The sequence below is a fragment of the Camelus ferus genome, chromosome 13 (assembly GCF_009834535.1).
Source record: "Camelus ferus isolate YT-003-E chromosome 13, BCGSAC_Cfer_1.0, whole genome shotgun sequence".
Lineage (NCBI taxonomy): Eukaryota > Metazoa > Chordata > Mammalia > Artiodactyla > Camelidae > Camelus > Camelus ferus.
In genome coordinates this window covers 26805273-26919243 of record NC_045708.1, presented here as the reverse complement: position 1 = coordinate 26919243, position 113971 = coordinate 26805273, and the positions used below count along the sequence as shown (strand labels likewise).

Genomic DNA, 113971 nt, shown 5'->3' with positions numbered 1-113971 from the left:
CCCCAGTCATCTCCAGGAGGAGGGTTTCGCCACCCTTACCCTGTGGCACTTGGCTCTGGGTTGATATTTTCCTTCCTGCTTCAACCCATCCCTCAGGCAACTCCTCCCATGTTCATTTGTACTTTGGCTCCTCCATTTGCTTAAAACCCCAGTTGGACAACCTCTCCAGGGTCTGAGCTTCCGAAGCAGAGTAAGTAGATAATTAAACCTAATTGAACCAACTAAAAATACTACCGAAAATGGGCCCAAAGTGCAGGGAGACATTGCCATTTGGGAAAAGAGTTAAAGCCTCGGAAACGGGAAACATGGGAGGGTATGTCCCTCCAGCCGTCCAGTTGGGCAGTAGCAGCATTGGGCCTCCCCAGGAACCCACCTGCTGCTTTCCAGGCATTACGTTCCTCCCAGCCTCACTTTTAGGAGTAGATACCTGGGGCTCCAGGGTCAGCAGAGCATCCCGAGAACCCACTTTCTTTACAGTGCGGAGGGGAGGTGGGACTAGGTTCAGAGCAGTCCTGCCATCACCCTCGCCCAGATGACTGCAATCGTCCTGTGACCTATGAGCCAGAGCTGCCTTGGAGTAAACCTGGGGCTTCCCTGTCACCACACAGGCTTCTTTTGTTCATTTGTTACATTCACCCACATATTTTTTAGTGCCTCCCATGTGCCAGGCACAGCTGTGTTTGCAAATCTTGAGAATTAGGTAGCGGTGAGATGGTTGGAACAGAATCAGAGGTAAGGAGGTGCAGTCACAACCCAGGCCGGCATGGTGTGTGGCCAAGTCCACCCAGCCCTGAGGGCACAGAGCTACTATGGAGGTGCCTATGAACTTAGACCAGAAGTGGCTCTCCCCAGAGGTGACTCCTTTAAGCTGGCCTTTAGGGGGCGTCTTCTACAGGAAGAACAGGATTTCAGCTGAGCCCCCTGACCAGGCTGGGGAGAGTGGAGGGGTGCTCTTTCTTGGTTTAGATCAGTAGTTCTTAATTTTTTTAGGATCATAGATTCCTTTGGAAATAAAAAGATAATTGTAGGCTTTCTCCTAGAAAAATATACATGCACATACATTTTTGCACACATTTCAGGAGCTCATGAATCCCCAGAAGTGCATCTTTGGAGTCTGAACTCCACCTGGGCTCTGCTTGCGGAGAGCAGGTCATTCAACTTGCTCTTGAAGGAGGAAAACTGCTCCATCAGAAAAGCTGCAGGACTCTGCCTTTCCCTCTCCAGCCCAGGCAGGAAGCACCTGGGAGTCGTTCCTGGGGTCGACCCCCAGACTAGTGCTGCTGGACCCCGGGGCCAATCTTGGGATGAACCTCCCAGAAGCAGGAGTCTCCTCACTCCCCACCTCTGAGAGGACAGCAAGTAAATCTGTGTCCCGCCTCAACTCTCATCCCCTTCCTCCACTTCCCTTCTGTTCTGGTCCCTGGGGTCAGCTTGTGCTGGAAGGTTCTATGGACGGAGCATCCTAAAGGGAACCCATGTGTCAGGGAAGTGAGGGGCAGACAATGGCGAGGTTTTCGTCTTCCCTCAGCATTACTTTTACATTTTTTAATCCTTGGGATGACAGCTACCTCTCGCTTCATCCTTCCAGGCCTGCTGGCAGCCTCACCTCAAAGTCCTCATGGTCGGAGTAGGCCTGCCACCTCTCCCACACATACCCTTTCCACTATCAGCCAGACAGCCTTCTCCCGTTGCAGGTGGGCCCTGGGAGGACCCTGGCCTCCCCTCCCTCTGATCTCTTCTGACAGCCCTCTCCACCTGCCAGGTTTCTCATCTACACAAAGCATGTCCCAGTGGGGTCCCTTTATCTGCCAGTTGGCTTTATTTTCTCCCTCTGGCTCCAGTCTGGACATCAGCTTCCTTCTTCGCCCGTGTCCCCAGTGGCAGCAGCAGCATCAGAGGGAGCTCCGAGAGCTGACAAATGATTGGACAGAATGAGGGGCAGCCACCAACGTCCAGGGGCCACACCTGGATACTCCCCAACTCCAGCACACACACTGGTTGCCCTCCATACCTTCAGGTGCACAAGTAGGTCTCCAGTGGGGAGGAGGTGGGGCACAGTGGGTATGGGAATACTCTCTCTAGTCAGGGAGGTGTGTACAGGCTAAAGGAGATGGGCCAGGAGCCAGAACGAACACAGACCAGCAGGTAACCATCTCGGCTTTGCCCAGCTTTCCGATTCAGCTGAGTGTCTGCTTCCGTCCCTGTCCTGAACTGTCCCTCCAGCCTCATCTGTCCCCACCAGGGAGGGGGAAAGAGACTGTGTGGGAGGCCTTGGCCCTTCCTTTCACCAGGACACAAGGGCTGAGTAGAACCTTTGGGCACCCCCTCTTGACCTATTTGTCTTCGGAGACTGAGGTCCCCTTGGAGAGGTACTGACTGGATAAGAACACTTCTTTTCTTTGAGGAGGGGAGTTAATTAGGTTTATTTATTTATTAACTTACTTATTTTTTATCAGAGGTACTGGAGATTGAACCCAGGACCGCGTGCATGCTAAGTACACGCTATACCATTGAGCTACGCCCTTCCCACTGCCAAAAGCTTCTTGAGTGTAGCATTGGAGGGGAGGGGGTGGTAGAGGGGCTGAGGCTTCTGGTGGTAAGGATGGGTGAGGGTGGAGAGAGAATTGGCCCCTATTGACAAGGGGTCCCATTCTGCCTCACCTCCACACCCTGGATTCTGAGCACCACCCCATTCGTGCATTAAAGACCACTGCTAGCAGGGGCCCAGCCCAGGCAGGGTCCTAGCTCCAGGCTCCCCTCTGTTTCACATCACCCTGGCAGCCATCACCTGAGAGACTGATGTGGTGATGGAAGTGCTGATGGAGGACTATACCCATGAGGACAGGGAAACATGCCCTGTTAGCCCTGGGGACGCAGGGGGCTGGGTTGTGCTCAGCCTCCCAGGGTTGAACCTGAAGATGGGAATAATGCCCCCCTCTCCCACCTCCAGCAGTTGTCTGCCTCACCTGGAAAAACTTGAACCTGGGCTTAGCAGACGCTAACAGGCTTGATCCTTTTGTACTGGGGAAGACAGAGCTGGGATCCTGCTATCCGAGGTCTGAGAGCTACGTCCTGCCCTTGGCTCAGCTCTGATTTAGGAACAGGGTGGGGTCTGAACCCTGAAGAATCTGGACAAGGTGAGCCCTGATTTCTGACCCTCTCTGTGACCCAGCGTTTCCCTGCCCTGAGTTCTGAGGAAGCCCATCACCCTCCACACCCCACCCCTAGCACCTTCTGACATCAGAGGTAAATGAGGCCAGATCAGAGGCACCGGATGTCTATTTCCTGTCACTGCACCTGCTCCAGCTCGGTCTCCCCTCAGGGCTGGGATGCTGCTGTTGCCATGCCATCAACAACATTCACTCTCAGAGGGGCTGTTACCTGGCTGCAGGCCCCTTTATGCTGGCCTCAATGTCACTCTGACAGTATGACTTGCAGGAAGCAAAAGCCCAGCCCCTGGGATCCCTTATTCCCTCCAGGTTGACCACACCCCCAACCTGCTCCCAGCCTTGGTTTACTCATCTGCATAGTGTGTAATGGGAATCCCTGTTTGCAGCCCTCCCCTGGGCTGCCCAGGACTGGTCTTCACTCTCTCCGGCTCCTGAAATCCCTCAACAGATGTCTGTGGCCAACAGTAGCCATCAAGCTGCTTTGCTCAGAGGTAGCTGTCCTCAGCCAAGGGACCCCAGCCTCTCCCAGACCCTGTGACAACCCTAATCTGTGATGACTTCTGGGCCCTGGGGCTGTCCCTTCTTCTCCCTGACATCATGACCTCTTCTACTTAACCACTGCATGACCCTGCCTTGACCTTGACTCTTGAGCTGATGACTCCCTGCAGTGGTCTCCTCTCTCCTTCTCCTCCTACCAGTCCTCCTGCTGTTCTTACTAGTAGCTCAGAACCTGGTGAGAAATCAGCTGACCCCTGCTCCTGTCCAGGTAAGCAGCATATGAAGGCAAAGAGAGTTTCCTGGAGGCCTTCACCCATGGGAACTGGGGCCACAGAGTTCAAACCCTCCCACAGATAAGCCACAGTTTCCACTGCTTCAGAGAGGCGTGCTACTAGGAGGCAGGGTTCTCCAACCAAATGGTGGAGCACCCCTGCGAGGAGGTGTGGGAGGGGGGCTGCTGTTGGGGACAGGGGGACCCAGGCAGGATGCTGCCAGGAGGGACTGTTACAGGGTTGAGAGGGGTGCTGACATTCGGGTATGTAGAGTAAGGTGCTGGGAGCGAGATACTGAAGTGGGAGGGAGAGGAGTCAGTGTGTGGGATGCCTGGAGAAGATGAGGCCTCCTGGACTCACAGGCACTCTCTACCCAGCTGATTCAACTCAATGCTTCCCTCTACATAGGCAGGTGCAGCCTCAGCTGTGAGGGCAGAAATGAAACTGGTCCCAGCCCTTGCTGGGCCAACCACTCAGCCCCAGCCCAGGCCCCTGCTCTCTGCAGTGCTGCAGGGGTGGCTGCTCTGCCTGGCTCTCAAGCTTTGGTGACACAGCCCCACCAGCCTGCAGCTCTGGACCCCTCCTCCATGGTCCTCTAACTCGGGGCCCCTCTGCCATTGCCCCTGACTCTGACTCCTTCTCCCATTAGCCCCTAAGTTCTGAGCCCCACCCCACCTGTCCCCAGCCCTGAGCCTTGCCCACCCACTAACCCCCAGCTGCGAACCCCACTCTTTGACAGGCCTCCAAATCTGAGCTATTTTCACCAACCTCCACAACCTCTATCAGAACCTAACCTTTAAACCTTGTCAGGCTGACCCTGATCTTTGAGGTCTACCCTCCTTATCCATACCCCACCCCTTCTGGATTCCCGTCCCAACTCCCCTCCTTTCCCCGCCCAGCTGAGTCAGTGCTCCCCTCCCCACAAGAGCAAGGATACCAGAGCAAGGTCCTGTGCCGCTCCAGGGTGGTGGAGATGGGGGCCTTTCAGGTTGTGATGCCCACAAACAAGATGCCCTCCCTTGGGGTGATGGCTGGGACTTTGCAGAGGAATTGTCCCCCAGCAGAAGTGTCACAGCACTTCCCCAGGCAGCCCTGCTCTGCTCCCAGGCCTAGGCCACCTGACCATCCCAGAGGACAAGCTACTTTCCACTCCACCCCCGGTGACCATCACCTATCCCGCCAGCCCCCAAGAGAAATGTGAGTGTCTGACCCCACCTGCCTGCTCTGGGAGGTGCAGGCAGGAATGGACTGTTCCTGGTGGCTGGTGTTAGTGGGACAGGCAGGGTGGGGCTCCAGCCCTGCCTCCGTTGAGAGTTCACAGAGCTCCCCACCCTTCACCCTTCCTTTCACTTTCTCTTCCAGGGTAAAATCGGTTCCACCTTCTGCCAAGGCAGTGTGTCAAAGGGCAGAAAGCTGTGGCCGGGTGCCCTGAGGACTTCTGTGAAGCAGGCTCCTGGGAGGCTCCAAGATCGGGGATGCTGCCCTCCCTCAGAACTGCAGGCCTCTCTTCTCCCGCCGGGACAGAGTGGGTCAGCAGCTGAACCCGGCTGGAGCTAGACTTGCTGGGGGCCAGGCTGCCTGAGGTCTAGCATGCTCCACCCTCTTAGCTCTGCATTATGCTGAAATCCAGGGCGGCAGCAGCAATCTTCCAAGTCTCCATGACATGCCCCTTATTTCTGATCACCCTGTGTGTTCTCTGGGGACTGGCTGGTCGGCCTCGTGAGGAGGGAGCTAGGGGTCCAGGGAAGTTCCGCTCAGCCTATTGCCCCGCTTAACATTTTCTGCCTCTGTGAACAGGGAATGAAGGCAAGGGGAGGATAAATGGTCCCATCTCTTCTTGTAGCTGAAAAGGTCCAGCTCAGGCTATGCTGCAGGGTGCAGCCAGGCCTGTGTGGCAGGGACCACCAGGTGTCACAGGGCTGTGGCTCAGCCCTGCTACCAGGAGTGCTGCCAAGCCTCAGCCTCAGGCAGCTGCCTCCAGCTGGCTGGGAACCTCCTCTTCAATGGGGCAGCCCCAGGGGCCACCAGGAGCCCCCTGCACTGGATGCTGGCTGGGGCCACGCTGCGGCTCCTCCACTCTGCCCTGCTTCTGCTCCTGCTCCCCTAGCTCAGCCCAGCAGAATCAGGGAGTGGCAGCCAGGAAGACACTGTAGACTGTGCAAGTCCCAGGCCCACCCCCAGCTCTGTGCTGTAGCTGTAGCTTTAGTGAAAAGGATATATCAAGTCCACAGCTCTGCGCTAGAGACTGCCAGGGCATAGGACTGAATGTGATGCTTTCTGAGGGGGCGGGGCCTAATCTCCACTCCCAAGGAGGGGCTGGGGTTTGTCTGGAGAAACGGAACAATTTCCAGTCTGACCCCCATCAAGTGGGAGGACCCCAAAGTCCTGCAGGGACAGTTCCTTCATCTGTAAAAAATTCCCGGTCCCATTTACTTTTCCCAGATCCTCCCCAGCCTTTGACATAAAGAGGGGGGCTCGAATTGAGGTTCCTTTGCTTTCCTTCAGTGACCACCCCCACCCCCTTTGTCCTCCCCCCTTCCCTTCATGCCCCACACAACTTTGAAACCAAATTCAAATAAACTTGAGCTCCATGTGTGTTGTGGATATTTCCAGGAAACAAAGAAGACTGGAAGAAGGTGATGTCTGTTTTTGGAAGAGGTTTACGTACACAAACTTGGACTGGCCACTAGGGCAGCAGCTCTCAGCTTAGGGCAAGAGAAAGGGGGACAAGTTTGAAGTCACATGGTCACTCCTTCCCCAGCAATGATGTTTCAGTTTGGGTCAAAGCTTGAGAGAAGGTGGATTCATTAAGATAATTCACTAACCAATCAACATGTTCTGAGGGTCAGCTGGATGCCAGAAATTACCCTGGGGTGACGAGGAAAAGACACAGCCTGTCTTCAGGGAGCTTTCAGCTTAGTCAAATGGCCATTAGGCTGAGAGAGACCCGTCTTGGATGCTTGGATCTTGGATCTGGGCTGGTCCTGTTTGTCCATTTGGAGCAAACTTATCGTAGGTGGAGAAATCGAGGCCCCAAAGGAGAAAGGCCTTGCCTGGGTGCCCCAGCGGGTGAGTCTGAAAGGTGCTGGAGAACAGCAAAGTGCACCCTCAGGCTGTCTTGAGACCTGGAGGGCCCCCTCCCATGTCTCAGTACTGCATAGGAACAGGGTGACACCCTCTACAAAGTGCACTCGCATCCCTTATCCTCAAATAGCCCCCTGAGGCAGGCGTGACCGGCTGCTCCCACCTCACACACCTCACACACACCACTGACACTAAGGGAGGAAATACAGCAGTGTGTGGCAGTGTCGATGGCACAGAAGTTGGAGTCACACTTTCAACTGAGGCCCCGTTTTGCCACTCTGCTAGCTGCAGGGCCTTGGTCAAATTGCTTAACCTCTTTGAGCCTCAGTTTCTCCACCTGGAAAATGGGGGTGGTGGTTCTTCATAGTATTGTTCTCCTTTAAGCCAAGACGGGTGGTTATCTGGGGAGGAAGAGTTTCAGTAGAGGCCAGAGTTGGCCTGCCTCGGTGGAGAGGAGTTGAGGTTGCAATTCAGGAGAAAATTTCGCCCCTTAAAGTGATTATCTTCCTTCCGGGCCCTGGGCAGAGGGGAGCTCTGGCCCCATGACTTAGAGGGCCAAGGGTGAGGCGAGGGCAGTCCTTAGGAAAATCTTCCCAGAATAGGGAGCCCGGCGCATCCTGGGACCTAAGGAGTTAACGGGGGCAGGGAGACCCTCCTACTATTGGCGCAGGCATGCTGGGACTTGCAGGCTGGCTGACCATCCTGTGGCGCGGGGGCTGCTGGGAAATGTAGTCACTGATGGGGGCCCGGGGCGTAGTGTTCCTCACACTCAGCAGCGGTGACAGCTCAGGAGGTAGGCGGTAATGGCAGGGGGCCGGGGAGCAGGTGTGGAGCAGGAAAGCGAGGGCAGGGATGGGCAAGCTGAGGGCTGGGACTCCTGTCCGAGGCTGTCAGAACCGGACACCCCCCAGCCTGTGGCTGATGCAATGGGGCCTGCTGGGCTGTGGGGGAGGGCCAAGGAGCAACGGGACACTTTTATCATCTCCAAGGAAAGAGGAACAGGACTGGGGTCCTTGTCCAGGATGAGATGCTTCTTTCCTGGGAGTAACAGGATGTTCCTCCAACCCCATGCAGATACACCCCTGGCACCTCCAAAACTACTCCAAAAAAAACTACTCCCCAAAAAAGGAGGCAGAGCCCCGTCCCAGGGGGACCGTGTCCTTCTCTCCAGTCATGGGACAAGGCACCCCACGTCCAACAAGTAGACTGGACCCCACTTAGAAACGACTGGATGCCCTTCTAAAGGGCGATAAGCAAATTGTACTTCCCACCAGAGGCAAGGGATGGCCCTTCTCCCTGGAAACTAAAAGGCCCATTCTAGAGGGAAGGGGGATGGGGAGGAGGAGGGAGAGCCCTCTGAAGCAGCTCCATCACCTCCTAGGTGTCTTGTTGACCAAGGGAGCTCTCATCTGCCCTCCCCCAGGTGTGTCTGCTCAGCCGGGCCCAGCATGGACCAGTCTGTGGCAATCCAGGAGACACTGGCCGAGGAGGAGTACTGCATCATCATATCCTTCCTGGTGGGCGCCCAGCTCCCAGCACCCGGGCCTGCCAGGGGCCTTGGGAAGTGGAATGACAGATGTCTCCTTGTCTTATCTGCTTGCCTCCCTCTCTCCATCATCAGGGGGAGAAGGAACACAGTATCCCCTAAGTACTTACTCAGTCCTGGACTCTCTGCTGGGTGCTTTGAATACTCAGTTATCCTCCCACCTCTTGTGAAGTTGGGGATTACTATTCCCATTTCACAGATGAGGAAGGCTCAGAGAGGTTGAGCGACCTTCACCCAGTGAATCTGTGTGGGTGAGGGCAGGGCAAGGCTGGGAAGATGGGGCGGGCTGGGTTGGGAGAGGCTTGGCTGCCAGCTTCCCTTCAGTTTTCCTTGACCCTGAGCAGCAGGCAGTGCAAGGTGTGCTGTGTGAGGGGGACAGCAGGCAGAGCCGCCTCCTGGGACTCGTGCGCTACCGCCCAGAAGGTGGTGGCCAGGAACATGCGTAAGTCACGGGTTTGGTACTTGCCTGTCTGGGTCCTGGGGTTTATTCTCCACTGTCCCTTCAGCTGGAGTCCATCCATCCCTCTAGGACAGAGTCTGAGGCTTCTAAAATAAATGTAATAATGATAGTTAATATTTTTTGAACACTATGTTCCAAGCCCTATGTATTATTAGGTCATATAATCCTCAAATTCTGATGTAGCAGCTTCTCAAGAGACTGTTTAATGTACTGCTCCAGACCTTGAGCCCCGGGGCCTGACTGGGTTCAAATCCAGGCTTTGTTACTTCCCAGCCATGTGATCTTGAGCAAATTGTTTATTCCTCTGTACCTCAATGTGTCCAGACTAAAGAATAAAATGAGTTACTACACGTAAAATGTTTAAAACACTAAAGCACATAGAAAGGGCTTCATAAATGCCCACATATTACATCAAAGCAGAGAGAGAATAATTGATACATAGCAAAGGTCTCACAGACAGAAAGTGAACCCTCAGGGTGGGAGGGAGGAGCCAAAGACATTTTCTAATCCAGTCCCCTCACTTTACAGGTGGAAAAATGGTGGTTCAGGGAGGGAGAGGGGAAAGCTAAGTTTGCTCTGCTCTTGTCACATGCGGTGCTAGAATGCACAAGGAAACGATCAAGCATGGGTTTTACCAACAAAGCAGGGGCTCCCCCAAATGGAACAGGTTCAGCTTGGATGACCCTGATGACCTATCCATAAAACTGCAGTCACTGCTGGGCACGGGGGACAGAGGCATGAGGTTTGTGCCTGGCTGGGCACCACCAGCATAGCCCTGGGGATCAAGGAGGGAGTGCAAGCACCCTGACGCTTCCACGATGGGCTGGAAGGATGGGTGCCCTGTCCTCACTCTGCTTCCTGCCCTCAGTCTCTTCCTGTATACGCACCGGAGGATGGCCATTACTGGGGACGATGTCTCCTTGGACCAGATAGTGCCGATCTCGCGGGATTTCACGCTGGAAGAAGGTGCCACGGGGGCTGGGCGGTGTGATCCCTCTCCTCTGGGCCCCCAGATCATTTCTGTCCTTGTTCGGGGTCGGGCAGTGGGAGCCTGGACGATCACCCCTGGCTGGGGTGATCAATTGCTAAGGGCCTTTTCTCTTCCCTCCCCACAGTGTCCCCAGAGGGTGAACTCTACATTCTTGGTGAGTGGTCCTTTCGTCTAAGTCCTGGTTGGGGCCAGGGGTACGGGATCTGCAGAGAGGAGCCCTGTGAAGTCAGAGCATCCTCTGGTAGCCTTCTGTTGGCAAGACGGTGCAGGGTCTGGCCCCGACCCTCTCTCCCATCACTCTCTATCCTGCTGGCTGCGCTTGGATGCCTCTAGATTGCTTCCATCACCTCAGACATGACGCGCGTTCTCATCACGGAGCCCTTGCACATGCTGCTCCCTCCTCCTGAAAGCCCTCACTCCTCTTTTCACCTAGCCACTCACCCTCCAGGGTTTTAGGTCACACTGACTTTTCCCAGGAAAGTTTTGGTTGAACCCCTGAGGTTGTTTGTATCTCACTGATACACATTCCTTTTTCTCATCCTTGCTACCTCTCTGCCACTCACAGTGATTTGATTATTTATAGAGCCCTATTTAATGTCAGTCTTCTTTGCTAGACTGTAGTGATGGTAGTAAAAGTAATAATCATAATAGTCATAGAAATGAATATTTAATCAATGACCTTGTGCCAGGCTCTCTGTTAAGAGCTTTCCTGGCAACAATTCTATGGGGTCATCACTGCTTTCATCCCCATTTTATGGACAAGATAACTGAGGCCCAGAGAAATAAAGTACCTCAGCAAGTAGGGGAACCAGGATTCAAACTCAGGATCCAGACTCTGGCGCCCATGCTCTTGAGCACTCTGCTAGGTGGGTCCTACTCACTCATTAGTTCAGCGCATGTTTTGGATGCTCACCATGGGCCTGCCGGGTGCAGGGGTTACCCTATGAGCCAGACACTGTCCACAGTCTAGCTTCCTGAAGACAGGCCATGCCTGTTCTCTTCACCGTGGCATTCCCAGTGCCTAGCCTGTGCCTGGCACAGTCAGGGAGACTGACGGATGGAAAGCCCCTCTGTCCACCTCTGAGTGCTTTTCATTCCACTTGGAGGGGGTGGAGGGTAAACTGGGTCGAGAACTTGTTCTCTTCTGGCTCCATCCTGTACTGTTGTGTTGAGGCTTACTGACTATTCAGTAAGGTCTATCCCCTTTATAGACTGAGGGTGATGTTAATTTGGAGCCAAGGGTACAGAGGGCTTCCTTATTGTCCCAGCAGCAGCCTTTAGTGAATTGCTTAAAGGGCCAAAGGGGCTTTGGGAGCTTGGGCTGCTGATTCTCCAGCCTGGGGACTCCAGCCTAAAGACGCATCTAAGCATCCTGGAGCCAAGGGCTCATTTCCTGCCCCCCACTCCCACCCCTGTGCAGGCTCAGATGTGACTGTCCAGCTGGACACAGCAGAGCTCAGCCTCGTATTCCATCTCCCCTTTGGTTCCCACACTAGAATGTTCCTCCAGGAAGTCTCCAGGGCCCACCCAGGTAAGTAAGACTTCAGGCTCCCTGGGGGTGGGGTGGGAGGGAGGGGTTGGCTGGGTACTGACCTCCCCACCACCAGTTGACTTGGCACATTTTGGACACACACTCCACAGTGTCTGTGCCCTCTCCAAGCTGCTGGCAGGAGGCCACAGTGCCCCCAGGCCACCAGCTAGTCACAATGTTTGCATATCTGTTTTCTCACTTCTGGACTGAGTTTTAACTCCAGTAGGGCTGCATGGGTGGGCTGTGATTCTGATGCAGAATCTTTTCCAAGTGAGCAGGGTCAGCAGCTTCTAGAGGCCCATCTTCCCTCTGTCTGCCAACCACAGCTAGAACCAAGGGAAGTCTGTCATTAAGAGCTCTCCTGCCCTTGAACCCTGCTCTGTCCCCCACAGCAGCTATGAAAATGGTCTAGCTTTGACCTAGCAGTGAGAGGTTAGTTGCCTTTAGGGCAGAATTTGTTTCTACTGGGAGATGGGCCTGGCAGGTAAAGGAGAGTTTGTACAAAACAAAGGATCAGCTATAGAACATGCAAATTCTAACCACCAGGTGCTGGGGCTTCGCTGTTGACACAAGGCTGTTACTTGTTTCCTTTCTAGCTGACATCTTATAGCTGCAGGAACAGGGGGAGGGCTCCCTTTCTGTCTGGTCTCACCATGGAGACTGAATGTCCGGGGGCTCCAACTTAGTTCGCTCAGTATGTAGGAAGGGGACTGATGGTGGGTGCAAACTGGGGTGTGTGGGAAAAGGAAAGAAGATGATAGAGTCTTGAATGCCTAGTTAAGGGGCTTCAAGTTTATTTTAGAAGCAGGAGGAAATTTATCTCGGAAATTTCAACTAATAAGGATAACCTGTTTCATGAGTGTCATGGGTAATTGTGGGAGAAGGAACAATGGTAATCAGCAAAGAGCGCAGACTTTGAAGCTCCACCCCCTTTTATATTTAAAACCTATCTTTGCTGGTCCTTAGCTGTGTGACTTTGGGCCAAACACCTCACCTCTCTGAACTTTGGTTTTGTAGACTTTTTTCTTCTAGCTTTATTTAGCTATAATTGACATACTACACTGTGTAAATTTACAGTATACAGCATAATGATTTGACTAACATTCATCATGAAATGATGACCACAATAAGTTTAGTGAGCATCCATTATCTCATATAGATATACAATTAAAGAAATAGAAAAATTTTTTCCTTGTGATGAGAACTCTCTTTTCAACTTTCATAGATAACATACAGCAGTGTTGGGGGGAGGTATAGCTCAAGTGGTAGAGCTGCATGCTTAACATGCAGGAGGTATCTGTCTCTCAGTGCCCTTACCCACTCTTCCTCCTGGAGTCCGCATGTGAGGTAATCAGTAGGGAAACTGCACTCACTCAACTTCTCTGAGCAGCTGTCACGATGTGGACTTTCTCAGGGAGGGGTTTGGGTGAGAGGGGACTCTCAGGGCAGACAGCTCTTGGAAATCCATCAGCCCAACCCTTGCATTTTACAGATAAAGGGACCAGAGTCCAGGAGGAGGTTACAGGTGAAAGGAAGTAGGTTTTTCCCACCCAGTCCGTGGTGGGTAATGTGCAGCAGAAAAGGCCAGGGAGCAGAAGTGCCTTGGTCAAGAGACCACACAGTTAGTGAAAAGAATTAGCCAATATTAATTGAGTACCTACTATATGCCGTCCATTTTTCTAGACAGCTAGACAACACACAACCACCATGCTCTCCTGCTCAGTCTTTTGAGCGATACTAAAGAGTAGATATCCTGTTTATTTGATGAGTAAGCTGACACAGAGAGTAAACTGAGACACAGTAACTTACTCAAGGCCATTCATCATTTGAAGAAATAGGACCAGGTTTGGAACTCCAGGTTTTAAGTCCAAAGCCTATGGAGTCCGGAGATTTCAGTTCAGATTCTAGCTCTGCCAGTTCCTAGTTGTGAATGTGGACCACATATTTTATTTCTTTGAACCTTGGCTTTATTATTTGTATAATGGAATATGGGCTTGATTTACCTACTACTTACTCCCAAGAGTTTTGTGAGGATCAGATGATGCCCAGTATGGGTTAATAGTACATAAATGCTGAAGATAACTTAAGAGCTGTGTGATGGTGCCATTGTCAGTCGTGGGACCCAAGTCTCTTCATTTATGATGCCCTTGGGAATCCAGCTTGGTCAGGTTCATGCAGTTCTACAAGGGGAGCAGGAGGATAGCATAGGAAACAGCAAGTTTTGGGGAGTCAGAGAGACCCGGGTTTGAGTGAGAGGCAGAGAGGACTCAAGAATTTCTAGGAAGGAAGAGTGACAATCTGGTTAAGGAGGGACCAGCAGACCTGTCTTGAAGGCATATTTCATGGCAAACACACTGCTTTTACTTACAAAGTGTATTTTTTGGAGTGATTTGCGAGTTGCTGACTGAGATTATGGGTAGTTAAAGCCCTCAGCCCACTCCCTGGTACTGGCATCTATTTGCATTCCCATCTGCCACTCGCTCTTCGACCTCAGACATCACCTCTCTGAGCTCAGTTGCCATGGGGTAAGAGTTGTCACGGGATAATAGTTCCCTACCTCCTAAAGTTAGTTGTGAGAATTAAGGCGGTTTCATATATATATATATATGAAGCATAGACCTTGGCACATAGTTACCAGAAGGTCGGAAGAGTGGCACGGGTCTATTTTGGTAGAGGACTCTTGTTTTCATGTTTATTATTGTATTTGAATCTCAGACCTACCCTGTGAGCGAGGGGAAAAGGCTTGGAGCCTCCCTGGAGAAGCTGAGCGATTTGCTCACGGTCAGACAATCATGCGGAGGTGGAACTGGCTCTTCAAGCCTGTGGCTCAGTATTCGTCCTTGTTCCTTCCACAGGCTTGGACCCCGCGACCCCAGATCCTGAGTTCCTGTGGCTGTCTCGATACAGGTGCGCCAGGCGGGAGCCCGAGCCTCCCGCGACGCGCGTTTGGAACTCGGCCCCAGGCACCTGGCCTGGGAGTGCCAGAATTGGCGGAGGCAGGTATCGGTCTTGGCAGGCGCGAAGGGGATTGGAGGAGGCCCGGCTTCAGGGGCGGAGCTATGGAGCAGGCCGGCCTTCGATTGGCGGGGTGGCACGCGGGGCGGACCCCTCTGGGGGGCGGAGCGGGTGGGGCGGCGCGGGCGGCGTGATGAAGAGCTTGAGGAAGCAGGCAGGGAAATGTCCGCCGCCGCAGGCTCCCGGGAGCGCGACTCTGCAGGTCCGGCGGGAGGTGGGAAGCTGAGCTGGGGCTCTGGGTCGGGGGTGGTGGCGGGCCTGTCCTTCGGGCGGGCAGGGTCTGCGGGTTGGCCGGTGGACGCACGGGGCAAAGACCAAGGTCTCGGCCCTGGAGAGGCGGGGACACTGGGGAAGCGCTGTGAGGATGTTAGTTATCTTAGCCGGGAGTGATGAGGGCAGGAGAGTGGCAGTGGGGTACTCAGGAATCCCGGGCCGAGGTTGTAGTTGTAGTAAAGCTCCATTCCTGACTCTCCGTGTGACTTGGGGCGGGTTACTGTCCCTCTCTGAGCCTGTTTCTCCATCCTGACCTTCGAGTTTGACTTGTCAGGGTGCACTCCCCACGACAGAGCCTTCCTTGGCGTGAGAACTGGTGTGTGTGTATTGGGGCTGCCTGGCTCTCTTGTAAATCCTCAGCTGCTCTGAGAGATTGGGCGGTGCACAGACCTGGAGTCCAGAAGAGCCTTGTCCACCCTGGAACTGGAGGCCACGATGAGGTTACAGGTGAAAAGGACTAGATTTTTTTTCCACCCAGCGCTTGTGGGATAATGTCCTGCAGCACAAAAGGCCAATTGTTAAGCAGGAGGTTGTCTTTTGGAGAGCAAGAGTCTCACGGCTGAAATTTGGGTCAGCCTGGTGTGTTGGGACGACCTGCAGACCTGTATTTTCTGTCCAGCTCCTAGGTTTTCTGCCAGGGCTCCCTGGGATTTTTTCTCTTGGGTGTGCCCATGTGGCTACAGTTACACCCAAGCTTTGGCATGACCAGTAGTACCCACTTGTGCTCCCTCTTCTCAGCCATTTGCTTGAGAACCGTCAAGTAGCTGTGTAAGCTGTGGGCCCTCACTCCACTTACTCTTACAAGGCTTGGAAACTTTGAGGGGCAGGCGGAGGGGGATAGTGTGTTGCACAAGTTTGTAAAATGAGAGGAAACGAAGCGAGCAAAGGACTTCCTCCGTGCGTATGCTTTTCCTTCACTGCAGCCACCACAAGACGTGGTCACAGCATCTGATGGTGCTGATAGTTTGCATCTTTCGTGGGCTTATCTCAGCTCACTCGAAGTGCTGATCTTGAGACAGCTGTTGCGTCAGTTTCCATGACATTCTGGGCTAAGGTGCTAGGACAGGTGAGACTTTAAGATTAAGAACACATCCTCTCCTTGCCCCATCGAAAGAGGCTGTCAGCACCCAGACAGTTGGTGGAGGACAGGCCCAATGGCAACAGGAAGAGGTGGGTTCTGTCTTTTTAGCCAGCACACCAGAGCCAGGTGTGGGGAGCACTTTCTCCGCTGCAGTTGTCTGCCCCTGGGCGGTAAATGCAAAGGGATCGAAGAATCTTTTGTGACCTTTCAAAAACCAGAAACTAGCCACATGCTGGTGAGGAGTTATTATCAAGGTTTTAGTTTGATTTTTAATTTGAAATGATTTGTCCCCATCATAATACCCACCCTAAGTGGGTTACACTATTAATTGCTAAATTGCTCATTGGTAAGAAAAGGTATCAAGCCCCCAGTTGTGTTTGGGTCAGCTCTGAGTTGCGTTGGCCTCAGGGGAGGGGCGTAACACCTACAACTGGTAGGAGGAAACCTTTGGGCCTCGTCTGGATGTTTGGGACTGTCCAGACCCCAGGGAAATAGCAAATTTGGGGCTTCCCATATGCATGTCATCAAAATACCCACTTCCTGATAGCCTGGGGAACCAACCCAGAGACTGCTTTAAAATGCTATTTGTGATGCACCTCAGGGGACACAGGGCTTCCCCAAGGAGCTGACAGTCTGACAGAGAGGGATGTGACAATTCATAGAGGTAAGAGAGTGTAAGATCGACTCAGCAGGACAGGGGACCTTGTGGGGTGAGCTGAGGCCTAGGTGTTTGGGGGGCAAAGTGAATCTGGTCTTCACTGCTTGCCTCTGTCTTGGTAGAGAAAGGAAAGGTCTCATTTGGATGTTTCTCTCCAAAATGTTCATTCTTTTCCTTGATTTGTTTCTCCTGAGTTCAGGGATGTCAGGCCAAGCTTGATAAGGATTGTAGAAAAGGGTAATGCAGCTAGTATTAGACTGGAGTCCATGGGTTCAGGGTCAGACCGGTGTCTCTGAGCTAAGTCATGATGTTGAAGTGAGCTGTCAGGCTTCTGGTTGAGTGACCACCTGTTCATCTGATTCTCTTGGCCCCTTCAGCTGCCGAGACCCTACACGGGTCTCAGACAAGTAAGCTGTTGTAAGTAGGAGCTTTTCTGCTTCTTCACTTATTTAACTCCTCTTCTTTGTGTAGCTTTTTCTTTCCTTAAAAAGAAATAAAGAGAAACGCCTTGTTGTTTTCATCTTGCAACCGAAAGTGCACTTATCCAGAAAACCCCCTGGGGGATCCAGCCTCAGGCTCAGTACCCTTCCCTGTCATTGTGTAAAATATCTGCCTGCCTCATCCAGGGCACAACAAAGACCTGGAGCTGTGTTCTGGATTCTGAGCTATGCACTTGAAAGGAAACAGCTACTCAGGAGTCCCACTGGGGCTGTTCGGGGCTAATTTAACAAGATGCTAGTAACAAACAAATTTGGGTCTTTTGAAGTGGTTTTGTTATTCCACGGTTGATTCAAAGTGAGGTAGCTTTGGAGTAACTCAAATTCAGAAAGAGATGGGCTATAAGAATTTTTTCCTTTGGACCCAGGAAATACAGCATTACAGTCTGGCCTGAGAAAGGAAATGAATGCTATTTATATCTCAGGGTAGCATGAAGGGTAACCTAGATTACAAGGATGGAAGCCAGTGAGAATGTTGGAAAAACAGCCCCTGGGTCAGTCGGTCGGTTGGTCTCCCTGTTCCACATCCTCCCCCTCCTACCCCTGCCCCCGGCCCATCCCCTTAATAAGTAAAATCTTTGACCAACATACCCTTTTAAGCATGGAGAAAATGCATTTTCCTAGCTGTTTATCCTGCATATGGACATCTTGCCCATCATCCCCACCTTTGTGGGAAGCTGCAGGTTCCTAAGCAAATTAATTTGGCTCCCTCTGTTTCTTTAAACAAAAGAGAACTGTGTTCATTTTTCTTCCTCGTTTTGTTGTCCCCTTCTCCATTTTCCCTCTTGGTCCCATCTCACCTTGGGTTTGTTTCTGAAGCAGGAGAAGCCCCTGAAGACTTTCCTTTCCCTTCAGAAAACAGTTTGTTTTGGAATCCTCCACTGGGAGCCTAGAGCAAGAGAGGTGACCCACAGTCACTCAGAAGGGGAGCTTTGCACGGAAAGTCCTCAGGGACAGAAGGTTTGGGAAGAGGGAGGCATGGATGTTATTAGGGAAAAGAAAGTATTGGAACACAGAAGCTCTCTGGCTTGTGTGTCTTCTTTGCTGCTTAAAATCTGCTGCAACGGATTTGCAGACTTTACCGGTGGTGCATATGTGAACTAAAGCGACCAAATATGAATGCTGAGGGTGTGAGCAGAGTGTATGTCTCAGTGGCCTGAATACTTGAATCTGTATTTTCCTTTCCTTGGTATCTTACTGGACGTGCCTCTTGACTTTCATCTCTTCCATCTGTAAAATGGGAGTGCGTGTTTGCCTTCTAGTAGGTCTCAGAGGACTGAAGGAATGCTGAATTATTCTGGGGTGCTGTCCTCTGGGAAACACATTTAGGACTTGTGCATGCCTGCCTGCAAGAGCTTAGAACCTGGCCGCCCTCTTCACGGCCTTTCCTACACCAGTTTCTTCCAAATAACTACATTCATTCTCTTCTTTACGCCTTCCCTCCCTCCAGTTTCTTTTTTGTCAGTGTAATCATTAAAAAACCTGGTCATCAACTCTTCCCTCTCCTCTTATGTCTGATAACCAAATTCTGTCCATTCTTTTTCTGTAGTTTTAAAATTTTTTTGAAAATGAAAAATTTAAAGCCCCAGAGTTCATGTTGGGGGAAGGGGAGGGTCTAGCTCAGTGGTAGAGCACGTGCTTAGCATGCACAAAGTCCTGGGTTCAGTCCCCAGTACCTCCATTAAAACAAACCAACAAACCTAATTATCTACCCACTCCCCCCAAAAACCCCAACAACTAAAAATGCCCACAGTTCGTGTTGGTGTCCTCTTACTTGCACTAGTGCTGTGGTCCCCTCGCAAGTCTTCCTCCCCTGAAATCTCCCTGTCCCTTGGGCCTCTCCTTAGGACAGAACTTGTATCACGCCCTGCTGTTTTGTTGGTGGACTTGAAATGCTGCGCCACTCCCTGTTGCCTGTGGAATGAAGTTCAGATTCTTGAGCGTGGTGTTCAAGTCCTGCTTGGCCTGGCCTCAGCCCCCTCCTCCCCGCCCCCTCCCCCAGTCTTCTCTGCCCTGATTCACCTTCATTTCCTCTGACTTCAAACCTGACTGCTTATTATTTATGGGTAAATAATTATCTCTGCTTTTGTGTCTCTGGGTTGGCTGTTTATTGAGATGCATTTTGACAAGCTCGTACTTACTGCCCTCAGCATTTTACATCCTCTCACCTCCCCGAATGCCAGCCTAAAGCCTCGTACATCAGGAGGTGCTCAGAAAATGTCTGTGGTCCTTGAACTGTAGAGGCCCCATACTGTTCCTCGCCTGAGTGCCTTGTCGCCTGAAGGACGCCTGCCCCCTTCCTCTTTAAGCGGGCTCTTCACCTCTGTCCACCCCCACCCCCCTCCTGTCTCGCTTTTGCCCACTTCTCTCTCAGCTTTATCACCAGACCACAGGCAGTTCTCGGAAGACCCAGTGAAGGGAGAGCTGAGGGAAAAAGACAAGTCGTCTCTCCAGTAGCCTGTTAACCACTGCAGCCTGTTGCTGAAAAGTAATTGCTCGGTAGTGGTCTTCCTCCTTGAAAGCTAAACAGGTCAGATTTAGTCCTTGCTAACCTCAGGTGGCAAATTGGATTTTGACTCTGAGGCTTACAGGTTGGCAGAGCCTGGGATGTGTTTTTAGAGGTGTCTCTGCTAATTTTAATTGTTAAAATCTAACGTACATTTTTTTTTAAGCTGTGAAATCATGGGAAATGTTTAAAAAAAAAAAAAAGGAAGGAAGAGAAAGAAGGAAAAAGAAAGGAGAAAAGAAAAAGGAAGAAAGAAAAGAAAGAAAAAGAAAGAAAAGAAAACAGAGAAAAGAGACAAAGAAACACAGTTATTTGATTTTTAAGAAAGTAACAGAACTGTTTGCGGTGGGAGCCAGGCTGAAGTAGGAGCCACTGGTTCTTTCTTCTCTTTTTGATGCTGGGTGCCCTGTGCTATGGGCCTCTCTCCAGAGTTCCCTGCCTGGTGTGTGCTATGTACTTAGCTCCCTTTTATCTTAAGCATCAAATCCATACTCCACATGGCATTCAAAGTCTTACATTTTGGCCTTAATACAGATAATAAAAATCTATTACTAATAAAAAAATAAAACTTTATTGATAAATAAAAATGGATTACTGTTAGTATTATTATTAGCAGCTAACATTTATGAAGCACATACTGTGGGTCTGTGAGCCTCACGCTGTGCCACAAAAGTTCGAAAAAGTACGAGGATGTCTGTTTTTCAGATGGAGAGACTTGAGGCTCGGAGAGGGTAGGTTACATACCTGTGATCACTCACCTGGTCGGTGACAGTGAGACTAGAACTCAGGCCATCTGTTTGAATCTGATGCTTGAGCCCTGACCCCAACACTCCTCTTTTGTATCCGCTGATGCTTCTCAAGCAAAACTTTTTTTTCATTTTTTCTTATTTCTACTACTTATTATTACTTATTTCTGAGCCTACCATAATGCCCTGTCTATGTGCTCAAATGACTTCCTCTGCCAGAAATGCTTTCTAAACATCACACTTTTCTGATAGTTAATGTAGTTTTTGATTCAGAACACAGGCTCTTGATCCAGATTCCCTGGCTGTGCCATTTGTTAGCTATGTGTTCTTGTGTAAGTCACTCAACCTCTCTGTGTTTATCTCCTATTCTGTAAAGTGGAGATAATACAATAATACCACCTATGGGAGGAGGGTTTAGCTCAAGTGGTAGAGCACATTCTTAGCATGCACAAGGTCCTGAGTTCAATCCCCAGTACCTCCTCTAAAAAATAGGTAAATAAATAAATAAACTTAATTACCTCCCCCCACCAAAAAAAAAAAAAAAAACCCACCTAAATCATGGAGAAGTTGTGATGATTAAGTGTATGTAAAGTGGTTAAAGCCATGCCGGCATGTAGTAAGCCTTAGGCATTTGCTATTAATGTTATTCATGATAGTATTACTATCATTGTCATCATTGTCATCATGAGCACAGCCTGACTTGGATTCTGGGTAGTTGGAACTGGATTTGTTTATCTCCCCGTAAATTGAATGAATCTCTTGCTGGTATGTGGTACGTGTCAGAGAGGCCACGGGACAGCACCCTGGTGTGTACACAGCACTGATAAACATTAGTCCTGCCAGTTTGAATTGCCAGGTGGTTTGCTCACATGGTTTTGCAGGTTCTTCTAGTGTGGGTGTCAAATTTTAATGGAATGCTAAGGCCAGTGACTGAGAAGATTGGAAGGAACACCTCCCAGACCTGTCTTGTAGATGCTCAGGGAGGGTAGGACGTGGTCTCCAGCCACTAGTGACAGCCAGACACCCACACAACCTGTGGGGACCATGGTGGAACTTTGGCTTTATTATCGAAGCAGACTTAATCCTTCCATCTGTAGAGTACTCCTAAGAGTTTATAGTTTCATTGAAGATGTTGTGCTCATGTTGGCAAAAGGGGGCACTGTGGAGTCAAGCAGATCTGGGTTTTAATGTCAACCGTGCCATTTACTGGCTTGGCTCTGTGTCCTTGGGCATGTCTGCTACGTGCTCTGGACCTCAGTATCCTTCTTTGTAAAATGAGGTCAATAATCAGACATAACACATGAAGCACTTAGCATGATCCTCAACTGTTAGAGGTGCTCGAGACGTGGCAGTCATGATGGTCCAAGCAGTGGGGGTTAGGAAGAGAATGAACAGTTCCTGTGTGGCTGCTGTGTACCAGGCATTGTGTGAGGCTCTTGACCCATTTAGAAGTTCATTTGTTGATCCTTTTGGCTTCTCTGTAAGTTTGGTGGTTTTATCCTTATTTTACAAATGAGGAAGTAAATGAAGTAATTTGCCTGGGTTTCATATGAGATTATGGATCCAGCCAGTAGAATTGCCAAGTCTGTTTTAGTCCAGAGCCCAAGACTTTTTCCAGGACAACAGAAATCTCTCTTAAAGTGCCAGACATGCTACACAGATAGGAAGGCCTTCGGAATTCAGAGAAATGACTGCCGAGGACGAGTGTGGTTGGGGAGGCCTTGGTGGTGGAGGGCATAGGAGTTGAGGATAGACTTCCAAGGAGAGGTGGGCAGAAAGTCAGAGGGGCTTCCTTCACATGGAGGCAGGAGTGAGGGCGGCAGGTATGGGGAACCTGTCTGTTTCGAATCGGCTGTCTTTGGGTGGTGGATGGTGAGAGAGAGCGGGACCAATGTGCCAAGGGCCTCCTGTGCCAGTTCAACCAGTTTACCTTCACCTGCAGGCAGTGGTGTAATAGTGGTTAGAGCAGGGAGAGATGAAATCAGAGTTCAGTCTGGCCAAGGCCAAAGACACAATTGGTAAATTGGGTAGGGGGAAGTAGGAAGCTTTCTTAGCTGGGAGGCTCCTGAGGTGGCAGGTGAGGAGAGGATGGCCTGGAGGAAGGCAGCTGTAAGCATGAAGAGACGGGTGCCTGACTGGCTCTGGGGGCCCACGGAGAGGGGTGAGCTAATGGCAGGATGGCATACTTGGCTGATGGGGAGATGGTGGTGCTGGTGACAGAAGGGAGAGCTCAGGCAAGGGCCCAGAAGTTGAAGCACAGTTTTACCTGGGACGCCGCCCTCCCTGGGACACAGAGCATCTTGTAGAAGTGCCCAGTGAATGGTGGAGGGACTGAACTCACACAGAGCTGGGTAGCTCTGTTTAGAATGGACTGTGCTGGTTGATGATCCTTGCAGAAGAGAAAGACCAAGATGTAGAGCTCTTGGAATTTACTTTCGGTAAATAAGATTAAAAAATCAGTTTCTCATTTACTCTAGCCACATTTTAGCTGTTCACATGTAGCCTGTGGCTGCTGTTTCGGGCAGTGCAGTTGTGGAACATTTTCATCCCCTAGTGGATAGCACCTGTCTGGTCAGGAGCCTGGGGAGTACCTATAAATAACTGGGGGACCTGTGGCGGCAGAGACAGCAAGAGGAGGAGACAGAAGGAGCAGTTGAATTAAGAAATAATATTACCGCCTCTTGGGCAATTCTCAAAAGAAACAGAGTACTTGGATTTTGGTTCGGGTTTGCTGTTTTCCCTTGTGTGAGGTTGTGTTTTTGAAAAAGCCCGGCCCCCAGGTTAATGGCAGGCCTGGCTACAAAACACTGAAATGGGGGCCTTGCCTCCTGTGTTCATTTTATAGGTCTGGGCCTTCAACAGGTCTGGTTTGGCTTCCAGAGCACCTTTTGGCCATGGAGTGAAGGGTAGCCTCGATTAGCCATAGGAAAAGAAGACAGCAACCATATCAGGCAGACAGTTATCTTTGTTCAGTTGAGGAAGCATAAGCTTTGAGAAGTTAGATAACGTGTTCAGGGTCATGTAGCTAGTAAGTAGCAGGGCCGGGAATGGAACCGAAGTCTGACTCCAAAGCCTGTGCAAGAGATGTATACATATATCTTACTATAATATATACTATATTATATAGCTATAGTATAAAGCACAATATGTTATATTGTATTCTATGTAATACATATAACTAATATAAAGCACTATATATAGTGCTTTATGTAATAGTGATATATGTGTGTGTGTGTGTGTGTGTGTGTATATATATATATATATATATATATATATATATATATATATATATCTTATTTTAGCTAATACATCTTATTTTAGCTAACTTGGAAAGTACCTATAAGCAAAAAGAAACCCTACCACTGAGTAATGCCTACTAATGACATTCAGTGTATACATTCCAGACTTTCCCGTGTGTGTATGTACGTGTCTAAATATGTACATATGTGTGTAATTTATAGACGTGGTATTTATGTTCATAGACATACATTCCAATCCTTTCTGATGCATATAGATGTCAGGCCATGCCCCTAACTACCACCCTTAATCCTTTATCAGCATTCTTGAAGTCCTAAAATCTCTGAAGATGGAAAAAACAAATTTTTTTTGTAAGTTTGGCTCAAGCTCAATTTGGCAGTAAGACTAGCCTGAACTGACTTGAGACTATTTATAGGTTTTATTTATCCCTCCAAGTGTTACCACTCATACGTTGCACTGTGGAAATACTAAAGTGTTTGATTTCTGGATGTTGCCTCAGACTGTGGTGGTGCTGTGTAACAGGTGGCCTGGGTTATGTGTTATCCTTCTAAAATGCCCCACATTTTGGATTCCAAAATACACTTGGCTGCAGGGATTTCCGAGAAGGGGTTATGGATCTGTGTTAGATTGTGCTGCTGCTTGGGGAAGGAAGGAGCCTCCAGGGTCCATGTTGTCTGTGCAGCCAGGCATTTGAGAGGGGTTTTGGTTCTATAAGATGGGCAGTGCAGCACACAGAATTCACAGGAGAGTAGATAGAACACTCTGTACTTCCGTACATCCCCATCAAGCTGCACCTGTCACCCTGGTTGACCTACAAGGTAGGCGCTTACCCGGAAGTGGTTTCAGTTGCAGGAGTGAAAGTTGGTCGTGAGCTTCATCCCTGCCCTGAGGCTGTTAGCTCAGTGTGTTTTTGCTGCCCCGTGGTGTGTTTCGTACACTGTGTTAAGCCAGGGGCCACAGAGAAAAAGCATCACCCCCACCGTCTCCTCTTCTTCTTGGTCTAGCTAAAGAGGAACGGTTGATAAAAAGAGTTAAACGCGATTACAGTTCCATTATGATAAATGCTTTGATAGAGGTAAGCACTGGGTGTGTGAGAAGAGAGGGAGAGGGCTAGGGCCAGAGAAGCCTTTTTTTTTAATCTGTTTAAAAAATTTATTTATTTAATTATTTTTTTTGGTTAATGGAGGTACTGGGGATTGAACCCAGGACCTCATGCATGCTTAACACACACTCTACCACTGAGCTGTACCCCTATACCCCGAGAGGGCTTTTTTGAAGATGACTCCTGAGCTGAGTCTTGAAGGATGAGTCTGAAGTTTGCCTTGTGAGGGTGGGCTTCAGGGGTGATTAGACTCCACCCAGGATCAGGGGTGGGATGAGGAGGCAATATTTAAAAAGATAAATGGTTTCCTTGTGACTGGATTGGGGGTGGGAGAGAAGGGACTTGAACACGGGGTGGACAGTGGGCCTGGAAAGGAAGTCTGGGGCCAACTAGGAAGGCCCTTGTGTGTCACACGGAGAGGTTTGGGTTTCAGCAAAGGTGGTGGAAGTTATTGAGGGGTTTTACGCACAGGAAGGATCTGCTCAGATTTGTGTTTTCTTCTAGGTGTTGGCAGAATGCACTGAAGGGGGTGAGAATGGCGGCAGGGAATCACTTAGTGTGCTTTCCAGAAATATTAAGGGCCTAAACAAAGGCATGGCAGTAGGGGTAGGGGAGAAGCTCAGTATAAAAATATTTAGGAGAGAAGATTTATAGGGCTCAGTGACCAAACATGAGAAGAAAGGGGGGAAAAATCTAGTAGGTGTCGCCCATTAGATTGGAAGACAAAGGATTGGAAACCCAAGGTTGGAAAAAGGGCAAAGAAGGGAAGCAGGAGAGGAGGAAGCCATGAGTTTCCCTGAGAGGGAACCATGGGGCTGCGCGATGGTGAACTTGGTAAAGAGCTGCTGACAGCCAGCTTCCGTGCCAGATTCAGGGGAGATGAGATTCCGAGAAGACTGCCCTGTGGCTGGAAATCCCCCCAGTTATGCCTTAAAGTTTCCATACATGAAGTCATGAATGAAGATATTCCGGTTCTTGCTGGACTGAGTCCAGGGAGAGATGTAGGGTGAGGTCATTGATGAGGTGCAGGTTAGCAAGGTGGTTTTCTACTGCACACTCTGGGACAGAAGCTGAATTCACAGGGACAAACCACTTGTCCCCAGGAGATGTCCTGAAGGAGTCCTCAGAAAGCATTGACAAACAGAAGCAAAATCTAACCATTATCCCTAAGTTTGTCTTTGCATGTTGTAAAGCCCCATGAAATATTTATATTGAAGTCTCTACTTTAGAGATGAAGAAAGTCAGACGCCAAGAGAGGAAGTAACTTTGTGACACAGGACGATGAAGGTAGAGTAGACTTCAATATATGTCTCCTGATACTTGTATTTAACACACTGAGGACCTACTGTGCACCAGGTTCTGTTCCCAGTCCCTGGGAAATAGCATAAAGATGACCAAGTCCCTGCCTCTGAACAGTCTAGGAGGAGTCAGAGAAGGCTTCTTGGAAGAAATGGCCTCTAAGATGTGCCCTACACCAGGGGTTGGCTAACTACAGTCCCGTGGGCCAAATCCAGGCTGCTGCCTGCTTTTGTACAGCACATGAGCTCAGAATAGTTTCTACATTTTTAAACTTTCAAAAAGAATTAAAAGAGAAGAATGTTTTGTGACACATGAAAATGACATGATATGTACATATCAGTGACTGTAAAGTTTTATTGGAATACAGCCACGCTTACAGCTGCTCTTACACTGTAATGGCAGAGTTGAAATGTGGCCGAGGCCACATAGCCTGCAAAGCCTGGGACATCTACCCTCCGGCCCTTTCCAGAAAAAGTTTGCTTTCCTCCCGGCCACAGGAGGGGTAGGGGTTAGCCGCCTAAAGCAGAGGGAGGAAGAAGGAAGTCGGTTTCTGATAGGCTGTTTGTATAACTGCTCAGAGTATGGCATTCAAGGAGGGAGCGCGCCCCAGGGGGCTGTGGTGAGTGCTGTGGCTGGAGAGGTGGGCAGGGTCCAGAGCAGGAAGAGACTTGGCAGCCCCATTACGGGGTTTGGGTTTATCCAGTGGGGAGCTGTTAAAAGCTTTTAAGCCATGTCATCAGATTTACTTTTTCCAACAAAAAAATCCCCTGGCCACAGTGTAGGGATTGGATTAGAGAGGGTGGGGTGAGGGAGGAGGTGGGGATACCAGGTGAGGTTTTCATAGTTATTCCAGGGAATTGTCAATAACCTAGGCTAGTAGAGTGACACCGGAGCTGGGAGTATTGAACCGTAATTACTTTCACGTGTTAAATGACTGTTTACTTTTTCAACCCCAGAGTGTTGTTTTTTTTTCCCCTCCGGTTCCCGTGAATGCATGGCTGGCAAATCCATGTTTAGTAACAGTCTTCAGAGCAGGATTCCTTAGTGATGTTTCACACCCCCAGTGCTCCTTGTACCTTGTGCATCGAAGCGGCATCTCTCGTGGCCTCTTCATGTGGTTCCCTGTTGACAAGGGATTTGGCTTAAGGAGCAGAGAAGCAACATGTTGGCAGATTGCTTTTCCTTGTCTGGCTTATCTTGGTTTAGCGACTTCCCCCAAATATTTCGTGGTTGCAAGTCCTTGGGCTCCTTGTTTTCTAGGCGATTGGTTGACAATGACAAGCCCTTCTCATGCTCTTGAGCACTTAGGCCCTTCCTGATTTTACTTCTCTGACCCTTGCCTTTTTCCTCCTCAGAATTGAAGGCTCACTCGCAGTAAATGGTGAGACATCACTACGTTATATTGTATAATATGTTGTGTGGCTTTCAAAGCGCTTACTCACAGGTCAACTATGCGATCCCTACGATAAACCTGTGAGGAAGGCAGGACAGGTCAAGTTGCTGAGATCAGGAGAGGTGAGGTGACTTGCCTAAAGTCGAAAGAGTAATAAACAGCAGAGCTGGTGATGGAATTTAGGCCTGCAGATTTCTTAGCTTTATTCTTTCTATGGTGCACTCCACCTCTAAGAAAAGGGAGTCAGATTAGCTGGGAGAGTTATGTTTTCAGAAGTAAAGACATCTGGATGAAATACTTAATTCCCCCTGTCTTTGTAATGGTCTGTGACCTTTCCTGTGCTTTTAAGCAGTATGTGAACCACCAGTAATTCCTAGACTCCAATTTGAGAAGCTGTGGTCTGTACATTAAAGCGTATGTAAGTATGTTTTAATTCCTTCCCCCACCCGTAGGTAGTTCTTCCTTTGATGATTCGAAGCCAAATGGGAAAGGTCTGCTTGTGGACCAAAGCTCCCGGGGTCAGGATAAACCAGAAAACTTGCTCCCAAGGTAAGGAAGCTCTCCCTTCACTTGTGCCCCTTAGGGCCAAAGTTTTCCTCACCATAGAACTGAGACCATTACTGTGCCTGGTGTACACCGTCTCTGGGTAGTGGGCCTAAGAAATGTTAGACTTTTACTGAACATTTACTGTGTGTGCCAAGCACCGCACACTTACATGGATTACCTTATTTTAACCTAAACAAGTAGGTACCATTATTTTCTCTGTTTTACAACTAAGGAGGCAAGGAAGAAACATTATATAACTTACTCAAGCTCCAGAACTAGCAAGTGGCAGATCTAGGATTTGAAACTGGCAGTCTAACCCTCCCTTAGAAATGTAGATTAGAAACATTTTGATTTCTCACTCCCATTCTTGTAGGAGTTTCCTGACTCTGACAAGTTTTTCCCGTTCATTATTTATACCTTTTTTGTGATTTGCTGTTGTATTTAGTCTGTTCTGCAGTGCCCCCTACTGATCATAACCAGAATCATCTGGTCAAGATAAAAACGTTCTTATTTGTGTAAATATTTAAGTTATGCACTTAAACAGCAATGAACAATCCATTAACTTTATTTTTTTTCCTTTTCCTTCTTTCTTTCTTCTTTTTTTTTTTTTCATTGATAGAGGTACTGGTGATTGAACCCAGGACCTCGTGCATGCTAAGCACACACTCTACCACTGAGCTGTACCCCCCACCCCAATGCCTGAACTTCAAATGTAGCCAGATCTATCATCCTCAATTCAGTTTTGAGCCTTCTTGGTATGCATAGATGCATTTTACATAGCCTTAATTAGTGTGTGCATGAGCATATATTATTAAACACTTAAGTGGCATTTATTCGATGGCAGAAATTGTTTAAGGTGTTTTGTATATCTTAATTCATTAAGTAATCTTCAACAAAGGTTTTTTGGCTATTAGGATTCTGTCATGTAAATATGTGAAATTTTGCTTAACTTTAAATGTTGGCATTTGAATAATTTTTAGTATGACTATGAAAACTACACAAATAATAAAATACAAATTTTCATTGCCTTTTTATTTCAGATTATTCCCGTAGAATAGAGAGTCAGTAGAATTATCAAGTCAAAGGATCTAGATAGTTTTATAGTCTTGTTATGAGAATCAGGATCCAGAAAGAGCACTGTCAGAACGGAGTTCTGATTCATACTCTGCCACCTTCCAGCTGTGTGAATCGTTGATGACGCTGGGTCTTACTTTTCTCATTTGAAAAATGAAGGGGAGGAGGTATAGCTCAAGTGGTAGAGTGCATGCTTGGCATGCATGGGGTCCTGGGTTCAGTCCCCAGTACCTCCTCTAAAATAAATAAATAAATAAGTACCTCCTCTAAAACAAACAAACAAACCAACCTAATTAACCACCCCCCTACCAAAAAGAAAAGAAAAGAAAAATGAAGTGATTAGATTAGATTATCTTCCAAGTCTCCTTCTAGTCTGAGATTCTATGAAATTATTATCAGAAGAATCTCTGGACCAATGTCCTATATAGTCAACAACATACAAGGTTGTTCTACATAGAAAGTGTTATTTTAGCAAATAAGTTTTACTTTAGCCTTTGTAGTCTCCTGTGATTCAGATGCTTGTGTGTGGAAACTCCTGGCTTTATAGTCATGTATTTTGTCATGGAGGACTCATCAAAATATGATTAAAAATAACTTTTTTTTTCTGTTGCTTTTCTAGACAAAATAAATCCAAATCTGAAATAACCGACATGGTTCGCTCCTCCACCATCACAGTATCAGACAAGGCTCATATTTTATCGGTGCAGAAGTTTGGACTGCGAGATACAATAGTGAAATCACAGCTAATGCAGAAAGAAGAGGATTATACCTATATCCAGAGCTTCAGGTAGCCAGCCGGCTTAGACTGTTTCCATAGCAAACCGATCACTCAGCTCTCCGAAATGTAAGCGCTTCCCCCATACCCTGGATTTGAAAGCAAATCCTCTACAGAATCTCTCCCATCATTTTCTAAGTGAGTGATTCCTTTCATTCTTCCTTAGCAGGCATTTATTCGGTGGCTTCTCTGGGCAGGCACTGTGGGAGGTGTGGCGTAGTGGGAGTGGCACAGCTCGCAAATAGCCGCAGAAATATTTGAGGAGATTCACAAGCACAGAAGAAGGAGAGAGATCCTGATTTTTGCATCTCCCTCTGTGTACCCCTTGGTCATTCTTGGTCTTTGAAGAAAGTCCTTTGAATTGAAACCAGTCAGATGGAGTTAATGTTTAGTAATCTTTTTAGACAGGTTTACTGAAAGTTATATGAATAAAGGGTGCAGGATTCTTCCAGATCATTTTAAATGCTTGCATCGGGACTAAATGACAAAGTAATGTCACTTCTAGGGACATAAACGTGAGCTGTGGGGAACACTGGTGTTGCTTTCCTTCCAAAAGCAGTTGCCATGGTACTTTTTTTTTTCCAGTTCAGTGGGATACACAGAAAACAGTCATTTTGTGGATTATGACTCTCTAAAAGCTGTCAAAGCTAAGCAGGAATGTGCAGGGTGGGTCTCAACTATTTGAAGTTATCACAAAAGCAACAAATATCACAGCAGACTGCAAGTCACCCCTTGGTGCCCGTCATTGGTCCAGATTAGATGTGACATTTCTTATGTCTCCAAATTCCACTCCAGGGAGAGCCGAAACCAGGCAGAATCAGCATAAAATGCTTTCCCCGTCATGTCCATAGTCCTCCCGAGTGACCGACTGATTGTCTCTGGTGACAGGTTTTTTGTGGGAACTTACAACGTGAATGGACAGTCCCCCAAAGAGTGCCTCCGGCCCTGGCTCAGTGATGGTATCCAGGCCCCGGACGTATACTGCGTAGGGTGAGCGCTTCTCTTCTACTGGGCTCTGTGTTTTCAAGAACGTATGGCTGTGGTTGAAGGGAGGGGGACGAGGATGTGTAACTGAGTCTTCACAGCAGGTGAAAGTTTTGAAAAATGAACACGTACTTACTAACAGCTGCTTCTCTGATGTTCTTCCTCATAGTAAACACATTTCTGGCACCATTAAAGTGATGTGCTTGGCATTTAAATGCTAAGATCAAAGTTTTAGTGTTAACCCTCTGTTCAAAATCAGTGTGCCCTGAACTGAATTTCATTGCTTAGACATTCAACACTTGGTTGGTCACAAAGCAAAAATATCTTTTGCTAGGAAAGGAAGGTTAGCTAAAAAAAAAAAATAGATAATAGTAATAAAAAGGCCCTAGCGGTCAGTTTTTCTTTTCTCACACTTCCTGTCTTCTCAGGACTGTACTGAGCACTATTGATGGGGAGGGGCAGCAGAGGAGCCTGGGGGGTAAAGTGGAAAGGGCCTAGAATTGGGAACGTATGCAGACCTAGGTTGGACCCGTTTACCACTTGGTGCTTGTGTGAGCTGGTGATCCCAGATGTAAAATGAAGACATTTCCAACTACTTGAGGCTGGTTACGAAGGAGAAATAGGCTGCTGCTTCTGAAAGCACCTGGTCAATAAGTTCCTTGGAATTTAGTCTCTTGGCTCTAGGTGTTCATTTTTCTTCCCTCTTGAGGGTCCTGCAGTTTAGCTAAAAAGCTAGGCCTTCCACACCTACACTGAGCTGAGAACGAGCCTCCCACCTTGCACGTTACCTTCCTCTGCTCTCTGACTGCTTGCTTCTCCTAATAGGTTCCAGGAGCTTGATCTGAGTAAGGAAGCCTTTTTCTTCCATGACACCCCAAAAGAGGAAGAGTGGTTTAAAGCTGTATCAGACAGTCTTCATCCAGATGCCAAATACGCAAAGGTAAGAGAGGAGTCAGGGACCTTCTAATTTTATGTTGCCGTGCAGGGAATCCTGGGGTAACGTTTGACTTTTAGCAAAAGCCAGTCCTAATGATCCTGCGATTTTCAGTTCCAGGTCCCCCAAGAATAGGCGTCTCTGGGTGGGAAAGAGTCAGGTCTTGGCACTTGTGGGCTGTCGAGGTTGTCAGGTACGTGCTCACTGAGTCGCTGGGGTGATCACCCTGTGTCCCAGTGTGGAGGAGGAGATACAGCAATGCGCTCAGCTACCTTCAGGCCCACCTTTACTTTCGACTCCAACTTAATGCCATGACCTGAATGTTTGTCTCTTTTCCAGGTGAAGCTCATCCGACTGGTCGGGATTATGCTACTGTTGTATGTCAAACAGGAACATGCAGCGCACATCTCAGAAGTGGAAGCGGAGACTGTGGGGACGGGGATCATGGGGAGGATGGTGAGTTCCTGGTTGGTACGTCTGGCACATTGAGGGCCTTGATCCCTAAGGTTCTGACCCCAATTCTTATGATACCAGGACTGCACGTGTCCGAGTTTCAGGGTGCTGGCGTCTTGAGGTGATCTGTACCCACGTGACCTAGTGGGGCTAGATTGAGCAGACCATTTAGTAATCATATTTTAGTGACTTGCCAGCTGATTTGCCCAACGAGCCCCCATCTTCGTGTTCAGGCCACACCAAATCAGAGCCTCTAGCTGATCCTCCCAGTTAATGTGTGACACATGTTGCAAACTATGGTCACAAAGAAAAAGAAAGAATGCTGATAATAGGTTTGCAATTTTCTCTTCTCGAAGCGGTTTAAGTCCTGTTTTTAGATTCTGTTGCAAGAGCTTAGTTTCCCATGGAGAATGGAGAGCATGTGGAAAGTGGACTCACCTTCACCACTGACTGGCTGGTCCTTCTACTGTCTTGGATTTGTTTCCTTATCTGTAAAATGTAGACAGTAACGTTCTTTGCTTACCCTCCAGCGTCATTGTGCAGACTAATTAAGAGAGCTCATGTTGAAAGCTGGCAGGGTTTAAATGACTAACACAGTTAAGTTGTGAACCGGTCTTTCTGGGGGCTCCTTTCCATAGGGTAACAAAGGAGGAGTGGCGATCAGGTTCCAGTTCCACAACACCAGTATCTGCGTAGTGAATTCCCACTTGGCAGCCCACACGGAGGAGTATGAGAGGAGGAACCAGGACTATAAAGACATTTGCTCTCGAATGCAGTTTTGCCAGTTGGACCCAAGCCTGCCCCCTCTCACCATCAGTAAGCACGAGTGAGTCTGGGCTTCCACGCCAAACAGCTGGCCAGGCCTGAGGTGCAGGGCGACGGGCTCTCAGCTTCATTGGGGGGTGACTCGGGGAGGCTGCCCACTGCTGGAGCCGGAACTCCAGCCAGCTGTCAGTTACACATGGGTTACATCTCTTTGAAACTTTTAGTTTCCTAACCTACCATCCGGCAGACCTGTAGAGTCTTTCTCAAACACCATTTGTTCCTGGGAAATGTGTCAGATTTATTTTAATAGGGGTCTGCCTCGGCACAGCATCGGGAGAAAAGCAACCACAGCGCGGGCATCTCAAGCCCAGGTTTCAGAAGTATGTTTCACAGTTCTGTCCACCCGTCCTTACCAGAAGCACATGTCATCGAGACCTGGGCTGCATTTGTCTGTCTTCACTTTGTCTTTTTTGCCTCTTGTTTCAGCTTGACAAAAGACACAGTTGCAGCTGCTTGGAGCACGTTGTGCTGCCTTTTTTCGATTCTCTTTATTTCATTTATCTGTAGTACTTGCTGTCTGTCTAAATTCAAGGCGTATTAGAATTTCAGACTTGACAGTAACCCTGGAAGCTGGTGCCACTTCTTTTATAACAAGGAAAGAAGCCACTGGGGCCGTGGCACCTGCCCAGGAGGACACAGAACCAAGCCTCTCGTCCCGCCGGCTGCAGTGGTAGAGCTGTCTTGAGCTCACTGATGTTCTGGAAGCTGATGGGATGGCTTTCCTTCTCCTGGGAACCTAGCAGGGATTGCCTCTTCTGTCCTGCTGACCCTACAGAGTCCTAGTTTGTGAGGTTTCGGCTTGCATGTCGGTGTGTCTGCTTTTAGCTTCTGGTTGCATTTATTCTGGGGCGGGTTTGCTGCCATGCAGATTCTCTGATGATTTGGGTCTTGGCTTTAGATAGAGCAGCATTGGTCTTTGTGGGACGTGCAGTGTCACCTGGGAGCATGCAGTGATCATTTTCCCAAAGTAGCAGGTGTAATGAGACACCTGTCACACTCTGCCGAAAGAGCTAACCGATGACACGGTGGTGGTTAAACCCAGACTCCGCTGGAAAGGTGGAGCTTTGTTTCCAAGGAACTCAGCTCCAGAAACAAAGGCTGAGAGTGTGTTTTGTGGACTGGAGTGTGGGTGGAGGCAGAGGTGACATCATGGCATCATCTGATTTGGCTTCCTGGGTGATTGATGTGACTCCCAATACTTGGATCTTTTTTGCCTCTTTCCAGGAATGAAGTAAATTTTTGCCTTGCTTTTAGATCTTAATAGATTATCTTTCCAATCATACAAGAATATAGTAGTCAAGGAGAACTCAAGGCTGTGTCCAGTGAACTTGGACCAAGATAACTGAGCAAGCAGCATGTTGGACACAGTATATTCAATGGGATGGCAAGAGGAAGATTTCCTGAGCATCCATGTCCCTTCCCTGCCCAGCTCCCCAGAGGTGGAGCATTGTGGGTGTTGTGTCAGAAGCTCGCTGGAGAGAATTGGATGGGCAGAGTCCCTCCTAAACTCTGTGACCTTTGTGCTCTGTCCTCACAGTGTGATCTTGTGGCTGGGGGACCTCAACTACAGGATAGAAGAGCTGGATGTGGAAAAAGTGAAAAAACTCATCGAAGAGAAGGCCTTTCAAACCCTGTATGCTTATGACCAGGTACCGATGGCCCCCCTGGGCCCTCTTCAGGCAGCCGTCCCCCCACATGAGGGCACAGAAAAGCCCGCCTTCCCAACTCTCAATCTCTTCCTTCTTGTCTTGGGGGGTTTCGTTTCGGTCATTCTGTCCTCCCGTCCACATTTCCCTCCCCCACAGCTGTCTGCCCACCAGCTCTTTCCTTGAGGCTTGTGGCCCTCGGGGGCCGGAGCTGTTCTCTCTCTTGTGTGTGCCCATTCGTTCTGCCCATTCGTTTGTTTGTTCATTCATTCAGTCGTTCAAGTTGGGGCCAAAAGGGTACCAAGCCTCTCATAGAGAAGATACTTAGTATACTTAAGATGATTCACTGATGTTTTGAATGAGCCTCTCACTCTCTCCCCGCTGCTGCTGCTCCTCACAGACCTGTCCAGAGTGAAGGACCACTCTTTTTTCTCTTTATAATTTTATTTTATTAGAAAAACTTTTTTTTTCTAATGGAGGTACTGGAGATTGAACCCAGGACCCCATGCTTGCTAAGCACACGGTCTACCACTGAGCTATACCCTCCCCCAGGAGCAAACTCTTCTTCTGAGGGGGGTCTCTTCACCTCTGACAGGAATCCGTTCTGTATCCCGCTGTTCCCCACCGTTGTCTGGGTTAGCGCTGCTTTCTCACAGCCTTAGCTGTTCCCCAGGACAAGAGGAGTCTATTTCTGACTTTCTTCAAGCTGTTCCTCTCAACAGATTTCAAAACTGTTCAAGCAGCCAGAGTTGCTCAGAATGTTAAAGTCCTTTTTCTTTTTAGTCTGTATCTCCCTTTTAATCACCTCTGTATTGTCATTTGTGTAAATCTTTCCGTTACCTTTATTTTTCCCCCAGTGCAGATCAGTTGAAGGGGTAAAAAGAATCGCAACGTTGTTGTGTCTTTCTTTATGGAATAATCTCTTTATTGACCCATTTTTCTCTTCTTCCTTGGTAAAGTATTCTCTTTAACCCCCATCTCAGCCTTATCCCAGTCTGGTCTATAACTCTCTGTCTATGCCTCTGTTTTCTGGACTGCGGCATTCCCATTTCCCTGGTAGTTCGACACCCATCTCCTCTTGCCTTCTTTTCTGGTCTTTCCTTAAGTAATAGGACCATTTTGTGTGTTTCTCTGCTTTCCAGATGGTTTTAAGGTCTGTATTTACTCATTTAAGAATCATCTTACACTAATACCTGAATTTTTACTGTTTCCTGTTGCTTTTTCCTTAATAGTTTTTTTTTTTTTTTTTTTTAGGAATTCATATTTTGGGGAATTTGTCAACTGTTATCCCCTGGATAGCTGACCCTGTCTCCAGAGTTAGAGCTGAGAGTTCTTTAGTCCACGCAGCGCCAGGCTTGGTGCTCCAGGGAGGAGGCAGGAACACGTGTGGTTTTGACCCCTTGCTGAGAAGAAGCTCTTAGAATGAGTGCAGTGGGTGGGAAGGATGCTAGTTATCGTAATGTGTCAGGCACTGTTCTAAGCTGACAGTTCATCTTTGCAACAATCCTGTGAGGCAGATTCTATCATAAATCCAAATTTACAGATGGGGAAACCAAGGCACAGAGCTTCCCCTAGGTCATGTAACTAATTTGGCAAACTCTTTTGAAAAATTGTTTTACTTTAAACTTGATTCATAAAGATTTGGGTATGTTTCTACTGTATATTTCTACATACATGGAAGTGCCCCTTTGCTTTTTGGTTTGTATCTTTCCAGACCTTTTTCTGTGCAGTTACATCCCTCTGTGTAATTGGAACGACTGTGCTGCACAGATGAAGTGCCTGATACCTGCAAGAGGAAAACCCTATGTCCACGGGGATCTAGTCCTCCTAGGGGCATCTCAGTAAGATGGTACTCAGGCCCCTGGGATGCAGGTACACTTTTATCAAAAGAGCCTTAAAAAAAAGGTGAAGGAATGGTCAGCATGCTCCTCTTCTTAGGGGTTAAATAACTCAAGCTCTTACAGAATAGCTGTCTCAGGCCTTTTCTTTTGGGGCAGGGCTTGGATTCCAGATTGATTTCCTTTCCTCTGATGATTCAAGGTTTGCCCTTTTTATTCTGAGGTGTTTTTGTATTTTTTTTTTTTTATTCTTCCATCTTTTTGTACAGCTGAGAGCTCAGGTGGCTGCAAAGGCTGTCTTTGAAGGCTTTGAAGAGGGCGAGCTCACATTCCAACCTACCTACAAGTACGATACGGGCTCCAATGACTGGGATACCAGGTAGGTCAGAGGTTGCTTCAGGGGCTGAGCAAATGGAAACTGAGAATGTTAGGGGAGCATTTGCCCTCATGGACCTAAAGAAGAAGATGGGTTTCCTGCCACTTCCTCCCCACACTTTGCACTCGGGTCAAACACTTTCTCCCAGTATCTGCTCATTAAGCTGCCTGCCTTCCCACACGTTTTCTCCTGGACTGCCTTTGCCTTTGCCTGTAACGCTTCTTGAGACTTACTTCCCTGTCAGTGGTGCTTAGGGTGATAGGGTGATTCCAAAATACTTAGCTTGTACTTGGTCGTTACATAGTAGTTCATATTTTTTATTAGTGCCAGTGGGATGCCACGCACTATTCAATACGCTTTACTTGTATTATCTCATCTAATCTTCCGAACAACCCATTGAAAAGTAAGTGTGATGTGTTATCTTCATTGTATAGATCAGATAGCTGAAACACAAAAAAATTAAAGAGCCTCCCAAGCAGGCAAGCGTAGAAGCAGGATTTGAACCCAGGCAGTTGGCATTCACAGCCTGTTTTAACCACCGCCTTTTGAGGACCACAGAGGACTTACTCTCAGATTGCTTTGACTCTTGCCTGGTCCCCATAGGAGGCGAGAGAGCAGAGAATCGTTCTGGACAGTGGTTTGGCTTTGCACTTTTGTAGTCGTTTCGGGTGGTAGCCCCAGGATACACGTCACCCCTCGGTAGGCCCAGATCACTCCTGCCGTCTCAGGTCACCGGACGCGTGGACTGTCACTCCCAGCTGAGCCAGAGCGCTAGCCAGGCAGTGGGTGCTGCCGTGCCCGGGAAGGCTCCTCCCAGTGTGGACTTTGTGTTGCAGTGAGAAGTGTCGTGCTCCTGCCTGGTGTGACCGGGTCCTCTGGAAAGGGAAGAACATCACCCAGCTGAGCTACCAGAGCCACATGGCCCTGAAGACCAGTGACCACAAGCCCGTCAGCTCAGTGTTTGACATCGGGGTAGGTGGGCAGCTGGTGCCCGTTGTAATCTTTCTCCAGGGGTCGGTTCTCAGAGCCGAGACCATCTTGGTTGTTCTGGTCTCCTCCTCCCACCTTGAGTGTGGGGAAGCTCCTTTTAGAAATGGTTTTAATCTAATTTAATTCATAATCATTTTTCAGACTTGTCTGTTTCTACATACATGGAAGTTGTCCTTTGCTTTTTGGACTGTATCTTTCCAGACCTTTTTCTATGCAAATGTGTGTCAGTATTCTACATATAACATAAAAAAGTGTTTCCCTTTTTGTGAAAGAGACATATCATGCATATTGTTCTGAAAACATCATTTTTCCCCACTATGTTTTATGAGGATCTTTCTATGTCAGTAGAGGTAGAGCTCCCCCCTCATTTTTTTTTAATTCCTTGGGGTTTTTTTTCCCCTTTTTAAAAAAATCTATTTGATTCTTTTATTGTTTAGCGGAGGTGCTAGAAATTGGACCTAGGACCTCATGCATGCTAAGCATGCGCTCTACCACTGAGCTATACCCACCCCCCACTCCTCATTATTTTTAAAGTCTGCAAAATATTTCATATTATGGGTGAACCATAGTGTATATATTGATCATTTAAGTTGTTTCCAAAACTTTGCTATTATATGCATTGCTGTAGTGACCACCCTTCACTTATATCTTTGTATACCAGAGTGAATATTTCTGTAGTATAAAATCCCTAAAGGTGAAATCAGTGGTTCAAAGAAAATTGTATTCTGACTTAATTGGAGCCTGCTAAATTATCCTCCCACAGTCCTTACCATTTTACACTTCTGTCAACCATGTATGAGCTTATTTTCCCACAGCCTGGCTAATAGTGGGTTTTATCAATCTTTTCTTTATTCTTTTTTTTTTTGGCTGGGGTGGTAATTAGGTTTATTTATTTATTTATTTTTAGAGGCGGTACTGGGGATTGAACCCAGGACCTAGTGCATGCTAAGCATGTGCTTTAGTGCTTGAGCTGTATCCTCCTTCCCATAAATCTTTTTTTAATTAAAAAAATTTTTTATTGAAATATAGTTGATTTACACTGTTACATTAATTTTTGGTGTACAACATAGTTTTTTTTTGTTTTTGTTTTTTAATGGAGGTACTGGGGATTGAACCCAGGACCTTGTGCATGCTAAGCACGTGCCCTACCACTGAGCTATACCCTCACCCACTGGGTTTTATCAGTCTTTTGAATTTTTACCAACCTAGTGAGCCAAAAGAGAAAGCTACTCCGTTATTTTAGCTCACACCTCCCTGATGACTAGCGAAGTTGAACCTTTTTATTTATCCTCCACTTGCACCTCTTCTTCAGTGACTTCTGTCTGTCTTTATATCACCAGTTCTCAAGGGTGCAGGTAGAGGCACAACAGAATCTATGCAGGTGTGGGTGGTTTGAACAAAGCCTAATGAATGTTATAACTAAGGTTTTGTTGTTGGAAAATGACAAGAATTGTGTTTGTAATTCAAAATACAGAAGGGAAAGCCTGACAAAAATCTTGGCTGATGGAGCCCGAGAAACGCTGCTTTAAGTCAAAGCCCTAGAGAAGTTCCTCAGTGCAGGGCCGTTGGCAGCAGCAGGCATAGCGGAGCCAGGCCCTGGGATCTTTCTGCCCTGGGCCTAAGACCCGGCAGAACTGCCAACCGAGCTTTCACCCCTGCATCTTCTTACTGCTCACCAGGGAGCGGCTCTGATTTTACCAGAAGCTTTGCCTCTCGGGGACGCTTCTACGTCTATTGTTAGTTGGGTTCTTTGTTAATTAACTAAATGTATTTAGTGTTCACTGCCTGCTTTGCCATCAACTACTATTTCCCAAGGCTGTGAATGTCCTGGATACTGAAAAAGAGGAAGTGGGCCCAAGACAAGGCACTCAGTCTCTGCTGTTTCCCTTCCAGGTGAGGGTTGTAAATGAAGAGCTTTATCGGAAGACTCTGGAGGAGATTGTTCGCTCCCTGGATAAGTTGGAAAACGCCAGCATTCCTTCTGTGTCCCTCTCCAAGCGAGAGGTAGGAAGGACCTGCCAGGGCATCGGGCTCTTCTCTTCCTAGAACTTAAACCTCGTCTGCCAGGGCTCAGCATCCCAAGAGGCACCCATCGACTGCTGGACTCGAGTCTTCCTCGATCAGCCGCTTCTAGATAAAGTGAGGCTGAGGATGCTAGCCGACAAGAGCGGGGTCGTTGGTTTAGATTTTATCTCCTGATCTTCTCAACCAGAAGCCTGCAACCTTTTGTGGCTCATCTATTTCACCCACACATGGGCCATCCATGAGTTAAATGATGGCACAGAGGATCCAAAATGTGTTTCATTTGATTTTAGTGTAGCTGCTGTGTATACTTACGTTGGGTTTGTCTTCTTACTGATGCTTTGCTTTGAGGTTAAATTGAGTCCCAAGTTTTGGGTACATATGAGTTGATGGGAGGGTTGGCAGTATGGAAAGGTCATGGGCATTGGGAGAAGTCAGGTCAGGGCTAAAGATTTTTCATGGAAGTACCATAGCATGGCTCATTCAGAATTGACCATACCAAAAAGTCCATTAAATGAGGATTTATGGTGAGGGTATTTCTAAGATAGATGTCCAACTACTTGGAAGAATGAGCTTGGTTTTCATGTTTGGGAGTGGAATTGGTGAAAGGTGTTTTGGAAATGGTCTTTGGGTAGAGAATTTTTAAAATTTGATTCCTTCAGGAAACTTATTTATGAAACCCACGTGAGTTTTTTGAGTTTGGGGATTTTTTGGTTAAACATAGGCAGAGGCCACAGCTGGTCTTCAGTGGTAGCTGTGGCCTCCTGGGTAAATACTTAGAGCAGAAACATGGTTGGAAAAAGATAGTCCTTCGTTTTTTTTTTCCAGAAAAGGCAAGGATTGCCCAGTTGGGGTGGCTGGGCAGGTTGCCAAGGAGAGGGTGCTGGTCTGACTGGTCCTGGGCTTGTTCCCAGTTCTCTTTTCAGAATGTGAAGTACATGCAGTTGCAAGTAGAATCCTTTACCATTCAGAACGGACAAGTACCATGTCAGTTTGAATTCATCAACAAGCCCAATGAAGAGTCTTACTGTAAGCAGTGGCTGCATGCCAACCCCAGCCGGGGCTTCCTCCTGCCAAGTAAGGCCGCTGTTCCCAGGTTCCTGGCTGCTGGCATGGGGAACACCCTACCCTGCCTATCTTTGCTCATTTTCCTGATACGAGCTTTTTGTCTCTGAGTGTTTGGTTGTCTGCCTGAAATTTTTTTAAAAGCTCTGTGGATGAACCATCCACAAATAAAATTTCAAATAGTGAGGAGCATGAGTTCAGTTTCAGAAGTAGTCTCAGTCATGTGTATGTTCTGTAATTTCACAGAAAGAGGAAACACAAGATTGCTGTAAAGCAGGTGCTGCTGTTAAGGGAACCGTTTTCACTCTCTGCCTTACTGTAATCAACTCCCACCTACCTGCTCTTGTGGGGAAAGACAGTAGGGCGATAATCCAGAAATGTTATCTGGCCCTGGAAGGTACCACCCATGTCTTTCCCCTGACTTCTCCGTGGCACTCGATGTTGTGCTGTGAGGCGAGGGCTTACGCATGCTTTGTGGACAGTTCACAGGCTAGTAGTGTGTTATCTTTTCTACCGGGTCAGATGTCTTCATCTGAACCTGGCTCAGGGCAAGCTGTTTTGATCCATGCCTTTTTTATTGTATTAATAACTTCTAGCTTGAGGGGAGGGTATAGCTCAGGGGTAGAGCGCCTGCTCAGCATGCACGAGGTCCTGGGTTCAACCCCTAGTATTGCCATTAAACATAAATACATAAAAAATAAACAAACCTAATGACCTCCCCTGGTGCCCCTGCCCTCCTCCCCAGATAACTTCTAGCTTGAGCTGGGCCCTCAGTTGCCTATTCATGTTTTTGTTTTTTCACACTCCCCCTTGGATTATAATCTCCTCGTTCATGTGTCTCCCGAGTGCCCAGTGTGTAAATTCTTATTGGTTGGCCGACACTTCTTATTTCCTCTTCCCGTCCCTGTGTGTCTGACCCTCTTCCCGTCTGTCTTCTCTCCCACTTTCCTCTTGGCCTCCCACCAACCAGCATTCCTTTAATTTTTTTTTTTTTTCAGATACTGCCATTGAAATTAAATTGGCACTATTTGTAAATAAGACTACAGCTACAAAGCTCAACTCGGGTGAAGACAAAATTGAGGACATCCTGGTTTTACACTTGGACAGGGGAAAAGATTACTTTTTGTCTGTGTCTGGGAACTACCTGCCCAGCTGTTTTGGATCTCCCATCCATACATTGTGCCACATGAAGGAGCCCATCTTGGACCTGCCGCTAGAGACCATTAGAGAGCTGGTGAGTTACGTGCCACAAAGAGCCATCTAGAATTGTAGCAACCAAGCCCATCAAACAGGATATCTCAGAGACCTGAGAACTTACTAGCCTTCCTAGAGTTTCCTGATTCCAGCGGTTATATATTGCTTTTTAACAAACACCCTGACATTTTCAGTGGTTTAAAACAATAGCATGTTATTGCTTCTCATGACTGTGAGTTTCCAGTGTGGCTCTTCTGCTGGTCTCACCTAGGCTCATCTGTGTGGTTGCAATCAGATGGCCGCTGTGATGGCTAGAGGGTTGGAGGAGGCCTCCCTGACTTGTCTTAGCTTTGGCATCTGCCTCCACATGGGCTCTCATCAGTCAGTTGGCTGGCCCAGGCTTCCCTAAGTGGCAGCAAGAGTATGAGAGCAGAAAGCCTTGTGGCTCCAGCTCCCAAATTCACACGATGCCATTTCAGTCAGAACGAGTTGTGAAGTCAGCCCAGATTCTAGGGATGGGGACAGACTCCACCTCCTGATGCGAAAAGTTGCAAAATGTTATGCCCTGTTTTTTGGTCTTTCATACATAATAAATTAGATAAACTCAGCTGTGGATACTAAGATCATGAAATTTCCCTGACCCATGATTTTATTCCTTTTTCTGTTTTAATCATCACTTGGTCATTTATCATCCTAAACTAAATTTTCTGAGCTCTAAAGGCTTCTAGGGAGACAATTATAATACAGGGGAGCTGGTTTGGAGCAGATTTTTGGTAATAGGTATGCTTTTCCTTTTCCTCCATGTCATTTTTAATTAATTATTTTTTGGGTGGGTAATTAGGTTTATTTATGTATTTATTTATTTAATGGAGATACTGCGGAATGAACCCAGGACCTCATGCGTGCTAGGCACACACTCTACCACTAAGCTGTACCCTCCCCCGTCCATTGCCTTTTTTAATTTCGGGACTCTTGAACTCTGTCCTCTCCATATTAGAGATGAAACCAGAGGCCCAATAAGAGGAGTGGTTTGTCACGGGTCACATGGCGAGTTAACACTGGACCTGGACCTTGCAATTGGGTTTTTGAATTCCCAAGTCTGTGCTCATTTTTCACCAGGCCACACTGTCTCTCTGGTTCTGACAGTGAAATGCTATAAGCAGGATGCTTTTTCTAAAATGATGAAAACTCATTGAAACTACTTGTCGTAAGCCAATCCCATTTCTCAAAAGTCACCTTTTGTACCTTGATTGTGCCACTTGGTCTCATTTTTGCCTTTGGAATGTTTGCTTAGGGGCATGGAAACGCTTCCCTTCTTCCATGGGTTTTCTGTCCCCATATCCTACGTTCTCCTGAAGTCAGCCTGTCAGAAGTTTCATTGGTGGACCTTCTTATCATGCCTTTTTTTCCTTTAATGGAGGTACTGAGGATTAAATCCAGGCCCTCGTGCATGCTAAGCATGTGCTCTACCGCTGAGCTATATACCCTCCCCGCCTTATCATGCTTTTTGTTTCGTTTCAGACTCTGATGCAACTCCACACTGAAGATGATGGGAGCCAGTTGGAGAAATCCATGGAAATCCCCAAAGAGCTCTGGATGATGGTTGATTACCTGTACCGAAACGCTGTCCAGCAGGTGGGTGGTGGTGAAACAGTCAGACCTGATGGAGACCAGGCTGCCTTGAGAAAGAGCATCAGCCCCGAGAACTCCGGGCACGAAAAGCTTTTACCGTACGGAACCTGTGGGAAGCTGCTCTTCCCCCAGGGAGTGAATGAGGGACAGACCCTGCTAGTACCTACAGCACTTGGCTCCACCCCGGAGAAGCAGCCTTGCACAGCATGTTCCCTCCCCTGGCCTCTTGGGTCCCCCAGGTAGAAAGCCATCTGGTAGCTTCTCAGGATGTCCGCTTGCTCTCCTTTTCAGGAACTCTCACCAGTTTCTGGGAATGGGAGGGGCTCACTTGCTGACAGGCCAGACAGAGGCAGGGACTAGGTGGAACCGCTGGGCCATGAGTCAGGAAGCCTGATTTCTAGAGTGAGCTGGGCAAGCTTCATGAGGTCAGGTTGGTCAGATCCACTGATTCATTTATCTGGGTCCCAGGGAGACCAATAGAAACTCTATAATCTGCCACAGCTCTGCCACTCAGAGCAATGGACATTCTTAGGTTAGTCTCTCTCCCCTCATGTCTATTGAGCGTTACAGCGTACCAAAAACTATTCTAAGTGTTTTACAGCATTGCCTCATTTAGTTCGCAAAGGAGTAAACACATTCCCAGAAATGTTAAATAACTTGGTCAGGGCCCCAAAACTGACAAACGGGCAGGATGGGGATGCGAACCCAGGGCATCTGGCTGTAGAAGTCGCTTTCTGAAGGACTGTGCGAGTCTACCTTCTCTGCTGAGCTCCTTTCAGGCGTAACTTTTGAGCAATACGTGTAATATTGTTACTGTTCACAGTCATAGAGCATTAAGTCATTTTGTAAAACAAATGAATGTACAGGATCCTAGCACTAATGGAAATACCTTTTTTGCCATAATCTCATTTTCTCAGAGTACTGAGGGGCCTTTTTAACTTTCTCCATCTTGTATTGTCTACAGTTTTTTCTTTTTCTGGTTAATCCCTCCATAACACTGCAGGAAACATAGCTACTTTCAGCTCTTCCCTTCAGTTGGATCTTACTGTTGTGTATGTTATACGCCCAGCTCATAGTTTTATAATAGGTGTCCTATAAAGACCTGTTGTGGGAGTGTGCCTGGGAAGGCCTGAGAGATGAATTAGCCACATCACCCGGCATCAGACGGTCTGCCAGGGTGATTCCAAGGTCTCATTACCCTGCCCCTTTTTGTACTGCTGCTCATGATAATACTTCTAAGTCAGGAATTCACTGCTGCTTTTCAGAGAATGTAATTATTTTGTGACTTTGTTCCCTTTTCCAGGAAGATCTGTTTCAGCAGCCAGGCCTGAGGTGGGAATTTGAGCATATCAGGGATTGTTTGGATACTGGAACGATTGATACCCTCTGTATCCTTTCAACATTTGTGTGTGTGTGTGTGTGTGTGTGTGTGTGTATGGTTATGAGTAAGAGGTGAGGAAAAGGATAGGATATTTTAAGGCTCAACATCAGACAGTGTGTCCTCAGCTGTCATGTTTTTCTTAAAGTTTGCTTAGAGAAGACGTTACAATTTTAAGCAGCCAATATAGGAGGAATTTAGGGGGGCCTAGCTAAGCTGACAGACAGGTTGGCCCCTTTGAGATGTTGGGCTTGCACCCCACCTCTGAGCAGAGATCCAGGCCGAGCAGGCAGCACCCTGGCGTGTGCTGGCTCCTAGGCCTTTTCCCAACCGTGACTATAGCAGCAGCATCACCTCTTCCTTAACGATGGGCCCGAAGCTGCCAGCAATCATTCTGTAGCCGAAGCCTTGCTGCTTTTCCTGGAGAGCTTGCCGGAGCCCGTCATCTGTTATAGTGCCTACCGCACCTGCTTGGAATGTTCTGGCAACCTCACAGCAAGTAAACAGGTGAGGGGAAGCCTTGCCCATCAGCTTGTACAGGTTGCAGCACCAGGTCTCATGGGGCTCTGAGGGAACAAAGTGGGTGCCGTCCCCCAAACGCAATATCTTAGAAACTCAGCACCAAGTCTTTCCTTCCCAAACCTGTTCTTCCTCTCATGTCCCTTTTTCTCTTAATGGCATCCCCTTAATTCTAGTGACTCAACCCAGAAACCTGAGTCATTTCTTTCTCCTCCTCCCCTCACCTCCCACACACTCAGTCTCTTTGGTCTATTGCTCCTCTTCTTCCATTCTCTTCCATTCGCCTTGGTTCAAGACCCTACATTCAGGCTCTCTTGCTGATTTGTTTTGCCTGCTGCCATCAGATTGTGGGTTCTAAAACTCTCATCATGATGCCATTGGTCAGAAATGCTCTCCATTGCCAATTAAGGATTTAAAAAAAATTAATTCATATTTAAATTATTTTAGAGGGGGTAATTAGGTTTTTATTTGTTTATTTAAATAGAGCTACTGGGGATTGAACCCAGGACCTCGTGCTTGCTGAGCATGGCCTCTACCACTGAGCTATCCTCACCCTACAAATAAGGATTTTCTTGAACAAATGTTTGGGAGTTTTTATGATCTACTCTAGTCATTCACTTATGTATCAGGCCATAGCAGAATAATCTGGAAGACATGCTAATAATACAGGTTCTGGAGCCTTACCCTGCATCCACTGAACCAAAATCTCTTCTGGAATAGACTGTACAGGCTTCCCCACTGAGTCTGATATGCAGATAGCCAGGGTACTCACTGAATTCTACCCTGATCAACCCTTCCAGGCTTAGGGCTGTTCACACACCAATGCTCCTGCCAAAAGGGGCTTTTCACAATGTATTCTCTCTTCTTATCTCACTGTTTTCCTTATCTTACCTTTTTCTGCATTTTCTTTTGCCCTAAATACCCTAGTCCTTACCTCTGCAAGTCCAGTCTTCTTATATTCAAGACCCAGTGAAAACATTTTCTGTTCCCTCAAGTCTTTTGACAACATGCAGTTAGAAATGTGACCTCTAAATTCACGAAGCACTTGATCTGTGCTGTTCTTTTGGCACTTATGCCAAGTGGTAAGTGTGATCAAGGTTTCTGTGCACAGTTTTACTCATGTACTTGGATCACATACTCAGTTCCCTGGAATACAGCAGGCAATTGACAAATGATTGAAGGAACAAAAAGACAAATCCCAGTTCTCCTTCTTTCAGGTCATCACTACCCTCCCCGCATGCCACAGAAATGTCTTCACCTACTTGATGGCGTTTTTGCAAGAACTGCTGAAAAATTCAACAAAAAATCACTTGGATGATAATATTCTAGGTAAGTAGCCAAGTGTGTGTGGAAAGTACCTCTGCAGACTGAGAGACTCGTCATGAGAACTGTGGTTGAGGAAGGTCCCAGGTCCACTGAAGTAGAACTAAATTCTCAAGCTCTGGGCAAAGTTTATCCTCAAATCGGTTTTTCGTTTTTTTTTTTTTTTAAGCAGAAAATACTGCTTTGGGGCAACCCTCCCCACTTCTAAGAACAGGAGAATAAGTCACACTTTTTTTTGCTGAATCCTTTGTTTTTTGTGTTTTCCATGCAGCTAGCATATTTGGTAGCTTACTGCTTCGAAACCCAGCCGGTGACCAAAAGCTTGAAATGGCAGAGAAGAAGAAGGCTCAAGAATTTATTCACCAGTTCCTCTGCAACTCACCCTGAGCCTCTCCATCGCCCCTCCTCTTTTGCCTGAGGTGGCCAATTGCCAGCCCCACCTGTTTCAGCTCAAGAGCTGCCTTAAGAGGATGGGAGCCCACTTGGAAGCAAGCGTGGCAGCTGCCTGTCTCCTGAGCCCAGACTGCCCTGCCCAGCATGGCTGTCACACTCGGTGCTGCTGCGAGTTGTGAAGACACGAGGGGAAATCCACCACAATAAAACTGACATTCAGCATTCAACTTTAGTTATTTAACAGATAGATCTCTATTTTTTTTTTAATGTTTAAACAACCATACTTCTTGTTCTCACTCAGCCAGCGTCCAGGGCATACAGTACCTTCCCTGTAGCTTGGGCTGAGCTCCCCATGATCAGATATTTGTAACAAACTTTGGAGTCCTGAAGGATGAATGAGCTGGACGGCAAGAATGCAAATGGAAGCTGCTGGATAAACAGGTCACAGTCACCCCAGGTGCTTCCAGCGCTTTGTCTGAAGACGTGTGTATGCATATGCAAAGCCGCCCACCCCCTCAGATATGGCTCAACAACTCTGGAGCTGACCACTCAGCCTCCAAGGGCAATACAGTGGCTTGAAAATGAAAATACTGAAGAAATTTGGTGTTCTGGTGAAACAAGTGGAATTTTCTGGGCCAAGAAATCTTCCAAACTGTATATAATGCATCCCCTCTCTCATATGTGTAATATATTTTAATGATAAATGTATTTTTAACAGTGGTTGTTTGTATGTTTTATCTTTTAAGAGATGGCAGCTCTCAGCAGCTGGACCTTGTGGTTTAGGCACTGGGGCAGCTGGTCAGAGGCCAAAGAGGTATCTGCCTGGCAGTCTGGTGATAACAGCTGCTATCCACTTTTTTCAAGCAAGAGAGAGTAAAGGCACAACCCCCACCCCTTGACCTCTATCTAGTTCCTGAGGTTTGTGGCTTATGGGGAAAACAGGCAACGGCTGCTAAGAGGTTCTGCCAGCTAGATCTTCCAGGCATTTACATATCAGGAGCAGTGAAGGCATGTGCAAAATCGCTTCTTGGAACACCACTCACTACTCCTTGGCAGTGTGAAGTGATTTAGAAACGGACCAGTAGAATGACAATGTGAAAGGTTAAAGAAGGAATGGCCAGTAGGCGGCGTTGACTGGCCCGGGCACGAGTCTCGTGGAAGCCGACAATCCTCTTTGCACGGGAAAAAGTTGGGACAGACGGCCTGGGCAGGAGCGTGAGGAGGGAGTTGGGCGTCTTAAAGAGATCATGTGAGACAAGGAAGCGGTGGCGGCATCCTCTGGGCAGGCCCGGAATTCTCCCTATTTCGGCCAATGGGGTCCAATCTCCCTTTCTTGGACCCTCGCGCCCAGATTAACTTTGTTGGAGAGGAAACGGGCCACAGAAGGAAAAATCTGGGAATCCCTCCTTGCGGTAATTCTGCGGCTAACCATGGTCCTTCCGTTTGCGGTTGAGGCTGCCAGGGCGAGGGCAGCGCAGGCCGGCCTGAAGCTACTTTGAATTAGTGACTGGGAGTTCGATGCCTTTCCCTCGAGTCCGGTGCATCTGGAGCGGAGCTCTGACTCCCGGCAAGAGGAGGACGAGGCGGGCACTAGCCGCCCGGGACAAACTCACTGCCCCGCGAGGTCTCCGCGATGCCCCGCCCCATCCCTCCCGCTCGCCAATTGGAGGCTCGAGCTCGGGCTCCACACCGGCTAAACCAACCAGAAGAGCCAGGGCGAGGCGGAGTCAGTATCTCCTCCTTCCTCCGGAAAGGGGAAGCGGAAGTGACGTTCGGGGAAGGTGGGGGCAATCATGGTGCCGCTGGGGAGGGGAGAAGCTGCTGCCGCCGCCGCCGTTGCCGGGAGCCGCGGAGGTAAAAGGCGAAACTAGACGCGGCCTGGGCTGGGGACTTCCTGGGGGGCGCGGGACTTAGGGTCTCTCCTGAAGCGTTTCCTAGTAGGGACCCCAGTCCGGTCACCATAGGGACCCCACCCCTCCTCCGTTTCCATGGGGATGGGTATCCAGCCCCCCTCCCCTGTTTCCATGGAGATCCGGACCCTGCCCCTCCTTGCTGGGCTTGGAGCCCCCCAGCCCGTCCTCGGGTTTTTCCATGTAGCCCTGGGCTGGGGGCTATCCCAGACAGGTTCCTTTTCCCAGCTTTCTCAAAGGTGCTCCGTTTGTACTTCTCGTTTGCCCCCCTCAAGCCTCCTGGTCTTGTTTGTTCCGGACAGTTGGTCTCCGCGTTGCCGCCTGTGGTGCCGGGGCAGCCCAGTGGGGCCCCCAGTGCTCTTATCTTTCTTCTCAGATGCAGCGAAATGTGCATCTACGGGGTTGCGTAAGCCAGAGCAAGGGGTCGGGCCGGTTCCTCCCGGATCAGATCCCTTGGCTTGTCTCTGGTAACTACCACTCTGTCTAGCCTCCCTACTACGTAAAGGTTCACTTTCTAATCCAGAGCAGAAGAGACAGATAAAGTGCAAAGCTAGACTGAAAACTAAAAGGGATGTGCTGATTATTTTAAAATTCTCTGTTCTGTCCACCAAACCCATGTTTGTAGAACCTGTGTGTTTGCAGGTAAAAGAAGAGTCACTATTGCAGAACAGGAAAAGTTCAAATTTGGTATTTTCGCCAAGAGAGTATATCTTTCCAAGAGGGTATATCTGCAGGTCTTTCATTCATTCAACTGACATTTCCTGAACTCCTAGCGTCAGTGTACTGTGCTTAGGGCAGTAGAAACAAAAATAAGACTCATCGTTCCCTCATTGCAGAGAGTACGCTATAGCTTCTAGTGGACACCAGATTGTTTTAGGAGATAAGTAGACAAAGTGATCTTCATTAGATATGCCTGATTAGGGATCAGCCCTTCTACCCAGAAGCTGAGACATCTGTTCTCAGAAGAGGAGAACAAGTTCACACTTAATTCCTCTGCTGTTGTCTGACATTGTGCTGTAACATACATTATCTCGTTTACTCCACGTAACAACTTTGTGAGAACAGGAATTACCAGTCCCACCTTACATATGAGAAAAGTGAGGCACAGAAAAGTTACCCAAGTAGTATGTAGTAAAGCCTGGATTTGTAGGGAAGTTGCCCTGCCTCCAAAGCCCTGCCCTTTCCACCATAAACTGTACTGCCTCTGGTCTGATTTGGGGGATATTTGGGTTGAGTTTCCTTAAAGATTTATAGCAACTCAGCCTTAAACAGTTTGCTCCTATTTCTTCCATTAGGTATTTTGACCAACTTTTAAAGATTTTGACAGTAGGTCATATTTGGAAGGTCTTATGAACTGCTACTTATTACTTCCATTTTTTTAAAAAGGCATTGTTTTTCTTTCAGAATGACCTAGTGGATTTTAAACTTAAGCTTAAAATAAAATTATTCCCAAGGAAGATGATTTTTCACTTCCTTTGCCCTGCTCTTGAAACGAGAGGAGAACAGAGCCATGTGGTTGTTGAGGGGGTCCTTGGGTCCTGGGGTGTGGCTCTGACTCTGGCTTTGTTCTGTTGCAGACAGGACACTACCTTTCCAGTTCTCACAGTTGGGCTGAGCACGATTGAACCATGGGGGAACACAGTCCAGACGACAGCATCAGCTACTTTGAGGCAGAGGAAGATGAGCTGACCCCCGACGACAAGATGCTCAGGTTTGTGGATAAGAACGGACTGGTGCCTTCCTCATCTGGAACTGTGTATGATAGGACGACTGTTCTCATTGAGCAGGACCCTGGCACTTTGGAGGACGAAGATGACGATGGACAGTGCGGAGAACACTTGCCTTTTCTAGTAGGGGGTGAAGAGGGCTTTCACCTAATAGATCATGAAGCGATGTCCCAGGGTTATGTGCAACACATTATCTCTCCAGATCAGATCCATTTAACAATAAACCCTGGTTCCACGCCCATGCCAAGAAATATTGAAGGTGCAACCCTCACTCTGCAGTCGGAATGTCCAGAAACGAAACGTAAAGAAGTAAGTAAAGCAGTGGGTGAGGGCGCAGTGTGGCTTTGGGGAAAGTCCTTACATGGTTCTTCTTGGCTGTTTCAGCTGGGGAGTATACGAGTCCCGGGAATGAGGCCCTACAATGGCTTTGCTTACTGTAGATGCTTCACATTTTGTTGTGACTGCTTTCTGGAACTTCTGGTTTCTATGACCGCAGTGAAACTGGGGAAAACTAAATTAGTTTTTCAAAATTTCCTCCCAAATCATAAATAAAATAGAAGTTTCACAGAGGTAAACCCATGTTTCTGATGTGGAGATAACTGGATTTGGCTTATCTCTGGGTAGTGTATGAACGATTTGTTTGGGAGAGATGAGTATTTGCTGGAATATGCTTTGTTAGTGAACGTTTAGTGAATAATAAAGGCTAGCTTTCTTTCGTAAGCAACTCAGACTAGATACAGTAAATGAGAGCGGGTTATCTAAAATTTTCATGCTCAGATTTGGCTAATGTTGAATGAGGTAAGGCATATTACAGTGCTTTGAAAACTGTAATACGTTGAACAAATTGTACTAGTGGTGTAATTAACAGAATAAAAGATGTGGTTAAAGGTAGTGACATATGTTATCCAGGAACTAATTACAGGTCAACAAGAAAAAGCCCAATGACCGGTGGTTGCAGTGCCAGGGACTAAACGTAGATGTTACCAAACAGCCATAGAGTGAATCGTTTAGCCAGATTGTTTTCCCTTTTGCTGTAATTAAGGTCTTGAAACTGGAGAATTTTATTTTTCACAGCCTGTGGTTTTCCTTTGCTAGCCTTAGAATCTCAGAGCAAAACGATCCTTAGTGAAACCAGCTTGTTTTACCTCCCATCTCATGCAGGAGACTCTCCACAGCACCTCTGACATCAAGTCCTCTGGTCTCTGCCTGAACACTTCCAGAATGAGGAGAGCATAGTGTTTCACAGTTCAGCCTCATACATTTGTTGGCCACCTCTGATTGTTAGAAAGCTTTTGTTCGCATGGAGCCAAAATCTGCCCTCCTGTAGCTGCTGCCCACTGGTTCTAGCTCTCCCTTTCTGAACAGCAAGCTTCCTCCCTGAACAGCAAGCTTCCTCCCACAGGACAACCCATCAAGTAGTTAAAGATCATGAATTTCTCTGCATCTTCTCCTGTGCAGGCTAAACACCTCCATTCTCTTAAAATATCCCTCTTAGAACCTTTTCCCCCAAGTTTCTCATCAGCCTGGTCACCTTTGCTTGTACGAGTTCCAGTTTTCCAAAGTCCTCTTAAAATTCGTAATTGGCACAATCTCACAAGTGTGAGTCAATGAGCACTGAATACCGTGCGACTCTTTATCTCTTAATCTGGACACTGTACTACAATTACTGTATGATTTAGATTTTATTAGCAGTGACATCTTACTGTTAGCTTGCACTTGGAAATCTCTAGAATAGTGGTTCTTAACTGGGGGCAGTTTTGTCACCCAGGAGACATTTGACAATGTCTGGAGACATTTTTGGTTGTCACACTGGGGAATTCCTACTGGAATCTAGCGGGTAGAACCCAGAGATCCCGTTAAACTTTCTACAGTGCACAGAACAGCTCCGTACAACAAATAATGGATTATCTGGCCGCAAATGTCAATTAACTGTATTCCAATAAAACTTTACGTACAAAACAGTCAGTGGGCTACCCACACTACCTTGAGACTAGAACATAGGGAGTTGTAGAAGATCAGGGCAGCAAGGTAGCAGAGATCCAGACGTGGAAGGCAATGGTAGCATGCCAGGGGACTTGGACTGTGTTCTGGAAATAGCGGGAAACCACTGAAGGTGTTGGAGCCAGGGAGTGATGTGGTTAGAGTAGCATTTTAGAAAGTTTGTTCTGGTAGCCGTGGTAGCTTGACTGCCCAGTTGGGAAATAGTTGTAGTTTAGGTTTGTGATTTCATTTGATTCTGATGAAGGATAGCATGGAAAGAATCCAGAACTTCTGTTGAAATATAAGAGAACTTGGTATATTACTGGAGCCATGAACTGGGTATGAGTCAAAGGATTCATCCATTTTTCCAAGTGTGTTGAGTTTCTTCTGCCTCTTAGCATAGGGGCCACATAGATGACTGATGGAGCTTCAAGTCTAGGAAGTGAGTTAAGTAGAGCCCACTGTTATAGGTACTTTGAGGCATATTCAGAGCGCTCTGTGTTTGCTGAGGAGAAAGCGGCTGACTCTCCTGTCCCCCTCAGCCTCCAGGAATGGTGATTCCATAACAGGAATCAAGAAGACAGGCAGGGGAGAAAGTCTGGTGGGGAAATGGATGAGTTTGGTTGGAGTACATTGAATGTATGTATAGTCCTTGGAGAAAAGTAGAGTGAACAAGTTGAGAAGCCCTTTGGGAATGTGGATCTGAAGTCAAGGACGTGGCTTGGGATTAGACTTGTGGATCCATGAAGGGGCAGTAGTTCAAACTGTGGGCAAATTACCCAAGGGAGAAGTAAGAGTTGATTCTGAGAATTTAAGGCATTTTAGAAAGAGAAAGAGGAACCAAAGATCACATAGTCCCAGGGATGGGTGGAAGACAGTGTTGTGGAAACCGAGGGAAGAGAGATTCAAGAAGTGTAAGTATTCCTTTGTGACTGCGGAGGGACCGAGGGAGTGAAGAGAAGCCATTAGTTCTGCTGTTTGCGCAGATGATCACATAGGAAGACTTTCACTGGAGCACTGGGGGCTGAAGCAGATTTCAAGTGATGGAGAAGTGAGTGGGTGGTGAGGAAACAGGAGGCAGGAAGTGTCAAGGGTTTTTTTTCTTTTTTTAAAATATGGTAGTTGGAGGAAGAAGAGCGATGAGGCAGTAGTAACTTAAGGGGATTGAATCATTTCTTTCGCAGAGGGAAATCTGAATATGGCTGAGGGCTTAAACTTTGGGCCATCCTCAGTTAATGATTACTGTGTAAGAGTGTGTCAAGAGCAAATGTTTGGGAAACATTAAGACAGAGGTTTATTAGTATGAGATTTCTCAAGAGCTTCTGAAAATAAGAAGGAAGGAAATGCAGAATTCTCCAAATATTCTGAGCTTGGGAAACCATTTTTCAAGTCTCATTTCCACAGCCAATGTTTTGTGGAACACATTTTGGGAAGTGCTGATCAGGCAGGAAGGGAGAAGATGGTAGGGAAGGAATGATTATGCAATCAGTGATTGGAGCTGTCTCTTTCCCACTTCGTCCTTCTTGCAAGCCTGGTTTACCATTCCTGTCTTCTGGTCGTTGATAATCACGTGGAATAGGACAGGGTCAAGGGCACTTGTAAGCACCTGGTTCAGTCTACCACGGATGAAGCTCACTGTACTTTCCTCCCACCATGTTTTCCCACTCTATCCATGAGACCTACATGGAAGGTTCTAGAAACTTAATTTTTTGGTGGTGGGTGGAATTAGGTTTATTTATTTATTTATTTAAAGGAGGTACTTAGGATTGAACCCAGGACCTCCTGAATGCTAAGCATGCACTTTACCACTTAGCTATACCCTTCCCCCTAGAAACTGTTTTTGAAATTATTGGGTGTGGGGTTGGTTGGGGGTTGGGGGAGAAGCAGCAGTGGCTTTTCAGTCTTTGAAATCTTACCCCATGACCAGGTATTCAGGAGACTTGCCTGACTGAAGCACCATCTTACTGTAGTTTTTTTCTTTAATAGTGATGTTATTTTATTTTTTGGCATTGAAATCCATTTAATTGGCTTGAAGAGACCAATGTTTATGACTATTAGATAACACACTTCGGAATTTCATACTTCCCCGCCCCCTACTAACCTTTGTTTAAAAAAAATAAAAAAACAAAACTTGGTCTTTTTCTCCATCTCTATGCCCAGGCATTACTCTTGAGAAATCAAATCATTTGATAACTAGTTAGTCTTCTTGGCTTCCTAAGCAGCTTATTTTCTGAGTCAGATTTTAGCTTGATTTTCCTGTTTACCCTTGATTGTTCCATTGTTTCCTATAGCTTGTGGTTGGCTTACCTGTTACTTCTTTTTTTTTTTTTTTCCTCATGCTTGTCTTGCGCAAAAATAAACCAATCAGAACCTTGCTACAGGTACTGTCTTCTCCTTCCACAGAGCCACTGGTCATTCCGATTCAAATTCCACATGTCTTATTCTCATACTTCCTTCTTTACTAATGTCTACCTGTTGATCTGGTAGCTTTGAAAAATCTCAAATCCAAATGACTGTCATTCTGCTCAGGATCAGCCTTCTTAAGCGTTGCTCCTTTAATGCCTTTCTATTCCAGGTTTCTAAAGCTGTGTTTCATTTAGTTGGTTCATGCAGTCAATGGTTTCTCAAACTTCCTTGCATCTGTGAACCTGCCGGGACTGTCTGGTTACCTGTTCAGCTACCTCTGAACCACATCAGTGAATATAACATCCCCCCCACCCCACCCATCGCTAACTGACCTTGCATTTTTCTGCTGGATAGCTGGCCAAGAAGCGTGAAGAAGCCCAGCAATCACATACCAAATATGTTCTTTCTGCTGCACCCAGGTATTCCAGTGCATTGATCGGGAAAGAACATTTTTTTCCCCCAAGAAGCACAGTTACAGTGATGCTTTATGAATTAGGCTGCTTGCTGGGTTGGTCAGTGACACTCCAAGAGATTTATTTTAAGTATAAGAATAAGGGGTAAGATTTGACTCCAGTGTTTCAAGCCTTTTTGCAATGTGTCCTGTACCTCGGGAGACCCAGTTCCAATCTCTTTCCTCATTATCAATCCCTCAGGCAGTGGAATGATGCACTGAGACAAACCAGGTTGTTACTGACTCTTCAGAGTGGACCCACCCACATCTCATCTTTGCACACTGTGGCTACATTCCTTCCCCAGTCCCTCTGAACTCCCACGAGATGACCATTCAGAACTAGGACTGCGACTGTGTCTGCTTGAAATTCTAGTGTTAAGGATTCATTCTTTCTTTCCACAAGCTTTTACTTATTTACTTTTGTCAAATATCAGGAAGGACAAAGAAGTCACCCCTGCCCTGAGGGACTCAGAGTCTAGAAGGGAGACTGCCAGAGGCTGTGTGCGCGAGGTTTAGGTTTGGTGGGACACCAGGGCAGGAAGCGTTTTCCCTCTGCCACCAGGGGAAGCCCTTTGAGCGCTGTCCCCGTATGCCTGTGAGTGTGTTCCATACCTCTCTGCAGCCGTCAGCATTTCCATCACTGAGCCCACTGGCTTGGAAAAGGGACAAGGGTGGTTTTGTGTTCGTACTGGTTTTCCAATATGGTGCTGCAGGACTAACAGTTCTCAGATTTTCATTTTATATAGGCTGTACCTGTTGAGTATTGCTAAAATTTTGCTGTTGTAGGACATTAGAGAAAGAATCTGAATGTTAATGTTTTGCCCTTATTTAAATGAAGCTTATCCTTAAAGCTATTTCTTCTGTGATGTGCGAAGGGATAATTTAAACCTGGGTTTCATCTTTGTTCTGGTATATACTACGTGGCCTGGGCCAAGCTGCTCTGTTTCCTCTTTTGTAAAATTGAAATGAAAATATCCCGTTGCGTTTTGTGAAGATTAAATGAGGTTTATTCATATATAAATATACAACAGTGTATGCATAAAACATTTAGCATAGTGTCTGGTGCATGGTGGTTGTTCACTGAATGTTCATTTTACTTTTTCTTCCTCATAGGCCCACATGGTTCTTGAAGGAGATATGGAGGTAATCTGTTAAAGAAAAGATTAAAATTGTCTTTGTTAGGAACTCTTCAGGAAACATTTTCTCCTAAAACAAGGTTCTAAATTGTGTTTTAAGTTCCCTGGAACCCGGTAACCCCTAACTTGCTGAACTGTCATATTAATACTACTGTGGAGTGTGAACCACTGTTTATAACCACGTTTTACAAGGAGAATGTGTTTGGAGTCCCACTGCAGGGTTCTCAGTTCAGCCCTTGCCGCAGGTAACATTCCACGCTCATAGTCTGTCCCTTGGACTTCTTGGATTTCTTTAGCAGCAGGCCCCTGAGAGTTATTACTTCCATAGCGGACAGTCAGGGCACCAGGCAAAGCTGGGGGTTCTTTTTAAAAATTATTATTATTTTTAAAAGTTTTTTTTAATGGAGGTACTGGGGGTTGAACACAGAACCTTGTGCATGCTAAGCACATACTCTACCACTAAGCTATACCACCCACCTAAAAATTATTTTTAATTTTTAAAAATTGACATACAGTTGACACATAACATCATATAATGATTCAGTATTTGTATATACTACAAAATAATCATCCTAATAAGTCTAGTCAACATCCATCACCATGCATAGTTACAATTTTTTTTCTCATGATGAGAACTTTTGAGATCTACTCTCTTAGCAACTTTCAAATATACGATACAGTTTTGGGGTTTTCTTCCCCATAACAGAGGTACTGGGGATTGAACCCAGGACCTTGTGCGTGCCAAGCATGCACTCTACCAATGAGCTGTACCCCCACCCCACAATACAGAATTATTAACTGCAGTGACCATGCTGTATATTACATCCCCAGGACTTACTGGTCTCATAAGCTGAGGGCTCTCACAGCTAAAGAATGAGGACTCCTGTTATGCCAGCAGTGGCAGTGACGAGAGGGTAAGATGGCTAGCATCTGTTGTGTACCTGCTGTATGCTAATCACTGTGTTAGGCGCTCTATTGTAGTTTTGTATTTAATTTTCCTAACAGTCTTATAGGTACTATTAGTTCTGATTTTTCAGATGAAACAATGGAGGCTTAGCCACATACAACTAGGAAGTGTAGAGTTGAGATTTGCACTGAGACTTTCTAGATGCCAAAGCCTGTGCTCTTCTATCATAACATGTCACCTTTGCAAAGACAGGGGGGAGAATCAGACACTGAGACCTGCTGGCTGTGGAAAGGGCTGAGAAATGAGGGGCACCAGGATGGCATTAGTTCTGTAAAGGTAAAGGGCTGAAGTGTGGAGAACAGCTGTATGACTTCAGCTCTGCAGTGGCAGTGGAGGTCAGTTAGAGCTCTTCTATTTCTAGTTCAACTCTTTGGCTCACATTGTGGAGTAGGAGAAAGGAGATCATTGCTAGCGTGGGAACAGAGTTCGTACTGGGGAGAGGGCTAGGAAGTCCCTAGTGATGGGAGGAAGGGGCAGCTCTTCCAGCCGTAACAGCCAAGCCAATTACTCATTTATAAGAATGTTCAAGGGGGGAAAGTATAGCTCACAAGGAAGAGCGCATGCTTAGCGTACACAAGGTCCTGGGTTCAATTCCCAGTACCCCCTCTAAAAGTAAATAAATAAATAAGCCTAATTACCACCCCCGCAAAAAAAAAAAAAAACCTAAAAAACTTTAAACAATGTTCATACTCTGGGTGCTCAGAATAAGACTTCCCTTTCCTTATTGAGGACGGTGCTGTTAGTGTGTAGTATTACACATTACTCGGGCTCGTTTCTTTTTCCTCCAGCAGAAACCCAGCCTTTTTTCTTTTCTGAATTTTTTTAAGCTTTTGTCTTCTGGAGTTCCAGTATTTGATTTTCTCATTTTTGTTTGTCTCATTCACCTTTCCTTCTCTGGTCCTTTTAGCAGAACAGGGAAATCATCTTTGTTAACTATTTCTCTGTTCTAGACCCACTCAGAACGTTTTATAAATCAGCTTCAGTTCTCTGAGAGCTCGTGCCTCCTGCCCATTACTAGCATTAGACCCTGTCCTCTGTGAGCCTGTCCTGTGCTGCTCCAGGCTCCTTAACTTAGTCATCCACAGCCATTTGAGGCCATACAGGGAAATTAAAGTGACATAGTTCTTAAGCTCTTCTGGAGAAATGTGTTTTCCAGTGGAATCTTTGATGACATTATGTTCCTAGTATAGATGCTTTCATTAATTTCAATAGGCAAATTAATTACATGTCACCTGTCCCTCAGGTTCTTTTAGTTCAGCTTGGGCATCACCTCCTTCAAGAAGCTTTTCTTAATCATCCCCAAGTCTAAGTTTTTCTTAGTCTAAGTTTCTCTTTCTGAGTTTTTCTTTATATTTCTCTATATGCTAACATTCGTTACCAGTACAAGTTCTCATACCATATTGTTCTTGTCTGTTCATTTGATTCACCTCTTAACTTTGAGCTCACTGAGAGTAGGGGCAATTTTTTCTGTATTCCCAGCACCTGGGACAATATAATCCCTGGAAACATAATTTTTTAAAATACATGCATGCATGATAATCCTTAATTGTATTTAAATGTACCAAATGGTGCAATACCTCCTCTGTGTAACTGTGTTTTTTGCAACTTCCTGCCCTGATCCAGTTTGAAGAGGTTTAGTTTTCCCTTTTTGTGAAACTTGGTGCTATTTAAAAATGATTCTGAAAGACACAGAATAGTGACTTCCATTTAGTGCCTCCCTCCAGATGGGGCGTTTATTCGGTATATTACTGGGGATTATTTGCTTTGACAGGCACCTGTCCCACCTTTAAATACAAATACCTCCCCTAGCCTGTGTCCTCTCCTAACTTTCTCTCCTCTCTCTCTCTTCTCAGCCATTTCTTGAAAGACTAGTTATATTCACTGTCTCCAGCTCCTCACTTTTCCCCGACTTCTCAGCTGGTTACAGTCTGGCTCCTGCTCCCACCCCTCCAATGAAGCTAGTCCTGCTGGGGCAGTTCTGACCTTGTGAGTTGGCTGAATCCAAGAGATGCTTCATCAGTCTCCTCTGCTCCACTTGACCTGGTTGACCATCCTCCTTGAAACTCTGTTCCTTTGTCACTTGTATTCCTTACCACGACTTTCCTCAACCCTAAGTCCTGCTAGTTTGGTTTTGTCTGTGTGTTTAGTCACCCATTCCTTCACTCAGTGAATCTGAGTCACTTCTCAATGAGCCTGGCACTGGTGGCTGTGGCAGTGAACAAGACGGATGTGGTCCCTGCTCTCATGGCACCTACAGTCCAACAGGAGAGTAGGACTTCATTCATTCATGTAAATCCACAGATATTTATTTAGTACCTCCTGTTTTCCAGCTGCTACTGTGCCTAGCAACTAAATAAATGATTATGTAAATTGTTTAATCCTGTAATTATTTAATCTTACTGATATTATGTGCTTTAAAGAAATACAGGAAGCTGTGAGAACCTGTAATAAGGATACCTGTCCTATTTTGGGGTGGGGGTCAGGGAAGAGGTCCTTGAGGATGGAACATTCAGTGGAAGGTTGATTGGCCAAGAAAGAAAACCTAGATGGGAGCAGGGGTTGGCAGAGTGGAGAGACTGGAGTGGGTAGTTAATTATCGATGGCACTTATTACTTATAAAATTATCAGCTGCTGTAGCATCTTAGGAGTGAAATTCTGCTTTTGTCATTTGCCATTGTCCTGAGCTCCTTGATTGAGACCTGCAGACTCCTTTGTTACAGATTCGTAGTCCTGCTTCTCCTTTCTGGTCAGTGATCATTTTGAAATCTCTAGCTTGCAGCACCAAAGAGGTTTTTGGTTTTGATGAGAAATCAGGACATATTCATGAGAGGATAGTCAACCGTGGAAGCTAAGTGTCAGATGAGTGATACAGTTAAATATTATTGGAATTCAGAGAAGGGTGCTGTCACAGAGATATGGAGTGATAGTGGAGGGCCTTGGAGGGAGTGAGGCTTGAATGGCAGGGAGACAGAGGCTCAGAAAAGCTGAGAAGAAAGGAGCCAGGCATTCCTACTAGGGAGAAAGGAGAGAGCAAAGGCAGGCGAGTGGGAATTCAGGGTAGCCGTTAAGGAAGAGGGTACTGTGGCCTGTAGGCCTGAACAGAGCCTGCTGTTGGACTAGTGACAGAAGAGGACCTGGGAAGGACTTTGAATTCGTGGCTAGGGCAGTGGGACTTTATCATCTGAGCAGAGATGGCATGTGTAGAATACTGTTCTAGAATAAATCTGGCAATGATTGGGTTCAAAACTAGGCACAGAGACATGAGGATGCCTGGTCAGCAGGTCGGTGCAGCAGATGTTAATGGAGCACTTCCTGTGTGGCATGGGAAGGGGAGAGGGCTGAACGAGTGCTTGCCTACGAAACCTAACGTGTGCAAGATCCTGTTGGGGGTTGGGCAGGTGAGAGCCAGAGGGGAGACAGGAGGAGTCTGGCCCTTCCTTCCCTATCCCTACAGGTTTTAGGGTTTGGCAAACTGGTCTACAGGCGAAATCTGTACAGATGCTCAATTTTGTAGAATGGTTTTTACATTTTAAAATTATTTTTGAAATCAAAAGAACAATATTTTCATTATATATGAAAATGATGTGAAGTTCAGATTTTATTGTCCATAAATAAAGTTTTTTTGGAGCACAGCCTTGCTTGTCCATTTATGTACTGTCTGTGGTTACTTTCACATACAGCTGCAGAGTTGAGTGGCTGTAACAGAGACCATGTGGCCCACGAGGTCTAACATATTTGCTTTTTTTTTTTTTTTTTGGCCCTTTCCCAGAAACGTGGTCCACCCTGAGTCACACCTGTCCTCATCTCAGACCTTCTATTCTCTGAAATTGAATGTCCTTATTCCTATTTGAGATTTTAAACTTCCTTGTCCTCTTTATGTTCCTCCAGTTTCTTGGCTTCTTCCTTCCAGGACCTTTCTCCTTCCAGATATGTTCAAGACCTATCCCACTTAAGGTAAACAAACCCAACTTCATCCACTTGGACTTCTGTTCTCCATCTCCAGTCTCTATCCCCCCCTTTCATTTCTTCACCTTAATCTAGATTTCTGACTCCATCTGTCCATTACAACTAGTCTGGCTGAGTCATTGGTGAATTCCTAGCTGATGGATCCAGTAGTTTCCCCAGCCCTTATCTTCCTGTTTTCTCTGACATATAACAGTTTAATCATTCTCTATTCCTTGAGACCCTTTTTCTTTTGGCTTCTGTGACATCCTTTTCCTTTGCTTCTCTCCCTAATTTCCTAGTCCTGTCTCCCAGTTTCCTGTCAATGGCTTCTATTCTTTTACCAGTTCCTTAAATACTGGTGACATTCAGGGGCCCGTCCTTTGTTCTCTTAGCCAGTATTTGATTGAGTACCTACCATATGCCAGTCCCTATATTGAAATAATTTATACAAATTATTCCTAATTCTTCCAACAACCCTAAAAAGATTGATTTTGTTTCCTCCATGTTATAAAGAGGAAACAGGCTTAGTGAGCTTAAGTAATTTTCCCAAGGCTACACAGTAAGTGGTAGAGCCAGCCTACTTTCATGTACAGTGCGGTTAGCTATTCTCTATGTACCAGACTCTCCTGCCATAGCCTATGTGTCTGACTGTCTACTAGACATTTCCACCCAGAAGTCCAGGCAGCACCTCCAACCCAACTCATCATCTCTCCCCCACCCCCCATCCAGTCCAAAATTGGTATGTGACCATCTGTTTAGGTATCCAGGTCATAATCTTGGGAATTGATCTTGACTTGGCCTCTCTCCCACCCCTGCCACTCCTCAGCACCCAGTTGTCACTACTGCCAGTCATTTCTCTCCCTTTAATTCCTCTGGAATCCATCCCTCGTAATGTCCGCTGTCACTTCCCTAGTTCAGATTTTTCTCATCTCTGTCTTGAACTCTTGTCCCTCTTCTCTTAATCTCTACCCCTTCTTCTATTCTTTTACCCTTTCAGTCTGTCTTCCACAGGCTTCCAGAATGATCTCTTCTAAACCCCAAGTCTGATTGTATTGCTATCTTGGTTAAAATCTATCGATGGCCCCCCATTGTCCTTTCCCTCTACTCCACAGCTTAACTAAGGAGGCTTCTCCTTACTTGTCTAGATTCCACTTCCTGTCTCCTACATACTGCAGGTGTGTTTGTGGCTCACTGTACCAGCATGCTCGTTCATCTTTCCGTATAATTCTCCAGGTGTTAACTCTTTTTGGAATGCCCATCTCTTGCAGTTTGTCTGGGGAACACTTTTTCAGTTTATCCCTAAAAAACAGACAAACAGGCAAACAGCCCCCCTCAGTTACAAGCGAGTACCTCGGCTTCTGAGCCTTCACTGATTCTAGTCTTTCTGAAAAGGGTTAGGTTTCCCTTTTTTATGTTCCTCAGGCACCATGGCTGTGTGTCTGTTGTCACACTCAGCACTGTGTGTAAGAATTTGTGCATGTCTGCCTCCATGTAACTGGTGCTCCTTAAAAGCAGAGAGTTTTGTCTTTTTCACTTTTTTCCCTGTGGTATCTAGCTTGTTGCCTAGGACATAGTAGTTCATTAACTGTTGAATGAATGCCAGTAGTGTGGTGAGAGATACGGACTGAGGCTTTGCAGAAAGGTTATGATTAAAGGATGATGTTTGCAGAAGCTGAAGAATGGGCGGTACTTAGTACCCTGATATGGATAGCATCAGATAATTGCCAAAGTCTTTTCACAAATGATTTGTCTCATTTTATTATTGTATTATTTTTATTTTGGCAGGGGGAGTAATTAGGCTTATTTATCTTTAGAGGAGGCACTGGAGAATTGAACCCAGGACCTTATACATGCTAAGCATGTGCTCTACCACTTGAGCTATACCCTCCCCCTAATGATTTGTCTCATTTCGTTCTGCCCAGAAGCACTATGAGACAGGGCAGGCATTCAGATTTGCCTTTTAGAAATAAACACCTGGGGGTAGGTATAGCTCAGTGGTAGAGCTCAGCACGCACGAGGTCCTGGGTTCAATCCCCAGTACCTCCATTAATAGAGAGAATAAAGTTGAGAATGTTACGTAATGTATAGGTTGTTGTCACCCTGACTTGTCTGTGATGGAAAAAAAAAAAAAGAGAGAGAAATAAAAAAACCATGAAGTTCAGAGAAGTGAAAAGTCCTAAACATAAGTGCCAGAATTCAGTCTTCTGCAGCCAAGTCTGTGCTGTTTCCCCTGCTCCAGTGGAGAGATGGGGAAGGCTTGGGAGATGAGAGAGAAGTCTGGGACTAAACCTACATATAGAGGTTAAAGAAAGGAGTGAGTTAGAGAGGAAGATAAAGAGAGCCCCCAGAAATTGCTGTCAGTGAAGGACAGGTTCTCAGAAGGAGAGAGCATCGTCCATGAAGATACCTTTTCAAATGCTAAAGGAAAATGGGACAGGAAGAAAGAGTTTGACCACCAGGAAGCTCAAGAGAATAATTTCACACAGGAAGGCCACCTTGCCGAGTGGTTACATGGGCCGTGTAGGGAACGGAGACCCCTGTGTACAACACCCTTTCAAGAAGGGTGGTCGTAAAAGGAAACCAAGAGGCCGGCAGTTTGAAAAATGTTGTACTACCAGATATTCCAAGGAATTCATGATACATTTTTTTTAAAAAATTTGTAGACCTGAAAATATGTAGTGGAAACTGTGCTAGTATATAACTGAGCTAGTGTACCTCTGACTGAGTATATAAATTTCAGAATGTTTTAGACGCAATTTAACATTGCTCAGTTCCAAGCAAGATATAGTGCCAGAAGGCAGGATATTCAATCAGACCTTACAACAAAGTCAAATTGTGTTTGAATATGGGTGGCTGTAATAGTATATGCTCACTTTTAGAGGACAGATGTTTACTTGAGTCTGAAAACACCATGCTTGTGTTCATTTAGAGCATTTACCTACCTGCAGGCTTGTCTCTTCCCTACTCCTCTCATCATTTCTTGTCCAGGTGTAATTTGATCAACGAGGGTTAGAGGTTGTTTTCTGTATTTATGATACAAACCTGTTTGTCTCATCCGTATCTCCTGAGAGCCGAGCTCTGGGGGCAGTTAGGCCCTGGGCTGCTCTTCTGATGAAGTGTCCTCTGTCTGCCAGGTAAAGCGGTACCAGTGCACCTTTGAGGGCTGTCCCCGCACCTACAGCACAGCAGGCAACCTGCGCACCCACCAGAAGACTCACCGAGGGGAGTACACGTTTGTCTGCAACCAGGAGGGCTGCGGCAAGGCCTTCCTCACCTCCTACAGCCTCAGGATCCACGTGCGAGTGCACACGAAGGAGAAGCCATTTGAGTGTGACGTGCAGGGCTGTGAGAAGGCATTCAACACGCTGTACAGGTCGGCGCCTTCCCCTGCACTGCCAGCCTCCGCCCCCACCTCTGTCAAGATGGCAGAGCTCTCCCTGCACGGGACAGATGTTCACTTCCAGGGCCTTAAAGAGAACAGTGAGGCTAACTGTTGACAGTTCATTAGAGGAACTTGTTACTTAAAGATTGACATGTGTTGAGTTGGTTAAAAATCAGAGTACATTTGTGTGGGGGTTTGTATCTCCTGAAATGATATCTTGGCCTGAGGACTTTAATATTTGGCATAGAGGAATATCTCTTGTTGGCCTCAGGATCTTGGTACTAAAATTTCTTTGATTTTCTTTCCTGCCTCCCCTGGAATGTTAACTTTTTTCTACCCTCAAGAAGTGGGGAGTGGGCCACTCAGTAGCCATTTCTCTTTTCCACCACTTGTATCAGGAGACTTGTATTAGTCTTCAACATCGGGTTTAAAATAGCAAGCATAATAATAGCTATCACTTAAGCACTCACTGTGTGCTCAGCAGTGTTCTGAGTGCTAATCCTCACAGCAGCTGATGAGGAAAAGGAAGCGCAGAGAGGTTTTGTAACTGGTTCAAGGTCCCCCTTCTGGTAGGGAGTGAGACTAGAATTTGAGTGCCAGGCAGCCTGACTCCAGAGTCACACTCATAGCACCGTGCTATCTACCTCTCTGAATTTCTCCTTGAGCACCAAATGTTGGATACTCATGTTACTAATACATGATGGATACAGAATTCACATGCACTTGATCCTACGGCACTAAGCTGACGTGGAAGGCTCCGTAGTACGTGGCGACAAAGCGGGTTTCTCTGGGATGTCTTGCAGGCTGAAAGCACATCAGAGGCTTCACACAGGGAAGACGTTTAACTGTGAATCTGAAGGCTGCAGCAAGTACTTCACCACACTCAGTGATCTGAGGAAGCACATTCGAACCCATACAGGAGAAAAGCCATTTCGGTGAGTCTTACTGTTTTCTATTTGTCCCCGACCAGGTTTCAGCTGGGTGTCTTGATGGACTCTAAAATGTTTCAAAGTGGAAAGGAAATTCCTTTCACTAGTTCTTTGGCAGCGCCTGCTCTCCCCAGGTTAGCTATCGCCAGCTACTGCAAATTGGAGGAGTGGTGATGGATTCCAGGAGCACCCCTCCTGTGTGGATGATAGCCTCTCTGCCTCATTTTTTTCCCTTTATTTTCAAGAGGTGTTTGTTGAAGCTCACTTATGTGGTGGGTACTTTGATCAGTGCTAGAGAAATACTAAAACACAGGCCCTCCTCTTGAGAACCTTAGTCTGCTGGAAATGAACCACAAGTAACCAGACAGGATCTGAGACTGAGATGCTGAAAGTGCTTTGAGCGCAGGGGAAGGGCTTTCTACCTAGGAAGAGGTGAGGAGGAAGGGAGGAGGCGGGAGGGAAAATGAGGAGTAGCGATGCTTAGGCTAGTGGTGCAGGTATTTTATTTTATTATTCATTCAGTTGTTGCTTTGTAACATGTCACGTGTATATACAGTGATACAGGAGCATCCATTTCTATCTGTAGATTTCAATTTATATAAATATGTACACACATGTTTAATAGATATAGATATAAATGTAAGCTTAAGGGAAGGAGCTGTATCATCTCCTTTTTTTGCTCGTAGCATATAGCATGGTTCTGGGCATTCAGTAGAGATTGAAAAACAACTTTGGGATGATTCTATGACATTTTTAATGAGATTTCAGTTTGTAAAGATTCCCCCTAAATATCATGTAGATATGTTACTGAGAATTGCCCATAAACAATGTCTGAATTTTGGCAGGAGAGATTGCTGTTACGTTCACAGCATTAGATATGCTACTTTTCTGTTCTCAAATCACTCATCTCACTAGGATACCAAGAAATCAAAAAGCTTTCAGGGACAGTGAGCTCTTAAACACCAATTAAATGGAATTGTGTTTTAAAAATTATAGATGCAAAGATTAAACAAACAAACAAAAAATTACAGATGCATTCCTCAGCCTTGGTCCCTCTGAAAGCAAGAGTATTTAGATCCTAGTTGGTTACTCTGCAGAATCTTAGGTTCCTTAGGTGAATCTTAGGTGAAGCTTAAGTTCCTTTTTCCCTGTAGGACTGTTAAGGGGACTCTGATTTCTATCCAATCACATGCATTTTTGTAATGATTAAAACTGCTAATTTTTCTTGAATGTTAGATGGGGCTTTAGACACAATGATTACATGTAATTAAAGAGTAAAGTGCTTTAGAGAAGCTTTCTACTTAAAATATTTTGGCTATAAGCAAATGCATTTATTCATATAAATAGTTACTGAATGCCTGCTATGTGCAGGAGCTACAGCAGATGTAAAGAACTCCGTGGACCCTGCCCTCAAAGAGTTTACAATCTAGGAGAACAGATAACAGATGTATGCACATGGAGATAAATGAAGATTGGAAATGACTGGTGTCATAAAAGCAGCGTGTGATAAACGCCCTAGGAATTCTGAGGCGGGAAAGATTCCCTCTAGCTTTGGTTATGGAGGAAGTGAAAGAGAAAAGCTCTCCACGTTGATTATAGATGATTATACTACAGCCTGTGTGCTCTGATTTTGTTCTAGCTCCATGCCTGCATGAGAGCCTCTGTACCCACTACTGATACTCCTCCTATTCCATTTTCAGTAAATTTCCCACGTGTGTTCTCATTGTCCATAGACTTCTATTGTGTTATTCCCCCGAAGGCTTTTATTGTTAGGGCTCTCAACATGTGCCTTGCCTGTAGGACAAGAAATACTCATCCTGGACCATCAGCTCCCTCTGATCTTAGATTTGTCACTTATTTTTCCAGGAACCTACCATCATTCCCATCTGTAAAGCCAATTTCATCAATCTGATCTTAGTGTTCTGAGCAGTTGTTTTAATTTAAATTTATATTTACAAGAGATACTGAAGATAAAGGTCTATTAGCTAATGATTGCTGTCCTCTTTGCTTGAACAACTTATTTAGGTGTGATCATGATGGCTGTGGAAAAGCATTTGCAGCAAGCCACCACCTTAAAACTCACGTCCGTACACATACTGGTGAGTTTAGGTAGTTTTTTATCTTTTAACCTTCATTGAGCTAATAAATATCTGTGTTTCCATTCAGACTGTAGAGCTTTGTGGAGAGAGCAAGCCTAATCAGCTTAGCCTTCACCTGTAATGTTTGAGTTTCTTTCAGAGCTAAAAGGGGTCTAAAGGTTGGACATAGGAGTCCAACCTTAAAAAATAAAGCCAGCACACAGATACTCCAAAAGGAATCTGGGAAAAAGAAAACTAGTCTCTTTAAACTTCCCAGGAACAGGCCATTCTCAGTGCTTTGCTCAAATATTAGGACTGCGATGATTAACGTGTAATTTATCCAGTTTATTACTTGAACCTTCATTAGAATATTTACTTTCCTCTATTAGGGGAAAGTAGCTGTCTTAATCCAGTGAAATGCTTTTATGGTAAAATTAACACTGTTTATCATTCTTGCAGGTGAAAGACCCTTTTTCTGCCCCAGTAATGGCTGCGAGAAAACATTCAGCACTCAGTACAGTCTCAAAAGTCACATGAAAGGTCACGATAACAAAGGACACTCGTACGGTGCACTTCTAAATCACAATGGATCAGAGGTGTGCAGTCTTTAGTCTCTTGTTATGATCTAAGCACCTCAGAGCAGTAACAATTGTTTGTGTATCAGAATAAAAGGTTAAAATGCCTTCTCTCTAAATCGGTTAGTGAGAGGGAAGAAGTCAGTGTCAAGATCTATATCTCTGTGATGAGGTGATGGAAGCCGGAAGTTTCACCAGGCTCCCTGTGCTTCAGCCTCCGATTCAGCCCTGCCCTTCCTTCAGGTGTGGTGGAAGAGATGTCTTGAAACCAGAGGCCTCAGAATGGCCTCCGAAGGGTGCTCTCAAAGGGTGTTATTTTCCCATTCATGTCTATAAAATGGTATGTTTGAACTTGACTTTGGGACACAAATTAATGATTTGCTTCACACATCTGTTAATTAATCTATCATTGGAGAACCAAGCAGAGTCTGCTGGGGTCCCTTGCCCTTTTGAATTGTCTGTAGACCAGAAGGTGTGAGAGCCACCGCTGTAAGTCCCTGAACCACAGAGCAAGCCTCTGCAGAGCTTTAGGCAGATTTGTCTGTTCTTTACAAACCCTTCCACCATATTTCCCTCTCCTCTGCTACTTCTTTCCAGAGAGATGCTGAGGTAAATTTACTGTTACCACTTCTGACATGGTATTGGGCACTTCCCTTACATCTTTTAAACCTAGAAAGTGAGTACTGTTATTATTTTACTAATTCATAGATAAAGAAACTGACGCACACCGACCCTGTTTCGAGTAACAAGGTTCTTAAAGTATATAATACATTTCTTTTTAAATTATATTTAGTTATGTGTAATATAGTTTTGATTTGGGAAGAGACAGCATACTTTTAATTCTGTGGTTTCTAATTTTTCAACAGTAGAGGATCCCTTTAAAAGGACTCTCCCCTGTGTTTTATTAGTAATAGTAACTAATATTTACTGAATGTTTACTACATGCCCAGTACTGTGCAAGGGCTGTTGTATGAATTTTCTCACTCACAGGATGCCAGTACTGTTATTATTCCCATGTTACTGATAAAGAAACTTGAGGCAAGGAGAAACTAAGTATCCAAAGCTTGTCGTTAGTCTACTTCAGGCAGGCGGTCTGATTCCAGAGCCTGGTTGTTGACGCCAGTGTTGTAAGAGGCAAAACAGCATTGGTTGTGAAGAGTGTGAATTCCCATCCAAGCGCCACCATTAATCATGTGACCTGAGGCATGTGGCTCCTTTGTGCCTCAGTCTCTTCTAAAACCCAATAAAAATGTTAAGATTTGAGAGTCTTTGTCCACTAAGCAGCATTTATGAAGTTGTGATCAATTCTCTAGTTTTTGTGACAGTCCGAAGACGGTTTCTTGCCAGCAGCACTCTTGCAGTGCCCCAGTGCACGGGGCCCAGACCTCACCTTCTCTGGAAGGCTTTTCACTCCCCAGGGGAAGGAATCCCCTCTAGTCTCAGGCTTTCAATGCCTCTGAGATTGCCTTTGAGTCCTAAATTTATATCCCCAGCCAGACTTCTTCCTGAACTTTAGACTTGTGTGTTCAGCCTCCCACTTGACGTCTCCATCCAGCTGTCTTCCCCTTTTCCCAATCGTGGCGTGTCCCAACCTGTCCCTCCTGCAATCTTCCTCATCTTAGTAAACAGCACCTCTGTTTTTCTAGTGGCACGGGCCAAAAATCTTGGAGTTGTTCTTGACTCCTGTTTGTTTGTTTTTTTTCCCCCTCATACTCCACACCTACCAGCAAAGTCTGTTAGCTCTACCTTGAGAACATGATCTAGAATCTGATCGTTTCTTCTGATTACTTCATTCAAGCCACTGTCATTTTTTGCCTGGATAATTGCAGTAACTGCTAAATGGTTTTCTTAGCACCTTTTCCCCTCCTCTTCCCACTCCTACTCTGCCTTGATCTTTCAAAACAATAAGGCAAATCATGTCAGTCCTAGGCTCATAACCCTTCAGTAGCTTCTTGTGTCACTTAAAGTCAAAGTCAAAATCTTACAAAAGTCCAGAAGGCCGTGGACACTCTGGCCTAGTCACTTCTCTGACCTAATTTACATGTCTTCCTCTCACCTCAGGCATACTGTCCACCTTGTGGTTCCTTGAACAAGGGAAGCTCACTCCTGCCTCAGGGCCTTTGCACTTGCTGTACCCTCTGCTTGGAATACTTTCCCCACATACGTGCCTGGCCCATGCCCTCTTTCCTTCAGTATCTACTCAAATGCCACCTTATCTAAGAGGCCTTCCCTAACAAATAAAAGGGCAGCTCCTACCCTGGCATTCCCTGCTCCTTTTACTCTCCATAGTAGTTATCATCACCTTGTATACTATATATATTTTTTTTTGACACCCTCCCCAACTAGAATGTAAGCTCTCTGGTGGCAGCAACTTTGCTTTGTTTATTATTGTATCCCTGGGCCTAGAACAGTACCTAATACATAGTAGATGCTCAATGAATTTTTGTTGAATGTGTGCATGAACATCTGATTCACGAGGTAAAGCAGGGTTACCATGTAAAGTTGTGCATGAACGTCTGATTCATCAGGTAAAGCAGGGTTACCATGTAAAGTATGGAACTACAACTTGCATTCTAGGAATCCAGGGTTCAGAGTTAGCCCAGGCAGCTGTATCTGAATAGGAACTCCCCAGCACCGCTCTGGGCAAGGATCCCTGAGATGCCCATGCTAGGACACAGTGATATACTGGAAGGAAGATGGCCTTTCAGTCAGAAGCACTGGGTTTGTGTTATGCTAATTAGCTGTGTGATTTTGGACAGTTTACTGCAAGTCTTAGCATTAATTTTCTCATATTTAAAATGGGAATGTGTAAATTAAAAATTTTTTAATTTAAAAAATAAAATGAGAATATGAATACTTCAAAGATTTATATGATTAGTGAATGAGGTCATGTGAAATCACTTTCTCAATGAGAAGACCAATTATACAAATATTATTGATTTATTATTATAGCTTTTGTTACTCTGTAGCCTGAGTTATGATGTAATTCTTAAACTCTGTGAACCATCTTTTAAGAAATGTAAGAGAATCTTCTTAAGAATATCAGGATTTTAAAAGTTGAAATAATTCACATAGCCTTTGCTTTAAGTGGTTTTCACCTCTCTTGGTAACACATCTAGACATTTGGAACCTTAGGGACACTGTAATCAAGTGTTTTATTGCATGATAGGCTATTCTAAATCCTAATTTTTTTCATTTCTCAATTAGAATTTTCTATTTTCTTTCACAGGATACAAATCACTCACTTTGTCTGAGGAATTTGAGCCTTCTGTCCACAGATTCTGAATTTCAAGAAAATTCCAATACAGTAAGTATGCCTGTAATGTGGGTGCTAGAAAAATAAGGGCAAATATTGAGCCCTCCCTTTGGTGGGAAAATTGAGGAAACCCAATCTTTGAAGTCTTTCAGATTTATTTGTGTTCAGTTACTAACCATTCACGGTTTTTTGGTTTTGGTTTTGTTTCCTGATAAGAGCTCTCCTGGGAGAGGCTGTTCTCTCTGACGCCTAGTGCCTTTTGACCCAGATTGCTCACTTGATAACCTCCTGCCCCAGAAAATGTCTTTATTTATTCACTTAGCAAATATTTATTGAGTGCCTGCTCCTGCGGGCAGAGTGCTGGCGCTGAGCCTGTAGCGGTGGGAAAGTAGGTGTGGTCTGTCTTTAAGAAGCTTAAAATTAGTCCACGGTAAAGGGGAGCCCGGATTCCAGTTTCCAGACTTTTCTCAAGCCCTGCCAGTCTGACCCGAGTCAGTCTTCTCCTTTCTTTGAGCTCACTAGACTGGAGTTCTGAAGGGGGCCTCCTCTCCAGGCCCTCTGCTAAGGGACAACCCCTGTGTCTCTTGATCTGCTTGCTGTGGTTCCCAGTTTGGAGTTTCCCTGCCATTCCCTTGGCTCCATGATGTGCCTTGCAAACCACTGCATGAATCCTGAACTTACGTTCCTTCAAGAGGATCTGTGAGCTTTACTGTGTCACCGATTCTGGTTGTTAAATGTGCATATTTTGTGTTTTTCGTAAATAAATACAGCTTAAGTTAGATTTTCTGTGAGTATATGCATAAAAATAAGGAGGAATCCACGTGGTAGGAAGTATTTGAACAGAGACTGAAGGACTCAGGAATGCTGTGAGAAAGTGTTTCTCAAAGTGTGAAGGTGGAGTCATCTGCAGCCCTTCTACGACCTCGGTTCTTGGGCCCCACCCAGGCCCAGAGTCGGTATCCTCTGGGAGGGGCACCTGACACTGCATTTTTATATTAGCAGGCCAAGGCCTGGGTTCTTCTGGTAAGGGCAGAATTGCTCTTATCAGACCAGCCCTCCCACAGAGAACAATTATATATGCTGAGCAAAATATAAAAAATAACTACTTAAAGACACCAGCAAGCAACAAGCAGGCAGAGTTACACTTGGAAGAAGGGGCCACTTGGAGGATAGCAAAGGCATTGGATGGATTTCAGGTTTTATGGCTTATCCATTCTGATCAGAGCAAGCCTCACGTGATACCAAAAAAGATGGCCCAAACTCAGTAAACACTCAATCTTCCTGGCTTGACTAACCTGGGACAGAGTTCAGGGCTACCACAGCACCTGGAAAGTCAGCGGGGATGGCCTGGAAAGGAGAGCGCCACAAAGGCGAAGCCCCAAGTTCTGTGTATAAACTCCGTCCAGATTGCTAATTGACCCCTGAACTCTGAACGCGTGGGGCAGACCCCAGCAGTCCAGCAAAGGCTGAAGAACTGGACAGAGATGACAGCTGCCACCCACTGCAGGGAAGACAGAGCTTGGGGTCAGAGCATGGCCAAGTCACCAGAACGTTAAAGCAAACAACCAAATACTCTTCCAAGAAGTGTAACAAGAGTCCTGAGTCTCTAGAACATATCATTTGCAATGTCTAGGGTTATCCAAAATTAGCAAACGTAAGAAGACACAGGAAAGCATTACTCCTACTCAAGAGAAAAGGTAATCTTTGGAGACCGACCCCAAGATGAGCCAGATATTAGAATTAGCAGACAAGGATTTTTAAGTAGCTCTTAAATGCTCGAGCACATAACAGAATGTGCTTGTAATGATTGAATAAATAGGAAATCTCAGCAGAGAAATAGAAACTCTAAAAAATGTACCAAGTGGAAATTCTGGAACTGAAAATGTATTAAAATTTTAAAATTCACTGGCTGGGCTTAACAGCAGATTGGAAATGACAGAAGAAGGAATCAGTTAAATAGAGCAATAGAAATTAACCAACATGAAGAACAAAGAAGAACAGGAAATAGCACTTCATGGGATTGTTTTGCATATTCACATTTCAGAGCTGATACTCTAAAAGAAATTTCAACACTGGGTGGCCTAGATTGCCCTCTGAGCCACACAACCTAAGATTTCTGGGTTTAATGGCTCCTTAATCTCAGAGGTCATGTTAAATGGTGTAGGTGTCCACTCCCTGGCCAGAGCTGGGATATATGACTGAGGACCTTCCTAGAACCCAGGGGTCACCAGGTGAGGAATCAAATGAGGGGACAGTGAGTACCTGTTTTTTCTACCACAATTTATAGCCACAAGAGAGAGCCTTGCTCTTTCTCTGGGGATCAAATTACCTGTTGTCTGCTTGTCACCCAGCGTTTATTTGTCCCAGAATTGGAAATAGGCTCATTTTTAGTCTTTCAAACTAAGGCCACAGTTCTGGAAGTTACAGGATTAATTGTGCTTTGCTTTGCTTTAAAACAAAATGATGAATGATTAAAATCAAACAATATATTTTTATGAGATCATCATTTTACAGGTTCCTGAGCAGCCACATTGTTCTGTATGTCTTCAAAGTGAACTTGGGTGGAAGTGGCGGGGGAGATGTTGGCTCCTGAGCTTCAGGATCCATCCTGCGCCCCAGCAGTCTAGTGTTCTGGTGGCTCTTTGCTCCAAGGCCCAGGGCCCAGCCTGTCCATGTCTCTACTTTGCTGGGCGGTTCCCATTCAGTTTGCTCCCAGGGTTGTTTCCCTGGGGGCCTGCCAGTGGCTAAGTCACAGTCCCCTCAGCACTTTCCTTTTTTCTTTTTTTTTTTTTAAATTAAAAGAAAAAAAAGCTTTTTATTGAGGTATAATATACATACAGAAAAGTAGGCCTATCATAAATATACAGCTTGGTGAATCATCATCATTTCTCACCTCCATATACCTGGCACCCAAATCAAAAAACAACATTTCCAGCACCCCAAGAGCCCCCTTCAGGCCCTCTAACCACCATTACTTCTCCCTAAGGAGCCCCACTATCCTGACTTCTAACAGCCCAAGAGGAATTTTGCCTGTTTTTGTGTTTTGTGTAATTGGAATCACGCGGCACATAGTTGTTTGTGCTGGCTTCTTTCCTGCAACACTTTAAGACGTTAATCCATTATTGTCACAGATAGTCATTGATCATTCATTCTCATTGTTGAACAGTATTACACTGAGTGTATCACAGTTTGTTCTGTCTACTGCCCTTGGGCGCTGGGACAGTTTCTAGTTTGGAGCCATTATGACAGTGCTGCTCTGAACATTGTTGTGCATAATCCTTTGAAGTCACACGGACTCATTCCTTTTTAACAGTGTTATTCCTGATAATGATTTGTAAACAGGTGGGACAAAAATAACAACCATGAGAAAGTTGCAGAGCTTACAGCTTCATGGTGGTTGTTTGCTCACGATGTTTCCAACTGGGTGGCCCCTCTTTATTGGGTTATAAAATAGTGGTTTATAATCAGCATTTTAAGGACATCAACAGAAGAGAAAAGATCAGAAGACATTGCACATAGTAAGGATACGCTCTGTGTCATAGACTTTTGTTTCAGTTATACGTACGGATATGTATGTAATGTGAAATCAGTGTATATGTAACATATTTCTTACTTTTTAACCTGATGGAAAGTTTGAAGGCACTGACTTGACCTGTGATTCTTAACTCCCTCCGAACTGGAAGCTGGAAGCCTTAAACAGATTTCTGCCTTCAGCTTCTGTCATGGTGGCAATCAGCACCACTGAACTTCCCCTCTTGTTCTGCCAGTGATGGGACATGTGAGAATGATTGGCCCCTCTTGGCTCAAGTGGGCAGTTTTGTGTGTAAGGCCCTGTAGATTGGAGGGCAGCTCCGCTCACCACACTTCCGCCCAGCCCCACGCGGGTCCTTCTCCCTCCCAGAAGCAGAGTTGTTGCAAAATGCCCTTAAAGCACAAGTTGGCATCAGGTCGAAATCTGGCCTGAAGATAGGTTTTGTGTGGTCTATGCAGTGCTTTTAAATTGTTTCAGTTACTTGCTTTTAATTATAAATCAGTGGATTTCACATAAAAATCCAAATTTCGATGGTTGGTGAGCTTTGGTAACCCTCAGCATGTGTGTCACCTTCAGCTCAGGCCTGTGGCCGAGGTCGCGGGCTCCCTGGTTTGCCACGGCGTCTCCGGCCCTGCCCTCTGCTTCACGAATTTCTGTCGCTCCCTGGACTTTGGAGGTGGTTGTCTTTGTCACTCCTGCCCTACAAAATGCAAATATCATATCATATCGGAATATCAGATGTTATGTAATAACCTTGAAAGGTATTCACAATATATTATTATTACATGGGAAAAGCAAGTTGCAAGAAATAGATATTATACAACACCAGTTTTTTAAAATTTACATATATTTACCTTTCATTGTTTCTAAGAACAGTTTAGAACTTCAGCTTTTTAAACTTACATAGTTATCATATACAACATCGTTTTTATGTAGAATTTGGTCTTTTAGAGCAGGGATCAGCAAACTTTTTTGTAAAGGGCCAGGTAGATATTTTTGGCTTTGTGGCCCATGCATTCTGTCACAGCTCCTCAGCTCTGCCTTTGTGGTGCAAAAGCCACATAGACCTTCCAGAAATGAACAGGAGTGCCTGTTCCAGGGCAACTTTACTTACAAAAACAGGCATTCAGCCAGGAAGTGAGTTTGTTGATGCCAGCTTTAGAGTATGTGAGGAGCTACGTCCTCAGTGTCTGAGGTTTAGGGAAATAAACGTCACCTCGGGGAAGGAGAAGTTAGAGACAAGCGTATCCGAAGAGCGTTCTGGTTCCACTGCTCTTTGTCCTCTCGTGGTGAAGAGTTGCTTTCTGATGGCAAGCCTCTCATCTTTGCCTGTCTCTTTGACACAGGGCCAGAATCTCAGCACAGTTTCACCAGCAATCCTTTTTGGACCAATGTTCCAGAAGTCAGATGATATGGCAATTCAGGGAGATCCTCAACAGACAGGTTTGTCATCCGGACTCTTCCTGCTACACCTCAGCACTGGGAACGGGAACCCACAGCTGCTGACACACTGGATAACACGCACAGTGAACATTTCAATTCCTTTGAAATGTTCTTTCCATGAGGGGTCAGAAAAGGATAGGTTTTTTCAGTCTAGTTCCATCTTTTTCTTTCATCAGGGGTTTACTTGAGGATCTACTTTCCCTGCACCCTCAAGAGAAGAAGGTCCCTTTTTCCAAAAGCTCTTGTTGGCTTTAAAAAATGGGAGGTTGTAGTGGTGAGCCCTTCTGATGTGACACCCCATTCATGAGTGGGTACGATCCGCAAACCAAACTTCAGACGCGTAGATCAAACTGTTTAAATGAAAATCTGTCCCTGAAGCTTCACAGTAGTCAGAAATTGTGTTCACTGGTCACGCCAAAAAGGATGTCTAGTCTCTTTTACAGAAAAGTTGTAGGACACTTATTTCTATGGTTAGAGTCGTACTAGGTCTTCACGGTTAGAAAGTGAGGTTGATTGTGAAGCCTGGTACTTTGACCAGAGATATCATTATATGAAAAGCAGCAGGCCGGCCTGCTAGCAGTGAAGGAATTGGCTCTAACAGACTTCACCTGTCTTTGGTGTAGCCCATAATGACCGTGTTTTTGTGGCTCACGTAAGGCTTGGAATATGTATATATATTTCTATTTCTTTTTCTTGCCAGCTGCCTTGATTGAAAGTTTTAATGGTGATGCAGAGTCAGTCAGTGATGTTCCGCCATCCACAAGAAATTCAGCATCTTTATCTCTTCCACTTATACTGCAGCCTGGCATCCCCGAGCCACCCCAGTCTCTGCTACCAGCCTCGGCACCGTCTGCTCCTCTGCCTGCTCCCTCCCTAGGAACTGGTTCCCAGCAAGCTGCATTTGGCAACCCCCCTGCTCTCTTACAACCTCCAGAAGTGCCTGTTCCCCACAGCACACAGTTTGCTGCTAATCATCAAGAGTTTCTTCCGCACCCCCAGGCCCCGCAGCCCATCGTACCAGGACTTTCTGTTGTTGCTGGGGCTTTGGCATCGGCAGCAGCAGTGGCATCAGCCATGGCAGCACCGCCCCACCCACAAAGTACTACTGAGCCCTTGCCAGCCATGGTCCAGACTCTGCCCCTGGATGCCAACTCTGTCCTAACTGGTAATCCCACTATAACCATCACCCCGACTCCCAGCACGGCTATCCTGCAGCCCAGCCTAGTCATGGGAGAACAGAACTTACAGTGGATATTAAATGGTGCCACCAGTTCACCACAAACCCAAGAACAAATGGTAAGTATTATATATGCACGGATCCAGTAGGGTGACGTGTGTTTCCATAGGTGATGCATTCAGAGGCTTTTACTTCAAAAAAGCAAGTGGCTATTGTATCCACCCCGAAACTTAGTCATTTCCCCCATAACCAAGTGCTGTAAACCCAGGGAATGCTGCAGTCAGTGCATCCAATAAGGAGGATGAGAGACAGCCTTCAGGTTTACTTAGCAGTGGGCACTCGGACAGACACGCCAGCTGCAATCCAATCCCCTCAGCTAGGACAGGGATGCAGGCAACAAATCCCGGAGACCCAGGGGCGCTTCAGGAAAGCCAGTCCTTCTCCAAGGCAGAGTCTAGACCGAGGTGAAGGGACTGATAGGACCAGACAGCAGCAGCCAAGTCAGAGAAACCCTCTGTGCTCCCAGAGCCCACTGTATGGCCATTTTCTACCAGAACGTTCAGTCTGGATGACTAAGGAGATGACTTGGCCGCTCAGTTGAACACACTGAGGGCCTGCTATGCACCAGATACCACACAGGGTGCTCTCGGGCACATAGGAAAGTGAAAAGGCCATGATCTCTTTTTCATAAAAACATATTCTGATTAAAGAGTCTAAGTGTCTGAAAGAAAGTTAGTTAACATTACCAGTAGGCAAAGTGTCAGATCATAAAAGTAATAAAAAAATGACAACAGCTGTGATTTATCAAGCCCTTGTTATGTGTATGGCCTTTACTGTGCTCCCTAAGCCCTTTTAAAAATTGAGGATCTAGCATGTGCCAGTCATTACCTTAGCTACCTTATTTTTAGATCTTTTTTTTTTTAGGTTTTGTTGAATAGATAATACAGAGAATTTCCATACACTTCCTATAACCCCCACCCTGCTCCCCAACAGCCTAGTTTCCCCTATTATTAACATCTTGCTTCAGTGTGGTGTGTTTGTTACAGTTGGTGAATTAATATCAGTGCATTATTATTGACTAAAGTTCGTAGTTTACCGTAGGGTTCACTCTTGGTACAGTGGGATTCTGTGGATTTTTACAAATGGGTGATGTCATATATCTACCATTAGAGTATCCAGAATAGTTTCACCCCCTAACCTTCTCCTCTGCTTCACTTCTTTGTCCCATCTCCCTCTCCCCACTCCTCCAGCAACACTGATCTTTTTATTGTCTCTATATATCTGTATCTCTAAATGTCACCCACTATGCTAAGTACATTTAAATGCGTTACTCATTTAATCACAACAATCCTAAGAGGTAGATAGGATTTTACCACTGGAGCTGAGGCCCAGAGAAGTTAAGTGACTAGCCCCAGGTCACACAGCTCATAAGCTGGGATTTGAGCATAGACAGACCAATCCCAGGCCCCCTGCTCTTGATGGCTACATTGTGCTGCCAGATGAGGGGTTCAGACTAAAGGCTTGTTGGGTGGCCATATGGGTCAGGTGAGCCTCCAGGTATGAGTAGAAACTAGATGGAGGAAAATATCTACTAAGTAGGAGAAAGTGGATAGATGTATGACACCATCAGACAAACTGGAAAGGTAGTTTAGGGCTAAATAGAGCATTCAGACTCCATAAATGAGGTGCCAGGCACCTCTGGAGGCAACCTAATTCCATTTTCAGATGGCCAGGGTCACTGGCAAGGTCTCTCCAGCTTTAGGACCTAGTCTGCCTCCATGTAGTTGGGTTTTGTTGTTGTTATTGTTGTTCTCATTATTTAAAATTGTTTTCACTACTCTCATTTTTATTTACTTAGATTTGCTGGTGGCTATGTACGGAAAATGATCCTACTTTCTCATTTATGATAGTGGCATTTTTTCTTTTTTTTTTTTCTTTCAGTTTTGTTGAGATATAATTGACTACAGCACTGTATAAGTTTAAGGTGTACAGCATAATAATTTGATTTACAGATGTCATGAAATGATCATCACAGTAAGTTTAGTGGATGTTTCAGATAGATACAAAATTTAAAAAATAGAAAAAGATATTGTGTGTGATGAGAGCACTTAGGATTTAGGCTTTAAAAACTTTCAGATAGAACATACAGCAGGGTCAATCTTGTGTATCACATTGTACGTTACATCCTAGTATTTACTTATCTTACAACTGAAGTTTGGACCTTTTGACTGCCTTCATCCAGTTACCCCTACCACCATCCCCGCCGCCCCTCCTCTGGTAACCATGAATCTGATCTCTTTTCTTATGAGTTTGTTTGTTTGTTTTTGAAGTGTGATTGACCTACCTATGTTAGTTGCACAACATAGGGATTCAGTAGTTTCATACATTTCAAAATAATCACCGTAATAAGTCTAGTTATGATATGTCACCATCCAGAGATTTACATAGTTATTAACTATATTCCCCACACTGTACATTTCATACTCATGACTCATTTATTTTGCAACTAGATGTTTATACTTCTTAATCTCGCTCACCTATTTCTCTACTCCCCTCTGGCAACCACATGCCTCTGTGCACTTTTTAATCTTCTTTTCCTAGATCTGCCCTGGGGAACTGCATGGATCAGCTCCTTCCTTTTCCACTCAATTCATTTTCATGTATTTAAATATGGGTCTCATTTCTCCATCATTATTTTATAGTGTCATTGCCTGTGACTTAGCCAGAAGCTTTCATATTCCTTCTAGATGAATTTTAGAAGCGCTTTTTTTTCCTTAAAGGGATGAAAGATGAAGCCCTAAAAAGATAAGACTTGAAGAAAGCAAGGAGGGGAGGGTATAGCTTAGTGGCAGAATGCATGCCTAGTATGCATAAGGTCCTGCGTTTAGTCCCCAGTACCTCCATTAAAGATGAATAAATAAAAATCTAATTTAAAAAATTAAAAATAAAAAAAATAAAAAGACGATGAAAGCAGAACCCCTATAGCCAATTGATTAGGAAGTGTACTAAAGTGAGGGGGTGATTTCTGGGCACAACTTCTTATAGTCTAACTTAGAAATCCTATAAATAGCTAGTGTTTGCTGAATAGCCATGATTTGCCAAGGGCTCCACATGCATCACCTCATTTCATCCTCTGGGAGTCCTGGGGGAGATTCTTTGGTTGTCATCCCAATTTTGACAAGTGAGAAAACCGAGACTCTTAAGAGGTTGAATTACCTGCCTGACCTCATCAACTAATAAGTGGCCAAGCTTGGACTTGAATCCAGGTGTGGCTGAGTCCAGGGCCCACCCTGGAGCAGCTGCCCCGTGCAGCTTACAGCACCCTGCCCAGGACCTTTGTGGGAGGTCTTCTGCCTGTGAGAGGAAGTCCTAGCCCATCCTGAACATGCAGCTTAGTCCTTGAGGGGGAAAAAGAACTTTCCAGTCTCATAGACATGTTGCAAGGCAGCGGGGAGTGGAGAGCTTAGGGGGGAAGCTCGCCCTGGGGCTCCCTCTGAGGAGACCATCCACTTGAAAAAAGCAGCCTTAGAGGAGACTTTGAGCACATAGAACCAACTGGAATAGGCAGCTGGGAGACAGCCAAGGAATAGAGGACAAAGCCAGCTACATTGTCAGCACTGAATGTCAACCAGTGTGGTGACCTCATGTCAGAGTGCAAACAAAACATCGCTTAGTGCAAAAATCCCTGAACACTGAGGGTTTTCTGTCCCCTTGGATGACCATTACAATTGGGAGGCTTCAGGTCCTTGGAGATCTGCCTTATTTGAGTGGCCATAATGTGATTTTTTTTTTTTCCAGCAGCAAGCATCTAAAGTTGAGAAGGTGTTTTTTACCACTGCAGTACCAGTAGCCAGTAGCACAGGTATGTAATTCTGTGTTAGTTTTAAAAGAAAGTCAACTCTGTGGGCTCCTTGTGGGCAGTTAGTTGATTGTTTCTTTGCCCCCAGTTTTTTAAATTTAAAATTAAATTTATCAATTTTTTATCAGAGTATTTCATACTCTCACAACTCTTGAAAGTTACTCCACTTACGACTTTAATACCACATTTAACATTCTGTAACTGGTAATGGCTCTTTCCCTTTCAGATATAGCCTTTAATGTAGCCAAAAAAAAGGTTTGAATCACAGTTAATGCTAAAGAGAGCAGCTGTTAATTCACTGGACTCTTTTCTAATTACAGTAATGAAACAGCATCTGGGTCAGAGACTCCTATAGTGCTGAAAGATCTCAAACTTTTTTTTTTTTAATTGCAGTGTAGTTGACTTACAATGTTAGTTTCAGGTGTACAGCAAAGTGGTTCAGTTATACATATACATACATATATATTTTTCCTTTTCAGATTATTTTCCATTATATGTTATTACAAGAAATTGAGTATAGTTGCCTGTGCTATACGGTAGATCCTCGTCCTTTTCTCAAACTCTTTACTTTATAGATTAAGAAACTCGGACCCTGCAAGATTACTTGACTCCTGCAGAGTCATAAGTGAGTTTGTGAAAGAGCCAAAGCCAGTTCTGAGGCCTCCTGACTCCCAGTCTTTTCTCCTGCCCCTCGGTCTCTAGCTCTTTTGAGACACACAAAGTCTGTCTGAATTCAGAGTGTGTGTGTGTACAACGCAGGTACGCAAAACACAGGAGTGTGCATGCACGCAAGGCTGGCGGGGTGCAGAGAGTTACTGACTGTGTATCGGAGGCCTGCAAAGCTAAGCAAGAGATCCTAAGCTCAGAGCAAAGCTAAACTCAGAGCTCCGGGGCAGGCTGGACTAAAGGGTCCATACAATGTGGAGTAGGTAGCTCTGTGCCAGTGGCCCTCATGCTGGTCCTTAAGTATAAGCCCGCTGCAGACACTGCCTGGAGGCATCAGGAGAGGATGCTGGGTGTTCAGAGGTAAGAGTAAGCATTTAGGCCAAGGGAAGAGCCCCTAAGCCGAGAGCTGTGAAGAATCTGTCAGGAAAAGGGAGGTGTCCGCTGTGGCTGGCATGGGAGAATGGCCGGAAATGAAGCTGGAAATACAGGGTGCATCTAAGGTGGTGTGTGGCCTTCCAAGGAAGAGGGACTCTGTCGTGGAGGGGTTGGGGCATGTCAGAGGCTTTTTACCTGAGGAGGAACATGGTCCAGTTGAAAGCAGCACAGATCCTGGAGCGTGGCTTCCAGCCTTCCCGTCCTTCCTGCCTCCATGGTGCTCAGCTCTCAGCTAGCCTTTTACCCTCCTGTCCCTCTTGCCCTCGCCCTGCGGCTACTTGAAGAGCAGTCTCTCTCGCCTCTCTCGCAGGGAGCGCTGTCCAGCAGATTGGCCTCAGTGTTCCTGTGATCATCATCAAACAAGAGGAGGCCTGTCAGTGTCAGTGTGCGTGCCGGGACTCTGCCAAGGAGCGGGCAGCCAGCAGGAGGAAGGGCTGTTCCTCCCCGCCCCCTCCAGAGCTAAGCCCCCAGCGTCCCGACGGGCCCAGCCTGAAGCTCCCACCACAGACCTTTTCCCCGCCCCCCATCCCCCTTTCGTCCTCTGCTGCATCCTCTTCCTGTGAGCCAAGCAGTCAAGCAGTGACTCCTTCAGACCCTCAGACAGAAACACTACGTGCCATGGATATGTCAGAGTTTCTGTCTCTCCAGAGCCTGGACGCCTCGTCCAATCTGATCCCCATTGAAGCACTACTGCAGGAAGAGGAGGAGATGGGCCTGACCAGCAGCTTCTCCAAGTGAAAGGCCCAGAAGTGCTCGCCTCTGGGACAAGAGGACGAGCAGGGAGCAGAAAGTGCGATGCCTACCATCATGGGGTCAGCAGTTTGAAGGATGAAGGATGAAGAAATCTACTGTTTGAAATCCTCACCTTTCAGATGTATTTTCTCTATTCATATCCCAGGAGCATCCATTTTTAAGGAACTGATCTTTGGAAAAAAACAAAAAAAAACAAAATGAAAAAAAGCTAAGTTATAAATGAACTGTTTGGCTGCACTGTATGTCACTTTTGCTTATTGTCATGTGAACTTGGAAGTTAAGGTTACTCGTACGCATAAAAATTCTAAATGAAAGGGTTGTGGTTTCCATCAATCTGATGCTGCCCATCACGTGCACTGCGGTCTTTGTGGTCTGGGCAGTAGAGTTCAGTGTGTCGGATGTTGCTCCTCCTGGTGTGTCTTTTGAGACCAACGCTGAAGCTTGCTTGGAAGGCCAGATCCTCACTCCATCAGAGAGGGAGGTGGCAAAGGCAGGTCAGACGGTGAGATGGTGAGATGGTTTTGTTGTCTGCGCTTGGTGTCGGTGGAGCTCAGGGTGATGGTGGCAGGTGCCCTCCTGCAGCCAGCTGCAGCACAAACGGGCAGCTGAAAGCCTGGCCCGAGACAGTGGGGATGGTCTGCTTCTTCGCAGGGGCCCTAGGCAAGTTGTTGACTGCTCTCTGTCAATGACACATGTGCAGAGCAGGCTCCAGCAACACGATCACAGTCTTTGCCTTCCTGGTTCGCTGGCTCTCTCCATTGGTTGGTTGCCAGGGCTTGCAGATCACAGTGATTTTTTTCTTAGGGAACATCCCTGCTCTGTCCTAGCATGGACACACGGCTTATGGCCAGTTGCTGGTCGGTGGTCTGCTTTCCTTGAATGGTATCTTCTTTCTCAGAGCAGAAGAGCTGCATTTTGCTGATCAGGAGAAGGTGTGGCTTTACCGGAGTTTTGTTCGGGCAGCATGTCATCAGCGGGCCAGGTCTCCTGGTTCCAGGTTCCAGCCAGGCTTTTGGTTGCCCCCTCCCGGCTCCACCTCTCACCCCGCGGGATTTTGTATACAGCCTAGTACAGTGCAAAGAAGGATGTGACTTGCTCAGCTTAGTCATATGATTTCTAAACAAACAAAAAAGAAAAAAAAAAACACAAAGCGATGATCTTCTACTCAGGGTAAAACAAAAACTTCCCCTCCCACCAAAAAGCCTGAAATGTTGCAATAAGTTATCTCATTTGCAATGTTGCATTAAGTTGTGTTATAGGAAAAAAAAATTTTTTTTGATTTGTGTGTAGAATTATATCCATCTGTCTGCCTTTGGCTCTGAGTCATTGCCTCTTAAAATAAAACATAAAATACAATCCACGCTAAAATTGAAAGTTTCTCTCAAGTGGCTATATTCATTTAGTCATGCGTGCTCTCCAAGCCCAGAAACTAGGCATGGCCCAAGGTCTAGACTAGGGCTCTGCCTCCCAAGGCCCCTTCCCTGCCTTGAGCCAGGAGCAGGATTCCACAAACCGGGCTGCCCCTCTCAGTCAACAATGTCGGGCAGAAAGCAGCTGTATTTTGCCTTCCTTTCCCAGCCCCTGAGGTAACGAGATCTGCATTTGTCTCTCTCCTTTTCTCTGAGCCATTACTCAAGGCCAGCCAAGACAGTGTCTAGAGTAGATCATTTACCTGGGAGCCAGACACCCTGCCTTTAACAGGATGTTCAAGGACAGATTCGGACAAGAGGGCAGTGGTGGTAAATGTTACTGCCATGAGAGGAAATGAGCGTAACTTACAAGCAGCTGGTGGTTTCCCATTCTAAGAGTCTAGTTGGGAGAATCAGTTTCTTTTTGACCCTCTGCACTCGCCTGTCCAAAAGGCTGGTGGGTTCTGGCAACCACTGACCTCAGCAGAAGTAGATAAGGCAAGAGGAAACTTCTGTTACTACAGTGGGTTCGTCTTCCCAGAAAAGCAACTGCTGAATGTGGGTTGTCCTTGGCTCTCTTTGGGCCTCGCACCCATAAGAAGCTTTGAGGTAGGATCCTGGCTATTTTCTCTACACCTTCTGAGAGAGAGTAGCATGGTGGGGTCTCAAATTCCCTCTTCATGTGCCCATCCCTAGGCTCACCTGAGATTCGGTTCCCTGGTTGCTGAGTTGGGAAACAGAAGCCCAGGAAAGGCCATTGGAATCACCCATAGTTTAAATATTGCTTCTTTCTGGTTCATCTAGGCTGTGCTTGTGCTGGGCCTGCCCAGGTCAGTGGCTTTTCCACTGTCCAAAGTTTGGGGGTGATGAAGAAACAGTGTTTAGGTTGACAGATTTTTCTAGTTGAAGTATCTGCCTTTTGAGGGTGACTTGAGTTTACAAGGGGGGTTATCAGATCTAGTCGGCTTTTGAAAAATCAGGAGTGTGCTTAAAATGCCAGCGAGTAGTTGTAAAGGGCAGGTTTACTCCACAGGGTAGGCAGTCTCTCCTTTCCTTCTTTGTCTTCTAGTACCCTCCCCCTCCGCCCACCCCCTTCTTTCAGCCTGGCTTTTAGTGCCAAGAACCTTGGACAAGAAAGGGCTGCTGGCTAAAGTGGAGCCACAGAGGGCCTTTGTGGAGAGTGGTTTCCAAACCTAGGAATGGATGGAGGTTGAGATTAGAGAAGGTTTGCCGACTTCTGGCAGGTGAAATGAAGCCTTTTTTCTTCCCATGATAACCTTAATCATTTTCACCCTGTAGATTGAGACTTCAAGCTCCCACTGGCATCTCCAGCTCTGCTGCCCCTTTACAGGGTGCTACTCAGCACCAGAAATTGGAGTTCATGGGCTTAGGAGGTGGTAGGAAGCTTTGGCTGGCACCGCCAAACTGCCTTAGTGAATTTGGCCCTGCCTTTCCTGGCAGTCCGGCCAGCTTTGTGGGGGCATCACTAGTTTGACAACAGGAGTTGGTCTCATTCAGCAAACCACCACCACCCCACCTTAATAAGGAGATGACCGTACAAAGCCCAGGAGGGGCTCTAAGGTGTGAAGACCTCTCTGGGTGGAAGCAAGGGACTTCACCACCTCCAGGAGAGTCAGTAGATTGGAGAGTTTTACCTTCAGGGTCAAGGCAGTGGACTGATGGGGATAATGGAGGGTGGGTGGGTTTTCCTGAGAGACTTTGTATAATGCTGAATGTGTCCAAAGGGACAAGTTTGCAGAACCTCATATTGGTATATTACAGAAATAATAAAGTAAAAAAGCACTTTAGGTTATTTTATCTTTAACCCAGTTGCTGCAATTTCTTTGTGTGTGTGTGTGTGTGTGTGTATGTGTGTGTGTGTATATATATACATACATATATATACTTTCACAAAGTTTTTATTTTTTGTTCAGAAAAAAAAAGTTAAATTGAGGTGTGAAAAGAAGAGCACTTACCTTGGTGCAATATGTGTAGCTTGATGGTTGTTGTCCCATGTGGCCCTGGCCTGGCCGCATTTTTCCACTCGATCAGCCCCGTGCTATGAGGCTGTCCATAGGGAAACACTATTATGCATTCTCATCAACTGCTCAATCTATGCAAGCCTTCCCTGTGTGCCCAAGGGCGCCCCCTCAGGCTCTCTGAAGAACTGCTGCAGGTCCTGTTTCCTTCTGCTGACTGAGGCCCTTTTTCATCACTTCTTGGTCCCTTGCCATTCCCCAGATCCTTAACCATTACACAGTGATGCCTGAAAGGAAGAAATAGGTTGTTCCTAGGTAGACACCTGGCACCTTTTAGACTTCTATATTTGTAATCACGTCCATCGTCTTTAATCTTAAAGACTTCTCCAGAGTCACTGAAACCATTGATTTGTGGAACTGCAACATTATTGCTAATGAATTTACAGTTTTCCTACACCACCAATCAGAAATATGTTTGGGGAGGTGACGGTGGTAGTGGGGGGGGGGCAACATGAGCCATTTCCATACTGCTCCCCATCCCAGCCCTGTTGGCTCTTCAAGCAAAAAGGCCTCCAGCCTCATTAAATCCAGTAAAGAAAGCTGTTAATAATCTGCTTTAACAACTTTCTTCCTTCCCCCCACTCCCCCTCTTTCCCCTCTCCCCACTCCATTTTATCTTCAATTCTCAGGCTGCTAAAGAATAGAGAAGTTTTAAAATATCCTTAAGCCAAAGCAGACAGAGCTCCATAGATCCAATATGCAAATGGTTCTGCTGTGACATAGATGGGAAATTGTCTATTCCTAAATGCTGGGGAGGGGAGAGGCAACAAAACAGAATTATGCATATTTCTGATTGGTAGTCAGTTCAGCCTGTTTCCTCTTGCGTATTTTGAGGGGTGAGGGAAAGGGTCCCGTGCTTCTTCTCATGCCTTTGGGGAAGCTGATGATCAGTTTGGGCATTTCTCACTGTTACTCCTATTCAAGAGAGGGCTTCTCAGTCTGCACTGAAAAATGCAAATTAAACTGGATCTTTATGTCAATATGTACATAGTACAAGCTTTTTTACTGGAAGCAAAGTTTAAAACCACACACTGCCCTTTTGGTGGTGTGCCTTCTGGGCCTCAAATTGGGTGAAAATGGCATGTCACTTTCTCAGCTCAACGCAGTTTCTACTCGTTTTCTTATGGGGAAATTTTTCATAAAATCTTTTTTCACCAAAAGCCAGGGGTGTTTTCTGCAATATCCTTGTTATCCTCCTAGTGGTGCCAAGAGGCCTCTCTTGCCCTTTTCCCCTGTGTCCTCAGGCCTCCCAAGGGCACTGTTTGACTCAACAGTCTACATCCTTTGTTGTGTTTTGGAGAATGTAGGGGTGGGGGTTAGAGTTCAAGGGTTAGAGTTCCCTTTCCCTGTGAACTCCTAGTCCCTGTTTGGGGAAGGTGGCTGGAAATAGGTTTTTGCTAAATCTCTGGCTCAGACCTTCTGGCCAGGAGAGGCAAGACCCACGAGAGCTTTGTTTTTTTGACACACACTAGTCATTGGCCAGAGGTCTTGGCGACAGTTTTTAAAATCCCAAATAGTTTTATTTGAATTATGTAAAAGCCTATCAAATTTATTTAAGTGTGAAACATGGGAACAACGGACTTCCACTGAGCGATATGAAAACGTTACAGGTTCAGTACTTCCAAAGGAAGAAACCTCCAAACCCAAAAAAGAATAAATATGAATTTGTATTTTTGAAGAATGTGAAATAATAGTGTTTGCTTAATTGCTCATTTTGTATAAACTTAATATTGTACTTTAAAATATCTGCTAAGAAGTGAAAATTTAACTTTTTGGAATTGAAAAAGCAATATTAAATACTAATGAAATCCTAATTAAATGCTTATTTAAATCTGGTAGTATCTGTGGCATTTCTTCCCAACCCTACCCATGGTTGACAATTTTCAACCACTTCCCCCTCCTCCCCAGCCATCAAAGTCTTAGAGAGGGGACAGAAAGGAAAGGTCGGTCACCAGGAGAGTCTGCAGGTTTCCTTTTAATCAAGGCTCTGCTAAAAGTGTTCTGTGGGGCTAGGAGCCCCCAAAGCATGAAATGGACATGTAACACCACCGGATCCCCCAAAGCAGGCCAGACCACGCTGGCGAGCACTGTTGGTCCGCCCAAATCCGGGTAGTCAGACTGGGTATTCGCTGGCTACATTTCAAAGCTCAGCACTGCCTTCAGCCAGGATGAAGTGGGAGTGAACCCAGCTGCTAGCAGAGCTGCCACCCCAGGCTGAGAGCCAAGTACCAGCCACTGCCTGTGAGGACTGGCCCCTTTATTGTAAAGGGAATTGTTTAGAGTCCAGCCACCAGCCCCGGGGAGGGAGAGAAGTCAGGGCGCCCGCCTCGGGGATGGTCAGGGCTCCGCAGCTCCATCGCCAGTATCCTTTGGAAAGCCACCTCTGGCGGAGACAGCTGGCTGGGAGGGTGCTCCAGGTTTGGCTGAGACGTTCTGGTTGGAGCAGGGGGGAAAAAGTGAGGCTAGGAGGAAAGGCCTTGGACTAGGCCCCACAAGAGATGGCCACTTGGCATCTGGCTAGCACTTAACTTTTTCAAAGCCTCTCGCCCATTTGAAAGGCGTAGGGGATAAAGCTGTGGAGGCACTTCCACCCTCCAGGGGAAGCTAGGGCTTAGCAAGTGCGGCCAGTGGGCAGTCCCCACCTCCCAGGCCCAGTTCGGGGTGGCCACTGACCCCGCCACCAGCCGGCTCCGGGCGCCGGCGGCCCAGCTGCCGCAGCATCTCCTCGCAGGCGGCGATGGTGTCCAGGAGCTGCCGCTGCCGCTGCTCCACCGCGTCCAGCAGCTGCTGGGCGCGCTCATCCCGGGGCGGCTGCGGGGGTGGCCTCCCGCCGAGCCCCAGCCCCGCCTTCCCACGGTCCACGCCGGCAGCCTCCCTGCCCGGGAGAGAGCGAGACAGACGGTCAGGGTCGGCGCTTGCGCGGGGTCGGAGCCCCTTCCCCACCCCGCCCCGACGGGCCCCCTCTCACCCCCGTGACCAGTCTGAGCCCGGGCCCCATTCCATCTCCGCCTGCGCGGCCCGACCACCGCCCCCCTTTCAGCCGCCCCCCTTCCCAGCGCTGCGCTAAGGCTCCGCAAAGCTGCGCCCCGCCCCGTCCCCACCGGTCTCCTTCAATCCTCCTGGGGGTCGCGGTCCCTTTAAGTTGCCCGGCGCGGAGGTGGGGCAGAGCCTCCCGGACCGGAAGCTGACTGGGCTCGTCACTTCCTCCCGGAAGCGGGCCTGGGCGGATGTCTTCGGTGCGTCCGTGTAAGGGGCTGAGGGCCGCGGTGGCTGCCAGCATGGGGCTGAGCGAGGGGCCGGCGGGCTCCGCCTGGAGAGAGCGTCTCCTTCGCCCGCCGAGCCCCGCTCCGGCGGCGCCGGGGGCTCGGCTGCTGCGGCTCCCGGGGAGCGGGGCCGTGCGGGCCGCAAACCTGGAGCGCGCCGGCTGGACCGAGGCGCTGCGGGCCGCCGTGGCCGAGATGCGCGCCGGCGCCGTGGTGGCCGTCCCCACTGACACGCTGTACGGCCTAGCCTGCTCGGCGAGCTGCTCGGAGGCACTAAGCGCCGTGTACCGCATCAAGGGCCGCAACGAGATCAAGCCGCTGGCCGTATGCCTGGGCCGCGTGGCCGACGTTTACAGGTGAGGCCGCCCCGACCCGGCCCCGCTGGGGGCGGCACCGCGGGAGGGGTTTCCGGTGACAGGCTTGGGAGACTGAGGCGCAGAGAGCGGGAGGGGCTTGTCCAGGCTCACCCAGGAATCCGGAACTGGAACTGTGTATGGAGTACTTAGCGTCTGCCAGTCCTCGAACGAGATCAGGGGCGCAGCGATGAACGAGGCAGGCGGGGTCCCTATTCTTCTGGCGCTTTTGTGGTAATAGGGGGACTCCCACGGTTTAAGGGAAAGGTGGGGGACACGGTAGCTTAATTTAGTAGGGAGTGCCGTGAAGAAAATACAACACAGAGTGTGCTAGTGATGCAGCTGGCCTCGGAGACCAGAGGCAGGTGGACTCCAAGCCTGGGGTGCTCCTCTGAAGCCCCACCTTCTGCTCAAGCTCTTGGGAGGTGAAGAGGGAAGACAGGCGGTCTCATTGTAGTCCCTGGGGTAACCTTTCCTAGATCTGCCTGGAGTCTGGAATTGGACCAGCAGTACTTTTCATTTGGTTGGATTTGTGCCCCTTTTGTCTTCTAGGTACTGCCATGTGAGAGTACCTGAGGGGCTCCTGAACGACCTGTTGCCAGGACCAGTGACGCTGGTGATGGAGCGCTCAGAGGAGCTCAACAAGGACCTGAACCCCTTCACTCCTGTGAGTCAGACTTCCTCCTGTGTCCCCAGACTCCTTCCGTTTGGCTTTCACTAGGATCCAGGCCAGACCCCTCCCCCACCCCTTCCAACCTTTCTCATGATCCCCTTTCTCCTTACCTCACAGCTTGTAGGCATCCGGATCCCTGATCATGCCTTCATGCAGGACTTGGCCCAGGTATTTGGGGGGCCACTTGCTCTCACCAGCGCCAACCTCAGCTCCCAGGCCAGCTCTCTGAAGGTCGAGGTGAGAGTTAACCAGTTCTCCACGTGGAAACATCACTAGGTCACAGTTCCTCTGAACCAGAGGGGTGGATGGTTCACTAGAATTGCCTGGCAGGAGAGTCACTCTTTTGGTCTAATGGTGGGAAGTCTGCCCACTTAGGGTGGGGGAATCCAAAGTAAAGAATCTCAGAAAAGTTTTATAAATTTTGAGAGGCAAGGGGAGATGATGTTTTTTCAGTCTTTTTAAGGTTAAGAGACGTAAGTATAGTCCATTTTTTTTCCATTTTTGTGAGGGTAGCAGCTGTTGGAGAACACAGTTAGGCAGTAAGTCTTTACAAGTCGTTGTAAAGAAACTTAAGACTCTGAAAAGTTAAATCACTTATCCCAGGGACTCCTGGTCCTGTTCTCTTACCTCTGCCACGAGCCACGTCAAAGAAAGGATCATCCTAATCCTGTCTTGGCTGAATAGCTTAGAATGAATGAGGACACAAAGCAGTTTGACTTAGCACACTTCCTTCTTCTTACTGAACTTAGATGTGGAACATAGTAAAGTGATGGGGTTTCCATGCCCATACCTATTGAGAGTGGGTAGAGGGGCTTTGGTAAGTGAGAGCCCAGCATCCCTTCTTATTTTCAGACTGCAAGCTTTACTTGGTCCTGGTGGCTATACCCTAGGCAGTGGGGGTGGTGAGTCTTACCTTTTCGGCAAGTAGTTGACCCATCCAAGACAGTAACTGGTATTTATGATCCCCCATCCCAAATTCCCAGGTGCAACTGCCACTGCAGTGTCTTCATGACGGGTTGGGGTGGGGAGTGGTGCTCTGGCTCAGTTAACAATTCAGTCCACAGTTCTGAAGGGAAAATCTTGCCCTAGCCCCAGGCTTGAGCACGGATGACATGCACTTACAGAGTCCACCCAGTCTTTCTCTCCTACCCTGATCCAGAGTTACACTGAGATCTAGGATCAGAGTGGTAGAGCTGGAAGGACCATTAATGACCATCTAGTCCAGCCTCCTTCTTTTACAGCCCCAGGTAAAGTAACTTGCATACAGTCACACACAGTTTTGATGGAAAGTTGAGGGGGGAGCCCACAGCTCTGGACTCCCCCCTAGGACTCTGATCATCGCGTTTATAATTCCTGAAGTGTAGCAACATGGGGCATTTCCTCTTGGCATAGCAAGGTTTTCTTTATGCTCTAAATACATGTTACTTGGGGTGCTAACCTGGGGGTGGGGGCTCCAAACCTAATAGGATGCAGTGTCCTAGGTGCAAATGCAGTGTCCTTGCCACAGGTGACCTTAACTTAATGAGGTTCCTTCCCCTGCATGGAGAAAGATGCCTCCTTTTTAGAGCTATGTGGCCTTTGTCTTACTAATGAGCCCTGGGCAGTATGACAGTGTTGCAGATGCCAGGGGTAGTATCCATGCTCTTTCTCTACCTCTTCTCAGGAATTCCAAGACCTCTGGCCTCACTTGTCTTTGGTCATTGATGGGGGACCAATTGGGGATGGCCAGAGCCCTAAATGCCGACTAGGCTCAACTGTGGTTGACTTGTCTGTACCTGGAAAGTTTGGCATCATTCGTCCTGGTTGGTGAGTCTCCTTTCTGTGGCACTAGGATAGGATTTGAGGGAGGCTGGCAGATGGGGGGAAAAAAAGGAAAACAAAAGCAAAAAAAAAAGCTTTGATAACAAGTTGTCACTCCTATCTTGCCCTGAGGTGTGGGTAGGCAGGTTTAGAGAAGTGGTGGGTGGAATGGAACTAAGTTTGCTAGCCTTTGCTGGATTTTTCAGGATTCATCAAGGGTTTGATGAACAGAGCATAGGAAGATGGAAGAGTTTAGAGGTCCCTGATCGTCAGACTCTGGCGGGCCCCGGGCTTTGAGAAGTCAAACCCTAACTGTCCTCCATTTCATCCTCAGTGCCCTGGAGAGCACTACAGCCATCCTGCAGAAGTATGGGCTGTTCCCCTCACCCTCACCCTGATCCTGCTCCTGAAGCTCCTGAGGAGGGAGGGCCCAAGGACTGGTGCTGGACACTATGTGTCTGTCTTCTGGTGGCTGGCAAGGCCTCATTTGCAGAGGCCGCTGGGGCTACAGTGTTACTAGTCTGCCTTTTCAAGGCAAAGTTTCTTTCCCGACACTGCAGACCCGGCCTCTGAAGCTGCTGGTTAAGCTCACACCTTGGTTGGAGAAGTTTGATGTACTATCTGTAATTTCATGTATCAGCCAAAAGCTGAATAGACTTGAAGAACATTCCCAGGAGGGCCTTGTTTTGATAAGTTTCTTCTTCAGATTTTTGAAAAATAAATAACAAATTTGGAATCAAGTGAGAGCCTCTTCTCTGGTGGGTGGTGGCATTTAAGGCCCAAGCCAGTTAAAGCACCAGCTGGTGTTTTTAAAAGTCTCAGGTGACCAAAGGCATGAGTCTCTACTCCTAAAGCGGGAACCAGGTCAAGATAAAGATTGCAGAGCTTCCTGTGAACCAGGGGCCCGGTGCTGTGCTGTAACTGCCTGGCAGAGGCGTCATTTTGTTTTAATGGTGGGAAGTAAGCTCAACTGGGGGGAGGTGGGGATTGCGGGGGTTCCAAATTAAAGAATATTGGGAAACAAAGCTCTACTATCTTTTTCAGCCACTTTTTTCTTATTTATTCATAATATGAATTATAATAAATTATACCTGTAAAATCTTTATTTAAATCCAGTGTCTACTCAGCAGCCTTTATCTTTATTCGGATGTATACCAAGTGTTAAACATAATTACTGTTGGGTGTTTCAACTTTGTTTTTTTCTTTAATAGGAAATAATACTGCTTTTAAACAACTTTGTAAATGCTTTATTTTCTTCTGAATTATTTCCTTGGGGTAAGGTTACTGGGTCAAAGTGTATGGACATTTTTATGGCTCTTGATACAGATTGGCCTTAGAAGAACTGAATTAAGTTGCATTGCCATCAGCAGTGCGTGAGAATGACTGCCCCTGCCCCCTGGTCTTAGCACATTTCTTGTGTTTTGTGTATATATGTCGAACGAAGCCTCAGTGTTACTCCCTTCTATAAATTACTCCAGGTCACCATCCAGCACTTTTCACCTATCCCCACCTGCCTTGATTTCCCCAACTAAGTCACAGTGAGGGGTCCAGGTCTGCCCCATCTGTTGGTGGGGTTTTAGTATCTGTTGTCTAATGAGCTGGGAGTCTTTGAGACCAGGAGGGCCCACGTCCTCACCTCCCACCTTGCACCCCAGGTTCCAGAGCTGGGATTCAGTCTTGAGCCCATAAACTTCTCAATACAGTGATTTCCAATGTACAGATTTTCAAGTAGATCCTAAGAATCTTGCCAACAGAGCGTCCAAGGGCCTGCTTTGAGGGTCCCTGCAATTAGCATATTAGTTTATTTTTAAAAAAAAAAAACAACATTGGTTTGTTAGATTATTCCTTCTAGAAATCTTATTTTAAACTACTAATTCCTTAAGCAGTCTTGCACTATGGCCAGCCCATCCCACATGTCAGTTTGTCACAGAATCTGACTGAGGGGGTCAGAGTTTGTGAAGTCTTGAAGGGAGCAAGAGGAAAGCTGACTTAAGAATCAGAACACCACATCATATTCAATACAAATCACAGCAGCACTGAAAACGGCTCTAGTGAGAGGGCCTCGTTCAGTTCAGACAGCTAAAGGGAGAGGGGCGTCCTAGTCCTCTCCCTGGAGCTAAATATCCATTCGGGAAAACGGAGGCTCTGGAGCACAGAGGTATTTTCTTAGAGGAGAAAGAACTGAACTCCCAGCACTGGGCAAAACTGCAAAAAGGAAATGCCCATAGCCGTGCTTAGGCACTAGCTACAAGGCCACACCGAACAAGGGAGGTGGGATCCTGTAAGCTTAGGAAGACAGGAACCATTCCTGGTCAAGGTTTCCCCCAGCACCTGGCACATTGTAAGGTGCTCGACTGGTATGTGTTGTGTGAATGTGTGAATGCTCAGGATTATTTCCTGATAATTGGGTTCAGAAATCTACTGGGAAGAGCTTAAACCAAGAACTTCCCTTTTAGAAAGTCTCAAATATGGTTCCCTAACTTGGGGAAGACAGAGGATGTGGGAAGAAGGCCTGGCGAGGATGCAGGCTGGCAGATGGGAGCGGGGTGCATGCTAGCCCAGAGCCCTGACACCCTTCTAAGAGCAGTGACTTGGTGACTCAGTGACACCAGCTGAGTTCCAAGCTAGAAGGGATTATTTTTAAAGTGTTCTGACTGAGGATGTGGAGCTGCCTTGGGCTAAATTCAGGCACCTGCCAGCTCCTGGGGTTCCCTTTCTGAATACCACCTAATCTCCTGTCCCTGCAGGGCACCCCGGCACCACTTGCCTAAGGAACTAGCTCTGTCCTCCATGGGCCCTGGCTTGATGGGCCCAGAAGCACCCAACCACACCCAAGGGGTGATAATCTTCCGGTGAGGCTGGGACATCAGCACCTCATGCCCATGCTTGCAGGCCCCTCACATCAGCCACTGCTCCTTCTCCTTGATGAAGTGCTCTGCCCAGCGGCGCGTCAGCTCCAGGTACAGGCTGGGCTGATGGGGCAGGTAATCCAGATACAGCCGAGTCGGCGTCTTCTTGGGAATGGCCTTCTCAATCTGGGTGCCCTCGTGCCACTCATTGAAAGAGGTGATCGAGACAATCTCGGGCCTCACTGTCAGGGCCGCCTGCAGGGCTGTCTCATAGTACTTGCCATTGACCCTGTTCCGCGTATTGTGGTTGTTCCAGGGCCGGATGCTGGTGTCGATGTAGCCAGGCCCTACGCTGGGAATGAACATGAGGTTGTTGGCATCACAAAAGTTCTTCACGGCTTTCCAGTTCTGATGGGAGGAGCCGAAGGAAAAACCGTTGGAGGCAAAGTAGGTGTACATGCCATCAAATCCAGCGGCCAGGATGTCGTGGGTGTGGCCCTCCTCCACCAGCAGTGCTATGAAGACCCCATCATAGGGGGTGTTGCGGATTGAGTGGGGCCCGTTTGGTGTCAGGAGGTGGGCCCAGGCTTCAGGGGATGTCAGGTAGGAGTCGTAGATGTAAAAGAGTGGGAGGCTCTTACCCATGCTGTTCTTATAGCGGTAAAATGCACCATGGGAGCCGTACCTGAGGAGCAGGAGAAAGAAGAGCCTGAGCTGGCAGCCTGGGATGAAAGAAGCCAGCACAGCTGGAGCGCCAGCCTTGGAGGAGATCTTTCTTGATGCCCAAGTACAATTTTGCATCCAGCCAGTCTCCACAGTTGGACTCATGCCTCTAAGCAACAACTGAGTTCCCTCCCTCCTTCCCTCTCCCCAGCCTTGTCATTCCTCTGTTCAAGCCTCACTTCCCTGCCTTAGGCCAAGCTACCACCATCTTCCGTCTTCCATCTGAACTGCACCCATCAACAGCCCCCTAACTGGTCTCCCAGCCCCCACTTCCACCTCCCTGTAATCCAGTAAATCAGATCCGACTGCTCCTTACCAAGACCTGCAAGGGCCCCATTTACTCCATGTGGCCCTGTCCACCTCCATTCCTGCTATTACGCCAGCTATCTTTACACTGTGGCTACACTGGGTGCTGTCAAGCTTCACCCACAGTATGGCCTTTGGAGCTGATAGCTCTCTGCCTGGAGTTTTCTGCCTGCCCCAGATCTTTGCAGAGCCGACTCTCCATTCAGGTGCTGGCTCACATGCCGTCTCAGAGAGCTTCACTTCACCACCCATTCTAAAGTAGTTCCTTGGGCACATGCTAACACAACACCCTACTTTATTCTGATACTAGTTTTTCATCGCATGGATCACTATATGATTTGTCATCTGTAACTACTGTCTGCTCTGCTGTATCCCCAACACACACTAGAAGGTAAATTTTGCTAGTCCTACCTAATACTGTACAACTGGGACTTAGGACAGTGCCTGGACACCTGAAGGCACTCAATAAATATTTTTTGAATAAATGAATGAATGAAATGTGCAAGCACCGTACAAGCCGCTTTCACCTATATCAGCTCATGTAACTCTCATGAGACTCAGGTTAAGAGGCTGACCTCCAATCACAAATTGGAGGCCACAGAACTAGAATTCAAACCCAGGGTGCCATCTCCAAGCCCAGTACTCTTTTACTATAAAATAGTTGCTGGGGACACAGGCATTCTGCCCTTTTTTCTCTTAACCTGCACCTCCAAATCTTCTTTCCCTGCCTCCATTTTGACCCCCACCAAAGTCCAGGCCCCAGAGCAGCCTTACGTGTCAATGATGTACTTGATGTTGTCATGCAGAGTGATGTCATCCCGGCCCTTGTAGGGTTGGATGTGGAAGGCCACCTGCCACAAACAGAGGAGATACTGGTCAGGTGAGGATCTGTCCAGGGGCCACAACCTATAAGGCTCGTGCTCCAAATATGGCCTGAAGAAGAGGCTGAGTTCAGGAGAGACCTGGCAGTGGTGGGCACAATATAAATGAAAGCAATCCCTGCCCTCAGGGCCAAAAAAAGGAGGACTGAGAAGTTTTTCCACCTCCTACAGCAGGGCCTCTGGGAATCATTCTGATGGGCTGTTGCAGGGTGGCTAACAGGTTTCAAGTGATGTGCCAGCTTCCAGTGGTTGGCACTAGCTGCCTGAAACTGTGGGAAGAAGCATACTGAAGCTGTGTCAATGCAAAAATGCGCCAGATTCGTTTAACGTGTCAGTGATGGGCTTGGGAACAGGAGTGGGGCTCCTCTTCATCCTTTTTCTTCTTTGCCATGGGTGAGGGGAATGACTTATTTGAGGGGGAAACAACTGGACAGCTTCAGCCCTCCTCTTGAAAGTGAGCCTGCCTGCTAAGAGTACATGTTGTGCTTTACTCCCTGAAGCCCAGCACTGCCTCCCACTAGGGAGTTGAGGCCTTGTCTGCCCTCTTTCCAGGGTCAGGGTCTCCAACCTTACCTCTGTAACTATGATTTTTATTTAGTCTCCCAATTCTTATATATTTGGTTTTCCCAAATTTTTTTTCAGAACTCAAAAAATAAGAGTGACATAGGCACTATTCATTAGACTCTCAACCCCAACCCCGCACTTGCTGTGTATTTGCATACCTACGCTAACGCCAAGATCTCTAGTAGGCACTATCCCTGTGGGCAAAAGAGGGGAACTCTCGAGAATGAGCCAGAGAGCATTTAACCTCTTCTTGGAGACTCACCTGGATGTTATACTGATGGGCGGTGTCCAGAATGGCGGGCACCAGGTCATCTGAGGGTTCCCCGTTATCATCAGCCATGCCAGGTGGATACCAGGACAGGACCAGAACGCCTGAGACACAACACAGAGGTTACTTGGGAGACACACAGTACCCTCACAACAGATTTGTTTCCTCACAAACCATCTTCAACTGCCAAATGGTTTCTTAATGAAACCTTGAGCGAGGCTCCTGCCAGGTTCTCTTCCTGCAAATCAGATCCCAGAGCCTCGCATCCTGGAGCTGTCCACGCCCGCGGTGCTGAAGCGCAGCAGCTGCGGGAAACCTAGTATTTCCGGCCAGGAAGGGGCCTGAAGGCCCCAGCCGGCCTGTGGCCTGCATTAGCAAGCAGTTAAGCAAAGAGAAATGGGTGGACAATGCCACACCCACCTGGAAGTGACAGTCCTATCTCTGGAAGAGAGGCGCACCTCTGAGGTCCCACAGGGAGAGGAGCCCTGAGCAGAGGTCATTTTATGCTTCCCGTGGAAAATAACATTTGTCTCAACTGCCTGCTCCTCGAGACTGTAGAATCCTGAGGGATGGCCTCTGTGCTATTTATCTGTGAATACCTCCCACCATTGTATCTGGCATTCAATTTTTCCCCTATTCACTATACATTTCCAGAGAAAGAGAAATGTACCGTAAAATCCAGCAGAATTCAGTGACAAAATCTAAAATAAGTGAGCCTCCCCACCCCAGCCTGCCTACAGAGGGACTTCTTTCCAAGCAGAGTTCTTGATGAAAAGCTCCCGGGCCCCTTACTGCAAATAGAGCACAGTCCATCATGTAACGTGAGCAAACTTTCCTTTCTGTAGCCAACAAAAGTAGAAAGGAGTGCTGCTCTACTCTGTGCCTGGTGTGAAAGCAGAGGGTATCCCAGGTTCTACTGCTCTGAACCCCAGACTTCACTTACCCAAACCTAGAAACCCAACAGACATGAAGACTGCCCTTCTCTCCTCACTGTCCCTACCTGGGACAGCCCTGGTGCAAACGCCTTCCACTGGCCCTCCCAGCAATTCCGCTCTAGCAAAAGGCCCTGGATTGTGTTGGGGCAGAGGGCAGAGGTGGAGGATTCAATACTAGAAGATGGGGAGTGCCTCTTGGTGAGCATTGAATAAGAATTCTAGAAGAGAAGGGGTAAGAAGCCAGGCTGATCAGTAAATGGGACCAAAGGCTGGGTGATAGGAGCAGTGGAAGTTGGAGTGTGGGAACGAATAAGGGCGAGGCTGGGGGCCCAGGATTGCGGGGGACTGGAACTCACCGATGGCGGCTTCCTTTAGCTGGGTCATGTGCTCCCGCAGGACGTCGGGGTCCCGGGAGCTGTAAGGCCCCAGTTCTGGGTAGAAGCTGGAGCCCAAGTCATCGGGGGGGCTGTGTCGTCCGCGGGGATAGCTGGCCGAGATCTTGGGGTCCCAGTGCGGCACCATGACGTGGTCCCAGTGAATGTAGTGGCCCTCGCGCCTCGGGCTCCCGTACCACGAGTAGTAGAAGGCGTGCAGGTCCGAGTAGACGCGCAGACTCTGCCCGGGAGCGGGCTCGGCCTCCGCGGGGGCCGGCCCCGGGGAGCTGCCCGGGCCCGCGGTGCGGGGCGGCGGCGGCGGCGGCGGCGGGGCGGCGGGGGCGGCCGGGGCCCGGGCAGCGGGCGCGGGGCCCCCCTCTGGACGTCTCTCAAAGGGCGCCAGCTCCAGGCCCGGGCCCAGCGCCGGGAGTCCGTCCGGAGCCTTGAGCGTGCGTAGGCCCATGAGGGTGCCGAAGGCGAAAAGCAGTACCAGGAAAAGCCCGATAAAGGCGCGGCGCCGCCGCCGGGCCATGGCGGCCCCCGCGCTCCCGGCGTCCCGCCGGGCTACCTCCCCGCGCGCCGCGCCATCGCTACCCTCCCGGCTCCCGCGCGTCCCTCAGCCCGCGCGCGTCCCAAGAAGACGCCGAAGCCGAGCGCGGAGCGCGGCGTGGGCGGCTCCTGGACTCTCCCCCGCAGTGCGGGCGGGCCCCGCACACAGAGAATGCAGGCGGCGCAGACCAAGTGGTCGCGCGCCGCAGGGGGAGTGGACCTGGAGGAGAGATGAGCCGAGCTGCGAGTTCCCGGGCCAAACGATCAGGGGCCTAAGTCAAGTCGCTTGGTTCGCGAAGGATGTGTCGCCTTTCAGCCTGGGGAAGCGGTGGAGGGACCCGGTAGGGGAAAGGGAATGCCCTCCTTCCACAGCCAAAGAGAAGGTCCGGGTGGCGGTGCTGGAGGACGTGGGAGCAGAAGACTGGGAAAGAAAGCAGGGTCTGTGGTTGTCCCTCTCTCCTACGACCTCCTTCCCCGCTGAGCCCTCTTTACGGACTTCACCGACCCCCTCCCTACTGATCTCAGTGACCTTCCTCCTTTGCTCCAGGTCCCTCATCCCTCGGACCGACACTTAAAAACCCTGGGCAGCCTCTGAAGCCCGGGTTAAAGGGACGTCGGAAAAACCCCAGAAATCAGACACTTCAGACACTGGCTAGAGCATGGAGGGACCAGAGAGACTATGACTTCTGCAAGGTCACACGGACTGGGCCTAAACCCAAGGGTCAGGACTGGCTTGCCAAAGCTCTTGTCCAGCCTGCCTGGTCTCAGGTCTGTTGTCCCAAGCGTTCTGCCAAGCGCTCTGTCCTTGGACAACCTCCTATAGTCAGTGAGGAGTAAATGAGATGGTTACCATAAAGCTCTTTTTACAGGGCCTAACAAAATCAGCAGTCAACACATATTCCAAGTTCTTTCTGGACTCTGAGCTCCAGAGTGCAGGCCCTGAGTCACATTTACCTTTTCAGATTCCAAGGGCTTGGAGAACAGGATCTGACACTCTTCCCTGGGTTGCTTGTTGAGTGAATACCAGACTCTGGGTGATATTGTATAGACAGTGATAAGTTTTTCTTTCTTCTTCTTTTCTTCTTCTTCTTCTTTTTTTTTTTTTTTTGGAAATAGCCTAAGTCTTTTTTTTTAATTGAAGTGTAGAACAGTGATAAGTTTTTCACTCAACATTAAGTTCCTAGTCTGTGTTATTCATTATTTCATTCATTCAGAAAATTGGGTGTTTTTTTTTTTTGTTTTTTTAATTGCCTCCTCCACTGGTCCGTTAAGACAGCAACTTTGTTTCATCAACCACGATATCTACAGTGTCTAAAACAGCTTGGCATAATAGTAGGCCCCGAGTATTTATTTCTTAAGTAGATGAATTGTAGGAAAGCCAGGAAGAGGAGGAGCGGGGTTGGGAAATGTGAGTAGGTTTGTAGCCCAGGAATGTGCTTTTGAGAGAATTCATGGTAGTGTCAATGAAAAATTAATCAGTCTATCTAAGAAAGAAATGGAAAATTTTATTTGAGCCAAATTTGAAGATTATAACCAGGAAGAGCATCTCAGAAAGCTCTGAGAATTGTTTCCCTTGTTAGAAGTCGAGGCACAGTTACATAAGTTTTTTGAGACAGAGGGCTGTACATTAAATGACGTATTATTGATAGTTTACATAACCCACATCTAAGCACCCTGTGACCCCTTATTAAGAGGGAATGTTATCTTTAAGGAGCTGTCTTATTGATGCTGGGAGAATGTTGCTCTTTGTGGTTGAGCAGGTATTTCTGCCGAAGGGGAAGGTTTGGTCGATGCCTAATGCAAATACACAATGCAGAGGTAGGGGAGACGGCAGAGAAAATTTTTTAGGTTTAAATTTTTCTTATCTTGCCATAAAATATGAATTTTATTTCACAGTGGTGTGAATTAAGTAGAATGCTTTCAGCTTCAATAGCAAACACCTGATTGAAACTGGCTTAATGTGGAAACCTAGCATCTCACAGAGCAGAAAGTCCAGTGGAAAGGCAGAGTGGATAGATGACCACGTTCAACCATGTCATTAAGAACCTGAGATGTTTCCCATCTCACTGCGCTGATGTCCCCATCATTGACCTCCTACCAAAACCGGCTCCACTCATAACACAAAATGACTGCCACAGACAGCTGAGGCTGCATGCTTCCTTTTCCCACCCAACAGACAACAGGAAGACTGATTTCTCTTTCCCAGAAGTCTTAAGCAAGCATTTCTTTGAATCTTACTGGCCTAATATAATTTAGTCATGTTCAACCCTAACAGATTTTGCCAAGGGGGAATGGAATTACCATGACTGGATTAGATTAAATTTTGAAGTGAATTAAATATTGGGGAAGATAAACAAGGACCTACTGTATAGCACAGGGAACTATATTCAATATCTTGTAAAAACATATAATGGAAAAGAATGAAAAAATACATATACATATATTATTATGTTATACATTATATTATGTATACATATATATTATATATATTATATATGTATAAAACTGAATCACTTTGCTGTACACCAGGAATTAACACAACATTGTAAATCAACTATACTTCAGCTAAAAAAAAAAAGATAACAGAGAAAAACAAATGTTGGGGAGAAGACCATAAAGTCTCGGGATTCTTGGAAATAGCTGACTCTGAGAATGAGTAAGAATAAAAGAGAAAGAGAAAGGGCAAGGATGGAACCCTCAGGGACCTCAGCATTTATGGGTTGAGCAGAGGAAGAAGAACTCGTGAAGAAAACTGAGATAGAATCATTAAAGAGGAAGTGAGAGAATTGGGGGCGGGTAGTGTGGTTTTAGATAACTAGTGGGAAGGTTCCCCAGCTCAGATCATTCTGTTTCTGGGACTGTCCTGCAACACAATGGTGGTCCCCACTGGCCTTGCCTGGAGTCCTTGACACTACCACCTATCCATAATGTTTTGATCCAGGGCTAGAATTCTGACCCAAAATGAACCAGCAGTAGCACCGAGTTTTCCATTGTACCAATCATGGACACTGACCCAAGGGTCCTCAGTTACAGTCCTTTGGGATTTTTCTCCCTGGAGCTGAGGATAGATTCAATCTTTCTCTCAGAAGGTAATACCGTTAAAAGAAAAGGAACACGGGACAGAGAAGAACTTAGTGGTATGGAGTTCCTGATTTGTCTTCCCTGAGACCTGGTTTTCAGTGTGAAACAGTGAAGTAATCTAGTAAGTTACCATTATTCTAAGCAAGATGAGCTCATGGAGCAGACTTTTTTGATTCTCTGTGTTAACCTAAAACAGTCAGTTGTTTTACCAGCAAAACAGTTTTATTCAGAAGCAGTAAAGAGCTGCAACTATTTGGGGAACCACATGGAAGTCCTGATAAAGCAAAGGAGAAGAAACTTTACAGAGAAGGAAAAGTTGGGAGGGGCTGTTAGAAACAAAAAGTCCACTGGAGGAAACTGAGAGTTTGAAGCACAGTGGCTTTTCATTGGCTGAGTTGTGCCAGTCTCTCATTGGCTGAGCTATTGCCAGGCAGGAGAAAATCTTTATTCCTCCTGCTACAGTAACTGAATAGTGTCACTTCCTGTTGAAGAAGTAAGGCACCCTCTCTTCCATTTGGGATCTGCATGGTTGAGTGGTATATGCATGAGCACTCCCCTTCCCGGTCTTCTGACTCCATTTACTTAGGTTTTCCTTTATTTTCACATGTATCAATCTCAAGCAGAGATTGAGAAAGGGACTTGGGAGCAGGGAGATCATTTGGGAGTTCATTCTAGGAAGCAAGAGTGAGGAATTGAGGAGAATGAGACTATTGAGGTTGCTGTCATAGATAATGGGGCCTTGGTTCCACCAGGACTTCTGAGAAGTGTACAAATGCTTCCTAGAATTAAGAAGTTCAAGGCTAAGAGTTATCTACTGGCCCTGGGATCTACTGGTTGAGTGTTTTCTCTAGGGCTATCAGGTTCCTCACACTTCTCGTCTCGTTTGTCCCAGATAGGCTCCCCTGGTATCAGAAGAGCTCCTGAGGCAAGATTTAAGGCAGAAAGACACATTGTATGTCGGAAGTGGGATGCTGCCAGTGAGAAGTAAGTAAGTTTTGGCTTGCGCAGAACTGTCTACCCTGACTGGCTGTCATAACAAATTGCCACAAATTTAGCAGCTTAAAACAGCACAAAAATGTATTGTCAGGGGATGGGTATTGCTCAGTGGTAGAATGCCTGCTTAGCATGCGCAAGATCCTGGGTTCAATCCCCAGAACCTCCATTAAAAAAAAAAAAATGTATTACCACCCAGTGGAAGTCAAAAGTCCAGGCACAATGTGACTCAGCTGGGTCTCTGCTTAGTCAAAGTGTTGGCAGGACTGTGCTCCTTTGTGGAGCATTAGGAATGAATCTGTATCCCAGATCATTGGCAGAATTCAGTTCTATGCAACTGTAGGACTGAGGTCCCTGTTTTCTTGCTGTCAGTTGGGGGCCTTCGTCACCCTCTAGTGGCCCCTTCCTCCATCTTCAAGCCAGCAATGTCAGGCCCAGACCTCACTTAGAATCTCTCTGACTTCTTCTTTGGCGTATCTCTCCTACCTTTCTCTTCTACTGTTAAGGGCTCATAAGAGACATTAGGCACAGTGGATACTTCAGGATAATTTCCCTATTTCTAGATCAGCTGATTAGTAACCTTATCCCCATCTGCAAAATCCCTTCATAGCATTAACTAGATTCGTGTTAGAATGAATAGCCACAGGATGGGAATCTTGGTGGTGGGGACACCTTTTGAATTCTGCATACCACAGAAGCTGTTGCTGAAATCAAAGTGGGCCAAGGAGATGTGACACATGGCTTGAAAGGCGTTTGCTCCATCCACTCTATCAGTTAGAAGGTGTTCAACTGCAAATAACAAGGGAAATAGCTAAATATGGCTTAAAGCAGCGCATCACAAAATTTAAAAGTATCCCTTGGGGATTCTCTTAAAATGCAGATTCTACTTCAGCAGGCCGGGGGTGAGGCCTGAGATTCTGAATTTCTCATAAGATCTCAGGTGGTGATTCTGATGGCCTCAGACCACATTTGGGGACTTAAAATACAGTGGGCTTATTACCCCACTTTTTGAGTAGTCTTTGGGTAAGCTAGTTTTGCAGATGGTTAAGCCGGTGGTTCAAAGACATTGGGGCATCATATCATCTGTCTGTGGTTTCTCTGGCCTTTGCCTCATGGTTGAAAAAGGATGGAAGCAGTTCCAAGCATTGAATACCCGCATGACAATATTCAGATGCAGAGGAGGAAATGGCTGTCCTATAAGACTTTTCAAGTGTAAGAGAAACTCTTTGAGAAGCTCCCAGTCAACGTCCCATCATTTTTCATTGGCCAGAACTGTTTCATAGGCTCATGCCTAAGCCAATCTCTTGCTAAGGCCATTCAGAGAAGGGTGAACAAAGTCAGAAAGAAGGGGGAAATGGGGATTGAGTGAACAGCCAAGAATACCTCCCACAGCTGCCCAGAGTCTATTCTCCCTTCTTCCTCACAGAACTTGGACTATGTTGAGAGAGCCACCCGCCCCCACTATGACAAGAGATGGCAGTTTTACTCTGCGGAAGAGTATGACAGCCTCCAGATTCCTGAGCACCAAGCAACAGCAAAGGTAGAGACGGGGTGCCATGCTGAAATCCAGGGGAATGAGTGACCTATGCATAAGAAGTGATAGGAAGACCAGCCCCTAGAAAGCTTCCTTGTAAGCAGAAGTCCAAGTGACTCTCCTCTGGAGAGAAAGAAAGGCCCTTGAGAAAAAATCCTACACATACTGAAAAGCCAGCTCACTACCTGATCAGCCCAGAGTGAAACACGAGTCAGCAAATCTGCCCCGTGCTTCAGGTCTTTAATCAGCTTCCCAGTGCCTCACTCAAACGACAGTAACCAGCCAATGATCCCCAGACACTTAGTGAAAGCCTCTTGTATGAAGGCAGAGATAAAAAATAAGCCTACAAACACAAAAGAAAGAGTGAGAGAGCAAGAGCAACTAGATTGGAGGACTCAGAAAGAATTCAGCTAGCCAAATAAAACAGGCAAAAGGCTGCCATCTAATAGCCCAGTGACTGTGCATTCGTGAAACAAGAACAGGATGCTTTATAAAGGAGGGGCAATGTTGATCGCAGAGCAAGAAAGAACTTTGGGAAATTAAAAAACAGGAGAGCTGAAATTTAAAATGTTAATAGAAAGTTTGGATGATAAAACCAAAGAATCTCCCAGGAAGTTAAATACATGCATACATACATACATACATACACACACACATAACATATAAATGCATAATAAATCCTGAAGATGGAATTTGGAAGGAAAATGGGAAAAATTAAACGACCAATCCTGGATTCTATGTCTAATACAAATTCCACAAGGAAAGGATAGATGACGTTGAAAGGAGAAATTATCAACTCATACAAGAAAGTTTCCCAGACACGACTTTCTGGATTGCAACAGCCCTCCCGGCGAGCGATGAACGAGAAGAGGTCCACAAGAAGACTCATCATTATGCAATTTTAGGATGCTGAAAACAAAGAGAAGATCCAAAAGCTCTGGGGGCAGAAAAATGTCAGATGCCAGGGATTTGGAATTAGAATGACACTGGAAACCAAAAAGACAGAGGAGAGTTGCCTCCAAAATGCTGAGGGAAAATAGCGTTGAACCTAGAATTCTATAATCAGTTTAAAAAGTGTGAGGAGAAGAATCAAGACTTTTTAGGTATACAAGGTCTCAATTTTTTTTTCTCCTATGCCCTCTTTCTCAGGAAGCCACCAAAGGATATAATGAGAGGGTAACTGAAAAAAGGTGAGGGGAAACTTGGGATCTTATAAAAAGGAAATCTAACAGACGAAAAGCTCTGGGGAGCACCAGGATGACAGCTGTGGAAGACTGAAAAGCAATCTGCCCTCAAGAGAGGGAGGAAGATGCCCAGGATGGACATCTCCAGGAACTGATAGAAATTGATAGAAACCCTGATCTGTAGCCCCCTCACATTCTCCTCTTTTGTTGTGCCATGTGGCAGTATTATTATTTTAGGTTAACTCCCTAGTGGATACAATGTTTTCTTTACTATTTTTCACCATTGAGCCAAGTATGAATCATGATTACACTTCCTTTCTTGTACAATTTTTGTTTTTCCCCTGGAGTTAATAATTTCCCTTTTTACACCATTTGATTTGTTTTCTGTATCTTTATTAGGTGTTTTTCCTAAACTCTCCAATACAACGATAAAGCAAATCTATCTTCGCTTGGAATACTGTTTCTACACAGTTCCCATATTGGAGTGTCTATCAATCAATGGAAAAAAATGGAATGGCCAGGGGAGGATAAGTTCTACAGAGAAAAGCAAATCAAGAGTTGGAGAGAGGGAGTACCAGGGCAGGGAAGTTTTGTAATTTTAATTATATAAATATATTGGTCAGACCTCACTTCAAAGATAACTTGAAGGGAGACATACAGGAAACCACACCGATGTTTGGAAGAGGAGTTCCAGGCAGAGAGAGTAGCAAGCTCAAAGTCCTAGAGACAGGAAGATGCTGGTCTATTCTTCATGCATCTACTAGAATTTTCTTTTCTTTTTTTTTTTAATGAAGGTACTGGGGATTGAACCTAGGACCTTGTGCATGCTAAGCGTACACTCTACCACAGAGCTGTTACCCTTCCTGCAACTAGAACTTTTCCTTTGCAAGTTTTACAATCATTTCCACTATCCATTTCCCCATCCAGGGGCACTCCAATCTCTTAGACACCCATATTCAAACTTTAGTCACTCTTGGTGCACTTTTTTACTCCCAGGGTCCAAATGGTGACCAAGTCGTATGGATGCTATTTGCAGAACACTTAAGTTCTTTCTCTTTTTCTGTATTTTCACTGTCACTGTATCAAGCCTATAAGATAGAAATGACAGAACATTAGGATTGTAAGGGACCATCTAATCTAACTATCTCATGAGGCTCAAATTCCATTACTTCTCTGAGAACTCTCATAGTCAGGTCTCTGGAGCATCAGGCAAAGCTCGATTACACCACACCTGAGCGTGCCCCTTGCCCAAATCCATCCATTTTGCCTGCTGCTCACACTCCTCACTACTCTCCACTACTCTCCTCACTGCCTATCTGACATGACCCCTTACACCTAAAAAGGACCCAACGTTCAAGTTACACAAGTCTACCTTCACTGTTCTTCAAACACACCATGTTCATCTCTGCCTGTAAGTCTGCACTTCCGTTCTTCTCTTTTCTGTAATAGGCTTTCTTTTTCCCTGTGTTCAAATTCACCCATCTTTCGAGACCTCCTCCAGACGTGGTGTCTCTGATGGAATGGAGCAGGCGCCATGTCTGAAGACGCCTGACTGCCCGCGCCCACACCCTGACGTTTGTATCAGTCTTGTTACGAGTGCTGTCATGCCCCACTTTACAGGTGACAAAACAAAGGCTTAGAGATGTAGAGTGAGACTGGGCTAGGACTTGAGCCTGTGTCTGCCTGTGCTCTTAATCAGTGCAGTACTGTCTGCTAAAATAGTAAATGTTAGCGGAGTTGTTTAGGAGCTGCTTTGTATGTACTAGCGGCCTCATCACCCCCCTGGCTGACCATGCCCCAAGGCTTATAGAGCAGAGTAGAAGCAGGAAGGCACCCCAGTTACAGACTCTGTACCATCTTCCGTAAATGTGAGGAAACACCAGGAGATACAACCACAAGTGTTGAAAGCTCTGGGGGATGAAACTCAGGGATGGACGTGGGGGCGGGAGGGAAGAAGCGGGGTCTTTTTATTTTTATAATGAGCCTTGTAATACTATATGACTTTTAATATTACATATAGTATCACTTTGATTAAAAATGAAAGTGAATTTAAACAAATTAAATGGATAATTGAAGGTAAATAACTCTTTTAGAGCCTTGGATGGGAAGGGAAGGAGCAAACGTAAGTGAATAGCCATCTTTTACCTTTGTAGTAAGGACCAAATAAAACAGAGCACTTAACGCACGTTTGGCACAGAACCAGCAGCAAGCGTTAATACAACATACAGCAGGACACAGGGTCCAGGTTCAGGGTGGGTTCATTGTATCTGAGAGGTGTCATTGTAAGGACAAGCTGTGCTAGTTCGAGATCACTCTGGTCTCCACCAAGAGAGAAAGATGTACATCCTGCCCTGACCTTTCTGCTCCTACTTCTTACCCCTTCATCAAGAGTTTTATTTCAATCCAGTCCACCCAATAGAGTAATTATCCTCACCAACCTCTCGGCACACACCCTCCTACGTACTTCTTCCCATTGTGCTCACATTTCAGCCCAACACTTAACCCTGAGAAAAGGGAGCAGTGAAATCTACAGTCAGATTTTGTAGTTCGGAGGGGAAAGCAATTTGACTTCTCTGCAGTATTTTAGTTTCTGGGAAAGGGAGTTTAGAGGGAAATATTGAATCTTGTTATTAAATGTCCCATTCACTCATTCAATACATGTTAGTTGGGTGCACGCTGTATGCCAGGCATGGTTCTAGCTACTGAAGATACAACAATGGACAAGACAAATAAGTTTCATGCCTTCACGGGCTTTCTGTATAATGCTGTAAGGACCAGAGCAGCTACCAGGGTAAGCCGAGGCCACTGGCAAGGACTGTCCACCTCCATTTGCTGCCGTCCAGTATTGTTCTCTTTTGCAGGGGAAGGTAATTAGGTTTATTTTACTTATTTTTTTTAATGGATTGAACCTAGGACCTCGTGTATGCTAGGTATGAACTCTACAAGTGAGCTATAACCTCCCCACTGCTGCTGTCCAGTTTGATGCAACAATGAAATAAAAGACGTGAACTGGGGTGCCTTCTCACTGACACCCTCCTGTTTAAGTGACCTCTTTATACAAGATGACCCTGTTCCCCTGACCACAGCTTTTTGGATCAGTAACAGACATTTGATCCAAGCTAAGCAATTAGATTCTTCCCCCAAGAATTTGCCACAATTAGCCCTGGGGAGATAAGCTGAAAGATCATGCAGAGTCAGGGCCACAGCAGAAGCCAGTAGACACTATGACAAGGCAGTGCCATGGGCAGACCAGAGCCATGAGGGGCAGATGCTGTGAGGAGGCTGAGGGGGGCACTCTGTCCACAAAGAGGAAAATGCATAAACTATGCACACTGTGGAAGAAGGAACCAGAGACCATCTGAGCCTAGGAGGAAAGAGGAAAAGAGAGCAAGCAAAAGACTTTCTTTTTTTAAAGGAGAGAGCAGGGGAAGGAGTGAAATAGTTGAGGGAGAGTAAGAGGTACAAACTTCTAGTTACGAAATAAATGAGCCACAGGTATGAAACGTACACTGTGGGGAGCGTAGTCAATAATTATGTAAATCTTTGGATGGCAGCCTATCATAGCTAGACATTATTATTGTGATCACTTTGAAATATATAGAAATATCAAATGACTGTTGTGTAACAGGAACTAACAGAATGCTTTAGGTCAATTATACTTCAGAAACAAACTCCTAGAAGAGATCAGATTTGTGATTACCAAGGCGGAGGTCTGTGGGGCAGGGATTGGATGAAGGCAATCAAAAGGTACAAACTTCCAATTATAAGATAAATAAGTACTAAATATGTAATGTACAATATGATGTGTTTAATTAACACTGCTGTATGTTATGTATGAAAGTTGAAATCCTAAAAGTTCTCATCACAAGGAAAAATATTTTTTCTATTTCTTTAATTTTGTATCTATATGAGATGATGGATATTCACTAAGCTTATTGTGGCCATCATTTCATGATGTATGTCAGTTAATCATTACGCTGTACACCTTAAACTTACATAGTGCTGTATGTCAGTTATATCTCAATAAAACTGGAAGAAAAAGAAATTTAAAGTCAAATAGTAGGGGGGAAAATAAAAGGAGACCTTAGCTGCCTCGGTATCTAACCGCTTCCAGACCCAGCTCCATTTCCCAGCACATTGTCCAGTTCATTCTTGGGAGATATTTCCATCCACCAGATGACTCTTCTCCTCTTCACTTGAGTAGGTTTAAATATTTCTGTCTGTGGCAGACAGACCCTAGAGTGGTCACCATGATTCCTGTTCACCGGTGTTCACATCCTTCTGAAACTCCTTTCCCATGAGTGTGGGTGGGACCTGTGGCTTGCTCCTGGACAACAGAATATGGCAAAGACAATCTGTAGATGAAATTAAGGTCCCAATTCAATTTGAGTCTGAGTCAATGAAAACGGAGATTATTCTGAATTAATGATGAAAAAGTCCTTAAAAGAGAGGCAGGATGTCTCCTGAGGTGAGAGACTCTTCTGTGGGCTTGATGGAGTGACTGGCCATGTTGGGAATCTCAAGTGGCAGGGGACTCCAGGCAGCCTCCATCTCACAGCTAGCAAAGAGCCAGTCTCCTCAGCCCTACAGCCAAAAGGCAATGAATTCTGCCAACAACCTGAATGACCTTGGAAGCAGGCCCTTCCCCCGTTGAGCCTTGGATGAGAATGCAGTCTAGCAGATGTCTTGATTGTTGCCTGTGAGACCTTGTGCAGAGGACCTACCTAAGCTGTGCCCAGACTTGACCCATGGAAACTGTAAGGAAATAAATGTGTGGTGATTTGTTAGCACAGCAATGGAAAATTGATACAAAAAGAATAGGGTGAAGGAGAGAGAGACTGAGAAATGGAAGATATTTTAAAGGCAGAACAACTGAGAGATTACTGGGAAAATAGAAAACAGGATTTTTTAAAAACATTTTTTTATTGAGTTATAGTCATTTTACAATGTTGTGTCAAATTCCAGTGTAGAGCACAACTTTTCAGTTATACGTGGAAAACAAGATTTTTTAAACACAATTTTCAAATAATGCCATGTACCAAGAAAGAACATATTTTCCTCTAAGGATCTGGGGACTCTCTGTGACAGAGAGAGTGCGCACTAAAAATTCCATGTGCTTCCCTACATTTGTGTAGTTCTCCTTGCGTAATAGGGAAGAACCTTTGCATTCTATTACAAGTTAATCACTAAAGGGATGTTGCCTATAAGCTTAAATTACACATAATGGCCCATCGCTGGGAACCCTGCTGCCCAGGTGGTGAACGTTAAGCTAAAATACCTTTGTTTAGCTCACAAGAAACAACCTAACCAGGCCTACCTGTGAGTGGCTGCAGGAAGGAAGAAATTAACACATCCCCTCCAGAGTCTGGCTGGAGCCAGGACTTTACCCTCTTCTCTTTTAGTATTTAAAAAAAAAAAAAAAAAAAAAAAAGCCTGAATTCTAACTTGGAGAAGATGGTTCTTTGGGACACTAGTGCACCATATTCTCGGTCTGCTGGCTTTCCGAATAAAGTCACTATTCCTTGCCCCAACAACTCATCTCTCCACTTATTGGCTGGTCCTGCAGCGAGCAGTACGAGCTTGGAATTGGTAACACTTGCAGTTAGAATGGGGCCATGTGACTGGATCTAGTCAATGATCTGTGAGCAGAAATGACTTGTGTTACTTCTGAGCTGAGGCAGTTAAGAATTTGTGTGTCTCATCCATCCCCCTTTCCCTGTCACATGTTCCTGATGGTGCAGAGTCAAGGTGACAAAGCCTTTGTCAGCCTCTTTCCATAAGGACTGTGAATGAGCAGAGTTCCTACCTTACCAGACAAGTAACGAAAGCTAGAAGTAAATTTGTTGAATTAAGTCACTGAAATTTGGAGGTTTGTCTGTTGCAGGAGCTGGCAGTTAATTACACGGATACTCTTAGGCTATGCTCAGATCCCTGGATGCACTCTGTCTTCCACATTCATTCCTCTACACAAATTCTGTTTTCTCAGATTCCCAGGACCCTAAGCTCATTGCTCTTTATACTGCAGACCTGGAGGTGTGGTATGTATGACGTGCTTTTATACACTTTGAGGTTGTTTTATTAGGTGCATACAAATTTAGAATTGTTCTTCTTCCTAGTTTATTGGCATTTTATTCATTATGCAGTATCTGGTGATGCTGCCTTAAAGTCTAATTTGCATTATATTAGTTTAGCTTAACTGATTTTCTTTTAGCTACTGTTTGTATAGTATGTCTTTTACA

At 46.5% G+C, this 113971-nt stretch overlaps 5 protein-coding genes and 1 long non-coding RNA gene across 9 annotated transcripts; 4 read left to right on the top strand and 2 right to left on the bottom strand.

Annotated features, from left to right (window-relative positions):
- The first annotated feature begins 7730 nt into the window (after window positions 1-7730).
- Window positions 7731-48067, top strand: INPP5B (inositol polyphosphate-5-phosphatase B). The gene is given in 26 exon segments (XM_032495996.1): window positions 7731-7817; window positions 8448-8529; window positions 8915-9012; window positions 9899-9996; window positions 10146-10175; window positions 11442-11552; window positions 14408-14594; window positions 14596-14634; window positions 14636-14769; window positions 27833-27929; window positions 29620-29787; window positions 30664-30765; window positions 31585-31699; window positions 32033-32149; window positions 32785-32972; window positions 34509-34620; window positions 36725-36834; window positions 37668-37803; window positions 39715-39825; window positions 40758-40920; window positions 41907-42142; window positions 43624-43737; window positions 45038-45122; window positions 45492-45619; window positions 46849-46960; window positions 47226-48067. Coding segments are annotated over 25 exon segments (2964 nt in total). The 5' UTR covers window positions 7731-7817; window positions 8448-8472; the 3' UTR covers window positions 47342-48067.
- A 1015-nt stretch (window positions 48068-49082) lies between these two features.
- Window positions 49083-85322, top strand: MTF1 (metal regulatory transcription factor 1). Of its 2 annotated transcripts, none has more exons than XM_014560592.2 (11): window positions 49083-49201; window positions 50835-51293; window positions 65004-65242; window positions 66055-66186; window positions 68206-68279; window positions 68718-68854; window positions 72063-72140; window positions 76968-77064; window positions 77765-78360; window positions 82043-82103; window positions 83512-85322. In XM_014560592.2, the coding sequence occupies exons 2-11, from the start codon at window positions 50886-50888 to the stop codon at window positions 83937-83939; spliced, it is 2250 nt and encodes a 749-aa protein (XP_014416078.1). In that variant the 5' UTR covers window positions 49083-49201; window positions 50835-50885; the 3' UTR covers window positions 83940-85322. The 2 variants fall into 2 exon arrangements, with proteins under 2 accessions (XP_014416078.1, XP_006186403.1); XM_006186341.3 differs by having other exon boundaries at window positions 82040-82103.
- Window positions 85323-89361: 4039 nt separating this feature from the next.
- Window positions 89362-90513, bottom strand: C13H1orf122 (chromosome 13 C1orf122 homolog). Its single transcript, XM_032496001.1, has 3 exons — window positions 90371-90513; window positions 90076-90277; window positions 89362-89835 (listed from the first exon to the last, which is right to left on the bottom strand). The coding sequence occupies exons 1-3, from the start codon at window positions 90403-90405 to the stop codon at window positions 89740-89742; spliced, it is 333 nt and encodes a 110-aa protein (XP_032351892.1). The 5' UTR covers window positions 90406-90513; the 3' UTR covers window positions 89362-89739.
- A 20-nt stretch (window positions 90514-90533) lies between these two features.
- Window positions 90534-94231, top strand: YRDC (yrdC N6-threonylcarbamoyltransferase domain containing). Of its 2 annotated transcripts, XM_032495998.1 has the most exons (6): window positions 90623-91021; window positions 91571-91685; window positions 91809-91928; window positions 92933-92938; window positions 93355-93497; window positions 93826-94231. In XM_032495998.1, the coding sequence occupies exons 1-6, from the start codon at window positions 90630-90632 to the stop codon at window positions 93887-93889; spliced, it is 840 nt and encodes a 279-aa protein (XP_032351889.1). In that variant the 5' UTR covers window positions 90623-90629; the 3' UTR covers window positions 93890-94231. The 2 variants fall into 2 exon arrangements, with proteins under 2 accessions (XP_032351890.1, XP_032351889.1); XM_032495999.1 differs by lacking the exon at window positions 92933-92938 and having other exon boundaries at window positions 90534-91021.
- Window positions 94232-94723: 492 nt separating this feature from the next.
- On the bottom strand, window positions 94724-101074 carry MANEAL (mannosidase endo-alpha like). Of its 2 annotated transcripts, XM_032495997.1 has the most exons (4): window positions 100374-101074; window positions 99077-99186; window positions 98144-98220; window positions 94724-97025 (listed from the first exon to the last, which is right to left on the bottom strand). In XM_032495997.1, the coding sequence occupies exons 1-4, from the start codon at window positions 100921-100923 to the stop codon at window positions 96389-96391; spliced, it is 1374 nt and encodes a 457-aa protein (XP_032351888.1). In that variant the 5' UTR covers window positions 100924-101074; the 3' UTR covers window positions 94724-96388. The 2 variants fall into 2 exon arrangements, with proteins under 2 accessions (XP_032351888.1, XP_006186402.1); XM_006186340.3 differs by lacking the exons at window positions 98144-98220; window positions 100374-101074 and having other exon boundaries at window positions 99077-99147.
- Window positions 96311-98106, top strand: LOC116668348. The gene is made up of 3 exons (XR_004325518.1): window positions 96311-96451; window positions 96657-96787; window positions 96999-98106. It is a non-coding gene; the product is annotated as an uncharacterized LOC116668348 (long non-coding RNA).
- Window positions 101075-113971: the final 12897 nt, after the last annotated feature.

What these genes read in the sequence shown, in the direction of transcription:
- C13H1orf122 (XM_032496001.1), bottom strand. Translation starts at nt 90,405, where the DNA reads ATGGAATGGGGCCCGGGCTCAGACTGGTCACGGGG. An exon ending in GGCTCAGACTGGTCACGGGG is followed by an intron (nt 90,278 to 90,370) that starts GTGAGAGGGGGC and finishes TCTCCCGGGCAG; the next exon opens with GGAGGCTGCCGGCGTGGACC. An exon ending in CGGAGCCGGCTGGTGGCGGG is followed by an intron (nt 89,836 to 90,075) that starts GTCAGTGGCCAC and finishes TGCTCCAACCAG; the next exon opens with AACGTCTCAGCCAAACCTGG.
- YRDC (XM_032495998.1), top strand. Translation starts at nt 90,630, where the DNA reads ATGTCTTCGGTGCGTCCGTGTAAGGGGCTGAGGGCCGCGGTGGCTGCC. An exon ending in CGCGTGGCCGACGTTTACAG is followed by an intron (nt 91,022 to 91,570) that starts GTGAGGCCGCCC and finishes TTTGTCTTCTAG; the next exon opens with GTACTGCCATGTGAGAGTAC. An exon ending in ACCTGAACCCCTTCACTCCT is followed by an intron (nt 91,686 to 91,808) that starts GTGAGTCAGACT and finishes CTTACCTCACAG; the next exon opens with CTTGTAGGCATCCGGATCCC.
- MTF1 (XM_006186341.3), top strand. Translation starts at nt 50,886, where the DNA reads ATGGGGGAACACAGTCCAGACGACAGCATCAGCTACTTTGAGGCAGAG. An exon ending in CAGAAACGAAACGTAAAGAA is followed by an intron (nt 51,294 to 65,003) that starts GTAAGTAAAGCA and finishes TCTGTCTGCCAG; the next exon opens with GTAAAGCGGTACCAGTGCAC. An exon ending in ACCAGTAGCCAGTAGCACAG is followed by an intron (nt 82,104 to 83,511) that starts GTATGTAATTCT and finishes CCTCTCTCGCAG; the next exon opens with GGAGCGCTGTCCAGCAGATT.
- MANEAL (XM_032495997.1), bottom strand. Translation starts at nt 100,923, where the DNA reads ATGGCCCGGCGGCGGCGCCGCGCCTTTATCGGGCTTTTCCTGGTACTG. An exon ending in GCTAAAGGAAGCCGCCATCG is followed by an intron (nt 99,187 to 100,373) that starts GTGAGTTCCAGT and finishes GTTGTGTCTCAG; the next exon opens with GCGTTCTGGTCCTGTCCTGG. An exon ending in CCCATCAGTATAACATCCAG is followed by an intron (nt 98,221 to 99,076) that starts GTGAGTCTCCAA and finishes TGTTTGTGGCAG; the next exon opens with GTGGCCTTCCACATCCAACC.